This window comes from Giraffa tippelskirchi, chromosome 1 (genome assembly GCF_054371585.1).
Source record: "Giraffa tippelskirchi isolate mGirTip1 chromosome 1, T2T-mGirTip1v1.2.pri, whole genome shotgun sequence".
In the NCBI taxonomy this organism is placed as follows: Eukaryota; Metazoa; Chordata; class Mammalia; order Artiodactyla; family Giraffidae; genus Giraffa; species Giraffa tippelskirchi.
The window spans coordinates 18463810-18582024 of record NC_137275.1 but is presented as its reverse complement, the minus strand read 5'-3'; the positions used below and the strand labels follow the sequence as shown (position 1 = coordinate 18582024).

At 41.1% G+C, this 118215-nt stretch overlaps 2 protein-coding genes and 1 non-coding gene across 5 annotated transcripts; 2 read left to right on the top strand and 1 right to left on the bottom strand.

The window, feature by feature from the left end:
* The first annotated feature begins 15015 nt into the window (after window positions 1-15015).
* COPS4 (COP9 signalosome subunit 4) lies at window positions 15016-57276 on the top strand. 3 transcript variants are annotated; one of them, XM_081583291.1, is made up of 10 exons: window positions 15016-15106; window positions 25451-25530; window positions 29497-29648; window positions 30676-30779; window positions 35434-35587; window positions 35748-35898; window positions 43841-44011; window positions 48858-48973; window positions 50601-50685; window positions 56771-57276. In XM_081583291.1, exons 1-10 carry the CDS (start codon window positions 15033-15035, stop codon window positions 56902-56904), a joined length of 1221 nt encoding a protein of 406 aa, XP_081439417.1. In that variant the 5' UTR covers window positions 15016-15032; the 3' UTR covers window positions 56905-57276. The 3 variants fall into 3 exon arrangements, with proteins under 3 accessions (XP_081439417.1, XP_081439409.1, XP_081439427.1); XM_081583283.1 differs by having other exon boundaries at window positions 50601-50705; window positions 56743-57276; XM_081583301.1 differs by lacking the exon at window positions 50601-50685.
* Window positions 39427-39559, top strand: LOC145521787 (small nucleolar RNA SNORA70). The gene has a single exon (XR_014065687.1). It is a non-coding gene; the product is annotated as a small nucleolar RNA SNORA70 (small nucleolar RNA).
* A 6546-nt stretch (window positions 57277-63822) lies between the features above and the next one.
* Window positions 63823-96056, bottom strand: LOC145542835 (placenta-specific gene 8 protein). Its single transcript, XM_081582512.1, has 5 exons — window positions 95998-96056; window positions 79871-80021; window positions 75398-75522; window positions 68779-68899; window positions 63823-64751 (listed from the first exon to the last, which is right to left on the bottom strand). The coding sequence occupies exons 2-4, from the start codon at window positions 79989-79991 to the stop codon at window positions 68795-68797; spliced, it is 351 nt and encodes a 116-aa protein (XP_081438638.1). The 5' UTR covers window positions 79992-80021; window positions 95998-96056; the 3' UTR covers window positions 63823-64751; window positions 68779-68794.
* Window positions 96057-118215: the final 22159 nt, after the last annotated feature.

Here is a 118215-nt window from a genome sequence, read left to right as displayed (position 1 = left end):
GTGGCTCAGAAGGTAAAGAATCTACCTGCAATTCAGGAGATCCCTGGGTTGGGACGATCCCCTGGAGAAGGGAATGGTTACCCACTCCAGTATTTTTGCCTGGAGAATTCCATGGATAGAGGAGCCTGGCGGGGTCTATAATCCATGGGGTCACAAAGAGTCAGACACAACTTGAGCAACTAACACTACCCTTTAATCAATGGGCACATTGTCACTTCTGCTTATGTTCCATTGGCCAAAACAAGTCTTACAACCAAGCCCAACATCAATGAGATGGAGGGTATATATTTCTTTGTACTCTAGTGAGAGGTATCACAAAGGGTATGGATGTATTACAAATTCTAGTACAAAGAGGAAATGAAGAATTGGGAGCATTGAATACAACCAGCAGAGGAGGTAAATGTGAAGATGCAGTGTACATCGGCCTAAACAGGTGTAGCATGGGAGGAGGTTAGAGCACTTTTATACTTTATAATCTTCATGAAAACACCCCCTTTCTTTGACAAAGACAAATGACCCTTCCATCTTTTGAAAATTGCAGTGCTAACACAGAATTAACCTCCTTATTCCAATGAAACTGTTATTCTTTGTTCTTCCTCTGTAAAAATTCTAGACCTGGCCCTGGCCTGGAGCCTGTGAACTCACAAAGCTACCCACAAAGCTATCTGCTACATAGTTGTAACTTACTGACTATAGTAACTAATCTGCTTTCAGTTGCGAGTCACAGAAAGGCCAAGGAAAAGTAGCTTATATATTTCATTCATTTTTTTTAACTTTTAATTTTGTATTGGAGTATAGCCAGTTAACAATGTGGTGATAGTTTCAGGTAGACAGCAAAGGGACTCTGCCCTATATATACATGTATCCATTCTCCCTCAAACTCCCCTTGTGTCCAAGGTGCCACATAACATTGAGCAGAGTTCCCAGTGCTATATGTAGGTCCTTATGGGTTACCCTCATGTATATTTTATTTATTTGGTTGTACTGTGTCATAGTTACTAGGGGTCTTTAGTTGCGGCATGCTAACTCCTAGCTGTGGCATGTGGGACCCAGCTCCCAGACCAGGGATCAAACCCAGGCCCCTGCATTGGGAGTGTGGAATCCCAACCATTGGACCACCATGAACTGTCTGCACAGCTCATAAAATAAATAGCATAGAAACAGACTTCTCTATGATAATTCAGTAGAGAAAAGATATCCTTAAACTTCCTAGCTCATTCCTCCTTGCCATACCACAGTTCTCAAAGTTTTAATTCATAGGCTTGCCTTCCAGTGCCTGTCACCTAGTACCATACACAGACATAACACACACAAAGCACAAATATTAACCACAGGGGAGAGAGATTTCTTCCCCTGCACCACTTTTTATTTGCAAGGTTAAACTTGTCCCCCAGAAGACTTTCCATCACGATGCACTGGCCAGACCTGGACTGCATATGGCATCTTAAACCATTCACTATCAAAAGGAAATGGAATTACAATAATGGCCTAGAGCAGGGTTGGCAAATTAAATTGCCTCACAGGGCACATTAGGCCTGTTTTTGATGGCCCACAAGCTGAGAATGTTTCTGTATTTTTACACTTGTAAATGCAAGAAGAAGGGAAAAGAGAGGAAGAGGGAAAGGAATAGGAAGACGAAGAAGAAGCAGAAGCAGCAAAGAGGACAATGTGACTCACAGTATCTAAGATACAATTTGACCCTGAACAGAAAACGTTTGCAGGCTCCTGCCTAGATTGACCATGATCTACCTTAAGGGATAAAGAAAGGCCTGCTTTCCCTGAGCACAATACCAGTGTTAGGTCTGCCACATCACACACGTATAATTTCCTTTTTCTCTCCCCAAGCCCTGAGTTAAATCTTAGAAACCATTACTGAATGGTTCCATCATCCACCACTGCTGGGGTAAATTAAAGGAAAAGCCAATGTGTAGATGAGTGTGAGAATGTTATGGGGGAGCAGTGGGTTTTCGTTTCTGTTTTGTGAGAATGATAGTGTTTACTGAACTATCCCCAGAGAAAACGTACAGCTGAAGGAAAACCATTAAAATGTAAGGTCCAGACACCTTCCCTTTTATCACTCCAACATATCACTCCATTGTCTTCTGAATAGTGTAATTTGTGACCCTCCTGTACTATGCTTAGTCACCCAGTCATGTCCGACTATCTGTGGTCCCATGGACTGTAGCCCGCCAGGCTCCACAGAATTTTCCAGGCAAGAATATTGGAGTGCATTGCCATTTCCTATTCCAGGGGATGTTCCCCAACCCAGGGATCAAACCCACATCTCCTGCATTGGCAGGCAGATTCTTTACCATTGAGCCACTAGGGAAGCTGTGAACTGGAGAGATGGAGGTAAATATTATATATGCCTGGAAATGGGCATGGATCTTTTTGTGCTAAGCTGTTAGTGTAAGAGGTTGAGTTATTCTAGTCAGGAGTGGAGCTGGGCTTGGGTTTTAGTGTTGCTATGGTTACCTTCAGTGCATGATCATTTTCAAATTCCTCTAAAGTTATTTTCTGCTTAGAGTTGGGGCTGATTTTCTAAAGGTCTTTTTTTTTTTCTCCCCTCAGTGTTACTGTTCCACTTTCAGCCTTGGGCTTTCTGTGCTTTTACCACTCAGAGGAGTCCCTCTAAGCTCATGCGCTTCTCCCAGCAGTAACCTGCTGGTTACTTGGTACTTACTAGACTGGTTGTGGTGATGGGGAAGGAAGACAGTTTCTCTGTGGTCCTGTTCCAGGTTATTCTCAGGCAGGCTCTGTGTTTCTGGGTCTTGGGGATCCTGACCGTCTCTGAGCATTATGACCTCTAATAGTAGACAGTTTCCAGGCCACTCTTCAGGATTAGAAGTTTTGCTTTGGGGATTTATTTTTTGTTTGTTTTTTCATCTTTCCCATTTGTCCGGCTGCAGTAGGGCTTTTACCTGTCCCTTGGAGAACAACTGGGTTTGCTGCCTTCTCCCATCAGTTTAAGTCTTTTGTTCCTTGCGGGAGGAGGGTCTGGGTTTCTTCCTGCTTTTCCTGCAATGACAGCCACTCCTCTCCTCTAGGCCTGAAGGACACAGAAGTCTTTCCCTTACCTTCCACTCTGCCCCCAGTCTTTGTCTTGGCTGCTCAGTGGTGGTCCCAGGAGAAGAGCCCGTGAGTGGATATGAACTCTTTATATGATTGTGGTTCCCATGGGGTTCCACAAGCATGCCAGCCTGCACTTGTGTGTGCGTGCTAAGCTGCTTCAGTCATGTCCAACTCTTTGCAACCCATGGACTGTAGTCCTCCAGACTCCTCTTTCCATGGGATTTTCCAGGCAAGAATACTGGAGTGGGTTGCCATTTCCTACTCCAGGGGATCTTCCTGACCCAGGGATCGAATCCCACGTGGGGTCGATCCCACGCCTCTTATGTTTCCTGCATCAGCAGGCAGGTTCTCTACCACTAATGCCACCTGGGAAGCCCCAGTCTGCACTTAGTCATTAGCAGTTTATTTAAAAATTCAGCAGAATTCTTCCTTCCTCTTTATATAGCTGCCCCATCTTCCTGCCCACGCTCTCCCACAGGTGACACGATGCCTGCATCTCCTCTGCGTTTAGAAGCACCTGTCTTTCCTGAAATTTCAGGTCATGAGTTGCCCTATGTCCTCTGCTCTTTGAGTGGCTTAATAAAATCTATGATTCTGTAGGTTACCTAGATTATTGTTGAATGGAGGGAGCAATGCTTTTTCCAGCTCTCTCCAGCTAAGCAGAAGCTGGAAGTCCTCCAGGTGTTATTTTAATTAAGGGGGTCTGAGGGTCTCTATTGTTGGACCACAAGGCTTATACAGTTTTTCCCAGGACAATCCCTCTGCTTACTCTCTCAACCCACCCCTTCCTATTTGTCTTACTAGCCCACAGACCTCTTGCTTTACAACACAAGTTGAATATCTGCTTCCGGCTGCTGCCACGGTTGGTGGCAGATTCAGATTATCCTCTTCACCTTCCTGACATGAGTTCCTACTCAGCTTTGGACTTGTCTATTCGTTGATTTTAATGCCCCCAGAGAAGGGAGATTTCGATGGAAACGCTAGCACATTCAATGATGCTGGGATTCTCTTAGTCTCCTATTTATCCAATTATGCTCTTTTTGAAAGGATTTTTTGATGTGGACCATTTTTAAAGTCTTTATTGAATTTATTACAATATTGCTTCTGTTGTTTTATGTTTTGGTTTTTTGGCAACCAAAAAAGATGTAGCATCTTAGCTCCCCAAGCAGGGATCAAACCCACACCTTTTGCATTGGAAGACAAAGTCTTAACCACTGGACCACCAGGGACGTCCCTATCCAGCTATTTTCTTTACTCAATTTAACAAGTATTTTTTGAATGATTATGTAATACAAGGCACACAGTTCTGGGTACTGGGTGGCTTACAAAAAACAATCAGGCTAGCACATCTCTTTCACTCATTTTCAACCATATGACTCTGCTTGAAATATGAACACAGGGGAACCAGCAGACAGACATGGCGGGCACTAGGCAGCAGAAACGAAGCCTCAGGTTACAGTGAGTCTAGAGATAGAAAGTGAAGAAGATTGGAACAACTGGATAGTAAAGAGAGTGTAGCCTGTGAATATTGATGGACCTCCTGGAGGAACGCTAACACCTACCCTGGCACTATTATTTACAGGATCTGTTGGTCATCTTGATATCAGAGGACCTTTGGGGAAGCCACACAGTTGTGTTGGAACATCTCTTCCTCAGAGGCTCTAAGAGCATAGCCTTAGAAACCACAAGAGAAGGCAGAAGACAACTTAAACCATAAGCCAAAAACATATAGATAAAAGCACCCAAGAACACTAAATTCAATACATACACACAAGATTATGGAACAAAAAGCATGATTTTTTTCCCTTTTTAAATTAAGGTTTTACACTTAGTGAAATGCACAGATCTTAAGTGTACAGTCTGATAAACCTTGATAAATCCAGACACCTCATGTAACCCACACATCTACCAACAAAAGGAACATTTCAATCACCTCCACCTCATGCTACCTCCCAGTAAATTCCCACCCTTCTCCATTTTCTTCTTTTTAAGCACTTTCTGATTCTCTATTATCATAGATTACTTTTTCCTAATTCAGAACTTCATATAGATGGAACCATGTTACATGCATTTTTTTTTTAATGTCTGGCTTCTTTCACTCAGCATATTGTTTCTGAGATTCATTTATGTTGTTGCATATATCTGTAGTTTTTCCTTTTCAATGCTGAGTAGTATTTTATTGAATGAATATACCACACTTTGTTTACCCACTTTCTTGATGATGTGTTTTTTGTTTTCACTTTGTTGTCATTGTTCAGTCCGTCAGTCATGTCTGACTCTTTTTGACCCCATGGACTGCAGCACTCCAGGCCTCTCTGTCCATCACCAACTCCCTGAGTTTGCTCCAACTCATGTCCATCGAGTCGGTGATGCCATCCAACCATCTCATCCTCTGTTGTCCTCTTCTCCTCCTGTCTTCAATCTTTCCCAGCATCAGGGTCTTTTCAAATGAGTCAGCTCTTCGCATCAGGTGGTGAAAGTATTGCAGCCTCAGCTTCAGCATCAGTCCCTCCAGTGAATATTCAGGATTGACTGGTTTGATCTCCTTGCAGTCCAAGGGACTCTCAAGCAGCTTCTCCAACACCACAGTTCAAAAGCATCAATTCTTTGATGCTCAGCTTTCTTTATAGTCCAACTCTCACATCCATACATGACTTCTGGGAAAACCATAGCTTTGACTAGACAGACCTTTGTTGGCAAAGTAATGTCTCTGCTTTTTAATATGCTGTCTAGGTTGGTCATAACTTTTCTTCCAAGGAGCAAGTGTGTTTTAATTTCACGGCTACAGTCACCATCTGCAGTGATTTTGGAACCCCCCAAAAATAAAGTCTGTCACTGTTTCCCTTGTTTCCCCATCTATTTGCCATGAAGTGATGGGACTTGATGCCATGATCTTTGTTTTTTGAATATTGAGTTTTAAGCCAGTTTTTTCACTCTCCTCTTTCACTTTCATCAAGAGACTCTTTAGTTCATCTTCACTTTCTGCCATAAGGGTGGTGTCATCTGCATATTTGAAGTTATTGATATTTCTCCTGGCAATCTTGATTCCAGCTTGTGCTTCATCCAGCCCAGCATTTCGCATGATGTACTCTGCATATAAGTTAAATAAGCAGAGTGACAATATACAGCCTTGACGTACTCCTTCCCCAGTTTGGAACCAGTCTCTTGTTCCATGTCCAGTTCTAATTGTTGCTTCTTGACCTGCAGACAGGTTTCATAGGAGGTAGGTAAGGCAGGTAAGAAATTCCCATCTCTTGAAGAATTTTCCACAGTTTGTTGTGATCCACACAGTCAAAGGCTTAGAGTAGTCAATGAAGCAGAAGTAGATGTTTTTCTGGAATTCTCTTGCTTTTTCTATGATCCAACAGATGTTGGCCTTTGATCTCTGGTTCCTCTGCCTTTTCTAAATCCAGATTGAACATCTGGAAGTTCTTGGTTTACACACTGTTGAAGCCTGGCTTGGAGAATTTTGAGCATTGCTTTGCTAGCGTGTGCAATGAGTGCAATTGTGCGGTAGTTTGAACGTTCTTTGGCATTGTCTTTCTTTGAGATTGAAATGAAAACTGACCTTTTCCAGTCCTGTGGCCACTGCTGAGTTTTCTAAATTTGCTGGCATATTGAGTGCAACACTTTCACAACATCATCTTTTAGGATCTGAAATAACTCAGCTGGAATTCCATCACCTCCACTAGCTTTGTTCGTAGTGAGGCTTCCTAAGGCCCACTTGACTTTGCATTTCAGGATGTCTGGCTCTAGGTGAATGATCACACCATTGTGGTTATCTGGATCATGAAGATCTTTTTTGTATAGTTCTTCTGTGTATTCTTGCCACCTCTTCTTAATATCCTCTGCTTCTGTTAGGTCCATACCGTTTTTGTCCTTGGCACTATTATAAATAAAGCAGCTATAACATTTTTATACAATATCCTCATGAAAATCATGATTTTTAAAATATAACATTGGAGATATATTGAAGGAAAACGGAATCTTGCTAAGTGGCCTAAAAAGTGGAAGAGAAATCTCAAAACAAAGCAAAAATATAAAAAGAGAAATTATGATGGAAAAGGCAAATCACTTTGAAGAGATACCCAAGAGATCAGTTAAATGACTAGCTGCAGTTTCAGAAGGAAAGAAAGGAAATGATGAAAGAAAAAAAGAGAGGTAATATTAAACAGATGATACTAGAAAATTTCCCTCACCTAAAGACAGATTTGCATCTACAGATAAAAGGGGTCACTGAATTTCAACTAAGATCAGTGGGAAAAGACACACCCAAGCACATTCGAGGGAAATTCCTGTTAAGAAAATATTTTAAAAGGTTCCAAGTGGAATGAACAAGTTTCCTAAAAAAAGATGAAAAAAGAAAGAAGAGCAATGAGGAGGATAAGGGCTGGGGGAGCCAGAGACAAGGGTCTGGGAAGAAAACAGAGGAAGAAAGTATGAAAACAGACAGGAAGCAACCAAATGACAATAAGCAAAAGCTGTTTATTCAGAGCTTTCTCTAGCAAGGCAGGTGGTCACCATCACTTGTGTCTGAGTCAAAGGCAGGCAGCTTTACAGTGGAAAAAGGGGGATTCAGTTGTGCCTTGACAAGAGGCTGTGGAGATGAGGAGGCTGCCAGCAGCCTAACTTGAAGGTAGATATCATGTGAATCGTTAGGGGGGGCATATTTAGCATGCCTTGATTGGTCCTAAGTTATAGCTGAGGCTCCAACATTTTGGCCACCTTTTGCGAAGAACTGACTCATTGGAAAAGACTCTGATGCTGGGAAAAATTGAAGGCAGGAGGAGAAGGGGATGACAGAGGATGAGTTGGTTGGATGGCATCACCGACTCCATGGACATGAGCTTGAGCAAGCTCTGGGAGCTGGTGATGGACAGGGAAGCGTGGTGTGCTGCAGTCCATGGGGTCGCAAAGAGTCAGACATGACTGAGTGACTGAACTGAACTGAAGTTACAACTGGGAGCAAAAATTTGGGAATATGGTAGTTATTGATCAACTGGTGACTATTTGAGACTGAAGGCTACCGGAGCTGCTGTTTGGATCCTGTAATGGTTGATGCAGATGGTGAACTGATTTCGTGGTCCAGATGCTGTAGACTGTGGGTCAAGAGTTTTATTTTAATATATGGTCTTGCCACTGCCTGTTTGCCTATTTAGTCTCTCAAAGAGAATATAGAAAGAGAGAAAAAGGGGAGATAGAGAATGGAGAAGGGAGGGGGGAAAGGAGGAAGAAAGAAAAAGAGAAGGAGCAGGAGAGAGAGAGAGTGAAATAATTGCATTGGTGCATGCATGCTCAGTCATGTCTGACTCTTTGCAACCCTATGGACTGTAGCCCACCAGGCCTCTCTGTCCATGAGATTCTCCAGGCAAGGATACTGGAGTGCATTGCTGTGCCCTCCTTCAGGGGATCTTCCCGACCCAGGGATTGAATCCACATCTCTTACATCTCCTGCGTTGGCAGGCAGGTTCTCTACCACTAGCGCCACTGCACTGATCTTACTTGAAATCCTGGAAGCTAGAAGACGGTGTGGAATACCATTTACAGATCACTGAGGGAAAAGGACAGCAACTCAGCCCAAATTCCATTTAAATGTCAGGATGATAGATACTTATGAATATGCACAGATTCACAAGTTTGTTACCCAGGCACAGTATCTGAGGGACCACTTCAGAGTAAACACTACCAAACAACAAAACAATCAGAACAGAGACCTCATAACAAGACAAGGAAGATGAAGAGAAGGAAATGTGGTGAGTAACTCACTTCTAATTTATATAGTAGTACAAGTGAATAATGACAATGTAACTGGGAATTGTCACACAAGTGGTGAATTAAGGTTTCCTTGAACAGAAGAGACAGTGCAAAGGAAAACAAAATATTTGGTAGAATAGAACAAAAGTACCAACTTTTCTCAGTGAAACCTAGGAATTCAATGGAAGTGGAAGGGGCAGAAATAAATACTGTATGTTCTGAATATTTCCACTAGGACTGAAGAGGGTAGAAATAAAAATATTTTGAGTCCCATTTATTGAGGTGTAATAAAGAGGCAATGAGGGCTTCCCTGATGGCTCAGCCAGTTAAGAATCTGCCTGTAATGCAGGAGACTTGAGTTCGATCTCTGGGTCAGGAAGATCAGCTGGAGGAAGCCATGGCAACCCACTTCAGTATTCTTGCCTGGAGAAAAACCCATGGACAGAGGAGCCTGGTGAGCTACAGTCCATGGGGTCGTAAGAGTTGGATATGACTGAGTAACTAAACCACTACCACCACAAAGAGGCAATGGGGTACTAAAGGGTCTAATAGGAAGGAAATGGCTGAAAACATATTCTCATATATTACTGAAGAAAAAGTGTCTGATGGTGAATGTCACAAGAGGGAAGGTAGTCTAGTTCATTCAGTCGCTCAGTCGTGTCCAGCTCTCAGCGACCCCATGGGCTGCAGCACACCAGGCTTCCCTGTCCTTTGCCAACTCCCAGAGCTTGCTCAAACTCATGCTGGGGAAGGTAATCAGCAGTCAAACTGAAAAGAAGATGATACTTTTTTTTAAGCCTTCATACACTTTTTTCATGAGTGAAATTGAAAAGAAAACAACAGAGGACACATGATGGGATAACACCACAAAATTAGAAACACCCAGAATGAGTGGTGGAACTCGGGAAAGAATTAGAAATAAAAATATAATCTTTGAAATGAAGACTAGACTAGAAGGAAAGTGAAAGTGAAGTCGTGTCTGACTCTTAGTGACCCTGTGGACTGCAGCCTACCAGGCTCCTCCATCCATGGGATTTTCCAGGCAAGAATACTGGAGTGGGGTGCTATTGCCTTCTCCTAGAAGGAAACCAGGAGTAAATTAAAATAACAAATAATGCCTTAAGAGACAGAGAGAGTGAAAAGGAGGAAATTTTTAAAAATAAGAATAAAAAGATTTTGAGGAAAGGAGACTAATATTAAAGATAGGCAGACCTCCAGATTTAACATATAGATAGAGTAGTTTCTGAAGAAAGAAACCAAAGGAATATAGCAAGTACAAGAAATTATAATGAAAGACAAAGACGTTGAAAAAAAATTGAAACTATGTGTTAAAAGAGAACACTGTGTACCTGAGAATGACCCAGAACAACCAACAACAACACATTGTCTAGTAAAATTACTTAACATGAGAGGAAAATAAATTCGGAGGACATCTAGGTTTAAAAAAAGTAGGTCATTTATAAGAAAAGAAAATTAGACTCTCACGAGGTATTTTTCAGCAATGCTTTATTCCCCAGGAAAATAGAGTATCACACTTAACAGTCCAAAGAAAAGTGAGCCAAGGTTGATTATATCTAAGAAAATTGACTTTCAAACATAAAAGTCTTGTTCACCTGAAACTATCACAACATTGTTAATTGGCCATACCCCAGTACAAAATGTTTTTGGTGTTAAAAAAAAATAATAAAATTTTTAAAAGATTAAGGAACAAGGCCTTCTTGGAGCAATGGCTGATTCAGGGACTAGTCTGGGAAACACAAGATGACTTTAGAACAAGGTTGATAACAGCACCAAGAACATATGGAACAGATTCAGAGTAGGGACTAGTGCTCAGAAAACAGTGGAACATATACACTCACCTAGTCTTTTTTTTTTTTTTTTTTTTAATTTCTACAGCAAGGCATACTTGAGCTGGGCACACAGAATGCAGAGTGGAAGATGTGCCAGGAAAAGGACCCTAGGATAGCTTTCTTTGCATATCTGTAGGGGAATTGTAAGGAGGAAGAGACCATCTATTAAGAGCTGATTATGTGAAAACAGGAGATGTCTGGCCAGGGAAATGGCTTTATTAAATAAGGGTTTAATGAGAACAGCTCATATACTAGTGGTGACATCTGCTAAAGCAGTGCTACTCAAATTTAATATGTGATAATTACTAGAGGAATTTTGTCAACATGACAATTTTGACTCAGTTAAGTCAGGACTGGGACCCAAGGTTTGACCTAGTAAAAAGAGCTAGGATTTGTGCACTTCCCATAACTCAGAGGTGCACAGCTAGTTACTTGTTAAGCAACTGAAACGAGGGAGGGAAAACGTTCTCAGTGCCATCCAGGTTTGTTTTTCTCATTGCTATGACCAAACCTAAAACTATGTAGTATTCTCTTAGAAGTTGAGCATGAGTAATAGTCTGGAAAAGGGAGTCTTTGTCATGTCAAAAAGTTTTAGTGAAACTGCTGCCTACAATAACTAGAAAGGCAGAGAACCTCCCTTCCTAGCTTGTAAGTCTAGTGGAGATATCTTGAAAAGAGCCACTTTATGTATGTGGCTGCTGCTTTTATTTTTCAGCAAGGTATTACAAGAGTTTCCCAGCTGGCGCTAGTGGGAAAGAATCTGCCTGCCAGTGCAAGAGACTTAAGAGATTCAAGTTCAATCACTGGGTTAGGAAGATCCCTTGGAGTAGTAAATGGCACACCACTCCAGTATTTCTTGCCTGGAAAATTCCATGGGCAGAGGAGCCTGGAGAGCTACAGCCCATGGGGTCGCAAAGAATCAGGCATGACTGAGCACGCATACATAAGGTATTATAAGTAAAGTTTGAGGCCAGGGTAGACAGAACAGAATATCCAGAAATTCTGGAGCTTCACTAAGTTGAAAAAGTTGATGGCTTGTATAACCCTAAATTACAGCAGAGAAGACTTTGCTTAGAGATTTCTCAGAGCCCATTATGATTTTTTGGGCAAACACACAAAAATAAAAAAACAACAGAAAAGAAAGATACACTGAAGCAAAAATCAAACTAATAGAGTTCTCTTCTCACAAGTTTATTCTTTCAAATGATTTCTAGGATGCCGTCATTAAGATGTTAAGAATGGGTTGCATATGGAAGTCAGGATATAGGGCAGATTTAATGACTACTTCTAAAAAAAACTTTAGGAGCGTCCCTAGTGGCTCAGACAGTAAAGAATTTACCTACAATGCAAGAGACCTGGGTTCAATTCCTGAGTCGGGAAGATCCCCTGGAGAAGGAAATGGCAACCCAGTCCAGTATTCTTGCTTAGAGAATCCCATGGACAGAGGAGCCTGGTGGTCTTCAGTCCATGGGATCGCAAAGTGTTGGACACGACTGAACAATTAACACTTCACTTTACTTCAAAAACAACTTTGGATATGTTTATTGGCACCTGAAACTGTCTGTAAAGGGAGGAGAGTTTACTGAATAGTCAATGAAATTATGTTTAAAAAAAAATCCTACTGAAAAACCTGGTCTACAAACGCCCTCAACTGTTCAAGTCCTAAAGCATTCCCTTAAAGAGGGAATACCCTCTAACACCCAGTTAACTTGTATTTAGAGGACAAAGCTGGGGTCCACCAAATACAGTGAACAATGCAATTATCCTCTCAAAATGCAGGGATAACCATGGTGGTGTCTAACCACCATGCAGGTATAACAACGGTAGTGGGTGTTCATAATTTCTGGGCAGGATTCTACCATTGCCATGGGCAAGTAACTGCTGTGTTTCCCATTCTTACTTTTTTGGAACTGCAGTTATCCTATTCCTTCTGTCGTTGCTCCTCTTTTGTTTTGTATTACATGTTTGGGCCTGAGGCAGATAATTTGTTCTATAGTGTGTACATCTGGACCATGAACAATTACATCTGAACTTTTGGAGAGGGTTGTACATTATCAGACATCCTGGATTTTAAGCTGATACAGAAACTGAACGGGAACTTGAACTCTCTTCTTTAGGGCTGAGTGTTCTACTGTAAGAAGGATACACACAGATACTGTATTATGATCAGAGGGACAGGTAGTGGAGACTGCTGGTTGACTCTCCAAAACCATCCTTTCCTCTGTCCCAGGCAAAAGGAAACTAAATCCAGACTAAACTAAATCCAAACTTACAGTTGCCAGGTATGGAGATCTCACTAAGTTTTTAACTATGGAGGGACATCTGAACTGATAGTGAAGGACAGGAAAGCCTGGCTTGCTGCAGTCCATGGGGTCACAAAGATTTGAATACGACTGAGCGACAGAACAACAATAATGACAACAAATCTCCACATTACTTTCTCAAAGGATTTCCTTGTTCTGGACTTCTTTTCTTTCCCCTTCCTCAAAGAGGGAACATGCTCTTTTTCACATATAAAGTGGCAAAAATTCAAAAGTTTAACATCCTTTGTAGGCAAGGCTGTAGAAATTTGCACTTCTATATAAATATATAAATACAATTACGTATCAAGGTAGTTCAGTTCAGTTCAGTTGCTCAGTTGTGTCTGACTCTTTGCGACCCCATGAACCACAGCACACCAGGCCTCCCTGTCCATCATCAACTCCCGGGGTTCACCCAAACCCATGTCCATTGAGTTGGTGATGCCATCCAACCATCTCATCTTATGTCGTCCCCTTTTCCTCCTGCCCTCAATCTTTCCCAGTATCAGGGTCTTTTCAAATGAGTCAGCTCTTCGCATCAAGTGGCCAAAGTATTGGAGTTTCAGCTTCAACATCAGTCCTTCCAATGAACACCCAGGATTGATCTCCTTTAGTATGGACTGGTTGGATCTCCTTGCAGGCCAAGGGACTCTCAAAAGTCTTCTCCAACACCACAGTTCAAAAGCATTAATTCTTTGGTGCTAAGCTTTCTTTATAGTCCAACTCTCATATCCATACATGACCATTGGAAAAACCATAGCCTTGACTAGACAGACCTTTGTTGACAAAGTGATGTCTCTGCTTTTTAATATGCTGTCTAGGTTGGTCATAACTTTCCTTCCAAGGAGTAAGCATCTTTTAATTTCATGGCTACAATCACTATCTGCAGTGATTTTGGAACCCAAAAATATAAAGTCTAACACTGTTTCCACTGTTTCCCCATCTATTTCCCATGAAGTGATGGGACCAGATGCCATGATCTTAGTTTTCTGAATGTTGAGCTTTAAGCCAACTTTTTCACTCTCCTCTCTCACTTTCATCAAGAGGCTTTTTAGTTCTTCTTCACTTTCTGCCATAAGGGTGGTGTCATCTGCATATCTGAGGTTATTGATATTTCTCCCAGCAATCTTGATTCCAGCTTGTGCTTCCTCCAGCTCAGCGTTTGTCATGATGTACTCTGCATATAAGTTAAATAAGCAGGGTGACAATATACAGCCTTGACGTACTCCTTTTCCTATTTGGAACCAGTCTGTTGTTCCATGTCCAGTTCTAACTGTTGCTTCCTGACCTGCAACAGGTTTCTCAAGAGGCAGGTCAGGTGGTCTGGTATTCCCATCTCTTAAAAAGCAAGAGAGTTCCAGAAAAACATCTATTTTTGCTTTATTGACTATGCCAAAGCCTTTGACTGTGTGGATCACAATAAACTGTATCAAGGTAAGGCGATGATATAATTTGTCATCCCAGTGGAACAGTTTCCAGAGTGAAAGGGTATGTTATCAACAATTACTCCAGGATGACAGATGGAAAATGGCACTGTCCAGGACAAGCTGAGATGTACGATCAATCTATATACAGGCGCAGAGTGGGAAGGGAATGGGGACATTTTTTATTGTACGCTACAAAAGCACCGGTCTGTGGTGAATTGTAAACAAAAATAACTCTTTCTTTACCATAGGTTGTTTTAAGTGCTGCCTTAAAGAACAAGGGATGGTAAACTACAGACACGAGACACGAAACTTGACGAAAACCCCGAAGTTTTGCAACTGGGGTTGCACAAGCGACACACTCCCTTGGAGTTCATCCGCCAATCCGAAGTGGGAGCGCGTGAGCCGCAGCCTGTAAGAGACGCCCGGGCGGGCCTAGGATTTGAGGAGTGGAGCTTCGCGTCAATCAACCCTGGGGGCGGGCCTAACCTAGGCGCCCACACTCGGCGGTCTGGCCTACACAGGCGCTACTCTGTGGCATCTCGGGTTCCCTCTAGCCGCTCTCTGGAGGACTACACTCGGTTTCTTTCGGCCGCGAGAGGCCCCTCAGCCTCCGCCGAGCTGGGAGAAAGATGGCGGCAGCCGTGCGACAGGATTTGGCCCAGCTCATGAATTCGAGCGGCTCTCATAAAGATCTGGCGGGCAAGTGAGTACTTTCCGGGGGCCTGGGAGAGGCAAGCCAGAGACTTGTTCTCCTTGGATTGACGGCGGCTTTCCGATGTGAAGCTAGGAGCGGGCCTGAAGACCAAGGGGGCGGGCCTGAGGTCGGTCGTGGAGGCAGATGTTGGGAGCAGCAGAAAGCTGGAGGGGACCTTGTGCAGAGAGCGCTCAGAACCATAGATCTGGAGTGGCTGTCAACTTTTTCAGCCCTTGATGGCATCCTTTCCGGTCTCTTAAGATTCTAGAAGCGCGGTCTGTGGGACGACTGCTCCCATGGCCTTCTAAACCTTCTCTGGTGCCCCTTCCCATCGCTGGCCAGCCTCTCACACCGAATTCTGGCCTCTGTTTGCCTCTGCTCCGCCCGTTTATTCTCTTTGATTGAGGGCCATTTATATTCTGGAACTTGGTGCAGAGTTTTCCGGGGAGATGGCTTCTTGAGGCTGACGGAGGCTGAGAAGGTATGGCCGCTATCATGTCGTCCAGAACTACTTGAACCATCTTCTGGGGGTTGTGTTTTGGGTACTCTCTCTCCTCGCCACCAACTCTGAAGAAGGGCATGGAGGAATGTCACCACAGCGTGGGTCAGGATGTCTAGAGTAGTGATGTTTGCAGAATTTTAAACAGATGATTAGAAATTTTGTCGAAATTTATGTAGAAGGGTTAGGTCCACTCCAACTTAAATTTGTGATTTGTGCCTGCCCTGCAGCCAGTTATTCACCAGTGTTAATTACATCTAGACAGACAGATAGATAGGGAGATAGATAGTCTGCTTCCTCTTTGTAGATTTCACAGCACTATTTTTTTTTTTGTAATGAACATGCATTCTGTTTCAAGTGTGTTTCTCAAGTTGATCCTATTTACATTTGACAGCTAAGATCTGTTGATTCATTTTGATAGGCTACACCTGTTTTAACCTGGCCATTGAAACATTGACTTTGTTTTATGTAGGCTGTAATGCATTTTGTCTGCTAGTAAATGTAATCCAGTATATCAGTGGGAAATTTAGCAGTGCTCTTGGGCTTAACTACTTTGTGGGGCAATTTCCTTCTCAGGAAGATGGGATAATTATAAGATAATTATTCTGTCTGAGGACAAAATAAATAGAGTGTATATATGCACTTCTATCACCCAGAACAGTACCTGACACTTAGAAAGAGCCACAGGATTGTCCTCATTACTATTATTATTAAGAAGCTGGTAAGTACATATTGACTTAATCCCTGGGTTGGAAATAAATTGAATATGTCTCACTGCTCAATTCTTTTTGCATATAATTTTGATAGATTTGGATGAAGGTAAGACTCACATATTTTTTTCCATGTTTGCTTTCCTTTTTGTTTTGTTAAAAAGAGATAAGTGTGTTAGTTATCAGAAGAGATATAGTTTTCACATATTTGCAGAATTCTGAAACTTAAGTTAAGCATTTATTTCCTCAGCTCTGAATTGCAGATAAACAATAGTATCTACCTTATTGGGTGCCGTCAGTTATTTACTGCTCTGTAACAAATCAAAAACTTAGTGGTGTAAAAGAAGTATAATTTCTCAATATGCTTTGGGTCAACTAGGTCATTTTGCTGGTCTTGTCTGGGCCCACTCATGCAAGTGCAGTCAGCTGGCAGCTCAGCTGGGGTTGGTAGGGCTAAAATGGACTTGCATACACATGTAGCTGTTGGCTGGGTCTCTCTGCACACTGTCTCTCTTTCAGGGCCTTAGTAAGGTTCCAAGGGGGTGAAAGGAGAAGCTGGCAAGGCCTCTTAAGGCTACCCTTGGAAGTCTCACAACATCAGGTCTCAAGCACTGTTCAGAGTAAGTCCCAAGACCAGGCTGGATTCAAGGCTAGAGGAAACGCAATCTACCTCTATGGGAAGAGTGGCCAGGTTACACTGCAGAGGGGCATGGTTAGGGGGAGGCAGTAATTGGATGCCATTATTGTAAGAGTCTAGTACACAGATTATTGTGAAGATTAAATGGAATAAAGTACTTGATAACTGATAGCCAGTGCTTCTTAAGGAAAGTCTTGGCCTTGCCTGTAGTTACGTATCTGGTCCTGTCTGGGCAAGGATGTGTCATATTTATTTTCATAAGAAAACAGTTCTGCCAGCTACATGCTCTATGAGAGAAATACTCTTATACCAGTGGTTTTAGGGTTTGTATTAGAAGCTGAGTAACAAAGGTGGAGAAGGAAATGGCAACCCACTCCGGTATTCTTGCCTGGAAAGTCCCGTGGACAGAGGGGTCTGGTGGGCTATGGTCCATGGGATTCCAAAGAGTTAGACGTGACGTGACTTAGTGATTAAGTCGGAGAAGGAAATGGCAACCCACTCCAGTATTCTTGCCTGGAGAATTCCATGGGCAGAGGAGCCTGGTGGGCTGCTGTCCATGGAGTCGCACAGTCGGTGACGACTGAAGCAACTTAGCATGCATCCAACAAAGGAGTCCATATTAAGAAATAATGGAATAAATTCCTTTTTGAAATATTGCTGTGTTACCAGCAATTTACAGAATATCTATGAGTAGTTATTCAATAAATATTGCTTGACTCAGTGAATAGCTGGAAAGGTGTAGAGTTTATATTTGAAACTAGGTTTCTCTACTCTAAAAAGCTAATTTTTAGCCCACCAGGCTACACTGCTTTTCTTGTCAAGACTTCAATTAGAAATACTTTCCCATAACTATGAAATAATATGGCAGTTTAAAATTGACATAAAAAATCGGCCATATGAGAAGCAATTTTGCAAATTATATATACTGCTTTTGTACATATGCATTGTGTTGATTATCTCATATAAGTTTCAGAAGAAGAGAAAACCCTTGAGAGAGGGCATTTGTTGTGCTAGCTTATTCACTTGGCTAAAACCTATGTGGTTCTTCAGAATTCAGTTCAAATGTTATTTCTTCCATAAAGCCTTCTCAGAACAACCATCATCATGTCGAGGACTCGCTTATTTGCTTTTCCTCTGCCCAGTGTCATCCTGTGTTTACCTCTAGGATAGCACTTTGTTGTTTTGCCGTTTTACTTCTCTGCTTTTCCAACTAGAATGTTAATTCTTTGAGGGCAGGTTTGAGGTCATGGATTAAAGGTCTTTGCTGAGTCAATGCTATACAGATATGACCCTGCCCACCCCACCCCCAGTTCTGTGGTATGGAGGGTACCCAGAGGAAGATATCAGGCCTTTGAAATCTAAACATTTCATTTTACAAAAAAACTGTTAAGCTGGAGAAAGAAGAGAATGGGGGATCTTTTAGTTGCCCATGATTATAAAAAAGATTGTTTTGCAGAAAAGAAAATAGACTTTTCTACCTCACAGAGGGGAGATTTTGGATTAGAGCTTTCTGATAATACAGTAGAATAGATTGTCAAAATACGCTCAGTCATGTCCAACTCTCTGTGACCCTCTGCACTGTAGCCCGCCAGAGTCCTCTGTCCATGACAGAGGACTTGCCTGTCCATTTTCCAGGCAAGAATACTGGAGTGGGTTGCCATTTCCTTCTCGAGGGGATTTTCCCAGCCCAGGGGTCAAACCTGGGTTTCCTGCCTTGCAGGCAGATTCTGTACCATCTGAGCGATCAGGGAAGCCCAGCGGACAACCCCCACACACACACCCCCGAGGTCAGATTACACACACACACACACACACGCACAGCTCAGATTACACACACACACATTACATACACTATACACACACATGCCCCAGAGGCAGGTTGCGTAGCCTCAAAGACCCCTTCTAATGCAGATTCTCTGATTCTCTGTTATTCCCGCGTACAGGTTTCAGTGGTTCACATCTGAAGAGAGGCGTTCTGTAAAATCTAGTGTTTACCAAATGCCAACCACAACTTTAATTACATTTTAATCTTAAACAGTAAATGATACTGTTTACATTGGTGATGGTGGTGGTAGTTGCTCAGTCGTGTCTGACTCTTTGTGGCCCATGGAATGTAGCCCGCCAGGCTCCTCTGTCCTTGAAATTCTCCAGGCAAGAATACTAGGGTGGGTAACCATTCCCTTTTCTGGAGGGTCTTCCCGACCAAGGAATTGAACCCAGGTCACCTGCATTGCAGGCAGATTCTGTACCATCTGAGTCACCAGGGAAGCCCCAGATATTATTTACATTACATATGAGAAAACAGGTGAAATCCTTTGCTTCGAGGTCACATAGCTAGTGACAAAGCCAGAATACAGTCTGTCTGCTTGGCTCATAGCCCTTAACTTGAAACACATCTACCTTTTGGTTTTATATTTTCAGCAAACTGGACGGCATTTCAGATATTGATTTTTTTTTTTTTGCCTGAGATATCTTCTTCTCCCACGCTTTCCCACTTAACACTAAGTTCAGATATTTAAAATGCTTACAGATCAACCTCATTAGAAAATTATTTCTCTTCTAAATTATATTAGCACTTAGCTGTAAGATTTTGTCTTTAATTTTCTGCAACTTCATTATGGTGAGTGTGTGGATTTGATTTTGCTCATCTGTGTCAATTAAGTTTTGCTGTGAAATAAACCACCCCAGAACTTTGTGGCTTAAAATAAGAGTCATTTATTTAGCTCACAGTTGTGTTGACTGGCAGTTTGAGCTGGGCCCAGGTGGTTGATTCTTCCCTACTCCACATGGTCTTGCTTCCACAGGGGCTCCACATGCATCAGATCAGGTAGGCAGCTCTGCTTCTCTGTGTTGGCTGGGGCAGTGGTGCTGGCTAGGCTACTTACCTTATTATCCAAAAGGTTGTGCAAGTGAAAGTTGCTCAGTTGGGTCCAACTCTATATAACCCCATGGGCTGCAGCCCGCCAGGCTCCTCTGTCCATGGAATTCTCCAGACAAGAATACTACAGTGGGTAGCCATTCTCTTCTCCAGGGGATCTTCCCAACCCAAGGATCAAAGCCAGGTCTCTTGCATTGCAGGCAGATTCTTTACCACCTGAGCCACCAGGGAAGCCCCATCCAGTAAGTTGGCCTGAACTAATTTGTGTGGCAAAGTCAGGTTCCAGGAGATAAAGATAAACACAAATTTTCTTGAAGTCTGTGCTTGGAACAGCCATGTTACTTCTGCTGCCTTCTATTGGTCAAAAGAAGCCCAGATCAGAGGGTGAGGAGATAAACTCTACCTCTTGATGCAATGACCTACAAAGTCACATTGCAAAGGCCTAACTCAGCAGTGGCCACAGGACTGGAAAAGGTCAGTTTTCATCCCAATCCCAAAGAAAGGCAGTACCAAAGAATGCTCAAACTACCGCACAATTGCACTCATCTCGCACGCTAGTAAAGTAATGCTCAAAATTCTCCAAGCCAGGCTTCAGCAGTACGTGAACGGTGAACTTCCAGATGTTCAAGCTGGTTTTAGAAAAGGCAGAGGAACCAGAGATCAAATTGCCAACATCACTGGATCATCAAAAAAGCAAGAGAGTTCCAGAAAAACATCTATTTCTGCTTTATTGACTATGCCAAAGCCTTTGACTGCGTGGATCACAATAAACTATGGAAAATTCTGAGAGATGGGCATACCAGACCACCTGACCTGTCTCTTGAGAAACCTGTATGCAGGTCAGGAAGCAACAGTTAGAACCGGACATGGAACAACAGACTGGTTCCAAATAGGAAAAGGAGTACGTCAAGGCTATATATTGTCACCGTGCTTATTTAACTTATATGCAGAGTACATCATGAGAAATGCTGGGCTGGAAGAAGCACAAGCTGGAATCAAGATTGCCAGGGGAAATATCACTAACCTCAGATATGCAGATGACACCACCCTTATGGCAGAAAGTGAAGAAGATCTAAAAAGCCTCTTAGTGAAAGTGAGAGAGGAGAGCGAAAAAGTTGGCTTAAAGCTCAGCATTCAGAAAACTAAGATCATGGCATCTGGTCCCATCACTTCATGGGAAATAGATGGGGTAACAGTGGAAACAGTGTCAGACTTTATATTTTTGGGCTCCAAAACCATTGCAGATGGTGATTGCAGCCATGAAATTAAAAGATGCTTACTCCTTGGAAGGAAAGTTATAACCAACCTAGACAGCATATTAAAAAGCAGAGACACCACTTTGCCAACAAAGGTCTGTCTAGTCAAGGCTATGGTTTTTCCAGTGGTCATGTATGGATGTGAGAGTTGGACAGTGAAGAAAGCTGAGCGCCGAAGAATTGATGCTTTTGAACTGTGGTGTTGGAGAAGACTCTTGAGAGTCCCTTGGACTGCAAGGAGATCCAACCAGTCCATCCTAAAGGAGATCAATCCTGGATGTTCATTGGAAGGACTGATGTTGAAGCTGAAACTCCAATACTTTGGCCACCTTATGCGAAGAGTTGACTCGTTGGAAAAGACCCTGATGTTGGGAAAGATTGGGGGCAGGAGGAGAAGGCGACGACAGAGGATGAGATGGCTGGATGGCATCACTGACTCGATGGACATGAGTTTGGGTAAACTCCGGGAGTTGATGATGGACAGGGAGGCCTGGTGTGCTGCGATTCATGGGGTCGCAAAGAGTCAGACACGACTAAGCAACTGAACTGAACTGAATAGATACAGAGAGTAAAAGAATTGGGGCCAATTTTTGTAAATGCTGTATGGCATTATCCTGGTTAAGCTTCTTTGTGTTTCTTGAATTAATGCGTTGGATTATTTCATTGTCTTAGAGGTTTTTCAACTCTCTGTAAATGTTGCCTCTATCCCGTTGTGTTTTCTCCTCTAGGACCCCAGGGAAACCCAAGTCAGGCCTTCTTACTGTGACCCCTCTGCCCTTTATTCTGTCTTCTGTACTTTCGATTTCAGTGCTTTATTCTGGAGAAGTTCTTCTGACCTGCTTTCTAGTTTACCAGTTCTTCAAGAGTGTCTAGTCCACTGGGAAGAACTCAACTGAATTTTAAGTTTTGGTGACATTACTTCTTAGTTATGTAGTTTTGATGATTCTTTTTTTCAAATGAACTTCTTATAATTCCTAGTTACTTGCTGAAGCTTTTTAAAAGCTTGTCTTTTTCTCTATAAACTTGATAAGCATAAGTGTATTTCAGTCTTTCTGATAATACCAGTATCTGGAGTCCCTGTTTCTTGCTGTTGCCTGTTTTTGTTGAGTCCAAGTAATATTGTCATAGTGGTTTCCCTGATGGCTTAGTTGGTGAAGAATCCACCTGCAGTACAGAAGACCCAGGTTCTATCCCTGGGTTGGGAAGATCTGCTGGAGAAGGAAATGGCAGCCCACTCCACTATCTTTGCCTGGAAAATCCCATGGACTGGGGAGTCTGGTGGGCCACATGCAGTCTGTGGGGTCACAAAGAGTCGGACGTGCCTGAACATCTGAGCTTGTTATTAATATTATCATGTGCCTTGTAATGTTTGTTGTTGGGCAAATTCTTTTTAAATGTATTTTTAGAAACAAGTGGAGGCCTATGATATTACCTTTCAGGGAGGAATTTCATTTCCTTCTGCCAGATACTTGACAGTGCTAGGAGTCTAGGACCAAGGCTTCCAGATTTACTAGTCTTCCTACTAGATGATCCTTGTAGTAAAATTTGTAACTTTACTTCCAAAGTGCTAGTGTTTCCTCCTCTGACAGGTAAAAGCCCTCAGATCCCTGTTCTAGTTTCATTAGTTGGCCAGAAACTGCAGCTTGACATGTTTCCAGCAGATGGCAGAACACTCCAGAGCCAGCCCACTTCCTTCTCCCCCAAGATGCTCCTCTCTGCCTCTCAGACATCCTTCCACAATCAGCAAATGCTTTCAGGCAGAAGCTGTGAACCTCTTTGTGCTCTTAGTCTCTTCTGTTTACCCTTCCTTGTTAGGATTTTATGCTGTTAAAATTTTTTTTTTTCATTTCTTTCAACTTTCTATGTTCTTTTGGAGGTAAGTTTGGTCCAATCTCTAGTTCACCAATATTATAAACAAAAAGATCTGTGAATACATACCTGTTACACTCGTTTTGAGCATATATAGTGAGTGTGGTACATTTTCATGTGTATGTGTTTTATTGACCTCCAAATCCCTTCACGTGCCTAGAAATCAGAAATTGACATACTGAACTTTAATTCACATATATAATAGATGCTTGATAAACATTTGTTGATGATAAATGAATGGGACAGACACAAGGTTGCCTTAATTAACTAAATTTCTTTTCCTCCATAGTATTTTTTAATGAAAAAATATCTGGTACTTGTCATGTACCACTCCACATCTGTCATTTTTCCATCTTTTCCATTGTTCTAGATTTTTAAAAAATTTTTTGATGTTCCCAATATAGATTGGTTGATTGATAAGTTGTGAAACTGTATATTAAAACTTAAGTTATTAGCAAATTTTTATAAGTTAGACATTGTCATCTTTGAATTGAATATAATATTATTAGTATAAGATAACTGGGATTTAAGAATAAGAGGGTTTAGCCATAGTCTTGATTTAATTTATGTGAAAAATAAGCTAATCTAAAAAAGAAATCATGAACGAGTGAATGCATTAACTAAAATCATGCCCAGGGCAATAAAGTGTATGTATAAATGTAGATAGGGAAAAAAAATCTATGTGCATATGAGTGTGTGTATATGTATATATACAGAGAGAGAGAGAATGAGAATTTTTTTGTGTGTGGGCTCTTCTCAGTTCCTTGACCAGGGATTGAACCCGGACCATGGCAGTGAAAGCCTGAAATCCTAACTAGTAGGCCACCAGGGAACTCCTGAAAATAAGATTCCATCTAAATAAATTATTAGATGACTGTATTTTATCCCTCAAATGTAGCAATTTTTAAAATAGCAATTTTTATTTTAAAGCTTGGTAATACTTCCTTGCTTTCTTGGACTAGTTTGACTCTTCTTTTGGAGTTGGCTGTCTTTTCTGTCAGAATACCTACTTTCTTACAAAGCCAGTTTGATTCATTGCAGTTTTGAGAAATCATACAACCAACCTTGTGAGAATATCAGATGAGAATTAGTGGGTGCTGAACTGTAGCTTGAGGATGTGCTTTACAAATACAAGTCATAAATTTGAAAGAATTTGGGCCCTATTTGTATGTTTTTGTTTCTTGATTGTATTCTAGATAATGTTCTGAATAATTGCAATTAGGTTTTTAAAATGCATTAATGAATGCCTTTAATAAGTATTATGATTGAGACAAAGGGGATAAAGAACAGTATAATACCTATATATCAACCACTCAATTTAAGAAATAAAATGTTCCTAATACTGTTGTATCTTTGAGTGCTTATGATGTGCCAAGTACTGTTCTAGGCATTATATGTGCTATACTTAGTCGCTCAGTCATGTTTGACTCTCTGTGACCCCATGGACTATAGCCTGCCAGGCTCCTCTGTCCATGGGGATTCTCCAGGCAAGAATACTGGAGTGGGTTGCCATGCCCTCCTCCTCATAGCAGTAAGTGAAACAAAAAATCCTTGCCCTGATGGAGTTGACAGGTTAGGAAGCATTTTGCTATTGCTTAATAATTCTTATCATTCTTGTTTTTAGCGTTACCCCCTCCTTTTTAGAATGCTGCTTTGAATTTTTGTGATCATGAATATTAGTTGTTAGAAGTGAATGCAAGTAAAGAACTAACGGGCACTGACTGACAGCATGAAGGATGTTCAGTCAGTACAGTTGGCTTGGTGGGGTGTGTTTTGTACCCTCTAAGACACTTGATCTCTAGTATTTGGCTTCATTGCCTAGTCAACATTACCCTGTTGTTGGTAATCCTATATTCATTAGGGCCATAAGGAAAAGGTTCTAGGTCACCTCAAATAATGTCCTTGTGCGTACATTAGTGAAGGAAATATAGCTTACCTTTTGAGGCACTTGAAAGAAAATTGGTGTTTTAAATTCAGAACTGAAACTTGAAAGAAAAAGTGGTATCTTAGATCCGGTAACTTAGATTTAGTCTTTTTGTGATGGACATGAAAACTAAAAATTGTGGTATACTGTAAAGAAAACTAGAAGAGGCAGTTTGAATTATAGATTTAATGTTTCTTATGATGTCCTGAAAACTTAAAAAAAATCTGTAGTGTACTACTATAAAGCAAGCCACAAACTAGAGCACAATGAAAGAAACCAGAGTAAATAGAAATAGACGTCAAAGTTAGTGTTAGATTATATGCTCATGCTCAGTTACTTGGTTTGCGACCCCATGGACTGCAGCCCTCCAGGCTCCTCTATCCATGGAATTATTTAGGCAAAAATGTTGGAGTGGATTGCCATTTCCTCCTCCAGGGGATCTTCCTGAGCCAGGAATCAAACTTGTGTGTTCTGCATCTCTTGCATTGGCAGGCACATTCTTTACTAGTGAGCCACCTGGGAAGCCCATAGTCTATATAGGTGACTTCTAAACACACTTTTTTTTTCTGTATTATTTTAGGTATCGTCAGATCCTGGAAAAAGCCATTCAGTTATCTGGGGCAGAACAACTAGAAGCTTTGAAAGCTTTTGTGGAATCAAGTAAGTGGAATAAAAGTTCCATGTTTGCCTTGTATTACCAAGTTAAGACTTAAAAGCTTGCTCAAGCCTTGTTTTATATTAAATTGTCAATATAATTTACATTGCGAGTAAATTAAATATGCATTGAGCTTGATTGATTTTAGAATTTAAACTACATGCCACTTGATATTTGTTTTTCAATGAACTGTGAAGACGTTGTTACGTTTACATTTATGGTTTTACATAGTTATTAATATAATAACTGATGAGAGGCAGTATAGCAAATGACAGAGAATAGTCTGGATTCAAATCCTGGTCTGCTGTTTTATTAGCTGTGTGATCTTGAGTAGATTATATAACCTCTCTATGCCTCCTTTTCCTTATCTATAAAATGGTGATATGATAACTACCCTGTAGAATTGTTGGGAAATTAAATGAGTTAATATCCATAATAAAGTGCTTACAATAGTACCTGGCATATGATAAGTGCTAGATAAGTATTAGCTGTTGTTAAGAACATTTCTTTTGAATGGGAACTAGAAATTTCCATTCTTTTAAGATATTCTTCTCTATTCCCTCACTTCAAACATACCCAGTTATTTTGAAAATTATTCAGAATTCAGGCTGGAATTTATTCTGAGTTCACAATATTAATGATACTTGATAGTGCTTTACAGTGTACAGTGTGCTTTCACACACATGCGTCACACAGGCTCTATTTTGTAACCCTGTGATTAACAATATAGGTGTAGGTAGCCCTATATATTATAAAATGAGTCTCAGGATTAAGTGATTTTTTACCCCAAGGACATTTCGTTAGTCGGTGGCAGAGCCTAGACTTCTAACAGTTATAGATGCCTAATGGCATTTGTAATGAAATTGTTCTCCATCACATCCGGTATCATCCAATTCCAGTTAATTCCAATTCCAGTTAATACACTGTAAACTGATTAGTTACACAGCCTGTCAGTTACTGCCTCAAATAACTAAGGTCTGCAATGTGAAACAAACTGGCAGTGGTTTCAGAAAAATTCATAGCTTTTTAAAGACCATTGCACTTAGGAATAAAAGAGCAGTGCTTTTTATAAACTTGAATCCAGTGAACCACCAAAAAAAAAAAGCAGTCTACTGTTACAATCATTTGCATCAGCTGAATAGTTTTTGAACCATCATTTATTTCCCCAGTAACTACTGATTTAAACTTTAATTTATCTAAGGAGTGGTTCGCAAACATGATGCATCTTTTTAAAATGTAATAAAACTGATAATAATAACTGGCATTTGTTGAGTGGTACGTGCCAGGTATTGCTTAAAGCACTTTAGTTCAGTTCAGTTCAGTCGCTCAGTCGTGTCCGACTCTTTGCAACCCCATGAATTGCAGCACGCCAGGCCTCCCTGTCCATCACCAACTCCCGGAGTTTACCCAAACCCATGTCCATCGAGTCAGTGATGCCATCCAACCATCTCATCCTCTGTCGTCCCCTTCTCCTCCTGCCCCCAATCCTTCCCAGCATTAGGGTCTTTTCCAATGAGTCAACTCTTCGCATGAGGTGGCCAAATACCGGAGTTTCAGCTTCAACATCAGTCCTTCCAATGAACACCCAGGACTGATCTCCTTTAGGATGGATTGATTGGATCTCATTGCAGTCCAAGGGACTCTCAAGAGTCTTCTCCAACACCATAATTCAAAAGCATCAATGCTGCGGCGCTCAGCTTTCTTCACCGTCCAACTCTCACATCCATACATGACCACTGGAAAAACCATAGCCTTGACTAGACGGACTTTTGTTGGCAAAGTAATGTCTCTGCTTTTCAATATGCTATCTAGGTTGGCCATAACCTTCCTTCCAAGGAGTAAGCATCTTTTAATTTCATGGCTGCAGTCACCATCTGCAGTGATTTTGGAGCCCAAAAAAATAAAGTCTAACACTGTTTCCACTGTTTCCTCATCTACTTCCCATGAAGTGATGGGACCGGATGCCATGATCTTAGTTTTCTGAACATTAAGCTTTAAGCCAACTTTTTCACTCTCCTCTTTCACTTTCATCAAGAGGCTCTTTAGTTCTTCTTCACTCTCTGCCATAAGGGTGGTGTCATCCGCATATCTGAGGTTATTGATATTTCTCCCGGCAATCTTGATTCCAGCTTGTGTTTCTTCCAGCCCAGCATTTCTCATGATGTACTCTGCATATAAGTTAAATAAGCAGGGTGACAGTATACAGCCTTGACGTACTCCTTTTCCTATTTGGAACCAGTCTGTTCCATGTCCAGTTCTAACTGTTGCTTCCTGACCTGCGTACAGGTTTCTCAAGAGACAGGTCAGATGGTCTGGTATTCCCATCTCTTTCAGAATTCTCCACAGGTTATTGTTATCCACACAGTCAAAGGCTTTGGCATAGTCAATAAAGCAGAAATAGATGTTTTTCTGGAACTCTCTTGCTTTTTTGATGATCCAGTGGATGTTGGCGATTTGATCTCTGGTTCCTCTGCCTTTTCTAAAACCAGTTTGAACAGCTGGAAGTTCATGGTTCACGTATTGCTGAAGCCTGGCTTGGGGAATTTTGAGCATTACTTTACTAGCGTGTGAGATGAGTGCAATTGTGCGGTAGTTTGAGCATTCTTTGGTACTGCCTTTCTTTGGGATTGGGATGAAAACTGACCTTTTCCAGTCCTGTGGCCACTGCTGAGTTCGCCAAATTTGCTGGCATATCGGGTGCAGCACTTTCACAGCATCATCTTTCAGGATTTGAAATAGCTCAACTGGAATTCCATCACCTCCACTAAATTGCATTTAAGTTTCACAGCAACCTTCTTCACAGGTTTCTTCTTCTGTGAACCTAACTTCACAAAAGAGGAGAGAGAAGCACAGGGAAATAAGTCTCTTGCCTGAGGGCATATAATCAGGAGGGTTTGTAAGCAGTGTGGCTCCAGAGTTTTCATCTTTAATCATATATAATAATACAGCATAAATGTTTACAAACAATGGCATAAAATATGTTTATATATCTATATCTTGTTGTTTTGTCACTAAGCCCTGTCCAACTCTTTGCAACCCCATGGACTGTAACCCTCCAGGCTCCTCTGTCCAGGGGATTCTCCAGGCAAGAATACAGGAGTGGGTTGCCATTTCCTTCTCCAGGGGATCTTCCCGACCCAGGGCTCGAACCTGCGTCTCCTGCATTGGCAGGCAGATTGTTCACCCCTGAGCCACCAGGGAAACCCATCCATACATCTGGTGCTGACATAAGTTCTTTTTTTTTTTTATAGTAGAAAATGACTTTATTTTTTATTTATATTTTTAAGCCTCTATTAAAATTCTTTTGTTCTTTTCTTTTTTGGCCTCACCATGCAACATACAGGGTCTTAGTTCAGCATATGGATCTTAGTTCACTGACAGGGGTCAAACCCATGCCCACTTCTGTGAAATCATGGTTTCCTGACCATTGGACCACCAGGAAATTTCCTAGTACTGACCTAAGTTCTTATTTGTTGTTTTTGTTGGTAAAGTACAAGTGGCAGTAACTATCTGTACTCACTTTATTTAAACTTAATGAAACTTGTTTCCTGTTTCTTCTGTAACTTTTTTTCCCTGTAGCTAGGTGGGATATAATATAAATAAAAATATAGGTATTTCTGTGCCTTCGTTTTGTAGAAAAATAAAGAAGAGAAAGGAATAACATAAAATTCTCAACTGTTAACTTTTTCTCAGCCATTTCTGATTCTTAGAAAAGTTGTGGTATTTAAGGTGCTTCCCAGGTGGCACTAGGTATTTTTAATGTTTTGGTGCAGTTGTTAAGTGATCAAATAATTCAGAATAAGAAAAACTGGTTCTGTAATATAAGGACATAGGAGTATGGAGATTGGTAAATAATGCTTTGAAAGGTACACTAATATATTTTAGTATTAATTTTAGGTGAAAATTGATTGCTTAATGAAAACATACAGATTACTCATGTTTTTCTTATCCTTTACTTTTTTTTTAACAAGTGGTAAATGAAAATGTCAGTCTCGTGATCTCTCGCCAGTTGCTGACTGATTTCTGCACCCATCTCCCTAACCTGCCTGATAGCACAGCCAAAGAAATCTATCATTTCACCTTGGAAAAGATCCAGCCTAGAGTCATTTCATTTGAGGAGCAGGTAAATACCTAGAGCAGTGATTTTTGTTTTGTTTTTAGGAATCTGTTTATTATGTTTTCTTTTTTTTAATGAAAGTATTGTTGATGTATACTATTATAAGTTTCAGGTGTATGGTATAGTGATTCACAAGTTTTACAGGTTATATTCCATTTATAGTTAATATAAAATACTGGCTATTAAAAGTGGTGATTTTTAAACCTGTGATAGCAGCAATTATTTTGAGAGATACCATTAAATTTTTAAAGGAGATAATCATTCAATTTTATTTCTACGAAACAGTGTGCCAAACAGCATTTTACAATATAAGATCAAATAAGTATTATGATATTTTAAGTCCAGCTGACATTTGCTCATATAGTATAATTTGCTTTTATGAACCAAATATTACTTTTTAGATTATTTTATTTTTGAAATTTATTTATTTATTTGTTTAGGACTCTGCTGGGTCTTCATTGCTGTGCAGGCTTTTCTGTAGTTGTGGCAACCAGGGGCCGCTCTATAGTTGCGGTACGAAGGCTTCTCATTGCAGTGGCTTCTCTTGTTGCAGAGTGCAGGCTCTAGGCACACAGGCTCAGTAGTTGTGGCTCATGGGCTTAGTTGCTCCTCAGGAAGTGGAATTCTTCCTGATCCAGGGATCAAACTTCTGTCCCCTGCATTAGCAGGTGGATTCTTTACCACCAGACTTTCAGGGAAGCCCTAGATTATTTTTAAAAATCAATAAATTGTTAATTAGGCTGAGAACATAGAAGAACTCCAGCATTATATGTGCAGTGACACAAAAGCAAAACTTAATATTTAAATTATTGCCATAATCCACATTACAGTAATGTGTTAGTTCACTGTTTTGATATTTTATGACTACAAAGTTCACAAAAGAAATTTAAGTAGTCTAGGTAAACTTTTACTATTTACTTGCCAGCATAATATGTTGAATAAGAGCATTGTCATGATAGATTATCATTCTGTTTATTTTAATTAGCTATGAATATCAGTGGAAATAATTAAACCCGTATACTTCCTATTTCAGGTTGCTTCCATAAGACAGCATCTTGCATCCATATATGAAAAAGAAGAAGATTGGAGAAATGCAGCCCAAGTGTTGGTGGGAATTCCTTTGGAAACAGGACAAAAGTATAGTAAATAGTGGATATTGGATGGATATGTATATCTGTTCACTTACTTTTTTCTTCCATTTTAGCACAGGAAACAGATAATGAACAATTTAATGAATAAATAGATAAATTTTGTACCATGTTAGGAGATGATAAGGGCTATGGAGAAAGGGGATAAAGTGGGGGTGGGGTGTGTTACTAAACAGGGTGATTAGAGTGGTAGGGTGGTCCTGATAGCACCTTTCTAAACACTTGAAGAGGGTAATGACGTGGCTGTGCGCTCCCTGAGAGAAGAGTGTCAGTAGATCCTCTTGGAGAGGATGGCTAGTGCAAAGGCCGTAAGATGGGAGCTTGCTCAGAGTGTTTGAAGAAGATCAAGGAGACCACTGTGGGTGGCGTGAGCAAAGGGGACAGTGACAGAGGGTGAGATCAGAGAGGACTGGGCACCAGAGTACGTGGGGTCTTGTCAGTCATTGTAAGGCCTTTGGCATTTTTCTAAGTGAAACGATGAAAAGCCTTTGAGGGATTTTGTACAGAGGACTGACATGATCTGAGTTGTATTTCATTTTTTAAAAAAACATTTATTTATGTGGCTGCATCAAGTCTTAGTTGTGGCACACTGGCTCTTTGTTGTGGCGTCTGGGCTTCTCTCGTTGTGATACGTGGGCTCAGTAGTTTGTTGCACGGGCTTCATTGCCCCACGGCATGTGGGATTCTTAGTTCCCTGACCAGGGATCAAACCCATGTCCCCTGCATTGGAGGATGGATTCTTAACCGCTGGACCATGAGGGAGGTCCCTGACATATTTTAAAGAGTCATTCTAACTACTGGGTTGAGAATAAACTGTAGGCATGCAGTGATAGAAGTAGAGACATTAGCTGAGAGGCTTATGCACTACTGCAGGTGAGATAGAGATTGTGAGAAATGTTGGACTTTGAATATGTTTTTAAGGTAAAGCTAAGGATTTCTTGACAGCTTGGATACAAGAAAAAGAGCCAAGAGAAGTCCTGAGTTTTGGTCTGAACCACTGGAAAAACAGAGTTGCCATCTACTGGATGGCAAAGAATAGGTTTTGAGGGAAGATCAAGAGTTCTGTTTTGGACATGTGATAACCAAGCAGAAATACCTAGTAGAGAGTTGAATTTGTTAGTCTGGAGTTTAGAAGAGAGGTCTGGACTAGAGATGTATTAACACCTGTGGGAACCATTGATATATAAATGGAATTTAAAGCCATTAGACTGGATGAGATCTCCGAGGCAGGGCGTATAGGTAGAGAAGGAGACTAAGTACTGGGCATTCTGACATTAAGAGATCAGGGCAGGAGGGAGATGAAGCGGGTGAGGATTGTCCATTGAGGTAGGAGGAAAACCAGGAGAATATGAAGTGTGATATCCCCGGAGCCAAATGAAGAAAATGTATCAGGAAGGAGCAAGTGATCAACATGGTGTTGATGGTAACGTAAAATGAGGAACTGAAGGTTAACCATGAGAGTGAGTAATGTGGAGCTCATTGGTGGCCTTGATGGAAGCTGTTCTAGTGAAATAGTGAAGCCTGACTGGAGTTGTTTACAAGAGAATGGGAAGAGAAGAATTGGAGATGGTGAGCATGGGCAAGTCCTTGGGGAAGTGTTCATAAAAGGGAGCAGAGAAGTAGGCTAGAAGATGACAGTAGAGGTTAGGTAGAGATTGTTTTTTTCTTTCATGATTCAGTGGAAAGCAAAACTCTGATCTTGGGCAGTAATGGAGGGGATTCTTGCAGGAGTAGACTAGAAGGGAAGGAATCCAGTGGAGGGATAGGCTTCAGATAGGCCAGCAGATAGTTCATACTTGGCAGAGTTTCTCAACCTTGGCACTGTTGGCACTTTAGATTGGATAGTTCCTTGTTGTGGAGGCTGTGCTAGGTATTGCAGATGTGTAGCAGCACCAGGGGCCTCTACTCACTGGATGCCAGTGGCACCACTACTCCTAGTTGTGGCATCAAAAATGTAGACATTGCTGAATAGTCCCTGGTGGGCAGACTAGTCCCCAGTGATCTACCCTAACAGCCAGGAACACAGAGTATATGGTGCAGATGTTAGTTAATATGGTGGTGGAGCTCTTTGATTATTTCAGTATTATTAGTGAAGTTAGAGTCATCAGCTGATAGGGGTGGGAGTAATGAGGTTGAAGAGATAAAGAATATTCAGAAAAATTCTCCAGGAGAGTGGGATAGTAAATAGACTAAAGATGTACAGTATATTTGGCAGCATTAAGGCTTGTTTAACAGTCGTAGTCTAAAATGAGATCAATCAGATTGGTCAGGTGTTTTTCTCCATCAGAGTTCAGCTGCATGGTTGGAAGAAAGGAGTGGATGAACTCTCCGATTTAACCAGCATTTTGATTTTGCCCAACAAGTACAGCAGCATGAGAGGAACAAGGCAGATGAGTGCATGTGCAATTCAGTGATTGTAATGACTGGCCATAGGGGTCAAGTGAGTTCGGGAGGAAAGTGAGGCTTTTAAGGAGAAAAATACAGTAACAATGTAACAGGATCAGTGGTGTGGGGTCACAGTGAGTTCAGTGGGTTTTTGGGTGTGAAATACTAGAGAAAATGAGATGGAAGAACAATTAGAAAAATTCAGATAATAGTTTGTAACTCTTATTCAGCCAATCTTGCCTTTGATATGATTTAAAAAAATATTTATAGTTCTTTATATTGTACAAGAAAGATGAAAGTTGTGAAACTGTTGGTTGTATTATTGAACACACTTCCTTTTTCAGTTGGCAACTATAGAAATATCAACTAAATGACAAAAAATATTTTCAGTTACTTCTCTACTCTTTTACCAGGTGAATAAGGGATTCTTATTTTGTCTTCCTTAATATTTGTGATCATAAGGCAAGCACTACTTCAGGTATCTTGCCTTTTGTGCAAAATGATGCCCCTTGAAAAAGCAGGCAGTATATGAAAAAGCCTTTATATATAGATGTTGAATTTTGTTTTCTAAGGCTTCTTGTTAATTCAGTTTTTTCCTTTGATAGTTTGAAAAGGCTGAAAAAGTTAAAGTGTTAGTTTCTCAGTTGTGTCTGACTCTTTGCGACCCTATAGACTGTAGCCCGCCAGGCTCCTCTGTCCATGGAATTCTCCAGGCAAGAATACTGGAATGGGTTGCCATTCCCTTCTCCAGGGGATCTTCCTAACCCACGGATCGAACTTAGGTCTCCTGCATTGTAGGCAGATTCTTTACCATCTGAACCTCCATGGAAGCCTGCAAAGGCTGAGGGCTTTCTTAATTGCTTTGGTCTTATTCTGTCTGGAGCAATGTCTCGTTAGTACAGAGCAAATGATTTATTTTCATTGGTAGTTGACATAAATATAGATACTGTTCTTTGAAGTGGTGGTTATTAACGTTTGAGAGTACTGTAACATTATCTGTGAGGATACCAAGAACTGAAAATTCTGTGGTTTTCTAAACAAGTTAAAGTGATTTGGATAAATTATTTAGAGCTTGTTTCCCTAAAAAAGGATTCATTTTGATTATGAAAGTAATAGATATAATAGATATACTTGGCATAAAAAATGAAAATGCAGAAAAATACAGTGCTGTTTATAGCAATTTATGTAAATATGAGTTGTGAATGGAGATAATAGAAAATATTAACAATACATGACTTATGGAACATTTTGAATTGATATAAAATTTTTGAAGAATTAGTTTCAAAGTTAGGGCCAAGTCAGTTGTAAACTCTATCCTTGCCACATGGTAACACCACTTTTGCTGGTAAGTAGAATTAACTTTTCTGTGAGGGTGAATCTTGAATTATGTGAATTTTGAGTTATATAAGGCCTTCAGTTATACATTTCTTGCATATAAATGTGACCTTTAGGATAAGAAGAAAAATGAAAACTACCTGTATTATCACTCCAAGAGATAATTGTGATTCCTCTCTTGATGTATGTATATAGAAATACATTTTGATAGTGTTTTTATGTACTTTTTTATCCTTTTTTTCATTTAGTAAAAACTTCTATTATCAGAAATAATTATTATAATAATGACACTGTATATAATTATTTTTTATATATATATAACTTTGTAGTATCTGTCATCTTTATGTACCGCAACTTAATTAATTACCATAAATACCATTATGGGTGATTTCCATTTTTTTCCTATTACGGATATTTATGAATAACTTTACAAATGAATATTCTGTATATGTGTGCACATGCACGATTTTTTGGGGGGATTTATTTTTTAGAGGTAGAATACAGTAGGTAAAGAGTATATGTGTTTTGTGTTTTAAAGGATTCGAAGAATGGTTGGATAGCATACTGCCAAATTGTTGTCCAGGATGGATGTACATGTCCATAGTTCTTTTGGTGGTACATGTTATGTCCTTGAACTGGGCTTTTTTAATTTTTTTTCAAAGATCTTTGATTTGTGAGATTATCTGAGGATTAGAAGAAGCTAAAATAGATATGAATAATGACAAAAATAATGAAAATTCAGTAAAATTTATTTTGGAAATGTTTTTTAGCTTCTCCGTGTTTTTCCAATGCAGCAAAAAGTTTGAGTCCCTTATAGTAACAGAATATATGTGTACATATCAGGAAAAAATAACTTATTTTCTACCATCCCTAAAAATTTTCTTGGTGAAATAGTCATTCTGTGTCTTTCTGTTATCGCCTAGACAGTACAATGTTGATTATAAACTGGAGACCTATCTGAAGATTGCTCGGCTATATCTAGAGGACGATGATCCAGTCCAGGCAGAGGCTTACATAAATCGGGCATCGTTGCTTCAGAATGAATCAACCAATGAACAGTTACAGATACATTATAAGGTAACAGATGGGCTGGTTTGGAATTAATTTCGTATTGGAGAATCCCACAATATTAAGGTGCTCCAGAATATCTGATAAATGCTGTTGTTATACATTAGAAATTCTCTTTTCTTTTACTTTTTAATTTTTCCCCCAAATTGAAACATTTTCCCTCTTATAGGTATGCTATGCACGTGTTCTTGATTATAGAAGAAAATTCATTGAAGCTGCGCAAAGGTACAATGAACTCTCTTACAAGACAATAGTGCATGAAAGTGAAAGACTAGAGGCCTTAAAACATGCTCTGCACTGTACCATCTTAGCATCAGCAGGTAAACAAATCATTTATGCTTTAATGAACAGAAGGCTATCTTTGCTTAATAATTTTAGGTTCATTGCTATCCACTGGAGAAGGGATAGGCTACCCACTCCAATATTCTTGGGCTTTACTGGTGGTTCAGCTGGTAAAGAATCTACCTGCAATGCGGGAGACCTGGGTTCCATCCCTGGGTTGGGAAGATCCCCTGGAGAAGGGAAAGCTACCACTCCAGTATTCTGGCCTAGAGAATTCCATGGACGGTATAGCCCATGGGGTCTCAAAGAGTCGGACACGACGGAGTGACTTTCACTGCTATTTGAGGATTTGGTGAGAAACTTCTTCAAGAGGATATCTTATTAATACAATTATGGTAAAGTTAATTAAAACATTTAAGCAGTAAGAGTAGGTTGCTAACTTAAAATGTTTTAAAAATATGTATTTACCAGCCTGTTACCTACAGATATTAGGAATTGTTAAGAGATAATCTGAAGGTTAGTTCTGCTAAAATATCACTGAAGAAAATGGATATTAAATTGAGAATTACACAAAGGGAAATGAAAATTAAAATCTAGAAATGGGGGATATAATTAATGTACCGCTTTGGGGATTTTTAAATTTTTTATCTTCAAGCCTCAGTTTTAGACCTGGCACTTATCTTTTTCTCCAATAAATGTAAGTAGTAAACTATTCTTTGTCCTTTTTACTAAACTACAGCATGTAAATCATTCAACTTATAAAGCAGGAAAGGGCATTGAGAGGAAGCGCTGATAATTCTAAGCCATGGCGTTTATAAACATTTTATAATGTTTGTTTTTGAACTGTGTTCAATTGAGAGCCTAATGACATATTCAGACTACACATTTCATTCTCTATGAAGCAGTGATCTTATTTATTTTATTTTTGTTACTGAAAAGACAGTACATAAAATGGTACCACTTCCTACTCTGAAGAACTATTACTGATTTCTTCTATCTCTTCTCAGTATATAAGTGTGTGGATATCCTCCTTTTTATACACAAATGATAACATGATATTCACACTTTTGCAAGGTGCTTTTTGTATGTGGCTATCCATCACAGTGGTCTTTATACAACACATAAAACTCATTCTTTTCTATTTTCTATCCTTTGGCTTTATCAGAATTAATCAGTTAAGATGCTGTAGTGATTATATGTGTATGTATAGGTTAAATTCTTGAATCTAAGGGTGCATACATTTAAAATTTTGATAGAAATTAAAGTTGCCTTTTAACGTTACCCTCTAAACAATAATGTCTGTGTGTACCTAACTGTTGTTGTGTTGTTCAGTTGCTTAGTTGTGTCTGACTCTTTGTGACCCCATGGACTGCAGCAAGCCATGCTTCCCTGTCCTTCACTATCTCTTGGAGTTTGCTCAAGTTCATGTCCATTGGATTAGTGATACTGTCCAACCATCTCATCCTCTGCCGCCCTCTTCTCCCTTTGCCTTCAGTCTTTCCCAGCATCAAGGTCTTTTCCAGTGTACCTGATTACTCACACACATATTTCCAAGTTTTTTAATCCTTACTAACCTGGTAGAAGAAAAGTAATATTTCATTCTAGTTTTAATTTGCGTTTCATTTACTATGAATGCTTTTGAGCATCTTTTCACCTGTTTAAAAAAAATCATTATTGAAAAACCCATATTTTTTGGAGTAAATTGGTCTGTTTATATTCATTAGCCATTTTTTATCTTTTTCTTATAAAAACTGTTCACATATATAAGAAATTAACAAGTTTTTCTCCCAGTTTATTATCTCTTTTTTGGCTTTATTTATGAAATTTTTGCCATTCAGAAACTTTAGATTTTTATGCAGTTAAATATTTTAATCTTTTATAGCTTTGGGGTTTTGTTAACTTGCTTAAAACGTCTTTCCTATTCTGAAATTACATATTTTAGATTCCTTCATGTTTTCTTCTGGTACTTTAAGTTCTTAAATCCTCTGATCTTTCAGTTCAGTTCAGTTCAGTTCAGTTGCTCAGTCGTGTCCAACTCTTTACGACCCCATGAACCATAGCATGCCAGGCCTCCCTGTCCATCACCAACTCCCAGAGTTTACCCAAACTCATGTCCATTGAGTCAGTGATGCCATCCAGCCATCTCATCCTCTGTCGTCCCCTTCTCCTCCTGCCCTCAATCTTTCCCAGCATCAGGGTCTTTTCAAATGAGTCAGCTCTTCGCATCAGGTGTCCAAAGTATTGCAGTTTCAGCTTCAACATCAGTCCTTCCAATAAACACCCAGGACTGATCTCCTTTAGGATGGACTGGTTGGATCTCCTAGCAGTCCAAGGGACTCTCAAGAGTCTTCTCCAACACCACAGTTCAAAAGCATCAATTCTTCTGTGCTCAGCTTTCTTTATAGTCCAACTCTCACATCCATACATGACCACTGGAAAAACCATAGCCTTGACTAGACAGACTTTTGTTGACAAAGTAATGTCTCTGCTTTTTAACATGCTGTCTAGGTTGGTCATAACTTTCCTTCCAAGGAGTAAGTGTCTTTTAATTTCATGGCTGCAATCACCATCAGCAGTGATTTAGACTCTGAAAAATTGAGAACCCTAGAGAGCTTTTGTTTATGTAGAGTATATCTGCTGTTTAGTGTATTAGAAATTGAAGTGAGGAATTTGTAAATATTTATTAATTCATTTAAAAGTAACAATAATAGATCTGTTACATATAAACATAAGTGACTATTTTTTTTGGACATACCACATGGCTCCTTAGTTCCTGACCAGTATTTGAACCGACATCCTCTTTAGTGGAAGTGCGGAGTCCTAACCACTGGGACCATCAAAGAAATCCATGCTTGTTTTTCTAAATGGCTAGTTATTTGACTTGGCATTCTTTATTGAATTATGCATCCCTTTTCTCCCTGTTGATTTGAAGCACATTAAAATAGATTTCTGGACATAGTATTCTGTTCCATTAATTAGCCTGTGTATTTATGAATGTGCTAATACTATGCTCTTCAAATTATTATAGCTTTATCTTTATAGTGTCTTATTATTAGCAGATCTTCTTACTCTTCATTACTCTTTTCTAAATTTTCCCGGCTTTTTGTTATATTTGCTTTCTCTCACTGTCTGTCTCTCTCACACCTACGTGCATGCATGCACACACACACATACACACACACGTTTTGATGTATCATTTTAAAGTAATTTGAAGGCCATCATGACACTCCTTCATATAGCATGATGAATCTCCTAAGAATAGAAACATTTTTTTCTGTGTCACTGCAATACCGTTATCATCCCTAAAAAAGTTAACAGTGATTCCACTGTATAATTTAGCAGCTGGTCCATATTATCACTGCCTCAGTTAGCTCAAGGATATCTTTTATACCTGCCTTTTTCATCTTAAATAAGGAGCAACTTTATGTGTGATATTTGCTGATTATGACTCTTTCGACTCGTTTAGTCTAGAAGAGTTTCCTCACTCCCCCTGCCCCCAACTTTACTGTGGTATAGTTCACATACAACATTGTATATAGTTTCCTCACTTAAAAAAAAAAAAACTTTTGCATCCAGTTAAGCTGACTGTGCTCTTTTCCGCTGGGGGCCCAGTGTGCAGTGGCTGCAAACAGCAGCCTCCTTGGTAGCGTATGCAGCCTGTTGCCTGTACGGTTGCCCTAAGGGACCTTGGATACAGCTCTTTCCAGTGGACTTTCATGACTAGCATGCTGTCCCCAGTCTAGGCTCCAGACAAGTATGCGTGGTGCCTTTGGAAAGCCCCGGGGCACAATGGCCAGGGTCCACATTGGCCAAGTCATAATGTCCATACGCACTGAGCTGCAGAACAAGGAGCATGTGATTGAGGCCCTCTGTGGGGCCAAGTTCAAGTTCCCTGACCGCCAGAAGATCTACATCTCCAAGAACTGGGCATTTACTAAGTTTAGTGCAGATGAACTTGAAAACATGGTGGCAGAAAAGTGGCTCATCCCGGATGCTGAAGGGTCACATATTATATATACAATCCTAATGGTGGCACTCTGGAAAAATGAGGGGTCCTGCCCTTATGAGAGCCTTGGTGCTTTCCCCTCCTGCCTCTTGCCTACCGATGAATCTTACTTTCCTGTCCAAAAAAAAAAAATACTGACTTTGAAGTTATTATATAGAATGTCCTTCATCCTAGAATTTTTGATCTACATGTTATGTACTATGCTTAGTCTCATAGTTGTGTCTGACTCTTTGCGACACCATGGACTATACCCCACCAGGTTCCTCTGTCCATGGAATTTTCTAGGCAAGAATATTGGAGTGAGTTGCCATTTCCTCCTCCAAGGGATCTTCCCCACCTCGAGATTGAACCTGTGTCTCTTGTGTCTTCTGCATTGGAAGGTGGATTCTTTACACTGTGCCACCTCAGTTCAGTTCAGTTCAGTTGCTCAGTCGTGTCCGACTCTTTGTGACCCCATGAACTGCAGCACTCCAGGCCTCCCTGTCCAACACCAACTCCTGGAGGCAACCAAACTCATGTCCATTGAGTGAGTAATGCCCTCCAACCATCTTATCGTCGTCCCCTCTCCTCCTGCCCTCAATCTTTCCCAGCATCAGGGTCTTTACAAATGAGTCAGCTCTTCGCATCAGGTGGCCAAAGTATTGGAGTTTCAGCTTCAACATCAGACCTTCCAATAAACACCCAGGACTGATCTCCTTTAGGATGGACTGGTTGAATCTCCTTGCAGGCCAAGGGACTCTCAAGAGTCTTCTCCAATACCACAGTTCAAAAGCATCAGTTCTTCGGCACTCAGCTTTCTTTATAGTCCAACTCTCACATCCATACATGACTACTGGAAAAACGATAGCCTTGACTAGACGGACCTTTGTTGGCAAAGTAATGTCTCTGCTTTGTAATATGCTGTCTAGATTGGTCATAACCTTCCTTCCAAGGAGTAAGCGTCTTTTAATTTCATGGCTGCAGTCACCATCTGCAGTGATTTTGGAGCCCCCAAAAATAAAGTCTCTCACTGTTTCCACTGTTTCCCCATCTATTTGCCATGAAGTGATGGGATGGGACCAGATGTCATAATATTAGTTTTCTGAATGTTGAGCTTTAAGCCAACTTTTTCACTCTCCTCTTTCACTTTCATCAAGAGGCTCTTTAGTTCCTCTTCATTTTCTGCCATAAGGGTGGTGTCATCTGCATATCTGAGGTTATTGATATTTCTCCCGGCAATCTTGATTTCAGCTTATGCTTCTTCCAGCCCAGTGTTTCTCATGATGTACTCTGCATGTAAGTTAAATAAGTAGGATGACAATATACAGCCTTGACATACTCCTTTTCCTATCTGGAACCAGTTGTTGTTCCATGTCCAGTTCTAACTGTCGCTTCCTGACCTGCATACAGGTCACCTGGGAAGCTCTTTTTGATATATATATATTGTTAATTTATTCCTTAATCCCATAGATTCCTTATAAAATAGAAATTATAGCCAGAGGTTATATTAGATTCAGGTTAAATTTTTTTCTAGCAAGAATACCTTATAATGATACTATGTACTTGCTGTTAAATCATGTCAGAGAGCACCTACTGCTACATTGTCTCACCGTTAGTGATGCTGAGTTTGTTCAATTAATTAAGGTAGAAACTCCATTGTAAAGGTACATTGTCCTCTTTGTATTTTGTAAGCAATTCATGGGGTGCTGCTTTGACACCACAAAAATTCTGTTTTCCAAATTCCTTTCCATAATTTAATATCTATTAATAATCCTTGCTGGATCACTCATTGCATATAATATAAAATGAAAATGAAAAATGGTGAATTATTCATTCTTTGCTCCTTTTTTTTCCAGATATCACTGTGAACTTTTTCTCTGCTTATTCTTCTGCATGTAGAAGCACACAAAACTGTACATATAGAAACATGTATGTACAGAAAACATGTATACACAGAAAACTGTACATATCAAAAGTATACACTTCAGTGAATTGTCACAAATGAACACCATCATATAGTCAGTGTCCAGAAAAAGAAACAAAATATTACCAGCACCATGAAAGCCTCTCTGCTCCTTTCTCCTAATTGCTAGCCCTAACCCCCAACCTCTAATAGCGGTCATTAGTATATATTAGTTTTGCCTGCTTCTTATATAAATGAAATCATGTAGTACATATACTCTTGTCTTTCTTCTTTTGCTCAGCTTTATGAAATTTATCCACATTGTTACACATATTTTCTTCATTTTCGTTGTTATGTGGTATCCCATTCCGTGAATATACCACATTGTTTATCCTATTGCCTTGTCATTGGCTATTAGTAATAGCACTGCTATGATGCGTATTTGACTCAGTTTTTAAAATTTATTTGTGTGTTACAATAAATTATAGTTGTGATTCTTTTTGATGCTTAAGTTGTCCCAGATATGACCAAATTATGTCTTTTTGACGTGGCCCCCCTGTTAGTCTTTGAGTACTTGCCCGATGTGTAGTATAAAAAGATGCCTTAGGCCCCTTTTGTATTTTCCCTGCTCCAGTCGTGAAATCAGCTATTTTTTAAGGATTTCTAGTTCCTTTTAATGAGGTTAGCAAGATCAGGATACTAGGTATGCTCGCTGATGTTGGGTGTCATTGTCATTAGGCTCTTTCAGTATATAGAGCTAAAAATAAGTTTAAAAAGAAAAACTCTGTTCATAGTTTTATTTCCATTAGTTCACTTTTTAATGTCATTAGTTATCATGTGATTTTTCACCACTTAAAGGTACTTGAAGGTGTAAATTGAGACTATGAAAATCAAGTTTTCCATCTGAGAAATGTTTGTTCATCTTTCATCAATTTTTTATTATTACCAAAAGGATGCATGTTTGTTACAGAAATGTAAATAAGCAAGAAGAAGAAAATAGCAATCAGCTATAATTTGAACCATTTGTAACATTTTGGCATGTGATTGGTTCTCCATATCCATGGGTTCTGCATCTGCAAATTCAACCAACCATGGATTAAAAATATTTGGGGGAAAAATTTTTAGGAAGTTCCAAAAGCAAAACTTGAATTTGCTGGTGCCAGCCAGAACTATTTACATAGCATTTACATTGTATTAGGTAATATACATAATCTGGAGATGATCTAAAATATAAAGGAGGATATATGAAGGTGGTGCAAATAGAACATTGTTTTACTTAAGTGACATTTGCATTGGCAGGTTTTGATATTTACTAGGGAGTCTTGGAACCAGTCCCTGTTGGCTACTGAGAGAATGATTGTGTATCATAGTCTTCACAAATGAATATACAGTTGATCCTCATTATTTACAGATTCCATGTAGGTGAATCTACCTACTCGCTAAAATTTGTCACCCCCTCCCAAATCAATGCTTGAGGTGCTTTTACAGTCATTTGCAGACATGTGCAGAGCAGCAAAAAATTTGAGCCCCTCTACTTATATTGTTTCCAGCAGGTGTCAAACAAGGTGATATTCTACATTGTTTCAGCTCTCCTACTATAAACAAATGTCCTTTTTTGTGGTCTATTTGATACTCTTCACATTTTCATGCCTTTGTTGATGGTTTTGCTGTTTTTAAATGGTCCCTAAGCATAGTGCCATAGTAGTATCTTGTGTACTCAAGTGTGGGAAGTCTGTGATGTGTCTTATGGAGAATATACGTGTGTTAAGTTAGATAAGTTCTTTCAGGCATGAGTTATAGTATAAGCCATAAATTAAGGAGCCTTTAAACAAACACACAAGACAAGATTACATGTTGACTAGCTGACAAAAATGCTGTGACCAGAGGCTCATAGGAACCTAATCCTGTGTCAACCCTAGGAGCAGCAGTTGAGTATTCACTAATTCAGTGTTGGCAGCAACTTTAAGGACATAGCTACTACAAATAGTGAGGATCAACTGTATATTTTAGTAGGCAAAAATGGGGTCCTAAGAAAGATTGTTTTTCATTGAAAAAAGAGTGCGAATATTTGATGCCCGTTTGTTTCCCTTAGGACAGCAGCGTTCTCGGATGCTAGCTACTCTCTTTAAGGACGAAAGGTGCCAGCAGCTCGCTGCTTATGGAATCCTAGAGAAGATGTACCTGGATAGGATCATCAGAGGGAATCAGCTTCAAGAGTTTGCTGCCATGCTGATGCCTCACCAGAAAGCAACTACAGCTGACGGTAAGGATGGCTTCTTATGAGTGTGTGGCAGTGAATGTTCAGGTCACACTAGGGGGACATGTGTTAAATTTGAGGAGTCTTGATGTCTTTCTGCAATATTTTTATCTAATGCTTGATAAAAAATGAATGTTGACTGAAGATGAATATCATACATGAATATGAGTTTGAAATGTAAGGGTAGACCTATTGGAAAGCATTTTTTGGAATATTTTTTGGAAACTGAAAAGGCAGAAGAATTATAGGCTTGGCTTATAGCACTCGATTTTTTTTTTAAAACTCAAACCATTTGGTAAGTACCTTAATGAATTTTAAACATCAGTTTGTAACAGAGCATAATTACCCAGTCCTATTTTAGATAGAGCAAAATTTGGCACAGTAGCTTGCGCAAGCTTATTAAGGGGTAAGTGTTTCCAATAAGAATAGAACTTGGTGTTGTGTTTCCTACTATTTGCTTAAGTCAGACTGTCTTTGCTGGGAAAGAATTTTTAATAGATGCTTGTTCATAACATCAACAATTTTATGTATGTTTATCTATAGAGGTTTTAAGGTAGCTTATAACAATAGCACACATGACTAAAAATATAGATGTAGACCACTAGAAATATGGAAAAGGTCAAGACAGACATGCAGATCTGTCAAACTCATTGCCTTGGATTCGCTGTCATCCCATATTGAAGAGAATCTAGCTGTGTAGAATTATTTATGTAAGATTTGGCAAAAAGGTTTATATACCTCACCAGTCACTGCCCTAGTTCCCAGATTTACTAAAGCAATTATATTGACCTATTGAATTTCTTTTATTTAATTGTACGTTAAGAAGCAAATAAATTAATTATTATCTTTCTGTCTAAAGGAGATAATTTATTCTATAGGATATTTTTTATGCAGGTAGTGAGAAAAATTCCATTTCAGTCTTAGGATTAGTTGTGATTCTCCCAAGCACTTGATTTAATTTAAGTAATGTGAGTTGATAAAATGATTGATTTTCTTAATTTGGTAGCCTGCTAGAAAGTTTAAAAAATTAAACTTGTAGCCCACTTGTAATGGGTGTGTTTTGACCATTGCTATTCTTCTTTTTCTTTTTTAATTTTAAGTTTTCTTGTCTCCTGTGTATTCTGAGGAACTTTAATAAACTGTTTTGTGGGAAGTTATCTGATAAAAGCCAAAGAAATAAGAAAAAGTTTCCAGAATTGATATAGTTAAACTTCAGACTTGACTTTGTGCTTTCTGGCCAAAGAAAGAGAAAATAAAATCAGATTACTCTTCTAAAATGAGGGATTCTCACTAGGATCTCTGAGAATGCACATGATTTTCAAATTTCTCACTGGAGACTATGTATATAGGACAGGTATTTTGTCTTCTTCTTCTTCCATTTTAGACTTTGTTACTTTATTTATTTATTTTTCTTGACCATCTTTGTTTATTGTCATTACAATCCCTAGGCTAGCAATCTTGAGACATAGTGTTGTTGTTATTATTACAATTCAGTGGTTTTAGTATATTCCCAGGGTTTTACAGTGTTACTGCTAAGCTATTTTCTGCTCTGTAGATTTGCCTAGTCTGATCATTTCATATAAATGGAATCATACAATATGTGATCTGCTGTAACTGGCCTCTTTCACTTAGCTTGATGTTTTCAAGGTTCATCTGTGTTGTAGTGTGTATCAGTATTTCATTCACTTGTATTGCCAAATAACTTGTGTTACCACATTTTATTTTATCAGCTGATGGACATTTAGGTTCTGCTGTGAACATTCATGTAAAAGTTTTTGTACGGACATAGGTTTTTAATTTTTTTAATTTTTAATTCTCTTGGATGTATATCTAGGAGTGGAATTACTGGGTCATATGGTAGCTAATGTCTATACAAAAACTTTTACATGAATGTTCACAGCAGCATTATTAATAGCAAAAGCAACCTAAATGTCAATCAACTGATAAAGAGGTGTGCTGCAGTCCATGGGGTCATAAAGAGTTGGACATGACTGGGCAACTGAATAGCCACAACAGCAACAGCAACATGGTAACTATGTTTAGTCTTTTGAGGAGCTGCCAGACTGTTTTCCAAAATGACTGCCCCAGTTTACATTCCTGTGTGTGAGGGTTCCATTTTCTCCATATTTTCTCCCGCAGTTGTTATTACCTGTCTTTTTGATTGTCTTCATACCCACTAGTCAAGTGTGGTATCTTGTTATGGTTTTGACTTGCATTTCCCTGAGGGCTTAATGATGTTGAACACCTTTTCGTATGTTTATTAGCCACTTTTAAATTGAGTTATTTGGTTTTTTATTATTAAATTGCGTGAGTTCTTATGTATTCTAGATGTTATCATTGCCAGATAAATATCTGCTCCCATTGTGTGTGTTGTTTCTTCACTTTGTTGATGATATCTTTTGAAACCCAAAAGTTATTAATTTTTATGAAAGCCAATTTATGTTTTTTCTTTTGTTGCTTGTGCTTTAAGTGTTGTATCTAAAAGGCTATTGCCTAATCCAGGGTCATAAAAAGTTGCTCTGTTTTCTTCTATAAGTTTTATAATTTCAACTCTTACACTTAGGTCTTTGGTTAATGTTGAGTTAATTTTTGTATGTGGTGTGAAGTAGGGGTCCAACTTTACTTTGCCTGCGAATATTCAGTTGTCCTAGCACCATTTGTTGGATTCTTATTTCCCCACTGAATTACCTTGGCATCTTTGCTGACAATCAGTTGACTGTAAATGTGAGTTTATTTCTGGACTCTAAATTCTATTCAGTTATTCTGTATGTCTGTCCTCACACCAGCATTCCACAGTCTTGATTGCTGTGTCTTAGTAGTAAGTTTTGAAATTAGAAAATTTGAGCCTTCCAGCTTTGTTCTTTTTCAAAATTGTTTTGGCTTCTCTGGGTCCTTTGAATTTCTGTGTGAATTTTAAGATGAGCTTGTCAATTTCCATGAAGAAGCCAGCTGAGATTTTGTTAGGGACCTCACCGAGCCTGTATATCAATTTGGGGAGTTAACAATATTAAATATTCCATATTTTCCTATTTATTTAGGTCTTTATAATTGGAAAGTGGCTAAGAGAGTAGATCTTAAAAGTTCTCATCACAAGAAAAAAATAACTGTGAGGTGATGACGCTAGTTAACTAAACTGGTGATGATCATTTCACAGTATATACATATATCAACTCACTGTGTTATACACCTTAAATGAATGCAATGTTACATGTTAACTCAGTTCAGTTCAGTCACTCAGTCGTGTCTGACTCTTTGCGACCCCATGAATTGCAGCACGTCAGGCCTCTCTGTCCATCACCAACTCCCAGAGTCTACCCAAACCCATGTCCATCGAGTCAGTGATGCCATCCAACCATCTCATCCTCTGTCGTCCTCTTCTCCTCCTGCCCCCAATCCTACCCAGCATTAGGGTCTTTTCCAGTGAGTCAACTCTTCGCATGAGGTGGCCAAATATTGGAGTTTCAGCTTCAACATCAGTCCTTCCAATGAACACCCAGGATTGATCTCCTTTAGGATGGATTGATTGGATCTCCTTGCAGTCCAAGGGACTCTCAAGAGTCTTCTCCAACACCACAGTTCAAAAACATCAATTCTGCGGCACTCAGCTTTCTTCACCGTCCAACTCTCACATCCATACATGACCACTGGAAAAACCATAGCCTTGACTAGACGGACTTTTGTTGGCAAAGTAATGTCTCTGCTTTTCAATATGCTATCTAGGTTGGCCATAACCTTCCTTCCAAGGAGTAAGCGTCTTTTAATTTCATGGCCACAGTCACCATCAACAGTGATTTTGGAGCCCAAAAAAATCAAGTCTAACACTGTTTCCACTGTTTCCCCATCTATTTCCCATGAATTGATGGGACCAGATGCCATGATCTTAGTTTTCTGAACGTTGAGCTTTAAGCCAACTTTTTCACTCTCCTCTTTCACTTTCATCAAGAGGCTCTTTAGTTCTTCTTCACTTTCTGCCATAAGGGTGGTGTCATCTGCATATCTGAGGTTATTGATATTTCTCCCGGCAATCTTGATTCCAGCTTGTGTTTCTTCCACCCCAGCATTTCTCATGATGTACTCTGCATATAAGTTAAATAAGCAGGGTGACAATATACAGCCTTGACGTACTCCTTTTCCTATTTGGAACCAGTCTGTTGTTCCATGTCCAGTTCTAACTGTTGCTTCCTGACCTGCATACACGTTTCTCAAGAGACAGGTCAGATGTTAATTACATGTTAATTACATCTCAATAAAAGGGAAAAAAAGAATTGGGTGAGCTCAACAGTCTAACACTTTCGGGATGGGGCTTAGGTCCAGAACTCTGTCAGGCCGTGTTTTATGTTTCTTAGGGGAAGGTCCTCTGCCTGATATCTCACGAAGGGATCTTGCCTTCCAAACATTTCTCACATTTGCCTCAGTACTGTGCTTGTGCAGTGCCCAGAGGAATAGAGACATTCCCATTGCCCTGTATGTTTTGACTTATCAAGCTTACAAAACAGGTTGCATGATTGTTTTGTTGCTGCTTGCTGATAAAATTTGTGCTTTATAGCAAGAGAAGAGAAGGTAATGAAGCTGCTAACTAGTCCAAGGAAGCAAAACCCCAAATCCAGAGGACTAAATCTGTTCAGCTAATAAGTAACTACTTGCCAATCATCTTCTAAACGTTATTTTTATTTAATTGTATGATTCCAAATGTACCAATTAGGGCATTTTGGTTGCTTTTAAAATTTTGGTAAGAATAAAGACAATGATTATGAATTATTACATACCTGGAAATCTTTTTTTTTAAAAAAGATGTGTCTTTTAAGAGTGTAAACCTAGTTTCAGAATTATAACTTTCTTATTTATATTTAAGGTTCTAGCATCTTGGACAGAGCTGTTATTGAACACAATTTGTTGTCTGCAAGCAAATTATATAATAATATTACCTTTGAAGAACTTGGAGCCCTTTTAGAGATTCCTGCAGCTAAGGTATTTTCTTATTTCCAATACATAAAAAGGAAGTTAAGAGACTAAATCATTGATATAAAGAGAAAATAAAATACATACAGTTGGACCTCAATAACTGTGGATGAAAAATTTGTGGGTATGGAGGGGGCCAGCTGTATTCATTGTCCTACTCCATTTTATGTAAGGGTCTGGAGCCTCCATGGATTTTGGTATCCAGGGCCCTCATGGAACCAACCTCCCAGGGCTGATATTGAGGGATGACTGTAATCGGTAAATATTGTATGCATTGTATGTATGCAACAAAAACATACATAAAAAGCCTCAGATAAATGGAAGTAAATTATTTGAGTGTTAAACTAGTACTATAATGGAATTAATTGTCTTCGGTTTTGGGTTTTTTTTAAGTTGTATTTTATGGTAAAGTGACCTAGAATGGAAATCTTTCTTTTTTTTTTAGAATGGAAATCTTAAAGGGGTTCCAGGTTATGATTCCCATTTTGTATGAATATCTTTGTTTCATATCTGTTCAAATCCACTTCAAAGTGGTTTCTGATTTTTAACTAACATTTGCCTCAATTCTTTTTCCTGCCCTTTAATGATGTGGTAATACTCTAAGCTATTCTATTGTAACTTCTGTGGTTGATTTAACTTAAGAAGTTGCCTGTGTTATTAGGGAGTTGATTTCATTCTTAGTCATGATAAGGTTTGGTTGGCTATGTATAAATTCCGGAAAAGTGCCAGTATTATTTAGAGGGTATTTCAGGTGTCATCTACAAAACATTCTTTGAATTTTAAATAACATAAAAGCAAGCAAACAACCTTACTTTTACTAACTTATAGACCTTGAAGTCATGTAGTTATGGTCACATCCCCTTTTATCTGTTAGAAAATACTAAATTAAAATTTCACTAACACAATTTCTTTACATGTATGCATTTATTACACAGTAAAGGCAGTGGAACAATTTTGGAACCAAGGCTTTAGTTACCATTAATAGGTGGCTTTCTTCTTAGACTTTGAGGTATGATTCCTTGCTGAGACTAAGGGCAGTGAATATATTTTTAGCAGTAAATGCTAGTCACAGTCTGTTCAGGAGTGAATTAGGGTTGATTATGAACATGGTCAAATTACTATAATGACTGTCACAACCCAGTTTCCTTAACAGACAGTAAACATGAAGTATATCTTTAGGAATTAGAGGACCTTCTGCTCCCCTTCAATTGTCTTTTAAATCCTTTCATTTCTCTTTTAAATTTGAACGTTCTTCCTCCTTTCAGTTTTTACTTCAAAAAAATTACTGTCTTAAATAGTTTTGGGGGTGATAAACAATGTGAAAACTGAAATGAAATAGAATAAGGAAAGCTACTGAGCAGAGAGAAAACTTGCTAAGAGGGCTAGGTGCTTGTTCAAAATCTTACAAGAGAAACAGATCCCAGTTAACGTAAAATAATGGATTGTACCCGGAAAGAATTGGGGGATTAAATAGTCAGATTTACAAGATTTGCTCTTGTAACGAACGGCAGATGAACACACACTTAAGGCTTAGTGATGGTCAGCTAACCCAAGAGCTTTCAGTTCTGTTGATGAGCATATGTGAATAACTTGATATGATAATTAAAATGTCTAAGATTTTTTTTTTTTTAAACAGGCAGAAAAGATAGCATCGCAAATGATCACAGAAGGACGTATGAATGGATTTATTGATCAGATTGATGGAATAGTTCATTTTGAAAGTAAGTTTTGCTTGGTTATAGCATAATGAAATGACAGTGTTGTGTATTTGTGATTAAAACGTGCTGAGCAATTGCTGAGCATTTTCCTTTGACCCAGAATCTTACTACTGGAATGAACTTGTTTCCCAAAGAAATTGTTGTTCAGCCACTCAGTCGGGTCCGACTCCTTGAGACCCCATGGACTGCAGCACGCCAGGCTTCCCGTCCTTCACCATCAGCAGGAGCTTGCTCAGACTCATGTCCATTGAGTCACTGACGCCATCCAACCATCTCATCCTCTGTCGTCCCCTTCTCCTCCTGCCTTCAATCTTTCCCAGCATCAGGGCCTTTTCCAGTGAGTCTCTTCTTTGCATCAGGTGGCCAAAGTACTAGAGCTTCAGCTTCAGCATCAGTCCTTCCAGTGAATATTCAGGGTTGATTTCCTTTAGGATTGACTGGTTTGATCTCCTTGCAGTCCAGTGCAAGGGGGAAAATTTGAAACTGGGATTTTTATCTTAATTCATTCATTTACTCACCAAAGATTTATTGACCACATACCAAGTATCGAGTGTGTAGAAAGGACAGTTGCATTTCCTGTTCAACAGCTCACTAAACTGATGGAGGCAGACAGATAAGTAGATCTCGCGGCTTTCTCATTTGTCTTAATACCCCCTCAGCCCCTCTTTCCACCTCATTTGTGCCCTGGACCTTACTGTACCAGAACCATTCTGCTTGGACAGTTGTAACTTGAAATATCCCACTCTGGCTGTGGCCTTTCCCCAGCCTTTCTAGTGGTCTTTCTCAGGTGTGACTTTCATTTTCTTCCCGTCATCCTAGCCCTTTAAAATTCTTTTAATTTACTTTATTATTTTAAAAAGTTATGTATATTTGGCTGTGCCCAGTCTCAGTGCAGTACGTGGAATCTGGGATCTTCAATCTTCATTGTGGCATGGAGGATCTTTTTTTTTTTTTTAAAGTTGCAGCATATGAACTCTTTAGTTGTGGCATGTGGAATCTAGTTCCCTGACCAGGGATTGAACCCGGGTCCCCTGCATTGGGAGTACAGAATCTTACCCAAGAGACCTCCAGGGAAGTCTCCCTTTTTAAAGTTTTACCGTTCTTCCTGTCCAGCTTAGAGTTCATGGTTCATCATTTCAGTTACTCTTCCGCAGAGGCCCAAGACCACTTGCCTGCTAACTTTGTTCCTGCTGTTCAGCAGGTCTTCACCTTGAATGACCCCATCCTTCGGCTTTTCCAGGCCTGTCCTTGAGTAGCTAAACGAGGGTTGCTGGAGAAGAGTCAGAGTCCCAGATTGATTGATACCGCTACAAATCTAGGGTCCTGGGTTCTCGACACTGCCTGGGATTCTTCATACATTTCTCTAGTCCACTCTTTTTCCCTACTCTGAAGTGACTGTTTCAGCTTTCAGTTTCCTAAATCTCTGACTTTTGTCCTCCTTCACTCAGGAGAAAACTGCATTTCCTGTTCACAAGGAGAAGAAAAAAAAGCTATTCATATGCAATTATCTTAACTTCTTTATCAGATTTACAAACTCCTAAATGTTAAATATAGATTGAATTCTATCTTTTTCTTCTTTCGTGTTATACTGGAGGTGGTTTCCATCTCTCTTTCTAGTTCTTCCACTTGGGATCCCTTCTCTGAACTCTGCCACTCCCTACTCCCAACAGAAATCTTTTTAAAGAACTTGAGCTTAGCAATTATTTTGTCCATTTTCATCCTTTTTTTCCCCCTCTGTTGGCTTCTTTCTATCAATATTTAAACATACTCGGGTCTCTTCCGTTTTAGTAAAAATCCTTTTATCTTTCAGGCTTCATCTTGGCTTTGCATCATATCGAATAGGGTTGACCATTTACTCCTTTTTGATTGTCACCCACCCCCTTGACTTCTGTCCATCTCCTTCACCATGTTCTCCTACTTCTCCTCCTTTTTCTCCAGGTATTCTTCCCAGCCATCTCTGTAGACTCTGTAGTGCTTTACATTTAAATATTGGGGCTGCTTAGGACTTACTCCTCAGCCTTTTTCTCCTCGGTCTGCTGAGTTACCCTAGTAACCTAGTACCCTCTCATCTACTCCTATTGATCCATCTCTATGCAGACAATATTTAGATTTCTAGTGTAAATCTCTCTTCTGAGTCCCAGACTCAGCGCCTGTAATTGACAAGTATGTTTCCCACCTGGCAGCTTTGTGGGCATCTCAGAAGGAACATATCCAAAACCACATTCACCATTTCCCCTCCCTGCCTGCTTCTCAGAGCAACCAACCAGCTATCCAGAACTAGAGTGTTCACTTTCTCCAGCACCCTTATCCTTGACCCCTTCTTTTCTTTGCTGCCCAGAATCCTTTCAACTTTCTGTCTTATGTGTATCTAGAATCCACATACTTTTCTTCATTTGTTACTGTCATCAGTCTATTCTAAGCTCCTATCCCCTCTTCTGGGCTTAAGAAATAGCCTGTTAACTTTTTTCTCAAGTCTGCAATTGCTCCTTTCTAGTCCCATTGCCTTCCTATAGCCAGAGTGAGCGTGATCTTTGAAAAATGCAAACAGGCAGAAAAAAGAAATAAAAACCAAATGATTCAGTGTTACTCTATTCCATTACATGCTAATTGAATGGTTTCCCTGTTGCTTGTAGAGTAAAATTCTGCAAAGTCTCCAAGAAGTCCTGCATGATCCTTAATGAATTTCTCTTTCCAGTCCAGCCCACAGGTCTTTTTGTTTTCTCCGACATTGTTAAGCTCCTTCCCACATCAGACATTCCAGAATAGCCGTCCCTTCACAGCCAGCATTCTCCAGTCATCTTGCATTTGTCTCCGTGTCTTAGTTTCAACAGCGTTAATCAGTAATGATTTTCCTGACTCCTCAGTTTAGGAGTAGCTCTAAGTTATATGTTCTTGTCACCCTGAATTTCTTGCTAGCATTAATCATAATTATTTCCATTTCTGTAGCTCTTTGTCTAAATGCCTGTTTCTTTTACCAGGCTCAGCTTCCTAGTGATCAATATTAAGTGTTTCTTGTTCTCCATGGTATGTCCAACATTTTTTCCAGTGCCCTGCTTATTGTAAGTGGGGAATAAATAATTATTGAATTAACAAATATAGTATATGAGAAATAGTATAGCAGAGGGGTCACCAAGTAAAAGAACAATTTAAATTAATGTCTGACAACTTGATAGAATATGGAATATTTTCCTTTCTAATTTTCTTAGATTAAAAAAATTACAATGGTAAATCTGCTCTTATTAAGAAGTAAATATTATACCAGTGACTAAAGGAAGAGTCTGTAATATCTTTTTACTTTCTCTCGCATTCCTCTAACCCCGCCTGTCTGGCACAACTAGTATCAGTCTGAAATCTTGTCTGTCTTTCTACATGCTTATATAGATAAGTAAAAAAATGCAGGGATTTTTAAAAATAGCATCATACTTTAAAGTACATAGTATTCTACAAAGTGTTTTTTTTTTTTTTAAGTTAATGTACCATGAACATATTTTCAAGTCACTAGATATAAAATCTAATTTATTTGTTTTAATAGTTGTGTAGTTATTTCATGGAGTTCAACTATTCACCTGTTGATAGACATTCAGGTGGTTTCCTTGTGCGAATCTTTAAATCCTGGGACACTTAGTTCTCTAGAACAAAGTCTCAGAAGTTGCATACTTGGATGCTTCAGAGGATATATGTATTTTGATTAATAGCTACTACCAGTTTGTTTTCCAGAAAGCTGTAGCCATTTACAGTTCCAGCAACATGAGAGAATGAATCTTTAACAACTGGATATTCTTTTTCTTTTTATCTTTTGCCAGTTGTTGAGGGGAAATACTACCTTGTTGTCTTACTGTGCATTTCCTTGGCACTGGTGAAGTTTAAATCTTTCCATGTATTGGTTATTAGCATTTTCTCATCTGTGAATTGACGTTATTTTTTCTTACACATTTCCTTCCTTTCTCCTCCATACCTTTCCTATATCAATGTTACAGATACTTTTCTCATTCTATCAGTTGTGTTTCTATTAGACAATGTGTACCATAAACCCTAACCCCAGACACATTTAAAAGCTTTTTTGGCAGCCAAATATGTCCATTTTTAATTTTATGACTTTTGTGTTTTCTGTATTAATTAAGAAAGTCTCCTTCACTTTGGGGCTAAATTAATATTTAAATTTTCTTTAATATTTTATTTATTGTTTTATATGTACAAATTCAGTCTATAGTTCATTTTTGTGTATCATTTTCAGTCGTGGTCTAGCTGGGTTTTTTTTAAAGATAGATTGCCAATTATGTGAGTATCATTTGTCAAATAAAACATCCTTTCTGATATTTGGAGTGCATTAGGTTTCAAGTGGTGCTAGTTGTAAAGAACCCAACTGCCAATGCAGGAAATGTAAGAGACACAGGGTTTGATCCCTGGGTCGGGAAGATCCCGTGAAGTAGGGCACGGCAACCTACTCCAGTATTATTGCCTGGAGAATCCCATGGGCAGAGGAGCCTGGCGGGCTACAGTCCATAGGATTGCAAAGAGTCGGGCACAACTGAAGCGACTTAGCACACACACAGGTTTCACAAATTAGTTTGGATCTCTTTCTGTACTCTTTTCGGTTCCATGGATCTGTAACGATATTAGGTAATACATTTATAACAGATTTTGCTGTTGATAAAGCAGACCCTATTCCTCCACTTCTATTTTTTTAATTGAGTTGAGATTCATATATGTGAGATTAATCATTCAGTATCACTTAGTATGTTTATAGTGTTGTACAACCACCATCTCTGCCTGATTCCAGAACATTTTTATCTTCTCGAAAGGAAGCCCCATGCCCATTAAGCACTTACTCCTCATACCTCTCTCTCTCCAGGCCCTGACAACTAATTTCTGTTGTCTCTATGGATTTACCTGTTCTTGATATTTGATGTGAACGAAACCATACAATATGTGACCTTTTAGCTTCTTTTACTTAATGTAGTGTTTTCAAGTTTCACTCATGTTATAACATGTAGTCAGTACTTCATTCCTTTTTAAGGCTGAATGATACTTAGTTGTGTAGATATACTATAATCCTGCCCGGTTTTAATTTTCAAAATTATTTTGGCTATTCTCAAACATCAGTTTTTCCATATTAACTTTAGTAATTTTATCTTGTTCAGGAAGCAAAACAGAGAAAAGGGGGATTATCTTAGAAATTTCTTTAAATTTATGTATTGATAGAAAAGGACTGATATTTTTAAGATATTACGTCTTTCCATCTGGGAATATGATTTGTATCTACTCAAGTTATTTTATGTCCTTTATTAAGATTTTATAGTTTTTTTCTCTTCATTAATTTTGTGCCCAAATTTGTAAATGTTGATGCTGTTTTGGATGGAATTTGCCTCCTGGTTTTTCATTTCTAACTGAAGATTGCTGGTGTGGAGAAAAGCCTGCTAGATCATGAGGTTTTTTGTTTGGGGTTTAAATGTTAACATATTCTTTAAGAGTCCAGTAGAGACAACGTCGAATAGATAAATAGACTTACTTTCCCCAGTAGGTGGCAGTGTCTTATGAAGGTATAAAGTGAAAGAAAGTGAAAGTTGCTCCGTCCTGTCGGATTCTTTGCAACCCCATGGACTATACAGTCCATGGAATTCTCTAGGCCAGAATAGTAGAGTGGGTAGCCTTTCCCTTCTCCAGGGGATCTTCCCAACCCAGGGATCAAACCCAGGTCTCCCGCATTGCGGACAGATTCTTTACCAGCTGAGCCACAAGGGAAGCCCAAGAATATTGGAGTGGGTAGCCTATTATCCCTTCTCCAGTGGATCTTAAGGTATAAACTGAGTGGTAAAAGCACTTCAGTGCTTTAACTTCAGTGACGTCATCTTGTTGTTGTGGCTGAGGTGGTTTGATTGGTTTTATTTTGTATATTTTTGTTTTGTTTTACACTCTATGCCAGTGATTAGAGTACTTTTCTCAACTGTTGTTTAATTAGCTTAATTTTATCAGCCAGGAGTTTTGGAGTAAACCTAATCGGTGTTTCTGTGTTTTGTCTTCTAACTCACACTCACTGTGGTTGCAAAGGAGTAACTTCAGCTTTGTACTTTATTCCTTTTTTCTTCAGCACGAGAAGCCCTGCCGACATGGGACAGACAGATCCAGTCACTCTGTTTCCAGGTGAATAACCTTTTGGAGAAAATTAGTCAGACGGCGCCAGAATGGACAGCACAAGCCATGGAGGCCCAGATGGCTCAGTGACTCCTTGCAGACCGTCTGTGCACACTACATCTTTTTCCATGTTGTATGGATTCAGTTCACTCTCTCTCAAAAACATTTGCATCATGACCTTACATATTTCAATCCCTTTTATGCTGGATTCTATTTAAAGAAGACATTATTAGAGCAAGAAGTACAAGCATTTAAAAATATGTAGTTCCCATTTATTCAGGGTCTCTGTGTATCAAGCTAACTCAGATGTTTTGAAAGCTTTTTCTTTAAAAAGAGTAAGTGAAATATCTGTGGCTAAGAAGTTTGGGATTTGTGATAACTTTGTAGTCATGTAAAACTTAAGTGCTTTGTGCCTCTCCACATGTGGTTATTCTAATAAATGGAGAAGTGAGCCAAATAAAAGTAGTACTTTGTTTTTAATTAGTGAATAGTGTTTTGTTCCTTTTCCCTTTCACTTAAGCAGACAATTATTTGTCCCATATGCAAGAAACGAAAAGATAAGCCAAAAAGCCTCTTCCCTAGGTATTCACAGTCACAGAGCCAAGAGTCAGCACATGAAATACTTGTACCAAGTCTGAGAGCACACAGTGGGGAATTTTTTATTTAGCAGAGAAAGATCAGCAAAGACTCCTTAGAATCATTCCAGTCTCCCTTCATAGAGAAAATGGGGAAGGACTTTTAAAAAAGAATTTGTAGGCAACTACCAGTTTCAACTCAAACATGTAAGGAGCTCAAGTAGTCACTCCATCCTCACAGCAAGAAAAGGCTTAACAGGTGGAAAAAAAATCAATTCCTTTTCTTAGACCCACCAGAGAATTGAGGTCATAGGGCACACCACCACTCCCAAAACTAGAGAAATAAACAGAGTCACAGTAGAGGTCAGCTTACCAGGAGCAGACCTGTTTGGGCCAGTAACTGTTGAACAGTGAAATGGTAACTTTGACAAATTACTGGGGGCTTAAAGCTCAACATTCAGAAAACTAAGATTATGGCATCTGGTCCCATCACTTCATGGGAAATAGATGGGCAAACAGTGTCAGACTTTATTTTTTGGGGCTCCAAAATCACTGCTGATGGTGATTGCAGCCATGAAATTAAAAGACGCTTACTCCTTGGAAGGAAGATTATGACCAACCTAGATAGCATATTGAAAAGCAGAGACATTACTCTGCCAACAAAAGTCCGTCTAGTCAAGACTATGGTTTTTCCAGTAGTCAATGTATGGATGTGAGAGTTGGATGGTGAAGCAAGCTGAGTGCCAAAGAATTGATGCTTTTGAACTGTGGTGTTGGAGAAGACTCTTGAAAGTCCCTTGGACTGCACGGAGATCCAACCAGTCCATCCTAAAGGAGATCAGTACTGGGTGTTCATTGGAAGGACTGATGTTGAAGCTGAAACTCCAATACTTTGGCCACCTCATGCGAAGAGGTGACTTATTGGAAAAGACCCTAATGCTGGGAAGGATTGGGGGCAGGAGGAGAAGGGGACGACAGAGGATGAGATGGCTGGATGGCATCACCGACTCAATGGACATGGGTTTGGGTAGACTCCGGGTGTTGGTGATGGACAGGGAGGCCTGGCGTGCTGTGATTCATGGGGTCGCAAAGAGTCGGACACGACTGAGCGACTGAACTGAACTGAACTATGCACTAGGGCTTCTGTGGTGACTCAGTGGTGAAGAATGCCTGCAATGCAGGAGATGTGGGTTCGATCTCTGCTTTGGGAAGATCCCCTGGAGTGGGATATGGCAACCCACTCCAGTATTCTTGCCTGGGAAATCCCATGGACAGAGGAGTCTGGTGGGCTGCAGCCCATGGTGTTGCAAAAGAGTTGGACATGACTTAGCAGCTTAACAATAGCAATAAGTTTGGATTGGCAGGACAGTTAAACCCCCCTGGCACTCTAGGAAGTTCTCATGATTAAGATGAGGAATCCCCTTGTGTTTCAAGGGAGGAGAAAGCAACTATTTTGAAATACTTCCAGATCATTTTCCATGACAAAGGCCTGCCCTCTGAAGGAAATTACTCTACCAAGGCCTTAATTGACCTGGGGAAAAGCCACCTGGATAATTTCAGTCCCTGTTAGCCTACTTGTGACACGACTTAACAACTAAACAACATTTTTTTTTTTTTTAGCCTTGTATCATGGGAGAAGAGAAAGAGTCTAAGAAATATTTCTGAAGGTCACAGCCCAGGGACCTAGGCTAAAGAAAGGACAGAGATACAAAATTATTGAATGCTCTCCACACCCTTCCACCATGACAACAATTCCAGTGTAGTATCTGTGAATTACGAGTAAGAGTTCCAAGACAGGCTCTTTAAGAGAATTCTTAGGGGAAAAAACACAACAGGGAAGAAGACAGGAAAAATAGAGGAATCAAGCCTCCGCCTTGATTAAACTGACAGCTATAGAAAATGTAAAGTGCTGCCTAGCTCCTATCCAGATCAACATAAAACCTTATACTAGAAGCCTGATTGCCTCAGTTCACGTTTCCTGATACATCATCTGGCCTCCAAACAAAAAATTACAAAGGATGATAAAAAGCAAGAAAAGAAACAACACAATTAGAAGACACAAATCAAGCATAACCAGACTCAGACATGGCATGGACGTTGAAATTCTCAGAAGTTTAAAGCAGTGATGTTTAATTTGCTAAGGGCTCTCATGGGAAAAGTAGACAACATGTCAAGGACCGATGGGTAGTGTAATCAGAGAGATTGAAATTTCAGAACTATAAAATTTTAGAAATATATATGATTGATACACTAAGAAAGGATGGAGAAAATGGAATCACAATATTTTTAATTAAAACCAGAGCATCAACAACAAAAAATGTGAGGCAAAAACTGATAGAACTGTAAGGAGAAATAGATGAATCCTCTATACTTGAAAACTTCAGCACCATTCTGTCAGCAGTGGACAGATTGAGCAGGCAGAAAATTACTAAGTACATAGTTGAACTCAACAGCACCATCAATCAACTGGATCTAATCTGATATTTCTAGACCACATCCAACAATAGTACACTCAAGCTCAAGTAGAACATTCACCAGAGTAGAACATATCCTGGGTCATAAAACATACCTTAACAAGTTAAAAAGGATAGAAATCATAAAATGTATGCTCTCTGACCACAATGAAATGAAACTGAAAATAACAGAAACATAGCTGGAAATTTCCCCAAAACTTAGAGATTAAACAACATATTTCTAAATAACACACAGATTAAAGAAGAAATCTCAAGAAGAATTTGAAAATATTTTGAACCAAATGAAAATACAACTTATCAAAATTTGTGGGATGCAGTGCATGTACTAGGAAAGAAGAAAGATCTAAAATCAATAATTTAAGCTTCCACAAGAGGAAACTAGAAAAAAAGAAAAAGTAAGCAGAAGGGATGAAATAATAAAAATCAGAGTAGAGTGTAAATCAGTGAAACTTGAAAACAGGAAGTTAATAAGAGAAAATCAATGAAATCAAAGCCTGTTTCTTTGAAAAAATGAATAAAATGGTTGACTCTAGCCAGACTAAGATAAAAAGAGAAGACACAAATTACTAATATCAGAAATAAAGGAGGTCATCACTACAGATCCTATGAAGATTAGAGGAATAATTAAGGAATATTATAAACAGCTCTATGCTGACAAATTTGATAACTTAGATGATATGGACCAATTCTATGAGAGATATAATCTACCAAATTCTCACAAGAAGAAATAATCTAAATAGGCCTGTAACTATTAAATTTTTTAAATCAATGATTAATAACCTTCCATAACAAAAAGCACTGGGCCCAGATGATTTCACTAGTGAATTTTATCAAGCATTTAAGGAAGAAATCACACCAATTCTTTACAATATCAGAAAACAGAAGCATAGAGAACACTTCTTCATTCATTTTTTTTTAAGGCAAGCAGCATCCTTCCAGATAAAGATATTACAAGAAAGGAGAACTGCAGTTCTGTATCTATCATGAACAGAGATGCAAAAATTCTTAACAAAATATTAGTGAGTCAAATCCAGCCATACATAAAAAGAATTATATGCCATGACCAAGTGGGATTTATTCCAGGTGTATAAATTGGTTCAACATTAAAAAATCAATTAATGTAGTTCATTACATCTATAAGCTAAAGAAGAAAAGTTCTTTGATCATATCAGTAAGTACAGAAAAAGCATGTTTATAAAACCCAACACCTATTCATGATAAAAAGATTTCAACAAGCTAGGAATACAGAGGAATTTCCTCAATTTAATAAAGAATATGTACAAAAACCCTATAGCTAACATCATCATGGTGAGAAACTAGATTGCTAGATTCTTTCCCCTAAGATCAAGAATAAGGCAAAAGCTGTCCACTCTCACCATTCCTATTTTTTTGGCCGTGCCTGGGGGCTTGTGGAATCCCTCACCAGTTATTAAACCTGCACCCTTGGCACTGGAAGCATGGAGTCCCAACTGCTGGACTATCAGAGAATTCCCTCACCGCTCTTACCGAGCACTGTATTATAAGTCCTAGGTGATGCCATAAGACCGGAAAAGAAAGCTAACCTTTAAATACAGATTGGCTGCTGATGGTGACTGCAGCCATGAGATGAAAGACATTTGCTCCTTGGAAGAAAAGCTATGACCAACCCAGACAGCATATTAAAAAACGGAAACATTACTTTGCTAACAAAGGTCTGTATAGTCAAAGCTATGGTTTTTCCAGTAGTCGTGTATGGATGTGAGAGTTGGACCATAAAGAAAGTGCCGAAGAATTGATGCTTTTGAACTGTGGTGTTGGAGATGACTCTTGAGAGTCCCTTGGACTGCAAGGAAATCAAACAAGTCAATCCTAAAGGAAATCAGTCCTGAGTATTCATTGGAAGGACTGATGCTGAAGCTGAAACTCCGATACTTTGACCACCTGATGCATAGAAGTGACTCCTTGGAAAAGACCCTGATGCTGGGAAAAATTGAAGGCAGGAGGAGAAGGGGACGACAGAGGAGGAGATGGTTGGATGGCATCACTGACTTGATGGACATGAGTTTGAGCAAAGGCTCTGGGAGTTGGTGATGGACAGGGAAGCTTGGTGTGCTGCAGTCCATGGGGTCGCAAAGAGTCGGACACGACTAAGCAACTGAACTGAACTGGGAAGGAAGAAATGAAACTATCTCTGTTCACAGTTGACACGATTATCTATGTAGAAAATCTCAAGGAACCAGAAGAAAAAATTCTTGCAACTAGTAAGCAGTTATAGCAAAGTTGCAGGATACAAGGTTAATATACAAAAGTCAGTTGTTTTCAGGATTTCCCTGGTGGTCCCGTGGTTACAAATCTGCCTTCCAATGCGGGGTTGCAGGTTTGATTCCTGGTCCAGGAACTAAGATCCCGTGTGTTGTGGGGCAACTAAGCCTATACGCTGCAACTACTGAGCCCGGTGCCACAACTAGAGAAGCCCACACAGTGCAACGATAGATCCTGTGTGCCACAGTGAAGATCCCGAGTGCTGCAACTAAGACCCAACACAGCCAGACAGATATATTTTAAAAAGTCAATTAGCATTTGGAATTGGAAATTTGAAATAACTACGTGTGTTTGAAGAAGGGAAAACAGGAAATTTGGAAAGGGAAAACATGGTGGGAGAACAGGCTAAAGAGGTAGATTGAGGTTACATCGTGAAGGATCAAGGAAATTTTTTTAGGATGTTTACAATTTTTTCATGGCAACAGTGTACAGGATGGACTGGGGAGAAAGCAGTGTGAGCTGGAGTTACTAGAAGCCGAGAAACTAATTCGGGAGCTATAAACATGATTCTCAAAAGATGTAATGCGGGCTTGGACTACATTCTTGGCAGTGGAGACAAAGAGGAGAGGACAGATTAATTCATTCAATAAACAATCTCTTCAGTTGCTCAGTCATGTCTGACTCTGCGACCCCATGGACTGCAGCATGCCGGGCTTCCCTGTCCATCACCATCTCCCGGAGTTTGCTCAAACTCATGTCCATTGAGTTGGTGATGCCATCCAATCGTCTCATCCTCTGTTGTCCCTTCTCCTCCTGCCTTCAATCTTTCCCAGCATCAGGGCCTTTTCCAGTGAGTCAGTTCTTGGTCTCAGGTGGCCAAAGCGATTTGCATATGTATCTACTAGGTGTCAGGCATTTTCTAGGCACTGCAGATACAGGAACAAACAAAACAGATCATCCACTAGGGGTATCAAGTGGAGTTTAAGTGACAGAAGTTTGTGTCTGAGTAGATGTGAGGAGAAGGGAGAAGGGTATGATGAGACAATTCAGGTTTCAACGATATTTAGATTTCTTACCTTGAAAACCTGGGTAGTGAAATCGTTTGACCTGTTGGGTAGAGAATGGGTAAGGGACACCAAGAAGTGCTTGTTTTGTAGGCAGTGGAAGAGACATTCTGAAGATCAACAGTAAGGAAGAAACTAGAAATACAGTCCTCCTTGGTGTATAGGAGGCATTTGAAGCTATGAGAGTAGATGATTCTAAGAAGACTATGAGGTGTGAAAGGAGTGGACCCAGGATAGAACCTTGCAAAATGCCTACATCTATAAGGCAAGTGAAAAAAGGGGGCAAAGGACTCAAGTTTGAGTGCCTATTAAGTTCCAGGTGGTTTTACATTTTTTTCTCACTGAAATTTCACAATATACTTATAGTGAAATACCTACTTACAGTAGATATTTCTACTAATAGATATTTCTACTTATAGTAGATATTTCTACTTATAGTAGATATTTCTATTGGTCTGAAGGTTGCCTTCCCCCACCCTCCACTCCAACAAATGAAATGGACTCAAAAGTGTAGGGGGAGAAACAAAGGGAATTAGGAAGTGAGATTTTCAGCAGGGCAAAATGTTGCAGAGAATAAACAGGACGAGAAATGTGAAAAAAGAAATGATTGCTTCACACATTTATCTATCAGTATTTAACCAAAATTGAATCGTATTGAATTTGATAATTGAATTTTTATTACTTGCTTTGATACCTCATGTGCAAAAGAGAAAGTCAATAACACAACAATGAAACCATCAAGTATGCAGTTGGGAAGCAGGGCATAGTGCGTTGTTGCTTTGTCAGCATTAATAATGCTTATAGATAACATGAAAAGGAGGGAAAGCGTTAGTTAAATGTACTATAAGTGTCTTAGAACAGGGGTCCCCAACCTCTGGAATATAATGCCTGATGATCTGAGGTGGAGCTGATGTAATAATAATAGAAATAAAGTGCACAATAAATGTAATGTGCTTGAATCACCCAGAAACCATCCTTCCCTCTCTCTCCTCTACCCGTCCCCCCCCCCCCACTCCTATCCCCAGCCCTCTTTCATAGCAAAATTGTCTTCCATGGAACTGGTCCCTGGTTCAAAAAGGTTGGGGACCACTGTCTTAGAAGAGTTGTCTGTAGTCTTTTTCTTTCTCTCTTAAACTTCCTAGATGAAAGAGAGCTGAATTGCTGTGGACCAAAATCTCCTGTTAGGAAAACAAACTACAGGAACAAAATTATGATATTGATCCTTGGAATTGACTAATGACATGAAGATATTTTATTGAGAGCAAAGAACCATAAAGAGTCATGCTAGTAAAATCTTTTATTTGATTATATTTTAAAATGTAATACAGAATTTATAAGCCGGAAAACTTAATAGCAAGGAGACACTACGCTGGACCATTTGGCAAAACTAAGGGATAACACTCCTTTGAAATAAAAGTTCAGTGTTTTTAAACCCCACTGATTGTGATTAAAAATATCAGTTATATTTCAACTGCAGAAAGTGGAAAAGCTGAAGAGGTGTTGATTTTAGTTGCTTCAGTAAGAGCTCTTCACCGGGTCAGGAGAGAGACCACAGAACAAAGGCAGGGAAAGGAGCTCTTCACCTACGAGGGACACACAAAAAATATGGTTAAATTTTCTCAATCTACTTTTTAATTTTTAATAAAGATTTAATTTTAGAATCATTTTAGATTTATAGAAATGTTGCAAGAGTTCCCATATACCTGCACCAGTTTCCCTACTGGCTAGCATCTTACTATGGTAGGTGTATCACAACTAATGAACCGATGTTGATAGATTATTAATCAAAGCCTGTCCTTTATTCAGATTACTCAGTTTTTACATAACGTCCCTTTGCTGTTGCAAGATCCCATTCAGACAGCATATTACCTTTACTCATTATGTTTCCTTAGGCTCCTCTAAACCGTGACTGGACATTTCTTGTTTCTGATGACCTTGACAGTTTTGAGGAGAATCTGCCTTAATTTTTGTATTTTGCAGAATGGGCCTCAGTTTTTTTTGTCTAATGTTTTTCTGATGGTTAGACTGGAGTTGTGGGGTGTTGAGAGGAAGACCACAGAGGTAAAGCGCCAGTTTCATCACTTCATTTCAGGGGTACGTGCTATCAACAGGACAGCACTGATGATCATAACCGACTAAAGTAATTTTGTCAGGTTTTTGCACCTGATTAGCCTTCCAAGGTTATTCCTGCCCCCACCCACTCCGCCTTTTCATACTGTACACTTTGAAAGTATGCAAACCCATGCTTAAGAGGTGGGAAATAATCCTTTCTTTCCTTACAGAGCGGCATACCTTCATTAATTATTTAAAATTCTGTACTTCTGGGAAATTCGTCTACTCTCCCTTTTTAGTTGGTTCTTGTATCTCTTTGCCTCAGTCTGTTTTTAACATAAATCACATTATTCGTTGATCTTTATCTTTTGATTCTCCCATTACAGATATTTGGATATCTAAAATTTTATTGTCAATGAATAACGTAGGGTCCAAGATGATGAGCAAGAGTCAGGACCACCAAGATATTTTGCATCAAACCAGCTTAAAAATTCAGAGAGATAATTTCCTTGAAGTAAAAAAAAAAAAAAAAAAAAGCTTAGATGCCAGGATTTATGTGTGGGTAGCTCTTAATATTTTATCCAAATTGTCTCATGTGTTTAAACAGTGTTGAAATGATGTAAGGCCACCTCTTTGCTGCTGACCTTACCCTGTACAGTCTGTGTACATACCACTACCAGGTTAATTTTTCTAAAACATAACTCTACATATGTTACTCCTTTACTTACAACCTGAAATAATTCCCCTGCCTGCATGCTAAGTCGCTTTAGTCGTGTCTGACTCTTTGCGACCCCATGGACCGTAGCCCACCAGACTCCTCTGTCCTTGGGATTCCCCAGGCAAGAATACTGGAGTGGGTTGCCATGCCCTCCTCCAGGGCATCTTCCTGACTCAGGGATTGGACCTGTGTCTCTTATGTTTCCTGCTTTGGCGGGCAGATTCTTTACCACTAGGGCCTCCTGCTGCTGCTGTTGCTGCTGCTGCTGCTGCTGCTAAGTCGCTTCAGTCGTGTCTGACCCTGTGCGACCCCATAGACAGCAGCCCACCAGGCTCCGCCGTCCCTGGGATTCTCCAGGCAAGAATACTGCAGTGGGTTGCCATCTCCTTCTCCAGTGCATGAAAGGGAAAAGTGAAAGTGAAGTCGCTCAGTCGTGTCCGACTCTTAGCGACCCCATGGACTGCAGCCTACCAGGCTCCTCCATCCATGGGATTTTCCAGGCAAGAGTACTGGAGTTGGGTGCCATTGCCTTCTCCCTCCTGGGAAGCCCCCAAATAACTCCCCAGGGCTTACCAAATAAAAGCCCAGATCATTAGCCTAGTATTCGTGACACTGCAGTAAAATTTCATTTCTCATTATTTCCCCCCTTATATGTTCCTGCCAAGAAGAACCTAAATTCATAAATATATTTTTCCTCTTTTTGCCTCTGTAGTTTCATTGGGCTTCCCTGGTGGCTCAACCAGAAAGCATCCACCTGCAGTGCAGTAGCCGTAGGAGACGTAGGTTCGATCCCTGGGTCGGGAAGATCCCCTGGAGGAGAGCATGGCAACCCACTCCAGTATTCTTGCCGGGGGAATTCCATGGACAGAGGAGCCTGGTGGGCTACCATCTATAGGGTCGCAAAGAATCAGACACGACTGAAGTGCCTTAGCACAGCGCAGCACATAGTTTCACTCATGTTGCTGTTGAGAGGCAACGCCCATTTCTATTCATTAAAATCCCAGCTTGAGTCAGAAATCTTCTGTTGATCCCGTCTGATCTATTTCTACCCTTGTCCCCCCTGCCCTGTACCCTGGGAGGCTGACCTGTATACCCCAGCAATACCATCTTTGCCTCTGCCTTCCTGGTGGGTTCAACCAATGGGAAGCCCAGAAGGACGTCAGAATGTGAGGTCAGAGCGCCTTCCCCGGTGACTTCTTCCGGTAGGGTTGCCCCGGGCTGCTCAGGTCCTCTCAGGGCGGCCATCATACAGCTTCCTCCTTCGGGATTCTAGTCACTGCTCCCTCCCCTGCTCCAGAGGCCCAGGGTGGTCATGGTTCCCATCTCCTGTTTCCTCCCACCCGCCCTGCAAGTCCCTGTACCTCCTGCCCACCCTGCAGGTGGTTTCATTAAATCCTTCTATCCGCACAGCTTGGGTGCCACCTATTTCCTCTTGAGACCCTGATGCTCACTTCCTCTTCAGAATCAAAAACCACTTCTTTCAAGAAACTTTCACTTGTACATGTCACAGAATATCATCTTTTCTTCCTCTCAGCATAAAATAGCACTTTGTCTAAAGGCACTGGTCAAAGTTTGCATTTTATTAATGCCGTTTTTTGGAGTATAAAGTTTCAAAGGACAAGAGGACCAACTTATCTCCTTTTTTTTCCCTCAAATCCCCTATCAGCGTCCTGCACGGTACTAGGTAATTGAGACATTATTTGCTACATACATGAATATTTAAAAATGTATCTTCCAAGAGTTATGTTTGTTAACCTATACAGAGTTCTCATTCACTTGAGAAAGGAATTTTTGCAAAGAATGGGAAAATTAATGTTTTCTTCCCATACTCAAGATATGTTCTATAGAAGATCGTCAAAATCATGTTGATCTCTACTTTACTACATCCTCAATAGCTAATTCTGAGAATCTTGGAAGAATGAGTTGAAAAATGACTTGATTGAATTTCAGATGATGACATTCTACATAACATTTCCAAATATTCTGTATAGTATTCCACCTCTTTCAAAGTCCACCATCTCCAATAGGACTTTTCTGTTTAACCTTACCTCAAGTATTGATGTGCTTTATGCCACATTCAATCCAAATATTGTGTAACATAATTTTCACTTGCTGTACTACTTTGTAATTATTTACCAGTTTCTTTTGTCAGTTTCTCTGTATTAGGAGGGAGCATGTTTTCCACTACTTTTGTAGCTCACCACACTCTTGTATTATATATATATATATATATATATATATGCTTTTGCAAGTGGTATTTCATTAATAGACCACTAGAATTTTGAGAAGTCTAGAAAAGTCATCCCTTTATTTATAAAAATACAGTTTCAAAATATAGAGTTATGAACTGAATGTTTGTGTCCTGCTCCCCAAACTGGGGTATTGAAACCCCAGCCCCCAATGTGATGGTATTAGGAGGTGGAGCCTTTGGGAGGTAATAAGGTTTAGGTGAGATCATGAAAGTGAGGTCCCTGTGATAGGATTACCGTCCTCATAAGAAGAAAGACCAAAACACATTCTCTCTCTAGTCTTTGAAGACACAGCAAGAAGGTAGCCAACTGCAAGCTAAGAAGAGCACCCTTGATCTTTGACTTCCCATCATCCAGAACTGTGAGACATAAGTTCCTGATGTTTAACTTGTTCAGGCTATTTTGTTATGGTAGCTTGAACAAGCCAATACAGCTATCTTCTTCATAAGAAGAAATAAAAATCTATCTTTATATTAAGATAACATTTGAAAGATTTAAAGAATTGCTATTATTGAATTATTGTTCAAAATAATACTTTGTTTACAAAGCCCTTAATTACATTTCTAAACATTCACAGATTCTGGGACTTACCATTGATTTTTTTTTTTTAGAAAGTGTGATTGGCTCTCCTTCTGTTGATGTCTCTCTTGATTTGGCAAACAGAACACAGAGGACAGCAAAGGGTCACCATATAGTCATCACAAATGGATCCCTGTTGGAAAATAGAAAAGAAACAGAAATGTAAAAATCCATCTGTGTGGAAATAAAGACTTGTGGGTTTTCAAGACATTTTGAAGAGAAGCAGAAGGTGCTGATCCTTTGAATTTGAAGTTTGGATGGATACATTCAGGAGAATGTTAGCTGATTTCTCCACATAACTCCTGTCTCTTTTTATCACATCAAATGTTTTCCTGTACTTTGTAATATTGAAAATAGAAGAAATCCAACCAGGGGCTTCCCTGGTGGCTCAGTGGTAAAGAATCTGTCTGCCAATGCAGAAGACCCAGGTTGGATCCCTGGTCTGGGAAGAGCCCATGTGCTATGGAGCAACTAAGCCCCTGCACCACAACTATTGAGCCCACACTCTGGACCCCAGGAGTGGCAACTACTGAAGTCCATGCTCTCTAGAGCCCGTGCTCTGCAACAAGAAAAGCTACTGCAATGAGAAGCCCACATACTGCATAGCCCCTGCGTGCCGCAACTGGAGAAAAGCCTTTGCAGGAACAAAGACCCAACACAGCCAAAAATAAGTAAATACATAAAATTTAAAAAGGAAAAAGAGTCCATGAGGCCCAACTGAAAGAGGTAAAAGATTAAAAAAGAAAGAAAGAAAATATCCAACAAACTATCAAAGGAAAGTAAAATAAACAGTTTTAGGAAGTAAAATCTCAAAATTCTTTTCTTCTATACCCGTTCCCTGTATCAGGAAGCTCCTAGAGGGTGCCCCCACCAGAATGAGGGAGCGAACTAAGAAAAAAGAGGATGTGGGGTGTAAGAAGCCAGAGCCTAACATGTGGGACCGGTTACAGGAATCTCCAGGTCATGACGATGGAGATGGCCGGGTGGAAGCAGAGTGCAAGGAGTGGAAAACTGGTTCAAAGGGTAGCAGGTCACAGAGTGATTTTATCAAGAAGATGAATATGATAGAATGTCTGTCTGATGTTAAGGAAAGAGATTTAGAAAACTGGAAAGAGTTTGGGATTGGATTACTCCTAAGTAATGGAAAACTCCTAATGAAAAAGTCAAGAGTTATTAATAGTAGGAAAAACTAGGTTTAGTAGAAAAGGCAATCCTTGTTCATTACACCATTCAACTCAGCTCTGAAGAGCAAACTTAGGTGTCATAATGTAAATGCTAAATATGGACTTAGCCAAAATTATATATGATCATATTGGAGGGGGGCTTCCCTTGTGGCTCAGCTGGTAAAGAATCCGCCTACAAGGCGGAAGACCTGGGTTCGATCCCTGGGTTGGGAAGATCCCCTGGAGAAGGGAAAGGCTACCCACTCCAGTATTCTGGCCTGGAGAATTCCATGGACTGTATAGTCCATCGGGTCGCAAAGAGTTGGACAAGACTGAGTGACTTTCACTTCACATATTGGAGGGAGTGGGGTAGAGGTAGGGTGCATGTCCGTGGTGCAGAAGGGGGAGAAAACAGAACTAAATTCTCATCTTCCACAATGGGAGGTCCATAGACAATGCCCCCAACTGAACAGTCACAAGGTAGCAGTACAAGTCTACAGTTTGGAGATATGGAGGTAAACAGGTCTGGGAAAGAGGAAATAGGGAATAGAGGTTTGGGGACTATTATTTTTCTCAACAAACCTTGTAAATTAGATAATTTTAACAACTATGCTTGCAGAGCTTTGTTAAATAACATTAAAGCTGCACTAGAAAATAGGGCTAGGGGGACTTAGTGAGCCAGAAATCTTGAGAAATTTTTGAAAAAAAAATGAAGCAGATGGGATTATGCTGATGGAGAAAGTAAAACAGAACTCAGGAACATGAAGCCTAATATAGTCAGGGGCACCGCATTAGATAAACCCCAAACCAAAACCAGTGAGATCAGAAAGGAGGAAGAACAGGCTGGGGAATGAAAGATGGGGGGTAAACCGAAGCCAGCTTGAGTGGCTGGGCCAGCCCAGAGCTGCCAGCTGTGGCCTTGCCTGGGACACCGTGCGGAGCAGTTTAACAGACAACCCTCATGTGGGCTTTGGGGCCCCAGGGAAGAAGAGGCGTGAGATAAGTGGGGAGCTATTCACCCATCGCATAAAAGGACAGGCCCCAAGGACTCACCACAAAAGCGCCAAGAGAAATAATAAGAGGTAAAGACGTTTTAGCACAGCGGAGACATCTAAATCATTCCCACTGATGAGACAGGCAAATTGTTTCATGTTTTCTATTCATCAAATGGTAATTTTTCCACTTTTTTTTTTTTGGCTGAATAGACCTTTCCTGGTTCCTTTTGTTCCCTTTGCTGTGCTATGCTTGGTCGCTCAGTCGTGTCCGACTCTTTGCGACCCCATGGACTGGAGCCTGCCAGGCTCCTCTGTCCACGGGGATTCTCCAGGCAAGAATACTGGAGTGGGTTGCCATGCCCTCCTCCAGGGGATCTTCCCAGCCCAGGGATTGAACCCAAGTCTCCCCCACTATAGGCAGATTCTTTACTGTCTGAGCCACTGGGGAAGCCCTTTGTTCCCTTTAGTAGTTATTTACTTATTATTATTATTTTTTTGATGGGAACCGTTTTTAAAGCCTTTATTGAATTTGTTACGTTATTGCTTCTGTTTCATGTTTTGTTTCTTTGGCCTTGAGACATGTGGAATCTTGGCTCTTTGAGCAGGGATCGAATGCCCCATGCTACATTGGAAAGTGAAGTCTTTGGACCATCAGCAAAGTCCCCTTTTAGTACTTTCAGATGTTCCACAACTTATTTTTATCCTTTTAGTGATGATCCTGAAATTTTTACCCACAACTTAATATTATATTTATCTTGAGATTCATCTAAATTGTGTGTATCAATAGTTCATTCCTTTCTATTGTTGAGTAGTATACTATTACATGGATAGACTACAATTTGTTTATTCATTCACCTGCTGGGGGACATTTGGGTTGTTTTTTAGTTTTTGGCTATTGCTAGCAAAACTACTCTAAACATTTGTGTACAAGTCTTGATATGGATATATATTTTTGCAGGGTAGATATCTAGGAGCAGAATGGCTGGGCCAAAAAGTAGGTGTATGTTTAACTTTTTGAGAAACTATATTTTACACTTCAACCATCAGTGCATGAGGGTTTCAGTTCCTCCATATAAGCTAATACTTGGTGTGCTTTAGTCTGTTTGTCTTAGCTGTCCCGATAGGTGTATGGTGGTACCTCACTGTGGTTTTCATTTGCACTTCTCTAGTGACTGATGATGTTGAACATCTTCTTATGTACTTGTTTGCCATTCAAATATTTTCTTTTTTTTCTGATTTTTGGGGGGTTAAAAATACTTAACATGAGATCTGCCTTGTTAACACATTTTAAGTGTACACAACAACTTGATGAATCCTCAAAAAATTATACTGAGTGAAAGAAGCTGCATAAAATAGTACACACTGTATAGTGAAAAGTGAAAGTCGTTCAGTCCTGTCCAACTCTTTACAACCCCATAGACTATACAGTCCGTGGAATTCTCCAGGCCAGGATACTGGAGTGGGTAGCTGTTTCCTTCTCCAGGGGATCTTCCTAACCCAAGGATTGAATCCAAGTCTTCTGCATTGCAGGCAGATTCTTTACCAGCTAAGCCACCAAGAAAGCCCAAGAATACTGGAGTGGGTAGCTTATCCCTTCTTCAGCTGATCTTCCAGATCCAGGGATCGAGCTGGGATCTCCTGCACTATAGGTGGATTCTTTACCAGCAGAGCTACCAGAGAAGCCCACACACTATGTAGTTCTGTTATGTAAAATGGTAGAAAATGAAAACTAATCTACAGCAACAGAAAGCATATTGGTGGTTACTTTGGGAAGAAGGGAGGGAAAAGAAGGAAAGATTACAAATGTATGTGAGTAGATAGTACCTTTCAGATTTTGAATGTGCATATCCTGTGATCTACCAATCAAATCTATTAACAGTACACTATCCTACAAAAATACCAGTGTGTGTACAAAATCATATATGTACAACTGCAACATTATTTAAGCTTTCATCAATAAGAAAGTGATTAAGCAAATAATTTATATGATGGAATACTATGCAGACATGAAAAAGAATCTATATTACAGACATAAACAGGGTCTACCATATATTAAGGGGAAAAAAACAGGTTACAATTTAGTATGAACTCATTTAAAACATAGAAACAAAATAAAAGAGCCCTGCAAATCCCAAACCACATATGTCTAGCTCTACAGCTATAGCTCGGAGAAGGCAATGGCACCCCACTCCAGTATTCTTGCCTGGAGAATCCCAGGGACAGGGGAGCCTGGTGGGCTTCCATCTATGGGGTCGCACAGAGTCGGACACGACTGAAGTGACTTCGCAGCAGCAGCAGCACAGCTATAGCTATAGTCGCATCTAATCTATCTATCTATCTATTAATATGCCTTAGAGGAGACCAAAAGGCCAAAGACTGAGTGCTCAGTCGTGCCTGACTCTTTGTGACCCCATGGATTGTAGCCCATCAGGCTCCTCTGCCCATGGAATTTCCCAGGCAAGGTTACTAGAGTGGGTTTCCATTTCCTACTCCAGGGGATATTCCCAATCCAGGGATCAAACGCTTGTCTCTTGTGTCTCCTGCACTGGCAGGCAGATTCTTCACCACTAAGAGGTAAGGCCTTATAGGAGGGTGCACACCAAATTATTGATTTTAATAAAATTGATCACTGAATAGTGGAATTGGGCATAAAGCAGTTAGATTTTCACTATTTTTTTTTTTATTTATAAACATTTATTAAAATAGAAAGCTGGAGAATTTCCTGGTGGTCCAATGGTCAGGGCTGCAGCAGCCGCAGATTTGATCCCTTGTCAGGAAGCCAGGATCCCACAAGCTGTGCACTGCTGCTGCTGCTGCTAAGTCGCTTCAGTTGTGGCCGACTCTGTGCGACCCCATAGACGGAAGCCCACCAGGCTCCTCCGTCCCTGGGATTTTCCAGGCAAGAACAGTGGAGTGGGTTGCCATTTCCTTCTCCAGATTTTCACTTTTTATTTTATATATCTCTGTGTTTGAATTTGTCATAAAATTTACCTATACATGTAATATTTTTATGATTAAAAAACTAACAAATATTTTAAGCAAAAAAATAAAATAATTTCAATGGAGTAAAATTAGTTCCTTAAATATTCTATTTATTTGTTCTGTGATGTTTAATTTTATGTGTCAACTTGGCTAGGCCATAGTACCCACATATTCAGTCAAACGCTATTCTGGGTGTTTCTGTGAGGGTAATATTTCAGATGACATTAACACTTAAATCAGTAGACTTAGAGCAACCATCCAGAATGTGGGTGGGCCTCACCTAATTGTTGAAGGCCTTAATAGAGAAAGAGCGATCTCCCCTGGACAAGAAGGAATTCTGCCAGCAGGCTGCCTTTAGACTCAGCAACTCTTCCCAGCCTGTCTGTCAGCCTATCTTGCTTTTTGGACTTACCTGTCCCCACAATGATATAAGACAATTCCTTAAAATGTCTTGCTCTCTTTATGTATCTATAGTCATATCATCTCTAGCTCCTTTTGGTTCTGTTTCTGGAGAGCCTCAAAAGCTTCTGTTACATAAGTGAAGCTTATGGTGTAATGAGGGGGTCAACCCAGATGGCGCTAGTGCTCAAGAACCTCCCTGCCAATGCAGGAGATGTAAGAGATATGGGTTCGATCCCTGGGGAGGGAAGATCCCCTGGAGGAGGGCATGGCAACCCTCTCCAGTATTCTTGCCTGGAGAATCCCATGGACAGAATCCTGTGGACAGAGCCCATGGCGGGCTCCAGGGCGCAAGGCCACAGAGTCAGACATGACTGAAATGACTTAGCATGGTGTAATGGAAGGTGCAGGTATGAAAAGTTAGAGTTCAATAATGACTCCTTTATGACTAGGTGCATATCTTTGGCTGAGTTATTCTACCTTTTAAAACTTTTCTCATCTGTAAAATGTGGTAGACCTACTTTACAGAAATGGTGTGAGGATTTAGTGATGTAACATCTAATGTACCTGGGGCATAGTACAGGCATGGTTCTGAACAATCCTCTTCCATTGTATGACATACATTGTGAGTATGAGAGGTGTTTATTTTTAAGGTTTTCACAGAAATATAGAAGGAGGTCACATAACCAGAGGATCTATCGCTACAATAATAGAATACACATGCCAGGTTGCACATGCCAGGAAACTCTTACCAACCAAATTAATTTGATGCCTGCGAGCCTGCTAAGTTGCTTCAGCTGTGTCTTACTCTTTGTGACCCTGTGGGCTGTAGCCTGCCAGGCTTCTATGTCCATGAGATTCTCCAGGCAAGAGTACTAGAGTGGGTTGCCGTGTCCTCCTCCAGGAGATCTTTCACCCAGGGATCGAACCCACTGCTCTTACGCCTCCTGCATCTGCCTCTTTCTTTACCACTAGCGCCACCTGGGAAGCCCCAGTTCAGTTGACAGATACCATTAAAGGGTCTCCATGTTTATCACAATTATTTTGAATGTGGGCGCATATTCGAATGATACAATATTGTAAAAGATTCACCGGAATGCCGTATCGAGTCCTGTAGAGGGTCCTCATTGCGACACTTGTTCCGCACAGACAGCATTCATTCATGTCAGATGCAACTTGACTTGCAAGGCATGTGAAGCAAAATATGCCGCAGAGACCTGGACGCGTGAAATCAGAGGTACGAATTACTCCACTCTGCCCTCCATCGTGGTTGAGAGTTAGGGTGTGCTCATGGATGGCTGTTCCAAACCCTGGGGCCTTTGTCATATAGCCTGCTGCCAAGGCCATCCACATTGCTTCTGTTCAACATCATATCAGCTTCCCCCCATCCCCTCCCAGTACTGCCTTCTTCCATGTACTGAATGACTCACTGAAACCTGGCCCTGTTCCGGAGGTTATCCTCACTACCCACAGTGCCTCTGTTTGAGGTCTAGCAGAGAAGTCAAATAATATGAAAACTTCTCCAACAGGAACCTACTCAAGATGCGAAGGTGTCACTCACAGAGATGGGGCCTCCAGTGCTCTGGGAAGATGCTCCTGCTTGATCCGAATATGGAATGATGATTAGGAATTGTATAGATTGAGGAAAGGGGAAAGGGCCTCTTTAGATAACTTGGTTTGTCTTGGCAATGGCTGGTTTCATTCAACATGGCTGGAACCAGGGATGGGGAGGAATGGGGATGGAGGTGGATCCAAGGCAGGGTGGAGATTGGATGGTTTGGAAGTATGAGTGCTCAGAGGGGGTCATGGAAGTCATGAGGAACCTCTGAAATATTTTAAGAAGGGAGAATGATTTGGTCAGATCTATGATTTAAGAAATTCTATGTGAAGCTTTGGGACTGAAATGAAAACTGACATTTTCCAGTCCTGTGGCCACTGCTGAATTTTCCAAATTTGCTGACATATTGAGTGCAGCACTTTCACAGCATCGTCTTTTAGGATTTGAAATAGCTCAACTGGAATTTCATCACCTCCACTAGCTTTGTTCTTAGTGATGTTTCCTAAGGCCCACTTGACTTCACATTCCAGGATGTCTGGCTCTAGGTGAGTGATCACACCATCGTGATTATCTGGGTCGTGAAGATCTTTCTTGTACAGTTCTTCTATGTATTCTTGTCACCTTTTCTTAATATCTTCTGCTTCTGTCAGGTCCATACCATTTCTGTCCTTTACTGAGCCCATCTTTGCATGAAATGTTCCCTTGGTATCTCTAATTTTCTTGAAGAGATCTCTAGTCTTTCCCATTCTATTGTTTTCCTCTATTTCTTTGCATTGATCACTGAGGAAGGCTTTCTTATCTCTCCCTGCTATTCTTTGGAACTCTGCATTCAAATGGGTATATCTTTCTTTTTCTCCTTTGCTTTTCACTTCTTTTCTTTTCCCAGCTATTTGTAAGGCCTCCTCAGACAGCCATTTTACTTTTTTGCATTTCTTTTTCTTGGGGATGGTCTTGATCCCTGTCTCCTGTACAATGTCACAAACCTCCGTCCATAGTTCATCAGACACTCTTGTCTATCAGATCTAGTCCCTTAAATCTATTTCTCACTTCCACTGTATAATCGTAAGGGATTTGATTTAGGTCATACCTGAATGGTCTAGTGATTTTCCCCACTTTCTTCAATTTAAGTCTGAATTTGGCAATAAGGAGTTCATGATCTGAGCCCCAGTCTGCTCCCGGTTTTGTTCTTGCTGACTGTATAGAGCTTCTCCATCTTTGGCTGCAAAGAATATAATCAATCTGATTTCGGTGTTGGCCAACTAGTGATGTCCATGTATAGAGTCTTCTCTTGTGTTGTTGGAAGAGGGTGTTTGCTATCACCAGTGCATTCTCTTGGAAAAACTCTATTAGTCTTTACCTTGCTTCATTCTGTACTCCAAGGCCAAATTTTCCTGTCATTCCAGGTATTTCTTGACTTCCTACTCTTGCATTCCAATCCCTTATAATGAAAAGGACATCTTTTTTGAGTGTTAGTTCCAAAAGGTCTTGTAGGTCTTCATATAACCGTTCAACTTCAGCTTCTTCAGCATTACTGGTTGGGGCATAGAAAGGCAATGCCAAAGAAGGCTCAAACTACCACACTATTGTACTCATCTCACACACTAGCAAAGTAATGCTCAAAATTCTCCAAGCCAGGCCTCAGCAATACATGAACCGTGAACTTCCAGATGTTCAAGCTGGTTTTAGAAAAGGCAGAGGAACCAGAGATCAAATTGCCAACATCTGCTGGATCATTGAAAAAGCGAGAGAGTTCCAGAAAAACATCTGTCTCTGCTTTATTGACTATGCCAAAGCCTTTGACTGTGTGGATCACAATAAACTGTGGAAAATTCTGAAAGAGATGGGCATACCAGACCACCTGACCTGTCTCTTGAGAAACCTGTATGCAGGTCAGAAAGCAACAGTTAGAACTGGACATGGAACAACAGACTGGTTCCAAATAGGAAAAGGAGTACGTCAAGGCTGTATATTGTCACTCTGCTTATTTAACTTATATGCAGAGTACATCATGAGAAATGCTGGGCTGGAGGAAGCACAAGCTGGAATCAAGATTGCTGGGAGAAATATCAATAATCTCAGATATGCAAATGACACCACCCTTATGGCAGAAAGGGAAAGAAGAGAGTGAAAAAGTTGGCTTAAAGCTCAACATTTAGAAAACTAAGATCACGGCATCCGGTCCCATTACTTCATGGGAAATAGATGGGGAAACAGTGGAAACAGTGGCAGACTTTATTTTTTGGGGCTCCAGAATCACTGCAGATGGTGATTGCAGCCATGAAATTAAAAGATGCTTACTCTTTGGAAGGAAAGTTATGACCAACCTATACAGCATATTAAAAAGCAGAGACATTACTTTGTCAACAAAGTTCCGTCTAGCCAGAGATATGGTTTTTCCAATAGTCATGTATGGATGTGAGAGTTGGACTATAAAGAAAGCTGAGTGCCGAAGAATTGATGCTTTTGAACTATGGTGTTGGAGAAGACTCTTGAGAGTCCCTTGGACTGCAAGGAGATCAAACCAGTCAATCCTAAAGGAAATCGGTCCTGAATATTCATTGGAGGGATTGATGCTGAAGCTGAAGCTCCAATATTTTGGCCACCTGATGTGAAGAACTGACTATTTGAAAAGACCCTGATGCTGGGAAAGATTGAGGGCAGGAGGAGAAGGGGCCGACAGAGAATGAGATGGTTGGATGGCATCACTGACTCAATGGACATGAGTTTGGGTAAACTCCGGGAGTTGGTGATGGACAGGGAGGCCTGGCCTGCTGCAGTTCATGGGGTTGCAAAGAGCGACTGAACTGAACTGAACGGATGTGAAGCTTTTAAGCTCATATTAGAACTTGTAATTCACTTCTTTAAGTAACAATACTGGGGTTTGGAGGATTAGAATATTCCTCTTTAGAAGATTTTATTATTGTGGTTCCATGATCACTATGATTTGCAGATGTTGTACTAACGTCCTGAGAATTGCAAGTTATCAGCCCGGGTCGTGCAGCAGGACAAGAGGAGCAAATCAACAAGCTCAGTGGTTTCATGTCCCAGGTGATTGTTTCCCTCTGCTCCTTTCAGTGTAATCATTAACTCCATTCCAAATTTCAATTCCTCTGCCAAGTTAAAGGTTAATAGGTTTTCCTTCCCTGTCTCAGAACACCGTGTAGATTTGAAACAGGTGGGAAAAAACAAAAAAACAACCTCAGAGCAAAATTTGTTGTATTTTTTATTTTGAAGGCAGGTTTGTTTGTTTCTTGCTTGGTGCGGAGAACTAAGCATTTGGCCTCTCTGACATGCACATCTTACCCCGAACTTTTCTTCTCTCAGGCTTACTCAGATCTCATATAATGAAACAAAACAAAAAGTGAAGCGGAGTTAGAGATATTTTACCCACTGAGCAGTTAATTGCCTTCAGAATTCTTTATTCTTGGCTGTATAACAATCCTAAATGTATAAATTAAAATAATGCCTAGGTGAGCTCATGCTGAGACCATGGATGAAAATGAACCCTTGTGTATGGGGCACAGTGTAACTATAGTGAGTTTAGTTGATGCGTAACAAAAACAGTCTTTTTTCTTTTTAATCGAGTTAAACTTGAAATGTCTCTTCAAATATAAGATATGGTCTATTTATAATAATTAGGTCAAGCCTGTTCATTATTCAAATCATTGGCTTTTTTTACAGTTATCTTAACTCAAGAACTTTTTTTAGAAGTAGGACTATCCTTTGAAGGGTGAAGAAGAATGAACCTACAATCAGTACAGGATTTTTCTGTTAGCAAAGCATTGCCTGACACGCAGGGTACCTTGGAATGAGAGGGAAACTTTTATTACACCATAAGGGAGAAATGAAAGAAAGATATGAGTAAACTCTGGGAAATTGTGGAGGACAGAGGACCCTGGCATGCTACAGTCCATGGGGTCACAAGGAGTTAAATACAACTTAGTGATTGGACAACAACAACGGTAAAATTCACTTGTGAGTCAGTTACAGGTTTCCCCAGCACTTACAGACACCGCAGTCACTGAAACAATCACACAGGCCAGTGTGCCAGTTGGAGTTTTGAAGTGCTGGACCGCTTGCAATTCCAGGCTGAGTTACAACGACCACCGGAGCAGGTGCAGCTTGCATTTTCGACGCAAGGTCTTAAGCGGCTGTGGTCTGAAAGGAAAAACTTGGTGTCAGTAGTCTGGAGGTTGCTCTTGGAAGCCTGTTTTCAGGGACTCTGCTTCCCAGGCAAGTGAGGCAGTTTAGATCAAGTTGCTGGCTGATCTTTGAAGAACCTATTTCTACAGAGGCTCCTGGAGGAAGGGATTCACTGAGTCGGTTAAAGGAACAGATGCTTCTCTTGGAGTTAGGGAATGAGACAGGCTTGTAAGTACTGTTTTAAACAGTTATCTGATCTCCGCACAAGATGGGGAAACAGGTGGAGAAACCTGTGTAAGTGGCTACGTGTGTGTGCTCAGTCATGTCTGACTCTTTGTGACCACTTAGACTGTAGCCCAGAGGCTCCTCTGTCCATGGGATTTTCCAGGCAAGAATACTGGAGTGGTTTGCCATTTCCTCCTCCAGGGGATCTTCCCGACCCAGGGATCAAACCTTTGTTTCCTCCGTCTCCTGCATTGGCAGGTAGATTCTTTACCACTGTGCCACCTGGGAAGCCATGCCAACTAAAAATTGTCACTCGCTATCAGGTGCCACAAGTATGAAGTCATTAACCACTCAGTTGCTGATTTTCAACATGCCTTGAAAAGAGTTCAGGGTGGAAATTAGAAATAAAGCTCCCTGTGCTCTAGGGAACACTGGCAGAACAAGCCTTCAGAGAGTTAGATATTTTTGAGACAAGATTTTATGAGCCCAGTTTCTCACATCTTCTCATATCTAGAAAAGAACAAAAATCATGAACGGAGACAACTGCTCCACGTGACTTGCAGCAATCTTCTGCCAAAATGCATGCTTGATGGCACGTGTCCCCTTCACTAAAATCATGTATATACTGACCTCCTCTCTGACCTTCCTCAAGCAGTTCCTCAGAGCTATCTGAGAAGCTGTCTCTCAGGCTATAGACCTCATTTGCCCCAAATAAAACTTAACACAACTGCCTGTTAACGAGTCCAAGCTCACTTTGCTTGCAGCACAACAGGCCAATAAATCCAAGAGATGAGATGTTGAGGCCAGGAATGCGACTTTATTTGGAAAGCTGACTGACCGAGAGGATAGTCGACTAATGTCTCAAAATAACCATCTTGTCAGGGTCTGGATGTGAGTTTCTTTCATAGAACAGAAGGGGAGGATTTGCAGAACTAAAATAAAAAGGCAAATATCTGACTCATGGAGTCAGCTTTTAGGAATTTATCCATGAGAGGTGGTAAACCCTTCTTCCCTCCCATCTTTATCGTATAGGCAGTTTCTGGCCTAAGGCTCATTCTTACAGGTTGGGCCTTTACTGCCCTTGCAGGAATTCCTTTGTCTCATTAAGCGTCTACTGCCTGTAGGATATGGCTGGTCTGTCTTAGTCAGAGTTAAGATAAAAGCCTGCTCGGGGCCTCCTAACCTGAGTATGGCCCCTGAGGGAGCTCAGAAGATCTCTCCCAAGGCCAGGGATAGGACACTAAGGCACAACTAGAAAGGCATGCAAAATCAATCACTGTTTAACTTGGCAAGTGAAAAGGGAAGTCGCTCAGTCGTGTCCAACTCTTTGGGACCCCGTGGACTCTAGCCTACCAGGCTCCTTCGTCCATGGGATTCTCCAGGCAAGAATACTGGAGTGGTTTGCCATTTCCTTCTCCAGGGGATCTTCCCAACCCAGGGATCGAACCCAGGTCTCCCGCATTGGAGGCAGACGCTTTAACCTCTGAGCCACCAGGGAAGTCCCTAGAAATGCCCAGTAAAATAATGAGTGTGAGCTTTCCGTTGACACCAGTCACAGTACAGCTTTTGGAGGAAAGAGGTCCAGCGTGAGAAATTAAGACAAAGTAAAGTGGTTCCTGTATCAATTAAGAAATCAATTTTCTTGTTTGCTATGGGAGTCAAGGACTACCTGGGGATCCTTGATGGAGATTAACATCTTGTTGCGGGGAGCCACCAGAATCTCCAGGGCCACCCCAATTGTCCAGCATGGCCATCTCAGTAGCCAAAGTCCCCCTTCCCCTTTGGGACTGGGGGCAGTCCCTCTTCCAATGACCTGTTTGTTTGCTATCTGGGCATGGCCCGGGGTGGGGAGGTTCTTTCTGGTGGTCTTGGGCACAGTGGCAAGTTGACTTGCATTTGTAGCATTTCCTCTTCTTGGTCTTATTTCCAGATGAATAGTTGAACTTTCTTGGACCTCAGGGTCATAAACCATGACTGACAGCAACAGCTATCAGTTTTGCACGAGCCCTGGCCTGTCTTGTCTCATGTTGGGTTCTCTCTCCTGAGCTTGGTCTTGATTATTAAATACCCCAAAGGCCACATCTAGGAGCTGGGGTATGGGCGTGTGTGGGCCAAGTTGTAATTTTTGGAGTTTCTGCCTAATATGAGGGGCGGACTGGCTAAATGGGAATACTGTCAGGAGGATGAAGAGATAGGTTTCCGCCCTGAGAGATCAGAGCGTTTAGAAGGGGATCATCTAAAGTGTTGGGAGAGTCTTCTGGTTCTTCAAGTTTTAAATTGCGGGAGCCACATAGGGTGGGATTTTGTAAAGGACCGTGAAAGCCTGAATATAGGGAATCTCACTCCACTTTCTCATCTGGCGGCAATAAAGATCCAATTGGAGAAGGGTATTATAATTTACAGGCCTGTTTTCAGGCCATTCTTTCTCCATTCCTCAACTTAAACAAAGGCTGGGCACTGCTACAGTAAAATTAAGTTTCTTCTTCTTTAACCCTTCGGTTTTAAAGAATTTCCAGTTCTTTTTTTTTTAATAAATTTATTTATTTTAGTTGGGGGCTAATTACTTTACAATACTGTAGTGGTTTTTGCCATACATTGACATGAATCAGCCATGGGTTTACATGTGTTCCCCATCCTGAACCCCCCTCCCACCTCCCTTCCCATCCCATCCCTCTGGGTCATCCCATTGCCCCAGCCCTGAGCATTTGTCTCATGCATCAAACCTGGAATGGTGTTCTGTTTCACATATGATAATATACATGTTTCAAGAATTTCCAGTTCTTAAGGATCTTAAACATCCAGAGATGTTTCTTCTGACTTGGAGGGGGATCCTCCCATGTTGAGTAACCTGCAGCTGAGAACAAGACAGTGCTCCTAGAATGGAATCTGTCATCCCAGAAACTTTTACCAGGAGGTTTTAACCTGAAGGGGTGCAGGGTGTCCCCTAAATTCCCTTTGGACCTAATGGGATTTCAAGCATCCTCTTCTCTTCCATTGATTTCTGACCAGACATCTCTGGCCCCTGTGATACCATGTGCAGGACACCCTACCCAACAACTAGAGAAGGGCTTTCGAGCCAAGTATAAACTGGTTGCCAGGACTTTCCTTAGGAGGGATCCCTTGTCTGTAGAGCTTATGTCCTATGATAAGTATTTCTATGCTGGGGTGTATTCCTCATGAGCATCTACAAAGCTTATGATTTGGGCTTCTGGGTAGCAGCCAGTCTAATAGGCTGTCCATAGCAGTATGTGTAGGCTACCAAGGCCTGGAGTGAAGGGGTCTGATAGATGCAACGAAGAAACTTGGAGAAATTGGAGTTGAGCACTATGGAAGATGGCATAGGGCTCAAGGTTTGAGGCCCGGCAGGCAGAGAAATTCTCAGAGTAGACTTATGGGCGTTGAGTGAGGTGAGAGACTAGACAACGGAAGAACCACAAATCCTTTGCTCTGTCCTCCTGGCAGCTGAGATAGAATTAAGAATCATCTTATGATTTTGTCTGACACAGCACAGAGTGTGACAGTGGCCAGGATGCAGCTTAGGAATGATATCCAAGAAATCCTTCCCTAAAAGGGAGTGGAGATAAGGAGTGAGAAAGAGACCTTGTTGTGGGAGTAAAATGGGAAAGAAAACTCTAATGGAGGGTTCCGTATGGGACGGTGAGAGAGAGACAGTGACAGCAAAAGAGAGACAGAGACCCTTTGGGTTCCTGCACAGTTGGAAATTGCATTTCCACCTTGTCCCAGAGGACAGCATCAACTGTCACCCAAGCATTATTTGAATCTTGAAAAGAAAGCAAAGGGGAGAGTGAGAGAAAGTAGGCAGGAGTGAAAGTCAGGGGCCATAAGTGACAGCTGGGTGAAGTCCACAGTTTACCTTGACTTTCCAAATTCCTGAGTTGCCATACCAGATCTGATCTTGGGGGGCCTCAGTCTGCAGCAGCTTGAAGTGGAGTTTGGGCTCACCGGCCAGAGATTGAGTCTGGGTCACGGTGGTGAGAGCACCAGATCCTAACCACTAGACCTGTGGTCAGTGACAAGACCCTGGCCTCCTGGCTTTGCAAAAAAAGAATTCCCGCAAAGACAGAAAGTAGTGAAACAAGTAAAGTGCTTATTAGGAGGAATAGATCAGTACATGTGGATAGACTCACAGGGGGACTCAGAGAGAGTCACTGAGTTTTGCCCTTGTGGCAGTCTGAACAGTTTTATGAGGCATTTCTTCTGGGTTTCCTTGGCCAATCATTTTGGTTTGCCTGGTCCACAGTCTATATTTGGTATATCACAGGATCCTCCCATGTGTGTGCATGCATCTCTTAGCCAAGACGGATTCTACCAAAAAGGCGAAAGGGTAGAGCATCCCTTGGCATCATTAGCCTTTGACCTCCAGGGAGCCTTTCTGTGCATGTGTGGTTGGGGAGGTCTCCTGACTTTGATAACAAGAAATATGTGGTCTGGGCAGGGCCCAGCGTCCTTCCTTAATTGTCCTGCTATTGTTGTCTTGGAGTTTCAGTCTACAGGAGGTCTTCTGACTTCAAGAATGAGAAATATGTGGTCTGGGCAGTGCCTAGCCTCCTCCTTTAACTCTCATCATGGGGTTTTAGTCCACAGAGAATGAATTTTACCCTGAGATTTACCCTGGGGGCAGGGAGAGTTCCATCTGCCTCCTGCCTCAATTTCATGGATAGAGGGATCTCACATTTTAAAAAATTTATTTATAGTTTTAGTTGCACTGGATCTTCTTTGCTGCATGGGCTTTCTCTTGTACAGGTTCTAGGAGAGGCAGCAGAGGATGAGATAGTTAGATAGCATCACCGACTCAGTGGACATGAATTTGAGCAAACTCTGGGAGACAGATAGCTTCCCAAGTGGCGCTAGTGGTAAAGAATCTGCCTGCCAGTGCAGCAGATGCCAGAGACCCAGGCTCAAAGATCCCACGTTGGGAAGATCCCCTGGAGAAGGAAATGGCAACCCACTCCAGTATTCTTGCCTGAAAAAATTCCATGGACAGAGGAGCCTGGTGGGCTACAGTCCATGGGGTTGCAAAGAGTGGGACATGACTGAGCACTTGTCAGCAGCTGGGAGATAGTGGAGGAGAGAGGAGCCTGGTGTGCTGCAGCCCATGGGGTCACCAAGTCGGACACGACTTAGGAACTCAACAACAGGTTCCAGGGCACATGGGCTTCAGTAGTTGGGCTCGTGGGCTCTAGAGGGCTCCAGAGCACAGGCTCATAAGTTGTGGGGCATGGTTCCAGTTGCTCCGCCACATGTGGAATCTTCCCAGACCAGGGATCGAACCCGTGTTCCCTAAATTGGCAGGAGGATTCTTCTCTAATATGTCACCAGGGAAGACCGTCTGAAGCAAGGTCCTGGAGTGACAGCCCACCAGTCTTCACCTCCGGGGGGAAATGTAGGTTACCAGTTGTAGGTGGGATTGAGATCAGGACGGCTCACTGGTTGTCAGGGAAAGCAGCAGAAGAGCCCAGCCATTCACTGCCCCTTTGATAAGCTCTCAGGGTGGAGATGTTCTGATCTAACACCTAGAACAATTACTAGCTGGGGTCAGTGGCAAGGACGCAGGCATCTACTTGATTGGGGAAGGTCAGTCATCTGAGTAGAATGTAGGTGAAGCAGGGACTGCTCAAGCAGAGGATGAACAGAGAGAGCAAGAGTACAGCCATCTTGGGGAGCCTGCCCGTACAGGGCAGTTCAGCTCAATTCTGACACTGCCACCTGTAAACAGTGTCAGATTCCATGTGTTAAGGGCTCAGTCCCAAAGGACTGCCCTCCCTCTCCTACTTCAGACATTGATTGTACATCCAGGTTGTTACCTGTGCTTCTTTTTAAAACATTTCTTTCATTTATTTATTTTTAAATTTTTTGGTTGTACAGGGTCTTCATCACTGCACGTGGACTTTCTCAGGTTGCAGCAAGCAGGGGCTACCCTTCATTGGGGTATACGGGCTTCTCGTTGCGGTGGCTTCCCTTGTTGAGGAGCACAGGCTCTAGGCACACAGGCTTAAGTAGTTTTGCAGCACATGGATTCAGTAGTTGCTGCTCAAGGGCTACAGAGCCTGGGCTCAGTAGTTGTAATGCACATCCCACAGCATGTAGAATCTTCCAAGACCAGGGATCAAACATGCGTCCCTGCAATGGCAGGCAGACTTCCAATCCAGTCAGGAAAACAGTTCATTATTAGATTATTGGTATATTACAAAAGGTATTAAAGGATACAGATGGAGAATCAGATGAAAAGATATCTAAAGGGAGCTTCAGAGCCTGTGGAGTTTGGGGTGTGTCACTTTCCCAGTACACCAACCCCAAAACTCTCTGAACGCTGTCCTTTTGGGGTTTTATGGAGGCTTCATTGCACAGGCATAATTCATGAAATCATTGGCCATTGGTGATTGAACTCAGACTCCAAACACTTCTTCCCTTCCTGCCTCGAAGTCTGGGAGGTGGGCCTGAACGTTACATCCCTAGTCAATCCTAAAGGAAATCAACCCTGAATATTCATTAGAAGAACTGATGCTGAAGCTGAAACTCCAATACTTTGGCCACCTGATGTGAAGATCCGACTCATTGGAAAAGACCTTGATTCTGGGTAAGATTGAAGGCAGGAGAAGAAGGGGGTGGCAGAGGTTGATATGGTTGGATGGCATCACCGACTCAATGGACGTGAGTTTGAGCAGGCTCTGGGAGACAGTGAATGACAGGGAAACCTGGTGTGCTGCAGTCCACGGGGCTGCAAAGATTTGGACACAGCTGAGCGACTGAACAACAACAACGATCACAGGTTGGTTTCCCTGGCAACCAGCCCCTATCCTCAAGGGTTTTCCAAAAATCACTTCATTAGCATAAACTCTATAGTTGAGAGGAGCTTATTATGAATAACAAGACACCTTTATCACTTAATAAATTCCAAAGGTTTTAGGAAGTCTGTGCCCTGAACAGGAATGAAAGTCAAATATGTATTAACCACAAGATCACAGTCAAAAGTCGAAGTGTTTGTCGCTCAGTTGTGTCTGACTCTTTGCAATCCGTGGACTGTAGTACACTAGGCTCCTCTGTCTATGGGATTCTCCAGGCAAGACCACTGGAGTGGGGTCCCTATCCCTTCTCCAGGGGATCTTCCCAACCCAGGGATCAAACCCAGGCCTCCCACACTGCAGGCAGATACTTTACCATCTGAGCCACCAGGGAAATCTAAGAATACTGGAGTGGGTAGCCTATCCCTTCTCCAGGGATATGACAGTTGTCCTCGCCAATCTTCCTGCACCCAAATTGATCCTTCACTTGAAATTTACCTGAAGCCTTGTTAGAGGGTAAGCAAATATAGCATGCCCAAACAAAGCTTATTATGAAGTACATTTTGTTAGGTTTGTCCTAACTTCTCTCCATCCCGAGAGGCAGTGTGTGATAATGGAACACTGATTTGATTAAAAAAATTTTTTTTTGATGTGAACCATTTTTAAGTCTTTATTGAATTTGTTACAGTATTGTTTTTATGTTTTGGTTTTTGGTCACCAAGCATATGGGATCTTAGCTCCCCAACCAGTGAGCTCTCTTGCACCCCTTGCATTGGAAGGCGAAGTACTAACCATTGGACTGCCAGGAAAGCCCTGATTGGATTTGGAGTGAGAATGTGCTGTGCTTAGTCACTCAGTCATGTCTGGCTCTTTGCGACCCCATGGACTGTAGCCTGCTAGGCTCTTCAGTCCATGGAATTCCCCAGGCCAGAATACTGGAGTGGGTAGCCTTTCACTTCTCCAGGGGATCTTCCCAACCCAGGGATCAAAACCCAGGTTTCCCACATTGCAGGCGGATTCTTTACCAACTGAGCTATCATTACACTAAGTGAAATAAGTCAGACAGAACAAGACACACGCAGTATGATCTCGCTTATACATGGAATCTAACATAAGCAAACCAAACTATGTACATGGAGAGCAGGTTGGGGGTTGTCAGAGGTAAGGGGTGGGGTGTGGGTCAAATGGGTGAAGCAACAACAACCTATACTATCTAGCGGTATAAATTTGCAGTTGTAAAATAAATAAGTCTTGGGAGGTGATATACAGCATGGTGACTATTGTTACTAACATGTATTGCATATTTCAAAGCTTCTAAGAGAATAAATCTTGAGAGCTCTCATCTCAAGAAAAAAACTTGTAACTGTGTGGTGATGGATGTTAATGATTTACTGTGATCATCATTTCACAGCATATACACATGTCAAATCATTATGTTGTACACGTGAAACTAATATAATGTTGTATGTCAATTATATCTACAAACTCCTCCCCCAGAAATCCAAAACCCTGGTGTGAGTGCCAGGCCAGCTCACAGCTGACCAAAGTCTAGCTCAAGCACTTAAGTTCCAAGGTGGCAGGAGCTGCTTTCTCTTTCTCAGGATGTGAGTGGGACAACTGATAACACTTGGATAAGATAGATCTGTAGGTTGATTAGTTGATAGCAGTTTGCCAACATCAATTTCCTGGTTTCAATATTTATACTCTGGTTTGTAAAATATTACCTGGGAAAGCCAGATGAGGGCTGTGTGGGGACTCTGTGTGTTACTTTAAAAATATTTTACTGAGATAATTTTACACTCATTTTACATATAGTAGAGGAGCCAGTGGTATTTTTTTTGGCTGCCCTGTGGAGCATGCGGGATCCTAGTTCCCCCACCAGGGATTGAACTAGCACACCCTGTGCCCCCATCCCCACCACAGTGGGAATGCAGAGTCTTCTTAACCACTGGACCGATCATTTTACACACTGTAGAATTCACTCATTAAAAATGGATGTAGTTCAGCAGTTTTAGCCTATTTATAGTTGTATAACCACCACCATAATCTAATTGTGAAATATGTTAGCCCACATCCTCTAAAGAAAACACACATCCATTATCAGTTACTCCTCCTTTCCTCTTGCCTCCCCCACCGCCAAACAATCTCTAAAGTGCTTCTTGTCTCTATTGTTTGCTTATTCTAGTCATTTCATATAAATGGAATCAGAGAATATATGATCTTTTGTGACTGATGTCCTTTAGTTAGCATAATATTTTCAAGGTTCAGTCTTGTCACAACATGTATTAGTACTTTTTTTTTAAACTGCTGAATAATATTCCATTATGTGGACAGACCGTTTTGTGTTTATCCATTCATCAATGGATGGATATTGAGGTTGTTTCTACTTTTTTGTTACTATGAATAATGCTCCTATTACTATCTGCCTACCACACAAAAAACCACAGTTTCTGTCATCGTGGCCAACATTTGTTATTGCTTATCTTTCTATGTGTTACTTTGCAATACTTTTCATAAGTCTAAAATTATTTCCAAAAAAAAGAAAACATGAAAGAGAATATGGAAAAAGGAAAGCCCCCATAGGTCTTAGAGTGAAAAATACAAAAGCAATCTGTCACAAAAGCTGTAAAAATATATATATTCCCCAATCCTAGTAGTATATGGTGTAAATATAGCTGTAATATTTCTGAACTGTGGTTGCTTTTCCCCCTTATAATTCTTAGGAACCATCCTAAAGAATTTTTTTTTTTCATATAAAAGACTAAAAAATGCATTCAGAATAGGTGAAGCTTATTTAAAATTTATTAGGTTTGTATTTTTTATATACATTAAAGTGGCTTTTTATTTTGTTTTTTTATTTTTTTCAATGTACCATAATGACTTTTTACTGCTGCTGCAGCTGCTAAGTCGCTTCAGTCGTGTCCGACTCTGTGCGACCCCATAGACGGCAGCCCACCAGGCTCCTGCATCCATGGGATTTTCCAGGCAAGAGTACTGGAGTGGGGTGCCATTGCCTTCTCTATACATTAAAGTGGCTTTTTATTTTGGTTTTTGATTTTTTTCAATGTACCATAATGACTTTTTACTGCTCGTTTACAATAAAAGAGAGACGCTAACCACTGTGGATCTCTCAGGAAACAATGCGAAAGAAGGTTCTAGCAAGTGAACAAAAAGCAGGGAGGGGTGGTGGTGGTGGTGGGCGTGTGTTATTTGTGGGTGTCTTCGTGTAGGGAGGAGGTGTCTGTCTTCAAGGGCAGGTTCATCAGGCAAGGGAATGAAGTGAACTTGCCTCTGCCTGGGCTCTGGCTCCCTTGCAGGGAGGAGGGTCAAGGGGGCTGTGACCAGGGCAGGACAGAGTGTGTGCCGAGGGGTAGGTCCGCGTTAGGCTGAACCAAGTTATCAAACCATCACTGCCCATCAACAGCCTCCGGTTTGCCCTTTAGGGCTGAGAACTCGCTCGCCTGCATTTCCAGTGCCCGCAGGAGGTGTGGTCTCCGCGGGGAGGCAGGGCGGGGCGGAAGCGGGGTGGGCTTCTCCCCTGGGTGACTGCTCGCCTCTCAGGATGGAGAGTGCTCGCGGCGTGTGGTGTTCACCAGGCACCCACATTCGGCTTTCCAGGATGTGGGTTGTGCCCCCACCCTTCTCCTCTGCTGGGGCCCGACCTTGACCTTTTTGCCCCTGGGGCATTCAACGGGGAGCCTGCGGACAGGGTCAGAGGCGATCAGGACTAGGCTGGCTCCAGGCGGCTGCAGCTTCGGGACCGCGGGGACGGTATCGAAGCCAGGACCCAGGCCCGGAGACAGAGGTTGGGGTCCCACTCCCTCCTGGCCCCCTGTCGCTCTGTCCGCAGGAGCCACCCAGCCTCACTTGGCATTTATAATACATTTTTTTTTAAGTTTTCATCAGATGAGTGAACTGATCAGCTCACTTCTGCTCAGGAAATAAGACGGACAGAAATATCACCAGCACCTTACTCCTGGCCCTGCTGACTTTAGCACCCCTTAAGCGGGCTTCCCAGGTGGCATGACTTTGGTAAGCAACCTGCCTGCCAATACAGGAAACCCAGGTTTGATCCCTAGGTAAGGAAGATCCCCTGGAGGAGGGCATTGCGACCCACTCCAGTATTCTTGCCTGGAGAATCCCATGGACAGAGGAGCCAGGCAGGCTATGGCCCATGGAGGGGCAAAGAGTCATACATGACTGAAGCGATTTAGCACAGCACACACACAGGCTGGCCTCAGATTCTACTTCCTGAGCACATGTCTATTTTCTTTTTTATAACAAGAAGCAACCACAGCTTTCAAAACAAACTCCTGTGGATTCATGATAAAGAAAGTAAACAAACTGCAGTCATGCCATTTCTGTTGCGCACCTTGTTTTTTGCAATAATTGTCTTGATTTTAGGAAAAGGAAACTCCCAATCCTGCATGTAAGCTCTACCAGGGCAAGGAATATTTGTGAGCTTTGTTCGCTGAGGTATCTCCAAAGCTCAGTGGAGGGCCTGGCACACAGTAGGTGTCCATTAGCATGCCTGGTACTAGTCTCAGTGTGTCGTTCTGGCTACAGCTGGAGTGCATCAGGCACAGCCTAGCGCTCATCCCTGGAAACCACTTAAGCAGTGCCAGTTCTTTCCAGAACTCCTTAGACTGCCAGGCAGCCCACATTCCAAACCTCAGTACTTACATGACAGAAACTGTCCTTTATGAGATATGGCTTCCCGTATCTGGGGCCTGGGAAAAAGAGGCATTGCAGGAAATGCTTTTTTTAAAAAAAAATACGTTTGAACTTTCTTTTGCCTTTCCTTTTCATCCTCAAATATCAAAAGAAAACAACCAGGAAAGGCTATACAAAATGTTGCACATTTTCTCTCTTCAGTGCAGAGAACCCAGCAGAAGAGTGGGGTTGTCTCTAGGTTGCTGGCTGATAGATATTTTTAACTACCTTTATAATTTTGTACATTGAAAAAAGCTTTATTTTACAATTAGCAATTATTCCTTTTATAATCAAAGCAAGAAATACCCATTTTGGAAACAAAAAGAAAATGCAGTGACCAAAAAATAATTGTATAGGTTTGCACCGATTATCCTATAGCTGTCTGAATGTTTTTCTCCTTAGACCCTAGCCAATGCCTGGAAACAGATGGGATTCATGCATTTCATGAAATTCAGGAAAGAATGAATGAATTTATAGGCTTCCCATGATCTCTCTCAGGAAAAACATGTTTGTTTGTTTGACTGTCTCATGCTCAGTTGCTTCTGACTCTTTGTGACCCTGTGGACTGTAGCCCACCAGGCTCCTCTGTCCATGGGATTTTCCAGGCAAGAATATTGGAGTGGGTTGCCATTTTCTCCTCCAGGGGATCTTCCCGACCCAGGGATTGAACCTGCGTCTCCTGTGTCTCCTGCTTTGCAGGTGGATTCTTTACCACTGAACCATGGGGAAAACTTATGCTGTGATTTTTAATGTAATTATATGAATATTTCATTGTAATTTTCTGAAGATTTCAGAATAAAAACTTGCCTGCAATTTTCTAGCCATCCTTTCCTTTCCTTGATTGTCTTCACCCAGTATATACTATATGTATTTGTGTATTCAGATTGGCTGCTGTTAACCCTGAAAGCAGAGACTGGAGCATTCTCTGAGTGCTTTTGAAGTCCACCAATGGTAATCTGAATATTTTGTAGCCAGCAGCTGTGTGCTGACTGGCAGTTAGTTTGTTGGAAAGTTTACCTCCTCAGTGTAGGGGCCTAAACAGTTTTTAGCCCCAAAGTCAAAGCTCTGGTTGGGTTCTGTTTCTTTCATTTTTTTTGACTTCCTCTTTTGAATATGAGAAATGGTGGGGCCCCAGGTGCACCTGTGGACTTCAGCACAGAGAACCAAGCAGAGAGTGCGGGCCCCAGGAGGTCTCACATTTCATCTCTCGGGAAGGTTTCCTATAGCAGTGGGGAAGCTTGCTCCACCCAGCCTGGCCCAGAGCAAACAGCAGTAAGAACCAGCATCCCAGACTTCTTTTTTGACCAATGTAGCTTATTTTGAAAAAGATCTTGCATCTTCTCACATGAGAGTTCTTACTCAAGAACTTACCTACTCAAGCTCTTACTCAACTCTCTTGATAGTCATCAAGTGGGAGAGAAAACAAACCCACCTACTCCTCTGAGGCTTAAACAGCATTTCACAACTCTAGGGATCCTTTAGGTTGCAATAAAATATAGAAGAAAAACACAAAACATCCAAACAACTGCAAATCTTGTTGCTTCAGCCATTAAGTCCCTGACGGTGTTTAACTGTAACCCCTTAAGGTTAAAGATCAACAGCAGGAGTTGAGGGCAAGGTAAGAAAAGACAACTTCCCAGAAATCACTTTAGTGCCTGGCAATGTTTCTAAGAATTTCTGGGACCTTGTCTATAAGCCTGTCTCCTCCGTTCAGTGGTCTTCAATGCTCCGGTATGTAACAGCCGCTCGGAGAGGTGGTTTATGATGTAGTTTCCTGGGCCCTGTCCCCGGAGATTGTGACTTAGGTGGGCTGGGCTGGGGTCCCGGAATCTAACTGAGAACCCCCAGGCCTGCTGCCCCATCTGCCATAGGGTGCTGTCATGTAGAGTAATATAGCCCTTCTGCATAGACCCACCTTGGTAAGAATCAAAAAAAATGCTGTCCTCTTCTTCGGGCAGATGCAGTCATGCCAGGGCCTCCAGCTGGCCAAGGAGCACAGGCTGAACTAGCCCCACTCACCCCTGGGCTGTGTGCCCATACATCTCAGGAGATTGGAGCATCAGTGACTTTACAGCGGACACTTTGTAACCCACAGCATTGGACATTTTTATTTCTCTTCTGTTAAGAATAACTGTAGGACTTCCCTGGTGGTCCAGTGGTTAAGAATCCACCTTTCAATGTAGGGGACCCGGCAGGTTTGATCCCTAGTCCAGGAAGATTCCACATGCCAAGGGGCAACTAAGCCCATGTGGCAACTTTGGAAGCCCGTGCACCCTAGAGCTCCTCAAGAGAAGCCACTGGAATGAGAAGCTCGGGTACCACGACTAGAGGGTAGCCCCTGCTTGCCACAACTGGAGAAAACGCATGCAGCAACAAAGACCCAGCACAGCCATAAATAAATAAAAATTTTAAAAATAAAAAGAATAACTGCCGATATAGGGCTTCCCTGGTGGTCTGATGGTTAGGAATCCGCCTTCCAATGCAAGTAACCCGGGTTTGATCCCTGATCAAGGAGCCAATATCCCACATGCTGCGGGGCAAAATAAGTGTGAGGGCCACAATTAAAGAAGCATGTACTCTGCAGCTACTGAGCCCATGCACTCCACACATGAGTCCATGCTCCACATGCCAAGGAAGAGCCCACCTCACTGTGCTGCAGTGAAGACCCAGCAGAGCCGAAAACAAAAACCAAGAATAAATGCAGATCAAACCCACTTTAGCAAACACTCCTGGGTGCCCAATGTGTGAAGCGCCTGTGTTTGATTTAGCGGGGGTTCAAGAGAGTCTATAGTTCCCTCTCCATGGTCGGCAACTCTGCCCATCACTGAGTGACTGCCCTGATGTTGCATTTCTTGCCAACTTTGATCCCACAGAGCAGAATGAGTGATGAAAGAGTTGATTGGAGCCACTCAGGAAAAAAGGTAGAATGGAGGCGGGAGGAATTGAAATGAGGATCTCGGTGGAGAGGCTTGGAAGAGAGACTGGGACTCCTTTCTTCAAGGGACTGCTTTCATGGGATGACCTCAACGGCCAGAAACCTTGCAGGATTTGGTTCACCATTTAAACATCCTCATTTCACCCATTAATAGTCACAATTAATCTTATACCTGTCTTTCCAGCCTTGGAACATGGCATCTTTCTAAGAATAGCCCCTTATCTTGAAAAGGATAGCCCCTTATCTTTCTAATAGTATTAATATACTAATATACTATACTAATACTATATATTAATATACTACACTAAAATGCTTCCATCAAAATAAAAAAAAAAAAATTTAACATGGATAAACACCAGAAAGAAGAGGAAAATTGAAGCAATATATTGTTTACTATTAATGTAATAATAGTATTAATATACTACACTAATTACATTAATAGTAAACAATATATTGCTTCAATTTTCCTCTTCTTTCTGGTGTTTATCCATGTTAAATTTTTTTTTTTTTATTTTGATGGAAGCATTTTCATTTCATAACTTCTCATCTTGAAAGCTCACAAATGTATAGTGAGAAATGGTCTCTTTCTTTACACATATAAGTAAAGCACTAGAATTTAAGTTTGAAGCATTCTAGTCTGTTTTCCTTACTTTCATACCAAAAATTCACATTCAAGGATTCTCAAGATTTATTCTCATTCATTCATTATTCTCATGATATAGCTAAATCTATAAAATTCCATCCTCTGTTTTCAAGCAGAATAGTTTCAAAACCCAAGTTTCAAAAACCAAGCAAAATATTTACAAAATACAAAGACATTAGACCAGCACAAGTAAACATACCTATGTATGAAATAAAGAGTGAAATTCATGACCCAGTTATAGACATAATGCCTAATATATGTTTCCTGCTGAAAGCAGTAGTTGATGATTCAAGACTACCTTATGAAAAGTGTGGCATCATGCCTGGCACATGTTGAATATGACTCAATTTACTACAGTTAAAACAATTAGACAAGATGGGGAACAAATGTAAACCCATGGCTGATTCATGTCAATGTATGGAAAAAACCACTACAATATTGTAAAGTAATTAGCCCCCAACTAAAATAAATAAATTTGTTAAAAAATTTAAAAAATTAAAAAAAAAAAAACAATTAGACAAGAAAACATTGGTCCTTCTGCTGAACCTCAAATAAAAACATTTCTCTATATTTGAGAAATAGTAACAAGGAAATCAAATACTTTTAAAGAGAACTTTCTTTTTTAAGTGCTGAGATAAGTTTTAAAGAAATGCTTCATTTCAAAGTACTTACAGTTAAGAAACAGGTTCTGGGCAGCTGTGTCTTGTGGCTTAGAGAATCTCACTAGAAGTGAAAGACGCAGGAAAGAAGAGTATTTAATTGCAGTGTGTTTTAGTCAAAGTGCATATTCAGCGGTTTTTTATTGGCCAATGAAATCCAGGCAGAAGAATTTTCAAAGTATGTTTCTTTTTCCTTGAAACTTAAACTATTTAAAAAAAAAAAAATGTGTTCCTTCTCTTACCTTTTATCAAGTACACTCATATATCTTTTTAAGGTGAAAACAGATTTGATTCTTTATATAATTTGACTGATTTTACCTGCCTGGTGGAACTTAGCAATTTTTAAATTTTACCCTTTAACTCAATAAATAAGATTTAGTGTGTATTTATTGCTGTTTTTAAACTGGGGAGCTTAGGTGGTGTTAAGAGAAAACAAGCTATCTGGAATTCTGCACCTAATCAGACACTGCTTTTTTTCTTCTGCCTCTTTGGACTCATTTGTTCTCCCATGTTGTTGTTGTTATTTAGTTGCTAAGTCATGTCTGACTCTTTGCAACCCCATGAACTGTAGCCCATCAGGCTCCTCTGTCCATGGGATTTCCCAGGCAAGAATATGGTAGTGGGTTGCCATTCCCTCCTCTAGGGAATCTTCCCCACCCAGGGATCGAAATTGTGTCTCCTGCGTTGGCAGGCGAATTCTTTACCACTGAGACACATGGGAATACTTTAGGCACTGTACTAAATGTTTTTTTTTTTTTTTAATTTGGTTGCATTGGGTCTTTGCCGTCATATGTGGGATCTTAAGTTGTGGTTGTGTCAACTTAAAAAGATGCACAACGAGAGAGTTGCTAGTTAAGTTTTCCTTGGGGCAAAATGAGGACTGCAGCCCAGGAGACAGCACCTCAGATAGTGCTGAGAAGCTGTTCCACAGTGATGGGGGGACGGTCAGTATATATGTGGTTTTGGTGAAAAGGGAGTTCATGCAATCAGGCACTTAGATTTGCAAAAGTTTTCTGCTAGTCACAAGGAGCTGATGTCCCCATGAAGGGATTTAGTGCTTTTCTAGAGAGAGGAGATCCAAGGATTGGGCTCAGAAAATCAGTTCCTGAAAATATTTAACTCTCTGAAGACCTGTTTTGCCAGTTTTCCCAGAACACAGAATGCCCCATCCCTGAATTCCCTTCAGGGTGTGTCGAAGGTCAAGAGCTGCAGCAGCATAGAAATCAGTTCCCGCAGAAGTGAAGCGAAGTGAAGTGAAGTGAAAGTTGCTCAGTCGTGTCCGACTCTTTGCGACCCCATAGCCTATACTGCCCATGAAATTCTCCAGGCCAGAATACTGGAGTTGATAGCCTTTCCCTTCTCCAGGGGATCTTCCCAACCCAGGGATCGAACCCAGGTCTCCTGCATTACGGGTGGATTCTTTTACCAGCTGAGCCACAAGGAATTCCAGCAGAGGCAGATGGCAAATGAAAACTTGTAGTTGACACATATGAACTTTTAGTTGCAGCATGTGGGTCTAATTCCATGATTAGGTATCAAACCTGGGCCCCTGGCATGGAGAGCAGAGTCTTGGCCACTGGATCACCAGGGAGGTCCTCTAAATGCTTTTCATGTGTTGATTTATTGAATTTTCCTCACAATTCTGTATGTAAAATTGTATGGTGGCTCAGTGGTAAAGAATCCACCTGCAATGCAGGAGATGCAGGAAATGCGGGTTCGATCCCTGGCTTGGGAAGAACCCCAGGAGGAGGAAATGGCAACTCACTCTGGTATTCTTGCCTGGAGAATCCCATAAACAGAGGAGCCTGGTGGGCTACCATCCATGGGGTCCCAAAGAGTTGGACATGGCTGGGCGGCTAAACACACACACATAATTCTGTGGGGGAGATATGATTGTCACCTCCATTTAACTGGCAAGGAAACTGAGTCACAGAATGTTAAGTGGCTAGAAGGTGGAAGCTAGGAATTGGCTGACACAGGACTCTAGTCTTTGCCCGCTGAGGTCTACACAGCATCCCGCCCCACTTTTCCACCTTACAGTCTGCTCTAGAGAGAAAGATCTGCCATTCCATTCAACCTCAGAAGAAGTGAAAAGACTGGCCACTTTCATTTCTGAAAGGCTTAAGTTATGAATCAGAAATCAAAATGTTATGAAGTTATTTCAAAAAGAAGAAGCTCAAGTGTAAAAAAAAATGTTATATAGAAATTGGATGTGATGTAGTAAAAGGAGCCATCGTTAGTAGCTGAGCTGATGCGGAATAAAATCCTGGTTGTGCACCTTGATAGCTGTGAGGCCTCTGGAAGTCAACTCAAAATGTAAACTTTGGTTTCCTTACCTCTAAAATTAGAATACTAGCCTTTTTGACGAACATCTTAGCAAGGTGGTAGAGGTAGCATCTGCTCTTTCAGCTTCACTGTGCCACTCAAGGATGTCAGGAAGAAGAAAGATGCTGGAAAGTCGGCCAAGACAGACAAAGACCCAGTGAACAAATTCAGGGGCCAAAAAGAAGTGGTCTGAAGGCAGAGTTTGTGACAAGCTCAATGACCTAGTCTTGTTTGACAAAAGCAACATATGACAAACTCTGTAGAGAACGTCTCAACTATTGGGTTGGCTGACTGGAGAAGTGACCCAGGTTTCCCTTATTTTTCATCACATTGACTTGTTTGAAGAGTATCTGTGTGGAATTTACCTCTTCTTCAAGGAGCCCTAGGTTCTTTCATTGAAGAATGGTATTTAGAAAAGATCAGTTTTAAGCAAGCTCATGGCTGTTGGATTCTCATTGCTTTTAAGGTCCTTTAGTAAAGAGAAGAGACAAATGTATTTCTACTTATACACATGAATGAATATGTATCCATGTACATACATGGATAAGCATACATACATCCATCGTTATTGATCAAAACCATGACTTCATACTAATACTTTTAATTCTAATCCAATTCCATGAGGTCTAGTTTAAGCTTTCCTCCTTGTCTTATTTAAAGTTCTTTTTCAAACAATGAAAAAGTGAGCTCTCGTTTTCTACAATATATTTACTTATGTGTTCACTCCTAATATGTACATAGGATGCGTTCAGAATTGCTAACCCATACTTCTGGGAGCAACCAATGTACCAACTAGACTACAGTTGTGTACAGTTCTTTTGTTTTTAGCTTTACGGGATCAGGACAAAGTACTATTTTCCAAAGTTGCTTAGGTTATTTCTTTTCTTTCCTGTCCACTTTGATGTGGTTATTCAGAAAAGGGTTGATCCCACTTCATCTCTGCTGTCCTATTCCCATCCCCCTCCCACCCTCTTTTCCTACCCACCCCCTGTAGGTAACCAGTCTCTAGTTCCTGGTTTATCTTCGTTTATCTATGTTGTGTTCCTGTGGAGGGGAACTGACACCTAGCAAATAGCTACAACTTTGAACAATTTTGTGAATATGCCAAAACCCGCTGAACTGTACTCTAAAAGGGTGAATTTTATATGTGAATCATCTGTCAAATTTTAAAAAGCTGTTAGTTAGAAATCTTTTTCATTCTTAAAACGGAAACAGTTGGATCTATGTTCTGTACTGAATGCCACTTTCTAATCAGCATCTGAAATAATTGGAGCAATCATTCATAGCAAACAGAGGACCAGTTTCTTCTGAAACTATAATTCATATTCTTCTAGCCAGAAAATTAGCTACTATATAAAAATTTTTGTAGAAAAATTGAGCAGTTTCAGATGTGAATGAGGGCAAAGCGTTCTCTTTCTCAGAGTTTTCTCAGGGCATGTGTAAATGAATCTTGGTTTCCTTTGCTTTACTCTGGGCTCATTGTTATAAACATTGTTTGGAATCACGGCAGCTCTCCAGGAACAGTCATATTTTTTCCTGTCATATTTTTTTCCTAAAAAAACAGCTGCCAAAGATTCTTTTGGTTTACGAGTTCTTGTTTTTTAGTTATAGCATACAAATGATTAAGTTTCCTATGACAAGAAGACTAAGAGTCTGTGACCTCTGCAGAGGAACTGGCTGACACGGTTCGTGCAGCACAGAGAGGGGTCCAGCTCACATAATTATTTCTTTCCTGGGGAAGGAAAATGAACAAATAAAGACCAGATGATTTACAACACACTTCTTAAAGGAAAAGAACAATATATTTTTTAAACTCAAAATAGGTTTTTATTATTTAAAATTTTTTTAACACCAAAAACAATTTTGTATTGGGATATAGCCAATTAACAACGTTGTGGTAGTTTCAAGTGAACAGCAGAGGGGCTCAGCCATACATATACATGTATCCATTCTCTCCCAACCCTCCCTTCCATCCAGGCTGGCACATAACATTGAGCAGAGTTTCATGTGCTATACAATAGGTCTTGTTGGTTACCAATATCAAATATAGTGGTGTGTACACGACCTTCCCAAAGTCCCTAACCTATCCAGTCCCTCTGGCAACCAACCATAAGTTTGTTTTCTAAGTCTGTGAGTCTCTTTCTGTTTTGTAAGTATAAGTTCATTTGTATCATTTCTTTTCAGATTTCTCATTTAAGGGATGTCATATGATATTTCACCTTCTCCGTCTGACTTACTTCAGACAGCGTCAATATGATACTCTCTAGGTTTATCCATGTTGCTGCTAACGGCATTAGCGAAAGTTGCTCAGTCGTGTCAGACTCTTTGTGACCCCATGGACTATACAGTTCATGGAATTCTCTAGGCCAGAATACTGGAGTGGGTAGCCTTTCCCTTCTCCAGGGGATCTTCCCAACCCAGGGATTGAACCCAGGTCTCCCACATTGCAGGCAGATTCTTTATCAGCTCAGCCATCAGGGAAACCCAAGAATACTGAAGTGGGTAGCCTATTCCTTCTTCAGCAGATCTTCCCAACCCAGGAATTGAACCAAGGTCTCCTGCATTGGTGGCAGATTCTTTACCAGCTGAGCTTCCAGGGAAGCTCATGCTAAAGGCATTATTTCATTCTTTTTAATGACTGAATAATATTTCATTGTATATATGTACCAATGAGGAGAAGATCAATATTACAAAACCAGTTTCTGTGGAAATGTATTTCTGTGCTTAGATGCACATTCACCTCAGCTCATGCCAGCAATCTGTCAGTTTATATCTGGTGGGCATACATTTCCAGAAGGTTGCAATTGAGAACATAATTTCATGATAAATGAGGAGGTGCAATAGAAGAGGTTATGACATTTGTTTCCCTGTATCTTATTGAGGGGCTCCTAACTGCAGGTTAAATACCTGTGCTTCTGTAGCTAGAAGATGACTCGCCCTTTCTTGGGGGAATCTGGTCTCCATACTCAATGGCTGCAGACTTATAGACAGGCCCAACTTTCTTCATGAAATGTAGCAACTTTCCTTAGGGAGAGGCGGTGTATAGGCTGCAAGTAACAGAACCTACTTACTTACCCCTCTTTTCCCAAGCAGAATGTAAAAAATAAGAAACAAGAGCCTGAGACAAGGATTTTAACTGCCCTTCCAAACGTCTGGAATCAAGAACTTGGATAGGGTTGTGATTTCTTTTCATCTCATCTTTGTCCTTTTTTTAACTGTGGACTGGCCTTGTCTGAAATAGGGAGTGGGTGTGTGGCTCAGGATAGACAAAAAGCATATCTAATGATGGGATTTCTCCGTACATGCTGGAGCGGAAGCTGCCAAGATTCGACCTATGGTAGCACAGTGTCAACAAAAATAATCAATGAACAATCCCTAAAGAGTTTTATTTGAGCCTAACTACAGACTAGCCCAGAAGCCAGTTTCCCAGAGAACTCAGATGCTGCTCCAGAAAAGCATAGTTTCCAGCACAGTTTTGTATCTTGTCAGAACAAGGAACATTAAATGGGACTTCCCTGGTAGTCCAGTGGTTAAGAATCCGCCCGCTAGTGCAGGGAACACGGGTTCAATCCCTGGTCCAAGAAGATCCCACATACAGCAGGGCAAGTAAGCCTGTGAATCAAACTACTGAGCCCATGTGCCCTAAAGCCCATACTCTGAAACCAGAGAAGCCACCGCAGTGAGAAGTGCGACCACTGCAACTAGAGAGTAGCCCCCACCCCACCCACCACAACTAAAGAAAGCCCTCGTGCAGCAATAAGACTCAGCTCAAACAAAACAAAGAAAACAAATAAACAAACAAAAACAAACCAACTTAGGGATACATATCTGTGCTGTGCTTAGGTTCTGTCGTGTCTAACTCTTTGCCACCCTATGGGCCATAGCCCACCAGGCTCCTCTGTCCATGGGGATTCTTCAGGCAAGGATACTGGAGTGGGTTGCCATGCCCTCCTCCAGGGGATCTTCCCAGCCCAGGGATCGAACTCAGGTCTCCCACATTGCAGACAGATTCTTTACCATCTGAGCCACCAGGGAAATCCATATGTATCTTCAAGATTACCAAAAAAATTGCCCCACATCGATCAGTACATATACAGCCAGTTGGTGTGGCCTTGCCACCTGGGAAGGAAATCTTACCCTCAAAGCAGGACCAGCACTGGCCTTCCAGGAAGAGAGGCGTTTTAATCTATATTTTTCACAGGGACATTCTTTACTTCTGGTCAGTGTGCCCTTTTCTATAATAATTTAAACAGCTGTACGGTGTATCCTTGATAGGCCACAAAGAGGGTATCTTAGTTAGCATAAAATTCAAGTTAACTCATGCATGAGCCAGAATGACTTCTCTCTGTCTCAACAGGTGAAAATGTCTTTTATCACAGGCTTGCCTGGCACTTGGGAGAGGCACACTGAAGAGGAGGCACAACTACCCTGGTGTGTCCTTGGTCTCTGTGATGGCTCAGTAGGAACCTGGGAACTGAGCCACGTGCTTGGTTTCACTGGCGTCCCTTTGTGCTCAGAAGTGCTAAGACCCAGCTTTGTTACTGAGTCAGAGGATCCTTGCGAGATCTTGAACCTCCTTCCCAGTATCAAGGAAGCCTTGATTCTTTGATTCTTCTTAACTTCCTCTCCATCTCAAACAAGAAAGAAAACTGACGCATACAAGAGAAATTACAGCTGTGATGGAAGCTTCTAGAGGCTTTAGAAAGCTTTAATTTTTGTGCAAACCTGCCAGTTTTTGATCAGGAGACCAAAGGAATAAATAATTAAAATGGAAAGACTGTAGCTTGAGGACTCACTGGGAAAGCTAGTAATTTGTACTCCTTCAAACTTATCAATATTTGTTCAGCATCAAAACCTCCTTCCAGCATCAGAGAGAAATTTAATCTTCAAGGAGTCATTAAAAAAAGCAAAAAACAACCAAAAAAAAAAAAAAAAAGCTCCAAAAAACTGGAACCATATTGAAAACAAAGAAAGACTATCTCCTGGGTTATAACCCTCAGGTCAGCTTGAATAAAATTCTCTATCTTTTTTTCTTTTGATCTTTTTATTTTGTATTGGGATATAGCCAATGTGATAGTGTCAGGTGAAGAGCAAAAGGACTCAGCCATACATACACATGTATCCAAATTCCTCTTTCCAAAGGAAAAAAAGAAGGAATTTGAGAACAATTTCAGATGCTAATGATAGCAAATTATAGTAACCACTTAAGAACCCGACAACTGCAAAATTGTCGCAAGAAAAATTGTAAATGTATATTTTCAAAAACATTTTCATTTTTCTTCAAAGTGAACTTTTTTTGTTCAGTGGCTAAGTTGTGTCCAAATCTTTTGTGACTCCATTGACTGTAGCCTGCCAGGTTCCTCTGTCCATGGAATTTTCCACGCAGGAATACTGGAGTGAGGTGCCATTTCCTTCTCCAGGGGATCTTCCTGACCCAGGGATTGAACCTGCATCTCCTGCATTGGCAGGTGGATTTTTTTACCACTGAGCCACTAGTGAAGATCATACAAATAACTGAACTTTTTCAAATAATCCAGAAGGTTTTTATAACCAGAGAAGTAGCAGCTTTCTGTTCCACCCTTCAGTTGATGCAATCCTGTTCTATAGAGCAAAATCATGTTAACTCAACATTTTTGTTTCTGTTTTAGTTTCCCGGGGTTTATCTTCATATCTCTCATAAATATACTACTCTTTCTTCATTAATAATTTTAGACATTATCTCTGGCTTGCTGCATGATAGAGGGATTATTCATTCCCAGTCTCCCTCTTCTCTCCACTCTCGATATAGCACCAGGACTATTTTAAATTTCTGCATTAATTCCTTCATAACTTTATTTTAAAATTATTTATTAAAGGCTGTGGTTGAACTGTGGTGTGAGAGAAGACTCTTGAGAGTCCTTTGGACTGCAAGGAGATCCAACCAGTCCATCCTAAAGGAAATTGGTCCTGAATATTCACTGGAAGGACTGATGTTGAAGCTGAAACTCCAATACTTTGGCCACCTCATGCAAAGAACTGACTCATTTGAAAAGACCCTGATGCTGGGAAAGATTGAGGGTGGGAAGAGAAGGGGATGACAGAGGATGAGATGGTTGGATGGCATCACCGACTCAATGGACATGAGTCTGGGTAAACTCCTGGAGTTGGTGATGGACAGGGAGGCCTGGCATGCTGCAGTCCATGGGGTCACAAAGAGTAGGACACGACTGAGTGACTGAGGTGATGATGATGATGTGGTGGGTCTTCTTTGCTGCATGCGGGTTTTTTCTAATTGCAGCAAGTGGGGGCTATTCTCTTGTGGTGCATGGGCATTGTGGTGGCTTCTCTTGTTGTGGAGCATGGGCTCTAGGGTGCACAGACTTCAGCAGTTGCGGCACATGGGCTCAGTAGTTGTGGCACACGGGATTAGTTGCCCCTTGGCATGTGAAATCTTCCTGGACCAGGGATTGAACCTGTGACCCCTGCACCGGCAGGCAGATTGTCAACCTCTGGACCACCAGGGAACTCCTTCCTTCATGACTTTAAATGCTGTATGTAGACCTTTGTTTTTGGTTTTCTCTACTTGCGACCGTATTTCCCAATTTTTCCTTTTGTGAGATGAGTCGTGTCATAACCATGCCCTCCTGCCTTCCTTCCCATTTCTGCTTCCCAGCTTCTGTCCTTTCTGTTTTACTTTTCCATTTTTGAAACTGATACAACTTAACATCCTGTTTTGTGCCCATGATTAAGAAATGTGTATATTGCCCAATTGTTGTATCTAAATAGTTTTTTTTAAAGCAATAATAATATTATTATGACTATATGACTTTCTTAAGGGCAGAGCCAAACTTCATTTTTCTTTATGTATTTAATGCACCCTTATTAATTGCTGGACTCTTTTGTAGTTGCTGTGCAATTACTAACTTAGTTCTTGTAATAGCTCTATGAAGACGGACTATAATTAACCTCATATTATGAATTTTGAAACTGACAGACAGAAAAGTTAAGCAACTAGCAAAAAGCCACAGAGTTAGTTAACTGAAGAGTCAGGAGTTTTTCCTCTGAAGTTTCTATTCCTGTATTTCTTCTGCACTTTAATCACCTTCTCAATGCCAGTTTCAAATCTTGCGAATTCTGTTGTACCTGGAGGGCTCCTTCCTAAAACCCTCCATTTTCTTGTTCCAATTTGGACCAGTTGTTCTCTTTTGTTCTTGTTGTTCAGTTGCTAAGTCATGCTGACTCTTTGCGACCCCATGGACTGCAGCCTGCCAGGCTTCCCTGTCCTTCACCATCTCCCAGAGTTTGTTCAAACTCATGTCCATTGAGTCAGTGATGCCATCCAAACATCTCATCCTCTGTCGCTCCCTTCTCCTCCTGCCTTCAATCTTTCCCAGCATCAGGCTCTTTTCCTCATGCCTTCAATCTTTCCAAGCATCAGGGTCTTTTGCAGTGAGTCAGCTCTTTGAATCAAGTGGCCAAAGTATAGGAGCTTCAGCTTCAGCATCAGTCCTTTCAATGAATAGTCAGGGTTGATTTCCTTTAGAATTGATTGGTTCAATCTCCTTGCAGTCCAAGCGACTCTCAAGAGTCTTTTCCAGCACCGCGGTTCAAAAGCATCAGTTCTTCGGTGCTCCATCAGCCCAGTTGTTTTCTAGACCTGCGGTGTTTCTATTCACTCGAATCTTTCCTTTATTTCTTCTCAGGAGATTTCAGATTCTAAGTCATCCTTTTTCGTGGTTCACGCTCTCATTTAGCTTGATCACACTGAATGGGACTTCCTAAGACAAGAAGTATGGGAAGTTCATTTTTTGAGTCTTTGTACATCTGAAAAACAATTTTTTTTCTTCCTTCATACCTCATAATTCAATTAGACTTATGACTACTTTTAAAATAAATTTCCCTTAGAAATTGAAGCTGCAGGAACTCTGAGGATAAAAGATGGAGAAAAGTCCTCTTGAAGGTACAAGTCAATGAGTGGGTGAGCCAGGAGAGGACCCCCTCATATAACCTCACCCCACTAACATACAGCTCCATCCCCTTCCCCCCAGCACAGGGAGACAACAGCATCTGCTCCAGCCGGTCTCGTTAGTCTCCTGGGCTGTTTTCCATTTGCTCTGTGCGTCTTTGTCTTCTCTTCCTGAACTAAATAATAAGTCCCTCGAGGCTAGGGACCAGATCCTCTATTTCTTTATATCTCTCTCCTTACTTAAAACAATACGGACACATCTGAGCTATATGTGCCTTGCCGTGGTGAGTTGAGGAAGAAGCCAGGGATGGAGCAAAAGAGAAAACACCTCTTCTAACCGGAACAAGTCACAGATGAAAAATAGAAACTGCAGCTTTGCCCTGTATGGTACGAGCTGCCCCAGATGGGACAGTTAAATACATGGAGAATGTAATTGAGCTACTTACAGGGAAAAGTGAAGTGAAAGTGAAAGTCACTCAGTCATGTCCGACTCTTTTCAACCCCATGAACTGTACAGTCCATGGAATTCTCTGGGCCAGAATACTGGAAAAGACATGTAATAAATTATCACATTATAAATTAAAAGAAAATTCCTATATGGGAAGGAGGAATGAGATGCAAGGAGAGACAGAAGCCAAAAGAAGACAAGAAAGAAGAAGGAAAAGAAAGAGAGAGAAATAGAAAGCAGAAAATAAGATGGCAGATTCCCCCCTCCCTCAGATGTATTACTCACTTTAAATACCTCAATTAAAGCACAAAAAGATCGGATCAGACATTTAAAATAAACAGATAAATCTAGCCACACATTCTCATCAAGTTTTGCAGGAACATAATACACAGAGACTTTAAAAGTCAAGGGATAGATAAAAATCTACCAGGCAACTAGCCAAAAGCAAGATAGTGTCATTTTAGTACTATGAGACAAATAATATTATCATGCAGTGAAAGCAGGTAAACCTCAGAGGTCAACACCCACATGGGTGAGCTCAAAAACCATGGAAAAAGCACATCAAAAGAATACACATGGTAGGAAGATATTTATAGAAATTTCACATAATGAATGTGTGTTTTATAGTACATATTTCCAAACCAAAATTTATATCGGTCAGCAAAATACACATCAATTCAATTCAGTCGCTCAGTCACGTCCACCTCTTTGCAATCCCATGGACTGCAGCACGCCAGGCTTCCCTGTCCATCACCAACTCCCAGAGCTTACTCAAACTCATGTCCATTGAGTCAGTGATGCCATCCAACCATCTCATCCTCTATCGCCCCCTTCTCCTCCTGCCTTCAATCTTTCCCAGCATCTGGATCTTTTCCAATGAGTCAGTTCTTCACATCAGGTGGTGCATCTTCACATCAGCTCCAAAGTATTGGAGCTTCAGCTTCAACATCAGTCCTTCCGTGCTTCCAAGGACTGATTTCCAAGGGGCTCTCAAGAGTCTTTTCTAACACCATGGTTCAAAAGCATCAATTCTTCGGTGCTCGGTTTTCCTTATGGTCCAACTCACGTATATGGTGAAATTATAATAGAAATCAAGAAAACGATTAGTGCAAAATTCAGATTACCTCTGGTGGGGAAAGAAAGAGCAGGGCCATGGTGGGGCTGTCAGGTGTGTCACAGGGATTGGCTTATAGTGTCTTCAGTGAAGTGGAAGATTCATGAGTATTTATTATTATTATTTTAAAGCCAAGTTTGTATGTTATATGCACTCTTGTCTACAAATATCCTTTGGAATTTTGAAGGCATTGCTCCATGGTCTTCTACTATTTGACGTGACTGAGATGTCAATCTAGTACTTATTCCTTGGAAGCAATGTGTCTTTGGAAGCTTTTAGAGTTTTCTTTTTTATGCTTATGTTTCTGAAGTTTTATTTCGGGTATCTAGCCATAGCTATTCCCCCTTTCATTGTGCTGGGTCCTGCATGGATCCTTTCACTCTAAAAACTCCTTCCTTCAGCGCTAGGAAAATCTCATGTTATTTCATTCAGCTATTGCTTCTGATGACAGTGCATGTTTTAATTCCATCTCCCATTGTTTTCAATATTTCTGAAACAGTCTTCAGGATTTTATAGGAAAGAGCATCTCCCACCACTCTTCAGCTTCTTAGAAGACAAGCATTTTAGAATATAGCTTCCTCTAGTTTTTCTTTAACTACCATTTTCTCATCTACTCTACCTAGAAACTCTCTTCTTTTTTATGATGACCCTCTTCCCAGTTTCTTGGTTTTCACTGTAAGTTTCCAGTAATATTTTTTAAATTAATTTATTTATTTTAATGGGAGGCTAATTACTTTACAATATTATAGTTGTTTTTGCCATACATTGACATGACTCAGCCATGGGTGTACATGGGTTCCCCATCCTGAACCCCCCTCCAACCTCCCTCCCCATCCCATCCCTCGGGGTCATCCTGGTATACCAGCCCTGAGCACCCTGTCTCATGCATCAAACCTCCAGGAATATTTTTTAAATGCTTGTTTGTTGACTCTTCAGCACAAAACTTCTCCGTCAGTTTTCCTGAGATGCAGAGAGAAAGCCGAACCAATGGGAGAGGATTGACTAGAGCTAAGGGAATTGGAGTCTGAGCCTGGATGAAATCATACCTGCACACCTGAATGAGTGCCTCAAAATACCCTTTACTCACTAACTGCATAATCTAGGACAGAAAAGTTGATTCTCTTATCTGTGCTTTAGTTTCAAATAGAGCTAATAATACTAGATATGTTGTTGTTGTTGTTCAGTCACTAAGTCACCCTTAACTCTTTGCGATCCCATGGACTGCAGCACACCAGGCTTCCCTGCCTCTCAATATCTCCCAGAGTTTGCTCCAAGTTCATGTCCATTGAATCGGTGATGCTATCAGACTATCTCATCCCCTGCTACCCTCTTCTCCTTCTCTCTCCTATGCTAGATATACCAGTGAACAAATAGAAAATCATAAGCTTCATGCAATGCTGAAGATCCAGGTTCAGTCCCTGGGTCAGGACGATCCCCTGGAGAAGGAAATGGCAACCCATTCCAGTGTTCTTGCCTGGAGAATCCCATGGACAGAGGAGCCTGGCAGGCTGTAGTCCATGGGGTCACAGAGTTGGACATGACTGAGTAACTACCACTCATGCAATTTATATTAAATGCCCTCCCCTGATACATAATTGGCACCAGCTCCCTACCACAATTTACCTCTATGGAGGAGAGTTTCTCTTGGGCAGAGGGAGGAGTGAATATTCTGATTGCTAAATCTGAATGCCCTGGTGGCAGCGGGTGTGTGGGCTCTGAGTGTGAACTGAGTCTGTGCTCTCCGCACACATTGCCTTTGCACGTACTCTTTCACTCACTGTCTGCACTGCCCTTCCTGCCCCTCTTGGCTGGTTGATTCTTAATCATCTTTAGATTTCAGTTCAATTGTCAGTTTCCTTGAGAGGCTTTTCCGGACCTTGCTCATGTCAGTCCTGCTACCTTCAGCTCTCCGTACTGTGTATTTCTTTCTGTTAATACGACATCCCCCGCCCCCCAGCCCTGGGACTGGACCATCTCCCTTATATGGTTTCATTCTATGACTTCTGCACAGTTTCCTCCTAAATCCTCCCCCACCCAGGACTTCTGACTTGCCTCTCATCTCAAGAATGTCAAATTGTCCAGTATTTCCTCTGTGTCTTGTTGACCCAGACACTATTTTCTTGCTGACAAGCCTTGTTTGGTTGGTTCTACTGATTAAGTGAATTCTATTTCTCTTCAGTTATTATTTACTATCCCTTTCTGTTATTTTTCTTTCTAAATATTGTCATTTACTTGGAAAGATAATACACAAAATTCAAAAGCTATAGAAGAGTGCATTGTGAAAAGTAAGTCTCCTTCCCTCTCTGGTCCCCCGGTTATACTGTCTCCCTGTATAAAGACACAATGGCTTAGACATGATGGCTGTATGCTCCTCCTGGTTTTGTGTTTTGTTTGCATTTTTGTCAATTTATCTTGAAGGTTTTTGTTTCTGACAAAATCTAAGGTACAAAATGAATCCCAGTATATACAACTTCTACTTTTTTTAAAAAGTATTTTACGTGCCTTGGTTTATAAATTTATACACATGTTTTAATCATTTCTTTTTTTCCCCCTTCCCATTGAATTCAATAATTCCTTGTAGTAGCTGCCAGTGTTTTAGAAAAGCATAATACACCCATAAGGGCTTGTGTGTGTGATGGTAGGAGGGATTAAAGGGATGGGGTAGTGAAGAGAATGCCATCCCCTCCATAGCATCTCACCTGTAGGGATGGACAGGTGGGGAAGTAACGACACCATAGTGAAGAAAAGGAACTGCAGATGGACTCTTGCAAGCTCTTGAGCCCTGAAAAGATCATGGTTTCTCTGTCTTACCAAATCTAGTTCAAAATAAATGTTTACTTTTTGAAATGACCCATCATATATATGTGCAGAAATTCAAATGCATTTTTAATTTGCCAAATCTTAGGCAAATGATGAGAAATACCTTGTTCCCTTTCTTTTCTCTCTGTGTGTCCCTGCTTTGCTTTGTCCCTGGGTATGTGTTTGGGCTGGTGGCTCAGAGAATAAAGAATCTGCCTGCAATTCGGGAAACTTGAGTTTGATCTCTGGGTCTGGATGATCCCTCAGAGAAGGGAATGGCTACCCACTCCAGTATTCTTGCCTGGAGAATTCCGTGAACAGAGGAGCCTGGCGGGCTACTGTTCATGGGGTCAGAAAGAGTTGGACACAACTGAGGAACTAACACTTTCACTTTTTTTTCACTTGGGACGTGCTTGGTCAGCTTTTTGGGTCAGCCAGCACTGGTGGGATGGTCAACACAAGGCACGTAGCTGGCGTCACAGAGCTCTGAGAATGCAGAAGTGAGCAAGACAGAATTCCTGAGTCTAGGTCATTTTCTCAGGGAAGACAGACAGAAGGGCAATTTTAGTTCCATGTGGTAAGTGCAAATAGGATGCTCTAGTATCACACTGGAAGAGTTTTAACCTCTGTGGGGCCTAACCTCAGGAGAAGGGGGTGACAGAGGATGGATGGCATCGCCGACTCAATGGACATGAGTTTGAGCAAGCTCCGGGAGATGGTGAAGGACAAGGAAGCCTGGGGTGCTGCAGTCCATGGGGTCACAAAGAGTCGGACATGACTGAGCAACTGAACAGCAACAAACCTCATTAATTATGTGTCAGTGCTCAAGGATAAGTTTATCGACATAAGCTGAAAGTATCTTATCACAAGTTCCTATTACCAAGTACGTGCACATAGCAGATTGCATTTTCCAGAGATAAAAATCCACATGCTGGTCATAATCTTCTCACGACTATGTGACTGATAATCTCATCTCACATGTAGGGGTCTATGTTCCCTCTCTTTGAATCTGGATGGAGGCTTGTGACTGCTCAACCAATGGAGAAGCTGCGGAAGTGATGCCATGTGATTTCCGAGCTCAGTCATATAAAGGATCTTCTCAGCCTCCGTGCTTGTCCTTGGAAAAGTGAAAGTGTTGGTCACTCAGTCATGTCTGACTCTTTGCAATCCCATGGCCTGTAGCCCACCAGGCTCCTTGGTCCATGGAATTCTCCCAGCAAGAATACTGGAGTGGGTAGCCATTCCCTTCTCCAGGGAATCTTCCCAACCCAGGGATTGAATCCAGGTCTCCTGCATTGAAGGAGGATTCTTTATGATCTGAGCCATCAGGAAAGCCCCACCATATTTTGATGAAGACCAGGCTATACAGAGAGACCACATGTGGGTGCTCTGGCCAACACTCACAAGGCCCTCAGTCAACAAGCCAGCGTCAACCACCAGACATGTGAATGAATGAACTTCAGATGGTCCCAAATCCTGGCCTTAGAGTCTTTCAACTAGAGATCAGATACGATGGAGCAAAGATAAGCTGTTCACATTGATTCTGCCTGAATTCCTGACTCATAGAAACCATGAGGTAGAATACATGATGATTGTTGTTTTAAGCCAGTAAGTATAGGGATATATTGTTGTGCATGAATAGGTAACTAATATAATGCACAAAGCTGTTTATGAGGATTTTTTCCTTTTTGTAGAAAAATGTGAGAAGTTGGAATGACGGTGAATATAGTCATCTTTATGATCTGCAAAAAAATGAAATCTCAATACTTTTCTTTGGATGTTGATGAATGAAGTGACATTTTAAAATTATCATCTAGTAAGGTGCTTTGAAAAACCAAAAGCAGGGTAGCTGTCATAAACACTGATGGACAGCAAGGAGATCCAACCAGTCCGTCCTAAAGGAAATAGGTCCTAAATATTCATTGGAAGGACTGATGTTGAAACTGAAACTTCAATACTTTGGCCACCTGATGCGAAGAACTGATTCATTTGAAAAGACCCTGATGCTGGGAAAGATTGAGGGAGGGAGGAGAAGGGGACGACAGAGGATGAGATGGTTGGATGGCATCACCGACTCAATGGACATGAGTTTGAGTAAGCTCTGGGAGTTGGTGATGGACAGGGAAGCCTGGCATGCTGCAGTCTATGGGGTCGCAAAGAGGTGGACGTGACTGAGCGACTGAACTGGACTGAAAACTCATGTAGTTCACCCAAGACTTGAGAGCTCAGAAATTGAAGTAAACTGGGATGTTAAAGCCTACAGAATGGCTTCACAGGTGACACTAGTGGTAAAGAACTTTCCTGCCAAAGCAGGAGATGTAAAAGACGTGGGTTCAATCCCTGAGTCGGGAAGATCCCCTGGAGGGGGACATGGCACCCACTCCAATATTCTTGCCTGGAGAATCTCATGAACAGAGGAGCCTGGCGAGCTATAGTCCATGGGGTCACAAAGAGTCAGACATGACTAAAGGGACTTAGCATGCAAAGCCTACAGATAATATGAGACTAACCACAGAGCAGAGTCAAGCTTCCACTAACCCAATAAGCAGCAATATTCACACTTTGGTGTGTCTCCGGGTCACCAGCAAGTGTGCTGAAGGTGCAGCTCCCCTCCCCCACCCCCACCTGCCCTGCTTACCCCTCTGAGTATTTTCTTGCAAGGTGGGGTTTGGGAAATCAGAATTTCTGCAGTCTTCATGCAGATTGACTACAGACAGCACAACTTCATCTTATATTGGAAAACCTGTTTGAATTCTGGCAGGGCAGACAGCTTAGGCTGAGGCAGCCATGACCAGGCTGGGCTCCTGTCTGAGCCCTTGAGAGCAGATGCCATGTCCCCTGTCCACAGAACACACTCAGGGGACACTGGCTGTGTGGAGGGGAGCCCATCTCTGTGGGCGCTCCTAGAGTGGGGCGTTCCCTCCAGTTTCATAGAGTGACTGGCCCCTTGCCCGTGCTGCCAAAGCAAATCCTTCCATTCCAGAGAAATCACTCATTTGAGAGTCTCACAAGAAATATCTGCTTTGTTTTCTTCTGTTTTTTAATGAGTAAAGATGAGAGAACTTGTACAGAGTGAGCAGTGTATATGTGTTAGTCACTCAGTTGTGTCCGACTCTTTGCAACCCTGAGGAGTGTAGCTTGCCAGGCTCCTCTGTCCATGGGATTTTCCAGGCAGGAATGCTGGAGTAGATTGTAATTTCCTTTTTCAGGGGGTCTTCCCCACCCAGGGATTGAACCTGGGTCTCCAGCATTGCAGGCAGGCTCTTTCCTGTCTGAACCACTGGGAACTTGGAGGGAGTGAGCAGAGATCTAGAGAAAGTACAATGGGAAACATTCCTGTACAGAAATTGTTCTAAAAGTTATTTACTCATTCTACAACAGCAGATTTGAGTTTAAGCTCCATGATAATAGAGTCTTCTTCTTTTTAACCTACCATGTCCCTAGAACTTCAAATAATGCTTGGCAAGTGACAAGAATGATAACAAAGGCAATTAACTTTTCTTGGGCATCAGGAAATAAACACTGAATATTCACTGGAAGCACTGATGCTGAAGCTGAAGCTCCAATACTTTTACCACCTGATGCCAAGAACTGACTCATTGGAAAAGACCCTGATGCTGGGAAAGATTGAAAGCAGGAGGAGAAGGGGGTGATGGGGGACGAGATGGTTGGATGGCATCACCAATCAACATGAGTTGGAGCAAGCTCCAAGAGATAATAAAGGACAGGGAAGCCTGGTGTGCTGCAGTTCATGGGATTGCAGAGTCGGACATGACTTAGTAACTGAACAACAACCACGTGTTAGATACTCTTCTAAGCACTTTATGTATATATTTTCATTATATCTTTACATCAGTCCTGTGAAGTAGATACTAATATTATCCTCATTTTGTGAGTTCAAAAACTGAGGCACAGAGAGGCACATCATAGGCACTCTGTAAATACTTGCTGAATGAATTATTTGTGGAGTGCTTCCTGCATGCCAAGCTACCTGCGAAGCTCCAAAGAGGGTAAAGAAATGAAGAAGACAGGATCCTTTCTGTGAGATTCCTGATCACACTGCCGGGAAGGTGAACAGAGCCTGCCTCCCTCCATCCCCCGCCTCCCATCCTGCTATGACTGATATTCTTGGCTGAAACTCTTGAGAAAGCAATGCAGGTCAGCATGTCTTTAAAAAATGACCCAAGGTTGAGATGACAGTCATATCCTGTAAAATGCCAGAATGATGATAGTTTATTTCTAAAGAAATGCAGATAACTAAGCAATCGGTCTTTTGCAAGTGATTATTCAGTAGAGTGGGCCCTTGGAACTTGACAGTGAGCCATGCCAATAAAGCTGAGTTCATTTGAGGGACCCAAGGGACATTTTCTTTGGTTTAGTCCTCTCATTGTCTCCCTCCTACCTCCTCCCCTTGCTCCATTCATTTTTCTGGGCTTTATCACCCTCAACATGTAGAAAGGAATGACCCAGCACTTTCATCCCCCCAAGATGTTTACCCTTCCATAGTCAGCTCCAGGGGAAATAATTTGATGTCCTTTCCCAGGCTCCTGCAAAATGAGAGAAGCTCTCCCAAAGGTCTCTGTGTACGTGCTATGCTGCTTGAGTGGTGTCCAACTCTTTGCAACCCTAGGACTGTAGCCCTCCAGGCTCCTCTGCCCAAGGGATTCTCCAGGCAAGAATACTGGAGTGGGTTGCCATTTCCTTCGCCAGGGGATCTTTCCAACCCAGGGATCGAACCCGTGTCTCTTATGTTTTCTGCATTGGCAGGTGTGTTCTTTACCACTGGCACCACCTGCTCAATCTGAGTGTCTGCATATTATTTGGTTTCTCACTTTTGAAACACTCTCCTTTTCTATCTTCCTTGGTTTTACTCTCTCTTTACACAAGCTGTTCCTTCTGAGTTTTGCTAACCTTTCCTTTTGTTTCTAGATTTTTTTTTTTTTTTGATGTGGACAATTTTAAAAGTCTTTATTGAATTTATTACAATATTGCTTCTGTTTTATATTTTGGCTTTTTGGCCTCAAGGTATGTGGGATCCTAGCTCCCTGACCAGGGATCGAGCCCACATCCCCTACACTGGAAGGCGAAGTCCTAACCGAGGACTGCCAGGTAAGTCCCTAACCTTTCCTTTTCCAACTGATTTCCCAGTCTTGGAGTTCTTCAGTGCTGGCCCTCAAGCCTCTTCTTCTCTTTTTGCTTTCTTGCTGATCTCATTCATCCCCATGGATTCAAGTGTCATGGAATCCTAAATTTGTGTTTCTCCCCTGAGTCTCTCCTTTGACTGAAAAACTCTTGACATCTGCTCTCTTGACTCCCCTTGGATGTTTCACCTCAAACTTAACAAGTCCCCAAAGAGCTTGCAGTGTTCTTGTTCTTGAAACTCTTTTCCCACCCTACTCCAATCTTCTGCATTTTGCTTAGTGGCTCTCCCTTCCAGCTGGCTGCTTACGCTGGAAAACAATTTATCCTGAATTTCTTCCCTTTTTTCACATTCCTCAGTTAAATCCATTAGCGTTTAGCTTTTCTTGATTATGCCTTTCAGAGTTTGGACCTACATGCTTTTGAAAGCTGGAAACCTTGAAAAATGGCTGTCTTTTAACTGCCAGAAATTTGTATTTTTGCTGTTAGTAAAAATTGCAAATTCATGGGGAAGAGTCCTCTTTTGTCCTGGAAGAAATACTTCTGTTTTCAGTTTTAGGGGAAAGAAAATCATTTAGGGGAAACAGATCATCAGAGGTTTTAAAAGTATTAATGTATCTTCATCAGACACATCTAGAGGAATGAGAAGAAGATAAGTAGTTTGGTTTTAAATGTAAGTAACCAAACAGTTGATCAAATCAGTCAATCCTTAGGGAAATCAACCCTGAATACTTATTGGAAGGACTGATGCTGAAGCTGAAGCTCCTGTTCTTCGACTACCTGATGAGAAGAGCCGACTCATTGGAAAAGACCCTAATGCTGGGAAAGATTGAGGGCAGAAGGAGAAGAGGGTGTCAGAGGATGAGATGGCTGGATGGCATTACCGATGCAATGGACCTGAACTTGGGCAAACTTTAGGTGATGGTGAGGGACAGGGAGCCTGGCATGCTGCAGTCCACGGGGCCTCAAATCATCGCACATGACTGGGCAACTGAACAACAACAGCAACAACCAAACAGTATTATCTGAACCTGAACATGCCAAACATGAAGTGACCCACTCACCAAATAGGGAGTGGCACCCCACCAGTCATTCCTGGGTTGTTCTAGGCCAGACTGAAAGATTCCATACTCATTGTATCCGGAAGGGAAAAAATAACTCAGTTAGAAAATGGGCAGAGGACTTGAATAGACTTTTTGTCAACGAAGACACACAGATGGCCAACAGGCACATGAGAAGATGCTTCGCATCACTAATCATCAGGGACATCCCACTCAAAACCACGATGAGACATCACCTCACACCCATCAGAATAGTCAAAAAGATAGGAAACAATAAGCGTTGCTGAGGATGTGGAGAAAAGAAAACCCCTGTGCGCAGTTGGTGGAAATGTAACTTGGGTATAGAGTTTTAGTTTTACAAGATGGAAAGAGTTCTGGAGGTGGGCGGTTGTGATGGCTGCACCACAATGTGAATGCACTTAATACCACTGAACAGTGCACTTTAGAATGGTAAATTTTACGTTGTGTATTTTACCTCAATAAAAAATTTTGGAAAAAATTACTAGTAACAGATTTAGACCCTGCTGCCACAGGGAAATTTGTGGCAGAAGGGAACTTAACTTCTAGCTCTGAAGCAGAGGTTCTGTGAAAGCTTGAGACAGGAGAAACTGAGTGAGGACAAAGTTTGGGGGTCACCTGCATCAGGTTTTAAGATTGTCTGGACCAGGCTACAGCTCAGACGTGTTTAGGGACATTCTCTACTAGGAGAGCGCTGCAAAAATACCTCCCCCCAGAAGAAGACCCCCAACAATTCGGAGCAGAAAGCAGCCACTGTAGAATGAAAACCTCAACATTCTGTAGCGGGTGGAGAAAATTAGACTGATTAACGGGAGGATGAGATTGTGGGAAATGCAAAAAATGACTTGTTATAGAAGGGCAGGGAAGCCTGACACGCTGCAGTCCATGGGATCGCAGAGCGTATGACACGACTCAGCCACTGAGCAACAACAATATTGTGTTATGCCCTTTTCCCAAGACTGGATAGGATAGGATAGGATAGAATAGAATAGGAGTAGAATAGAATAGAGGTTTTGTCCCTACAGAGAGAACCAGATTGCCAGGACACGGACTCAGAGCAGAAATGGAAAAGAAAACTAAAGTGGAGAGGACTGAGAAAGGAAGCAGAGGGTAAAACAGGGCACCCCAGCTCAGAACTTCAACCCCAGTGCTGTAAGCATGGTCTGTACCTGAGTTACCACATTAGGGCTCCTTCAATGACTGTCGACTGGGAAGGGTACTGGTCTCACAGCAGAGGGACAACCTGCATTAGAAAAACTTGCGGTCGTTTTTCCTAGAGACAGTCATACAGAGTGAAGTAAGTCAGAAAGAGAAAAACCAATATTGCATATTAACATATATATCTGGAATCTAGACAAATAGTACAGATGAGCCTGTTTGCA

Coding starts and splice junctions, on each gene's coding strand:
- LOC145542835 (XM_081582512.1), bottom strand. CDS start 79,991: ATGCAAGCTGCACCTGCTCCGGTGGTCGTTGTAACTCAGCCTGGAATT. Junction 75,523..79,870: donor TTTCAGTGACTGCGGTGTCT/GTAAGTGCTGGG, acceptor TCACGCGTCCAG/GTCTCTGCGGCATATTTTGC. Junction 68,900..75,397: donor GGACTCGATACGGCATTCCG/GTGAATCTTTTA, acceptor ATTTTCCAACAG/GGATCCATTTGTGATGACTA.
- COPS4 (XM_081583283.1), top strand. CDS start 15,033: ATGGCGGCAGCCGTGCGACAGGATTTGGCCCAGCTCATGAATTCGAGC. Junction 15,107..25,450: donor CATAAAGATCTGGCGGGCAA/GTGAGTACTTTC, acceptor GTATTATTTTAG/GTATCGTCAGATCCTGGAAA. Junction 35,588..35,747: donor AGTTACAGATACATTATAAG/GTAACAGATGGG, acceptor TCCCTCTTATAG/GTATGCTATGCACGTGTTCT.